General features: G+C 39.0%; 5 protein-coding genes across 5 annotated transcripts; 2 read left to right on the plus strand and 3 right to left on the minus strand.

Annotated features, from left to right (window-relative positions):
* Window positions 1-22,245: 22,245 nt before the first annotated feature.
* On the plus strand, window positions 22,246-22,815 carry bhlha15 (basic helix-loop-helix family, member a15; the record flags this gene model as incomplete). The annotated part of the gene is made up of 1 exon (XM_083904014.1): window positions 22,246-22,815. The coding sequence occupies one exon, from the start codon at window positions 22,246-22,248 to the stop codon at window positions 22,813-22,815; it is 570 nt and encodes a 189-aa protein (XP_083760140.1).
* A 2,412-nt stretch (window positions 22,816-25,227) lies between these two features.
* On the minus strand, window positions 25,228-43,115 carry tecpr1a (tectonin beta-propeller repeat containing 1a). The gene is made up of 24 exons (XM_083903577.1): window positions 42,985-43,115; window positions 41,766-42,001; window positions 40,214-40,396; window positions 38,983-39,105; window positions 38,748-38,867; window positions 36,854-37,028; window positions 35,764-35,864; window positions 35,569-35,670; window positions 35,339-35,487; window positions 33,362-33,942; window positions 32,204-32,349; window positions 31,966-32,121; window positions 31,741-31,890; window positions 30,819-30,976; window positions 30,505-30,735; window positions 29,316-29,412; window positions 29,098-29,177; window positions 28,936-28,992; window positions 27,171-27,399; window positions 26,914-27,049; window positions 26,741-26,833; window positions 26,520-26,626; window positions 26,081-26,200; window positions 25,228-25,493 (listed from the first exon to the last, which is right to left on the minus strand). Exons 2-24 carry the CDS (start codon window positions 41,988-41,990, stop codon window positions 25,371-25,373), a joined length of 3,642 nt encoding a protein of 1,213 aa, XP_083759703.1. The 5' UTR covers window positions 41,991-42,001; window positions 42,985-43,115; the 3' UTR covers window positions 25,228-25,370.
* A 2,673-nt stretch (window positions 43,116-45,788) lies between these two features.
* On the minus strand, window positions 45,789-77,463 carry baiap2l1a (BAR/IMD domain containing adaptor protein 2 like 1a; the record flags this gene model as incomplete). Its single annotated transcript, XM_083903826.1, has 14 exons — window positions 45,789-45,861; window positions 45,953-45,993; window positions 49,889-50,024; window positions 50,108-50,167; window positions 53,051-53,264; window positions 54,137-54,260; window positions 55,311-55,454; window positions 55,556-55,708; window positions 59,166-59,300; window positions 59,573-59,644; window positions 64,332-64,393; window positions 74,258-74,344; window positions 74,443-74,518; window positions 77,413-77,463. The coding sequence occupies 14 exons, from the start codon at window positions 77,461-77,463 to the stop codon at window positions 45,789-45,791; spliced, it is 1,428 nt and encodes a 475-aa protein (XP_083759952.1).
* A 1,988-nt stretch (window positions 77,464-79,451) lies between these two features.
* tmem130 (transmembrane protein 130) lies at window positions 79,452-85,872 on the plus strand (the record flags this gene model as incomplete). Its single annotated transcript, XM_083903783.1, has 9 exons — window positions 79,452-79,514; window positions 79,568-79,632; window positions 79,727-79,809; window positions 80,824-80,995; window positions 81,098-81,243; window positions 81,791-81,875; window positions 82,244-82,446; window positions 84,380-84,477; window positions 85,732-85,872. 9 exons carry the CDS (start codon window positions 79,452-79,454, stop codon window positions 85,870-85,872), a joined length of 1,056 nt encoding a protein of 351 aa, XP_083759909.1.
* A 16,314-nt stretch (window positions 85,873-102,186) lies between these two features.
* Window positions 102,187-108,408, minus strand: nptx2b (neuronal pentraxin IIb; the record flags this gene model as incomplete). Its single annotated transcript, XM_083904336.1, has 5 exons — window positions 102,187-102,417; window positions 105,019-105,198; window positions 105,291-105,535; window positions 106,845-107,064; window positions 107,974-108,408. 5 exons carry the CDS (start codon window positions 108,406-108,408, stop codon window positions 102,187-102,189), a joined length of 1,311 nt encoding a protein of 436 aa, XP_083760462.1.
* Window positions 108,409-119,940: the final 11,532 nt, after the last annotated feature.

A 119,940-nucleotide genomic window follows, 5' to 3' on the forward strand; every position in this document is an offset into this window, starting at 1 on the left:
TTTAACAGAGAGTCTGGTGTAGTCAACCTGTTCAGTGGTATTTCAGTTCAGTGTGTTCTGGTCAAACAGGAAGTACTGAACAATTCTGTCAACAATTCTGTCTCTAAATAGATTAGACACTAACAAACATTAACAACATCTGTATATATACTACACAACTGAAGCATAGAAACATCTTCAAATGTCTTCTCCTTTTGTCCGTACAAGTGAAAAATAAGAGTTTGTCATGAAAACACATTGTTTAGATATATTTGTGGATGTGTTTCAGCGCCTCAGTATCTCTGTGATGAGACGCTGAAACACATCTGATCTGATCGTACAGTAAATGAGACGCTGTCTGTTCACCAGCTCATAGACGCTGTAGAGCTCAGCTGCTCAGTATGAGGTCAGAGGTCACACCCTCCTCCTCCTCCTCCTCCTCCTCGTCTTTCACCTGCTCCAGCAGTCCTGACAATTCCACAGAATTCCGTCTCACTGATGTGGGCGTGGCTACTGCGCGCATACGGCTTTTGATTGGCTGTGGTGTGATTACAGAAACCTTTACATTTGTAATTTAATTTAATAATAAAAGTTTGTATCCGAGCAACAGCTTCACCTTTGTTTCACATCACAGATCATATGGGGACTTTCACTCTGCTGCCACCCAGTGGTGGACTGCTATCACAACTCAATCAGTTTATATTAAACACAAGAAATCATGTCATACATCACTAGAAATAATAATACACTATATACACTATATATATATATATACATACACGTATACATATTTATATATATACACATATACATATACACATATATATATAGATACATACACATATACATATACATATATATATACATATACACATATATACATATATATACACACATATACATATACATATATACACACACATATACATATATATATACACACACATATGCATATATACATACACATATATATATATATACATACACATATACATATATACACACACATATATATATATATATATATATACATATATACACATATACATATACATATACATATATATATATATATATATATATATATATGTGTGTGGGCTTGAGCAGCTGCTGCACCTTTACTAAACTATATATATATACACTATATACTGTATGTATATTTAGTATTTTTATTTTAGAGTTTTTAAAGTTTTGTGCTTAAAAAAGTCCAAGTTTAAAGTGCTCACTCTCCCACACCAAATCCCATAGAGAAAATGACTGTTTTTAGCTCAGCGTGGACACAGGAGCTGCTGGTCTATTATCTACTTATTTTGTTAATTTTTCTTTAATTTAGTGTCACTTAAGTGAATCAAAACGGATTATTTTCAAGCCCGAATTCACAGAATAACTCGCGTGAACTCGCTCGTAGCAGTAGCAGAGAATCAGTTAATTTTTTTAAACGTCATTGTTTAAAATCAAAAAATAAATCGTTAAAGTTTTCTGAATGGACTCTGGTGCAGGAAGTGAGTGAGTTTACAAAGTAGTTTCCAGTGCAGAAAAAGGCTGTTTTAAATGGTACAGTCCGATAGCTTTCTGCAGCAGCGTTCAGGGGGAACCTGACCTCTGGTAATCAGCAGGTGAACACGTAGATAAGCCAGAACAAGCAAGTTTTTTTGTTCATTAACCGGCGTGGGCCTGCTGCAGCCCCCCCCCCCCCCCCCCGGAATTGAGTTGTAACGTCTCCCGGTGTTTGCCAAGCGAACTGTGCGCCTATCCTTTTACACTGCAGCCGCAGAATCACGGTGTCCAACGGGCATCGGGCAAAGTGACACCGAACAATCCCTGAGAGGAGGGTAATTGGAGCTCAATGGGCTTATTCTGATCCGCGGGACGCTCGCAGACCCCGAAGAGGCCACTGTCTCCGCGGTCACCGCGCGACGCCCGCAAAGCACCGTGGGTAATATGGGAAAGTCAAACATGCTGTCAAGATGGTGTTGCAGCCTTTATTTGGACACATCGGGGGCCTCAGGCGAGAGGAGGGCTGTGTGTGTGTGTGTGTGTGTGTGGTGAAATGGGACCCTACAACAATATATGTCAGGGATATGTACACATTTGTTCAAGGTGTGTGGCTTCGCAAGTGATAAAAACGTCCAACTTCTCCGTGGTCAGCGAAGCTTTTGCGAGATGAAAAGTGTGTTAGATGTGAAATAATCACAAAAACATCAATGAAAAACTCGTCTACAGGCTCTTTAAAGTGTTTGCTGCACGACTGTAAATGAGCGAGTGAGCGAGTGAGTGAGTGAGTTTAATACGATGACATAAATGCATAATCAAGCTCGGATCTCAGGGCCTGAGTATTTATGAGCGTCTGTTGACAGCTGGACACCTGCTCTTCCTCACTCCAGTCCAGGAACAGAGTCTGCCTGAGCGCTGCCAACACCACGGCCATATGTGGACTCTGTGTGTGTGTGTGTGGCATACTGAGGACTAAGTGAGGGTTTTTAACCAACAAAGTGAGGACATTTTGGCCGGTTTTCATTGAAATCACTTCCTTAGGTTGTAAACATGCTATACTGCTGTTTTTAACAGATTTAGCTCCTCAATTTGGTACAAAAACCCCGTTTACCAAGCCCTGGTGGTAACACACATTTTGCTCAGGGGCTCCACCTGCAGACATTTTATGGTACTGCACCCAGTAGTTCTTTGTAGATGTCATTCATGAAGTAGATATTTGTAATTGTGTTGATTAATAAAGTGGAAATGCTGGTCCTCACTTTGTCAGCAATCCAATCCTCAGTATGCAGCAAGTACAAGAATGTCTGTGTGTGTATGTGTGTGTGTGTGTGTGTGTGTGTGTGTGTGTGTGTGTGTGTGTGTGTGTGTGTGTGTGTGTGTGTGTGTGTGTGTGTGTGTGTGTGTGTGTGTGTGTGTGTTCTTGTACTTGCAGCATACTGAGGACCAGTGAGGGTTTTTAACCAACAAAGTGAGGTCATTTTTACTGAGTGAGGACATTTTGGCTGGTCCTCACTTTGTTTTCATTGAAATCACTTCCCTCGGTTGCTATAACATGCTATACTCAATTTGTCCAATTTTTTTTCTCCACATTTTGGACGACATAGTATAGTATGACGTGTTGTCAAATTTTGGACCCAAAATGTTTTTGTCAAATTTTGGACCCAAAATGTTTTTGTCAAATTTTGGACCAAAATTTTTTTTGTCAAATTTTGGACCAACATTTTTTCTTTGTCAAATTTTGGACCAAATTTTTTTTTGTCAAATTTTGGACCAAAATGTTTTTGGTCAAATTTTGGACCAAAATGTTTTTGGTCAAATTTTGGACCAATTTTTTTTTTGTCGAAATTTGGACCAATTTTTTTTTTGTCGAAATTTGGACCAATTTTTTTTTTGTCAAATTTTGGAACAACATTTTTTTTGTCAAATTTTGGAACAACATTTTTTTTGTCAAATTTTGGACCAAAGTTTTTTTTGTCAAATTTTGGAACATTTTTTTTGTCAAAGATTTGTTAAAATTTTGGTCGACAAAGTATTATGTTTTTATCAAATTTTGGACCAAAAACCTTTGGTCAAATTTTGGACCAAAATCTTTTGGTCAAATTTTTTTTTTAAATTTTGGTTGACATGTTTTTGTAAAATTTTGGACCAAAAAATTATAATAATAATAAAAAAAAATGTTTTCCAGCCCTTTTTGCTCTGGGGCTCCACCTGCAGACATGTTATGGTACTGCAACCAGTAGTTCTTTATAGAAGTTCTATGAAGTAGATATTTGTAATTGTGTTGATTCATAAAGTGGAAATGCTGGTCCTCACTTTGTCAGCAACCCAGTCCTCAGTATGCAGCAAGTACAAGAATGTGTGTGTGTGTGTGTGTGTGTGTGTGTGTGTGTGTGTGTGTGTGTGTGTGTGTGTGTGTGTGTGTGTGTGTGTGTGTGTGTGTGTGTCTGCAGAGAGAGGGCATATGCATTACTGTGCAAAAGCCATTGGCAAAATGACCGTTTATAATTATTTTTCAGTCTCTTGAAGCAGAAAATGTCCAGAAAATACAGGAAATATGCGTAAAAGTATTAAAAAATAATGAACAAAAATGTCTTTTATAGGTCCCTATTTCTAGAAAAGTAGGCACACTTTCTGAAAATGAAATAAAAACTAAGATTTGTAATTTTTTTTGAATGACTTTTACCTATTTATGACAACCCTCTGCAAGGTTTTCATGAATAGTGATAATAGAATAGTGAAAAGTGGACACAGAGGAAGCATCTATTAAAGAATGAGTCATTCATCGTCTTCAGTTGATCATAAAGACTCAGAGTGAATGAGTCCATCGTCACAAAAACCTTCTGCCACATGAGCTCAGGAGTCAAATCTGCTGTCGCAGCAAGAAATGAAACCTGAGACCTTTAAATGTTTCAGGTTTCAGGATAATGTGAATATATATATATGAATTTTGCTGAGTTCTCTGGACTCAGACGTCCTCAGGTATGGACAGAGAAGACAGTAGAGAATGTTCTGAGTCCATGTTTTAGCTTATTTTTTGGATGTAGAAAAACATTTAGTCAGTTATTAATGAAATGTGTGATTGTACAGAGTAATATCAGTGCCCATGGCATGGACAATCTGCCCACGGTTGAAGCAAAACATTGATTGGAGAGTCTTAAAGGTGCCATATGTAAGAATGTGGCCAAGAATGGTAACTACATTCAAATTCAAAATACCGAGGTCTTTTAGGTTTTGTTTTCTGACGTAACTGGCAACCCGTGGTTTCTCGGCAGCTGAGACTCTACTGACTGCAATGATTGGTAGATGGCGGTAGGTGGCGCCACATGCAAAAACATGATTTGCATTAAAAAAAATTTAATGCAAATATTTTGTCTGTTCTGTTGTTGTTGGTGAGTTCAGTTTGTTATATGAACATTATTCCTGAGTCTCTGTGACATATTAGGAGGATTTTATCATTTATTACATAATGCACCTTTAAATAAGAATATAAGAATAACAGACATAAATGCTTCTCAAATATTCAATGGTTGATAACTCTAAACCCCTAAAAGTAATGCGAGAATGAGATGCGTTCAACGACCCCGGTAAATTCAAACCACTTCCATGGAATCTAAAGCGTGTTGAGCTTCAAGATGCATTCAATGAACCCTCGTAAATTTTCCGGCTGCTCTTCTGCAAACGCAAGAGCAGCCTCACTGACTGAATTAAAGTAAACCTTGTGATGGACGTTGCAGCACAAATTAGGAAGTAACTTGTTTTTGTTCATGTAATTATTGTTGGTTTTGTATATTTTTATATATATGAATATGGCGTTTTACTTCCTTTACAGCGTGCTGATGTTTGTCTTGCATAATAGTTGACATTTTAATAACGTAATGCTGCCTTCATGGCCAGGTCTGTCCTGTAAAAATACTTTCTTTAACACAAAGCTTCTGTTCCTCTTTCCAAACCAGCAGGCGATAACAAAATAAAAGCACAACAAAACGACAAATACGCGGCTTAAATAAACCACAACAGACGATCAAACACAAACTGCAGAGCTTCCTCCAGCGTCTCCTTTGCTCTAAAAACCGAGCGCCAGTGAAACCAAAGAGGTTTCACTCATTCATCTGACATTTCCATATGCTGCCTTTCACCATATCAGATTATGTCAGACTCAGACGGGGACACATCAATCATCCAGGAGGGGGGAGGGGCTGCAACGTGAAAATAGAAGGTGAAATAGACCGGAACTGACTCGTCACGTTTGGTGCCAGCGATGGCGCCGTGGAGCTCATGTGTTCAGTCGTCAGGTCGAGCTGCACTCGCTGACCCGAGGTCACGGAGGAGCGACGTATGGAAACAAGAGAGGGACATTTTAGTGCTCAGCAAAATGTGAAACACCATCTGTCCGTCTCTGTGTCTCTGTGTCATTGCTTGACTTTTAATCCCTGTGGTCTATAACAGTGGAGGTGCAGAGATGGACAGCATGGTGGCGCTGTCGCCTCCCGGGAACAACATCCTGATGCTGTCTGAGTGTGAACACGGGAACTCCAGCATCAGTGATTTTGTTGCCAGGGGGAGGATTAATGCTGCAGGACACCACTGATGTCTGTGTTTGACTGTGACCACGAGTAAATGAGAGGGTGTTTAGATTAGATTAGAGTAGAGTAGAGTAAATTAGAGATTAGAGTTAGATGAGATTAAAGTAGATTACATGAGAGTAGATGAGGTTAGATTTGAGTACATTAGATAAGACGAGCCTCAAATAAATGAGATTAGAGTAAATGAGATTAAAAGTAGAGTAGAGAAATTGAGATAAGATTACATCGGATTAAATAAGAGTAGACTACATGACATTTGAGTACATTATAGAAATTGAGATTAGAGTAGATGGGTCGAGATTGTATAAAAGTAAAGTAGATGAGATTAAAGTAGATTACATTAGAGTAGATGAGACGAGAGTCAAGTACATTAGATTAGATTGGATTTGAGTAAATGAGATTAAATTAGAGTACTGTAGAGTAGGTGAGATTAAAGCATACTAGAATATTTGAGATTAAATTAGGGTAGATTAAAGTATATAAATACCTGAGATGAGATTATATTAGATTAAATTAGAGTAAAGTATATTGAAGTACTTCAAATGAGATTATATGAGATTAAATTAGAGTAGATTAAAGTATATAAATACTTGAGATGAGATTATATCAGATTAAAGTTTACTGGAGTTGGTGAGATGAGATTAGAAGAGGTTTCTCAGTGCAGTTAGAACAGATATAGACAGAATGAACAGATGAACATGATGAACATGTACAGTAGAAGGACAAACTGTAATAGTAGTAGAGATATTTATAGCAGCAGTGACGACAGAGCAGATCATTATTATTTCACCAACAGTTAAAGTCGCTCATTAAACATGGTTTAAACAATGATTTGATTGTTTCTGCTGTTTTATTCTTTTATTTAATTATTTGATATTGTTTTTTAAATTCCACACACATATAAGCTTGTTTAGCGTCTGCATATGTGAATTTACAGTTTGCATTTACATGCAGATTATTCACTATATTGTTAGGTTTATCTTTAAATCAAGTTATTTTTTCGAACCATAATGATATTAAATACCGTGATAAACACTGATGTAAATCTATTTTATTATTCTTTTAAAAAGTCACTATTTAGAGCCAGTATTAGACCAAACTGAAGGGAAGTGCTGCAGTTCTCTTTTACTACCATGACAGCTTTGAACCACTAGAGGGCGCCAACGTTCACGGTTGCAGCTGCTGCTGATGTGCATGCACAAAACCTAACAAAAATAAATATATATCATAAATGTAAGCGCAGTCACTCTATGTTGACGTGAACCTACTTATATTTAAGAAAATACTTTGAGAAACTGATTTTACTCTTGTTAAATGATAAAAATATGTATTTAAAACAAAAAAAACATTGATAATCCTTTGATTTGATGCGTTTACGTGAAACAAATTCATTAATTAATGCAACGACTGTGAGTCAAACTTGATGATGAATGATGTGTTTTCTCTCCATCGCGACGACAGCTGTGTTTACAATAGAGAGGATAAGTTATTGATCTCTGATGATGATGATGATGATGATGATGATGATGCTGCACAGAGTCCTGCAGCCTCCAGTGACAGAGCTGCTCTACATGTCAGGTCTTTTGTCCTCTGCGTCCTTTCATATCCTTCACCCTCCCTTTATTCTTTACATCCCTTCCTGTCTTGGTCCCTGCATTTCCTCCCTCTGTGTGTGTGTGCGTGTGTGTGTGTGTGTGTGTGTGTGTGTGTGTGTGTGTGTGTGTGTGTGTGTGTGTGTGCGTGCGTGTGTGCGTATGTTCAGCTCGTGTTTCCCCGTTTCCTCTCGCTGAGTTTCCAGTCATGTCGGGAGAATGAGTGGAGATCACAGAGAGCAGCAAGGTAAGAGGATGAAAGTGCAGCTGCAGAGAGGTGAAGTGAAGCATGTTCTGCAGCAGCAGCAGCAGCAGCAGCAGCAGCAGCAGCAGCAGCAGCAGCATGACACAGCAAAAACAAATAAAACAAGCAGAGCATGTGAGCATGATAACCATGTTCCTCTCTTTGTTTCTGCAGAGTTTGGAGAGTACGTGAGAGGAGAAGACACGCTGGTGATTTCACTGGAGGGTTTGAACTGGTTTTGTGGAAGAAGAAGAAGAAGAAGAAGAACGTGCAGTGACCGAGAAGAAGGAAAGAAGAAACGGTATCGTTTTTAAAGATTATATGGTGCTGAGATTGAGAGACTGTCGCCACAGGGGGGCAGTAAAGCTCGTTACTGTGTCCTCTCTGGACGGGGGGTGGGTACGAATGGCTCAGTAGCACGATTTACACGTCTGGTGATATCACAACTTTAAGTGTGCACAGAGACCGATATCACAGCCTTATGTATCGACCGATATCACGGCGTATCAATCGATATCACGGCCTTAAGTATCAACCGATATCACGATGTATCAACCGATATCACAGCCTTAAGTATCAATCGATATCACAGCCTTAAGTATCTATTGATACCGATATCACAGCCTTAAGTATAAACCGATATCATGCCGTATCAACCGATATCACAACCTTAAGTATCTATTGATACCGATATCACAGCCTTAAGTATCAACCAATATCATGCCGTATCAACTGATATCACGGCCTTAAGCATCAACCGATATCACGATGTATCAACCAATATCACAGCCTTAAGTATCAACCGATATCACGGCCTTAAGTATCAACCGATATCACGGCCTTAAGTATCAACCGATATCACGGCGTATCAATCGATATCATGGCCTTAAGTATCAACCAATATCACAGCCTCAAGTATCAACCAATAACACAACATATCAACCAATTTCACGGGGTATCATCCGATATCACGGCCTTTAGTATCAACCGATATTATGCCATATCAACCGATATCACGGCCTTAAGTATCAACCAATATCATGCCGTATCAACTGATATCACGGCCTTAAGTATCAACCGATATCACGATGTATCAACCGATATCACAGCCTTAAGTATCAACCGATATCAGGATGTATCAACCGATATCACAGCCTTAAGTATCAACCGAGATCACTGCAGTATCAATCAATATCATGGCCTTAAGTATCAACCAATATCACAGCCTCAAGTATCAACTGATATCACGGCCTTAAGTATCAACCGATATCACGATGTATCAACCGATATCACAGCTTTAAGTATCAACCAATATCATGGCCTGAAGTATAAACCGATGTCACGGCGTATCAACCGATATCACGGCCTTAAATATCAACTGATATCACAACGTATCAACGGATATCACGGCGTATCAACCGATATCACGGCCTAAAGTATCAACCAATATCGCGATGTATCAACCGATATCACGGCCTTAAGTGTTGACTTAAGTCCTTGTATCGTACCGATACAGATAGTGAGCACAGTTATCGGCTCTTCTCTGACAGTATCTCAGTTTTGTGCTGTTTGTGTTTTCCTCTGTTGTTCTTCTCTGAAGCGTCTGCACCTGTTACACAGTCAGCTGTTCATTTACCATAAACACAGCAGATTACAGGCTTTATTACCTGCTGCATAAGTGTTTATGTGAGTGTGTGTGTGTACACTCATGTGTGTGTGTGTGTGTGTGTGTGTCCTGTTACATCCTTTACGTCACAGCAGTGATGAGTCAGCACCTCTCTTCCTCTCTTCCTCTCTTCCTCTCCTGAGTCACTCATCCAGCCGTTGCCTGGTAACCGCGGAGCGCTGAAACTTTCCTATTGCGTCTTTTGTCTCCACAGATGGACGAACCCTGATATTTATTCAGGCTCAGGATCGTCTGTGTGCGTCGACCACATCAGTTCAGAGACACATCCTGTTATTAAGAGGATCTAAAAGCAGCTCTGTGACCTCTGAAAAAAGGTCCAGTTCATAACATTTAAAGGCAACACTTTAATATTCTACCTTTAACTAAGTGTTTCGCAGCATTAGAATTAGCATTTTTCTTTAGGCAAGGGCCTTGCTTTACGAGAGGCCGCCATTTTGTGTTTCTACAGTGGCCTGGATGGACAAACCAGCCTGAGTGGACCTTTAAAGAAAAATGTCCAGTACACAGAACAAACTTTGAAAATGAGTTATATTTGTATGAAAGAGGAAGTTGTCTTTGCACACATGTCTTATCTCAGTGTCCCAGCTTCATGTTTGCTTAACTGTGACCAGGTCAAACTTGTTTTTATATCTTAGCGAGGACACATCATCGACATAAAACACGCCCGATCAATTTAGCCGTAACCTTAAAACCAGGTCTTAACCCTGATGAAGCCCTTGTACCCAAGGTCAAAATGACCTCTCTAAGATAGGTTTATTATGAGGTTTATCCATTTTTTTGGACCTCGTAAAGTGACAAATACAAGTTTATAGGCTCAGTTAATTGGCACAAATTGAATATACTACATGTAAGTATGTATAAATGCTTTAAAATAAAAAAGGAAATTGGTTTTATGGCTTTAGAACAAGCATTTTTAAATGTACTTTAGGCAAATGCTGCCATCTTGTGCCCCAGTGTTTCTACAGGAGCCCAGATGGACAAACCATCCAGAGGTTTTGCGTTAGCGGTGGAGCTGCCGCAATAATTCCCAAAATCAGATTAGCCGTAAACATACGAAACTGTTCTACGAGATTATCTCTTATAACGACGTACGCGGCAAACTGACTCCAATGTTTACAACCAACGGTTGGGGGTTTGTTTACCGTTTGCCATTGAATTGACATAAAAATACTAACAAACAAACACCCTTTGATGTGCTGACGTTTGTCAAAATGACATTTACGTTATCATTTGGTACGGAAATTATTCGATTTCCTTGCGAGAGTTGCGTCAGGAAGGGTTAGGATCACCTAAAATAACATTACCCTACGAGAACAGTCAAGCAACGTGTTAGCAATGACCGCCACAAAAGTCCGATTTTAGTCAGACTAAGACAATCATTTGGTTTGGTTAATGTCTTATAAACAGAATAGTCCAACTAAAATCAAGCTCGTCTTAGTCGGACTAAAGTACCTGGATAATGTGATTCATAGTCCGATTACTCACACGTGTGTACGCTTAGTCGGACTTGGCGTTCTGCACATGCACCAAAAATGATGACCTGCCTGGTCTTTGACTTGGAAGAAGACGTCTTTCTAAAAACACAACAGGAAACTTATCCAATACGCAATAGAGAGATATAGCGCCACCTACGGCCAATTAATCAATTTCCTTCTCCAGTTTCCTTGGTGTAGTGGTTAGCACTCTTGCCTTTGCAGCAAGAAGACCCGGGTGTTCCAGGGTTCAAACCCCATTTGGAACAACTTCGGAACAAGGGCCTTTCTGCAAGGAGTCAGCATGTTCTCCCCGTAATTGCGTGGGTTTTCTCCGGGTTCTCCGGCTTCCTCCCACAGTCCAAAAACATGCGATATGGGGATTAGGTGAATTGGTCACTGGAAATTGACCGTAGGTGTGAGAGTGTGAGTGAATGGTTGTTTATCTCTATGTGTGGCCCTGTGATGGACTGGCGAACTGTATGGATCTTCTCAACCTCTGCAAGTTGTCCGATTGCCCGCCTTAGTCGGACTACGGCCTTAGCTGGATTACACTGTGCATGTAAACGTACCGAGTGAAAAATCTGTGTTTCAGGGATGAAGAGCTCCAGTTGTGGACGTCTTCAGGTCACATGACGCTGCCCGATGAGAGGCTGCGGTGCCTCTGCGTCTCTGACCTGTGGAGAAACACCGGCCTCAGAACATCCTCCTCCACTCAGGGTCCAGAAGACGCCTCGTGGACGACGCTCGTCTTAAAGACGCGGGACGTTTTCACTTTGATCGCAAGGAACGTACAGTCGGAGACGCAGCGGAACACCGCGACGATGGATCGCCCCCAAGAGTGCGTCGTCTTCTGCAGCGAGGACGTACCGTCGAGACCTTTTAGCGACTGCAGGACAATCGCGGAGACGACCGCGTCCCGCGTTAGCGACGACAACGACCCCGCCGCGTTCTCCACCTCCGATCCCAACAACAACTCCGTGGTCGGTCGTCGTGGGACGACGCGCGGCGACAACTTTAATCTACGCACGAGCAAAAGTCTTCCCGCAGAATCGGAATCGTCGGGAAAAGACAGGAACGTGAAAATGAGGAAGAGCGTGTCCTTCGACGATGACGTCATGGTCTACCTCTTCGATCAGGTAATGTTCTACTGATGTTCTCCTGATGTTCTCCGTCGGTCTTTGGCGCGAAAAACACGACTTTGTCCTGAATCTTTAAGCTTTTTTAAAATGTTTTTTTCCTCATACTTTAACTTTTGTCTGTTTAAACCAACATTTCATGGTCTTGACTGGGTAAATATATATATATATATATATATATATATATATATATAAATAAACATATCACTTTATTCTGCTAATTCTAACATAATGTTCCTCTTCTCAGGAGAGTCCCACCATGGAGCTGCACTCAGGGCCTGATGTCACATTAGAAGACAACGGTACATATATTTACTTTCTTAGGGTTTGTGTCGTAGCAGAAAAACTCCAATACGCCATTTGGCTCAATTGTGAGGTGAAATATTTAACTTTGTATTCTAGAATATTCTGAATTTTGAATTTTCCAGGCACTATAAATATGAAGATTTTACAGAAAACAAAATATAAAGAGTATATTATATATGTTGAACTCCAAAATATGGCTTCTCAAGGAAAAAAAAAACGATTTTTATCCACTTATCAAGAGCTTTTCCTTCTAAAATCTACACTTTTTGACGGGAAACTAAAGTTTTGAAAACCGCTCACTCCACTGCACCAAAGTCCATAGAGAAAATGAACGTTTTTAGCCTGCAGGAAACTGTGGGAGTTGGTTTACTACAAAAGTAACTATGAATAAAGGATTTTAAACAGAATTTATAAAATAATAGATTTGATCTTATTGATGAAGCAGCAGTGGATGAACTCGTCCTGTGGGTCGTGATGTAGAATCGATGATTTTCTCTATGGGCTTTGGTGCAGGGAGTGACAAAGTGAAGCTAACTTTGGTTAGCGCATTTCTAGAGCATATTATGACAGTAAAACTGAAATCAGTCTGAATGTATCTACACTCCATCTACACTATATTTGTTATATTTTTACAAAAGAGGCCTCCGATGGTTAAGTAAGATCCGGGCGTGACAGCAGCTTTAACTTTAAACTCTTGTGTTTAACTTGAATGTTTGTAAATCCTGTTAAACCTGGCCGCTGCGGGGCTTATTGGCGGTTTCGTCGTCATTAACCGAGTGTTTGCTCTCGCCTCGCAGGCCTGGAGTGGGAAGACGACTTCTCGGCTCTGGAGGAGAGCTTCAGCGTCGGCCGCTCCTGGTCTCTGCCTGTGTCCAGGCCGCAGCGATACGTCCTCTCTCAGACCTGTCTGTTCCTCACACACGTCACAGAGTCAGACCTTGAGCTGTGAGATAATAAAGCTGCTCGCTGTCACTGTGGCAGTCGGTCGTCAGCCAAAGGCCGTCTGACTGTCAGCGTGGCCCTAACGTGACATACACACTTGTTTTCCCCACGTCCAGCCTTGGTCTCATGGAAAAAGTGACTAATCTGCTGCGTCGTATTCACCTCTTACTCATCGCTCTCCTGTTTTATGATGAGTCGGTGGATTTTAATGGCTTTTCCCTTTTTCTCGCTCCAGTTAAAGCACCTGCTGTTTGGTGACATCAGGACTGTGTGACGCTGCATTTCGGCGACAACAGTTGACACACGACCACTGGACGGTTGCGTAACGTCGCTGGTGCTTTTCCAGAAGCGTATATATATATATATATTTGTGTCCTTGGACCTGAGCTACGACCAAACGCTGTTATTTTCTTTGAGTCCGGGTTGAAGAGGTTCCCGTTTGATGTCGTATTTAGACGTTGTTTACTCGCTTTGTTGTTGTTGCGTAAACACACTGTAGCATTCTCGTGTACGACGCGTTTGCTCGCCTCATTACTGAAGTGTATCCAGCTCGGAATTTATCAGCGGCTGTGGCTAAACAAACAGAGCGTTAGCGCCCGGGGGCCGAAACAGAGCAAACTAACAGAGCAACAGATAATGTTTCCACGGGCAGAGTCAGACCAGCATCAACGGGGGTTTGGTTGATTAGATACAAGAGCAGAGGAAACCTGGCAGGCCCAGTGTCTCACACACACACACACACACACACACATGCACACACGGTGTGTTCAAGGACACCGAAAACCAAAAAAAAGAGGTGGGAGCAACACACCTGTAAGCTGTTGTAAGCAGCAGATTCACACATACACGGCGATGTGTGTGTTTCCCATTCATTCGAATGGAGCAGCGTTGCCAAAACTGCATTGTTTTAGCTTAGCTTAGCTTAGCGGCATAAGTTAGTTACAGGTAAAGAAGTTGATGACGCGATATCCGACCCGGATGGTGCTAATGGTGTCGCCAAAAATCAGTATGAGCGCAGCATAACACAGTCAGGTGCTAGCCAATCGATAGATTAGCTAGCTTAGTCACACAGCTCGGACGAGGTCGGTCTCCCCGTTAACGATGTCTACGATGGACTGAACGCACCCGACAGACGTTACATTACCGTCATAACGTTCTAGCGATATTAGCAACTCTAGCTACGTAGTTAGCCAGAGCCTGAGCGGCTAATGCTGCGAAGCGGCTAATGCTGCGAAGCGGCTAATGTTCAGCTGCTTCTTGTGTCGGGTAAAAAAAAAAAATAGAACAAAATCACACAATAATAGAGTAAAATATTAACATAACATAACATATTAGACGTGAAATACATCAACAGTTCATTGGGATATCAATAATCAAAAACACACCAAGGCTTTCTTGCATATCTTCAAAGACACAGCACTTTAAAAAACGATACTTAAACTTGCTTAATTAGTCGTAGTTAGTAGCCCTAGCTTACACTCCGGACATGCCTGCCCTTAGCGTATTTTAATTGTCGCCCCTGCCCTTCTAAATGTCTGTTTTTAGACCATTTTACACCATCACTTTAGCAACATTAGCAACTCCAGCTACATAGTTAGCCATGACAGAAACTGCCCTGCTAACCTCTGCTAGCACAAAACATCACACCCATGTTGTGTTATGTTGTGTTCCATTCACAACTTGGAATGTTCTAGAAAGAAGTCGGGGGGGAACATGGACAAAACATAGAACCAGGCTAGCTATTGTTAGCAATGCCAGACCATAACAAACTCTATGTTGTATTTTGCAGCGACACGTCTACGTTAAAAAATGAATAGCAGCGTCAAGCGTCGCTGAACTGCACTGTGCGTCCGTTAGCTTCGCTTTGCTAACGTTGCGTGAGGCAGAAACTCATAAACGCCAGCCAATCGAAATATTATGTTGTGCAAACACAACGACACAAGTGCTGTAACCATTAACGTGAAGAAGCTCAAACACTTTCACACCCTGAGCAGAGCTGACGGGTAAAAATATGCACAGGATTGTGGTTTCTTGTGCAAAATGTGCATATTTTATGCTAGTTATTAGCCGTCATGAATAGGGAAATTGCACTCGAAACGAAACACGACGGACTAAAACCTGTAGTGAACACTTTGACGTTTCATCGGGGCTCACAGTTACATATTAAAGACAATAAAGTGCAATAAAACTTTTGCAAACTGACAGTATTGTTTGTTTATGGCACAAATATATATGTGAATGAAGAGAAGTGAATGATTAGAAAATAAAATAATTAAAAAACAGACTGTGCAGCCTCATCCATTCACAACACACACATACACACAAACACCCCAACACACACACACACACAAACACAAACACACACACACACAGACCTCCCAAAGCAAAGACAAAGGAACAATCTCAAGCGTCACCTCCTTAAAGACGAAGAGGCGTTAACGCTAGATAAACAAGAATCCCACATAAATTAGGCAAAGCGAGTCATTACCTGTGGGCTAAAGCAGAGACGCCTCCATGTTGAATCCACACCAGCGACAGGAAGCTTTCTGAGCGGCAGCCATTTTGTCTGGAGGGAGAGACACAGGTGGGAATAATCATCAAATCGACGACGGCTGAGTTCCACGTCGCTTCCTCGTGTCGTGTCCTAGTCCTGACTGACATGAAATATAGACGATGTTAATGTTTTTAACGGGATATAAATGAAGGTATTTGGTGAAAACAGGCCAAACAAAATGGCTGAATTACCAAAAAATGTAAAAGCTAGCAGCTAGCTTGAGCGTGAGAGGTAAAAAAAAGCTAGTGTCAACAACATTTGTAGTTAAGTGCGACTGTGGCTCAGTGGTAGAACGGCTTGTACTATAACCAGGAGGTTGTGGGTTTGATCCCCACTTATGTGCTGTTAGCATGAATAGCTATGATAATGTGTGTGATTGTGAATAGGAAAACTGTCATTAGAACTAGAAAGGTGCTTTATAAATATAAATTACCATATAAGTTACCATATCTCCTGAATTTGCATTTACAACTCGGAGCACTTTTACCAAAAATAGCACTTTTTTAAGTACAAATACTTAACATTTTAAATCCTTTACTTTGTTTTTCACATTAGTAGCAACTTTTACTTTTACCCCACTACATTTCCTAAATAAATGTGTGTACTTTTTTCCGTACAGCAAATGTCATAGTATACTTTAAGACTTTAACGAAAGTAATACTGTAAAACAAAATGGCTGAATCACAAAAATAAAAATAAGCTAGCAGCTAGCTTGAGTGCGAGAGGAAAAAAAGCTAGTGTCAACAATATTTGTAGTTAAGTGCGACTGTGGCTCAGTGGTAGAACGGCTCGTACTATAACCAGGAGGTTGTGGGTTTGATCCCCACTTAACCCCCCCCCCCCCTTTATGATAATGTGTGTGATTGTGAATGGGAAACCTGTCATTAAAACTAGAAAGGTGCTATATAAATATAAATTACCATATAAGTTACCATATCTCCTGAATTTGCATTTACAACTCAGAGCACTTTTACCAAAAATAACACTTTTTTAAGTACAAATACTTAACATTTTAAATCCTTTACTTTGTTTTTCACATTAGTAGCAACTTTTACGCCACTACATTTCCTAAATATATGTGTGTACTTTTTTCAGTACAGCAAATGTCATTGTATAGTATAGTTTTACATATTATACTCTAAAACAAAATGGCTGAATTACAAAAATAAAAATAAGCTAGCAGCTAGCTTGAGTGCGAGAGGAAAAAAAGCTAGTGTCAACATTATTTGTAGTAAAGTGCGATTGTGGCTCAGTGGTAGAACGGCTCGTACCATAACTAGGAGGTTGTGGGTTTGATCCCCCCTTAAACCCCGCCCTTATGTGCTGTTAGCATGAATATCTATGATAGTGATTGTGAATGGGAAAACTGTCATTAAAACTAGAAAAGTGCTATGTAAATATAAACTAGTTACCATAGTTACCATAGCTCCTGAATTTGCATTTACAACTCGGAGCACTTTTACCAAAAAATAGCACTTTTTTTTAAAAAAAGTACAAATACTTAACATTTTAAATCCACATATCTGTACTTTACTTTGTTATTCACATTAGTAGCAACTTTTTCTTTTACGCCACTACATTTCCTAAATAACTGTGTGTACTTTTGATACTTCAGTACAGCACATGTCATAGTATACTTTAAGACTTTTACTACAGTAATAGTGTAAAAAGATGACTTTAACTTGTTTCCTCTGAACTCTACACTATCTGCTGCAGCATCAACAGTTGACTGTGACGCCCACAGGTCAAACAGACACAGTGGGATTAACACAGATTACGTGTCCATCTGAGGGAGAAGTTACTTGGTAATTATTCCAAAGACAAACTTCAGGTCAGAAACAGAAACAGTTATTCTGTGAGTTTGTCTTGTTTCAAAGACAAAGTGAAAAAGCAAATAAAGTCTTTAAAAGGTCTGAGCTGAGAGTCTGTGGACGTCGATGTGAGGCCTGAGGACTGTATTCAAATGAGGAGGTGAGAAAAAAACCACAATGGAAATGATGTTAACTGCTCACAATTAGGAGGAGGAGGAGGAGCAGGAGGAGGAGGAGGAGTCTCACTTTAACCTTAATAACAGGCAAAAGAAGAAAATATGACATGAAACTATTCATTAAGATAAAACAGCTTTTACTTACCCTTTAAGGTACGCACCAAGAAAAAAGCAAAGGAAAAAATATTTATTCACATTTTTTATTATTTTATTTCATGTACTTACAATAACAATAACAATTTTTTTTTCAAATTAGACCCTACAGTATTCAGATACAGGCCTCTACCAAACGGTTGAGACGTCTGTTCATAATAAACCTGGTTTGCATAATTCATAAAGAACATTAAGTGTTAGTGAGTTCAGTTTGATGCATTTTTCAATGACATATAGTGATTTAAAGTGTGATCGACCAAACGGTTGAGTAGTAGCTTAAAGGGTTAAAGTAAAAATTGACAATAATTCATATTTATAGAGCACGAAACGATGCACAAAGTGCGTGAATGTGCAAAAAATATAGTCTAAGACAGAATATAAAAACTCATTTAGTGTATGAGTATGATCCACTATAAGGATATAACATCAATGATGAAAACGTATTCAAATAAGTGGAAACACATTTATTTTATCATATAAAAAAGTCTTCATAACTGAAAATGACTCTATTCTGTCCCAAAAAAATACAACATATATAAATATATTTACATATGTATATAATATAATGAAATAATCATCTTCAGAAGGAAACAAGGTGTTTTTGTGCAAAAACGATCACATGTTCTGCTTACGTGAGTAAACGTACGTAAGTATGTTACCAGAATATGACTTTGGTAGAAGTGGAAGTCACTTTTTCTTAAAATAATATAGCTTTATTATATATTGTTACGTACTGCAGCTTTAAGATAAAGAGGTGTTTAAAACTCGCCTATTGTTGCTTTAATGGTAGTAAGTGTGTTTTGTTTTATTTTAAAAATACAACATATATAATATATATTTACATATGTATATAATATAAGAATGAAATAATCATCTTCAGAAGGAAACCAGGTGTTTTTGTGCAAAAACGATCACATGTTCTGCTTACGTGAGTAAACGTACGTAAGTATGTTACCAGAATATGGCTTTGGTAGAAGTTGAAGTCACTTTTTTTTTTTTAAATAATATTACTTGAATAATATTGTTAGGTACTGCAGCTTTAAGATACAGAGGGGTTAAAAACTCGCCTAGTGTTGCTTTAATGGTAGTAAGAGTGTTTTGTTTTTTCTCTCTCTCTGGTGTGTGTGTGTGTGTGTGTGTGTGTGTGTGTGTGTTGGGGGGGGGGGGTGAGCTGCTGCTCTGTGATTGGCCGAGCAGATCGACGTGTACATGTGTCAGTGCTGCTGCTGCTGCTGCTGCTGCTGCTGTCGACTCCACTCACATGTGACAGAGAAACAGACTCCTCTGCTCCTCGACTCTGATCTGACCTTTGACAGTTTGATTTTCTCCTGGAAAACTCTCCTCATCATCATCTTCATCTTCATCATCATCATCATCATCAGGAGGAAGAAGGAGAAGGAGAAGGAGAAGAAGAGGAAAAGTTGCTTGAAAATCCAAGGTAAGACTTTTTAAATCCACTCTCCAAACGTTTGACTCACTCTTTAGTCGTTAATCTCACATCAGATCAAACGTGTGGTGGAAGCATTTAAAGGAAGTTGTTTAAAAATAAATTAATTAATAAATAAATGTCAAAATGACCTTTATTTTGGAGGAACAAGGAAACCAGTGAACCAAAAATGTCCAACTCACTAATTCATTGTCAGTTAATCGGTTAATAATTGATTCATATAGTTTGAGTTTTGCTTCTCTGTTGCCGTAGAAGCAAAGAAAACAGAAAAAAAACAACAACTAATATTTAATGCAAGACATTTATGGGTGCTCTTATTTTGAAATAATTCTAATTTTCTTACACATTATGATGGAAAAACCAAACACTTTATTATTAATGAATTACTAAGTGAATCTTGTTAATTGAGTGTTTTTCAGCTTCTTAAATGTGAATATTCTCTTTTCTTTTGCTCCGTTTGACAAAGAAATCGTTTGTGGACAAAACACTGATGGACATTTGTGTTGTTGTTGTTGTTGTTGACATTTGTCGTTGACGAGTACTCAAATAATCAACAGATGAATCGATCAGGAGAATAATCCTGGAGTGCATATGCAAATTTATGTAAATCTGCTTAAACCTGTTTAAATTTAAACATCAGCGTCGATATTTACAGTCGTTGTGTTGGTGTCGACTCACTTTTACACAATTGTGAATTATAGTATAAAAGTATAAAAAGATTAGTGGTAAAAAAATAATCTGCATTATTTACATGTTAATGTTTCAGTTTCAAAGGCTTTTAAAAGTGAAGTGTAAAAGCAGTGAAGGTGATGAAGTGTGTGTGTGTGTGCGCGCGTGTGTGTGTGTGTGTGTGTGTGTGTGTGTGTGTGTGTGTGTGTGTGTGTGTGTGTGTGTAACCTTGAAATGGACATAATCTCAGGTCTGTGAGGATAAGAGAGGCTGCAGATTAACAGCAGAGAGAAACATCATGGAGTTTTCACACTGGAAAAGCAAAGATTAGACAGAACTGAGACGTTTGACCTGAAGACTGAGGCTGAACGACGATGATGATGATGATGATGATGATGATGATGAGAAAAGACCCTGAACATGAATGAATCAGCATCTTTTACACTTGACCTCATTTTGAAATCATGACAAACATCTTTATTTAAACTCTTTCCTCCTTTATCCATAATTACATGAATTATTTCAATCCCAATAATAACAACGTCTATAAATGTGTTGTTTTTTTTGTCATTAAGGAAGTGGAAAAACACAGAAATTGCATTTTCTTTCTTCTCATGTCACAAACTGAAGATATTCAGTTTTAACTCGGGTTGAAACTAACAATTATTTCCATATTCGCTCCATACAATGTCTTGTTTTTATCCGCAAACCAAAAATGATTCACTTTGAATGATTTCAGAGCAAAGAAATTGGAAAATATTCACATTTAAGAAACTAGTTTTAAATCTTTAAAAAAACACTCAAAACAGTGAAAAAGTTGACGATTTATCTAGCCCATTGGTTCTCAAAGTGTGGTCCGGGGGCCAATGGCGGCCCACAGAAACATTTCTGGCCCCGCAATGAATTACAGTTAATAGTTTTAATCCAGGAGCTACTAAGCTTGTTAAATGTTTATTGGACATTACTGGATACAGACCAATAAGTGTAAACAAAAATACTGGGTATTTACCTGGTTTCTATATGTTGAATTTTAGTGTATTATTGTGTTATAAGCTGGTAATAAGCAGGTAGCTACAGCCCCCAATTACTAGCTGTTTACCCAGTAAATATATGGTAACAGAAATGTGTTACTTGGTATTAACCTGTAATTAGAAGGTAAGAACAATGGCCAAAATTATAAAGTGTTATTATATTAATGCTTAAATACTTTATATTAACGCTTATATTACTTAACGCTAAACTGTAGAACTGCAATCTGGTCATTAAAATGATTACAAATGGGATTTATTTCTGTTTTTTTTTCGTTTTTTTCCTTTGTTGGCCCTCAGTCTAATGTTGGGTTCCTAAATTGTCCTCAGGTATCAAAACTTTGAGAACCCCTGATCTAGCGCTAGTTTTAACGCCACAATCTAAACACTAAAAATTATTAATTATCACGTTAGTCCGACTAAAACTGGACTTATATATTAAATACACGTACACATATACATAAGAGTTGACGATTAATACAGTAATCGATTAATAATCAAGTTAATTCTTTGTTTGTCCTGTAAAATGTCTGAAAATTGGTGGTTCCCCAAATTTCAAAATAAGAGCACCTACAAATGTCTTAAATTTTTTGGGGTGTTTTCTTTGCTTCTGTAGCAACAAAAAAAAGCAAGGAACCAAAACTCAAACTGATGAATGGATTATTAACCGATGGTGATCATCAGTTAGTTAGTTTGACTTTTTAGTTCTGGTTCCTTTGCTCCTCCAAAATAAAACAAAACAGAAAAACTGATTAATCACAGAAAACACAAGACATTTTGAAGTTTTCTGTTTCGTTAATCGAGAAAATAAGGAAAAGAAAAACTGAAAATGACCTAAATTCCATTGTCAAATGTCTCCTTGTCTCTTCCAGGTCTTTGAAGCTGCTTGACCTGTCAGAGAAGAAGACACACAGAGGACGTGAAGGAGGACCAAGCATCAGCATCAGCATCAGCATCAGCATCAGGAGGATGAAGTCCAAAAGAAAAGCAGTGAAACAATCCAGCAGAACCTGGTCCGACCCAGAGCCAGAACTGGAGCCGGACACCGAGCCAGAACCTGGCTCCAGCGAGCACGAAGGCTCGGAGGCGTCGGTGCGGATCGGCGGCTCCTGGAGAGGCTCGCTGAGGAGCGGCGACAGGGGGCGCCAGGGAGGCGGGGCCGGGGGACGCTGGCGCAGGCAACACGGCTCCAGCACCAAAGAGCGCAGCGTCCGGCGCCTGGAGAGCAACGAGCGCGAGCGCCAGCGCATGCACAAGCTCAACAACGCCTTCCAGGCGCTGCGCGAGGCCATCCCGCACGTCAAGACGGACAAGAAGCTGTCCAAGATCGAGACGCTCACGCTGGCCAAGAACTACATCAAGGCTCTGACCACCATCGTCCTGGACCTGTCGGGGGCGTGTCTGCCCGCCGGCGGGGCCGCGGCCGAGGCCAGCGCCGCCAAACTGCTCCAGTGCTACCAGCAACACCTGGAGGATGAGGGCGAGGACGGCCTCACACAGTACCTCAACCACATGCACAGCTTCAGCCAACACAGCTAACGCTAGCTGCACGGCGGGGTCAAAGGTCAGGAGAGCTGGCAAGGGCCTGGTCTCCAACACAGGACAAAGACCTTTTTAGACCTGGTTCAGACCTGGTTTTAACATCCACCCTGAGTGACCCGATCATGTGTGGACAGTTCAGGTGTGAACGCTCTCAATCTGTCCTCAAAGTGTCCTCAGATCCGATCACAAAAACCGCATTCGGAAGTTGTTTTCGGGATAAACGACACCACATTCCTTAGCTGCGTCAACGCAGTCCGCTGCTAATCAAAGCTTTTACGTTAACTTATTTGCAAAATTCTTCATAATTGATGAGTTTACGCTCAAAGAAGTGAATATTTTTAAGCGAATACATGGTAGCTCGAAAAAAATGCTAAATAAAGCTAGCTAATATGCTAGCCTCTACTTCTTCTAATAGTAATTTCTGAGAGGTGTAACGCTGCCCTTCACGGTACAAAGGTTCTTCATCATCACAGCTGAAAGGCAGCATATCGCCACCTAGTGTAGCGGAGGAGGATCAACACACAGATATTGTTTTCTTATTATAGTTAAAATTGTATTTATTAAAGAAAAAACTTGTGTTTTTAGTGTGTAGGTGACACTCAAATCAAACTTCAAAGTTACTAGTTTGAATGAACATTATGGATTTTGGTGATAATAAGAGAAGAAATGTAAGTTTGACGGCTATTTTCTTTGTTGTTTTTTTTAAGTGTCCATTTTTGTAAAAAAAACGCATGTTCAATGCTAGCTAGGTGTGATCAGTCGCGAATGTCATCGCGACTCCACTGGTGGACGGATGTTCAGACCAGATCTGAACAGACTCACAGAGAATGTTTTTCTGAACCGACCACAGCTTTGCTTCTTCTCGGATTTGAGGACCAATCACACGACAGGACGCAAACAAACGTCTGCACACTGGACAGAAAAGGGACCAGAGTTTTTAAGAAGTGAACACTCAGAAATGAAGGGCTAAAATCTCTCGACATGTCTTTTTTTTATGTTATTATTATTAATATTATTCTAATTATTTCTCGTCTTCTCTGGTTTGAGCTGAGACTTTGTTCTCTTTTGTCTTATCTGGTGTGATCTTCTTCTTCATGTGTGCTCTCCCTCTCTAGCCTCCAGTCGTTAACTGTCACACCCAGAGAGGCCGAGGCAACAACAAGAAGAAGAAGAAGCAGCGAGACCCAAATATTGAATATGTTGAAGCGTGAAAACCTCACTATTTGCTCATTTGCTCAGCACCAATTTTAAGAAAACAACCCTAACTCGTCTTACAGGTTGATGTGCAAATGTATGCTAGCTGGAAGCTAGAGAGGATGTTGTGTGAGTGTATTTTATTTGACTTTTTTGCAGTTTTGTGTGTGTGTGTGTGTGTGTCGAAACAAACGACCAAAAGAAGGAGGAGGAAAACTATTTGATAAGTTCAATAAACACGTTTATTTATTGACGAGAAGTGTTACTTTGACCCATGCATGACACGATGTTTGCTATTTTCAGGTAAAATACATTTAGAAATGCTGCGTGGGAGAATTTAAGCAGCAGAAAAACATACAACAAAAAAAAAAAACACCACATGAGAAAGAAGAAAGTTTGGTTTTATGAAAACGTTTCATAACGAACGTGATTAAAAAAAAATGACACCGTTAGCGCTGCACCAAACACAAAATAATACTAATATCTTACAGTCATAACAAAAATATAGTGTTTCTCTCTCAGTCACTCAGTCGTTCTACTATAAAGGACGATGACAACATGAAACGGGGGGAAACTCCTGAGAAAGAGGAAGGTTCAGTTTTAGCGCGTCAACCACAAGACGACGACAAGTAACTAATCCACTGTTTAAAAACATTGCTCACATTTGTCTTTCAGCAACATTTATTCATATCTTATCTCGTTGTTTTTTTTCTCTCCGTTGTAGAAAATAACTTTAAATTCTTTCAACCACACGAGCCAAACAGATAAAGAGATAAAATGCTAAAGCTCCCTGTAGGAACACAAGTGAATATCTATGTCTCAGAGTCATTTCTGTGTGATTCTGATGTATTTGGGGGTCACTTTCACAGCCGCCATCACAGTAGTTTCCTCTCGTTTGTCCAAATTTAGAATATTTTAGTCATAAAAGCAAGATTTGTGACAACGGCCCAACGTTTAGGCAACAAAAACACGTGTTTCTGTGACGTTCTACAGCAGTTTGTCTGATTTACAGACCATAAAAGCAGCCTGGATGGATTATTATTATGAGGTTTTCTTCTCTTTCCAGTTTTATTTGACATAAAATCACATAATATACATATATATATTATATATACCCTTTTTTTTTACCCTTCCACAGACTACATACACACATGAATACAGTGATGAATAAATAAACAAAAACGCTCTCAAGTTCAGCGTCGGGGACGAAAGACAACGAGGACGCTTGGTCGTCTTAATCCCAAATTGAAATGTCCGAAAAAAATTGGTCACTGATGATCCTGTAGCTTAAAAGCTCAGTTAAAGTGGTTACAGTGTGTGTGTGTGTGTGTGTGTGTGTGTGTGTGTGTGTGTGTGGTTTACGTAGCATTCCCGTTAGCCTCCACGTCTTTGACCTGAAGGACGCTCTGAGTCAGAGGCGGCAGACGGAAGCGCGGCGGCTCCATGGAGTTTCCTCTCACTGTGACGTGGTCCCAGCCACCCTGAAACACACACACACACACACACACACACACACACGCTTTCTATATGAATAAACCTGTGTGCAATGACAGGCCACGCCCCCCCCCGACCGACATAGACTCTGTATGAGAGGAGAACAAAACCATTCTGCTACGAAAAATGAAGGCCAGAAGAGTGAAAAGACAACATAAAACACATCTTTTCTTAAAAGTGAACAAAAAAAACAAACTAAAGCTTCTTATAAAACTCAAAGGGAGGTCACAAAACACAAAATTGAGATTGTCTCGATAAGAAAAATTACTATTTGAATTGAAGTCTACGGGAAAACGAGTTCTGACTTCTCACAAAACGTGAGTAAACCTTCTCTTTACTCACTAGTTTCACGTCTTTTCCAATAGAATATGTCTGTTTAGCTACTTATTATTCACCTTTGGAGGAAAATACACACCAAAACGTCCATATTTCAACATTTTTGAGTAACACTTTCCATGTCAAGAAATGTCTTCAAATGCATGAAACTCCCCAAAAATGTTTTCGTATATATACAATATCTGGACAAAAGTATTTGGAGACCCGACCGGAGACTGTGATTACATGAGAGTCTCACCCCGATGCCGTAGTCCCACGACTGTCCTTTAGGTGTCAGCGGCTGGACGCCGAGTCGATGACACACTGTCCCACAGCTGAGGCCGTGGCTGCCCTGAACCTTGTCTGCTATGATCCACACCTTCACACACACGACAACAACAACAAGAAGAAGAGAAAACGTGCCACTCAGGTTGCATTTCCAACATGAAATACCCTAATATCGGATTCCAAAATGGCTGCCACTCGTGTCAATAAGCAAACACGCTGCTAGTTTTACGGTTAATAGCACTTTTGTCTTATTTGTAAGTCAGAGTAAGTCAGTCGAACACATGGAAACATTTTTAAACGTTGCTTCGACAAAGTACCGTCAATGTAGCGCACCACAACTCTGACTTCCATGTAGAAAAGTTTTAAAACAAAAGGTTTTAAAGGATGAAATAATGTTTCCTGGTCCTCACCTGGTCCAGAGGTCCCACAGAGACCTTGCGTACATTATTAGAGATGTGTTCCCAGGAGGAGCCCTGAGGGTAACTGGGAGTCACAGCCTGTCTGTACCACAGGTTACCTGGACAGGAAATAACCACATCAGAGACATAAGGACGAGCACAAAGACGTCCACAGACAATAAAAACACACATTTTATTTAAATGTAGGGTCTATGGTGGTGAGGTCGCGTCACCGTTTTCATCCACAGTGTAGACCGACGTCCTCCCAACAGACACCTGCTTCAGCTTCTGTTTGGCTGGAGACGGGATGTGGTACCAAGAGTCTCCTGTAGAGGGAGACACATTCAGAGTCACTTTGTAAATGAATCTAAATGTAATGTAATAAACAGCGTGTGCTCCCACTGACCTGCAGGACTCTGAGCGGAGACGGAACCTCGGTAAAAAGCAGAACCGTCCTTCGCGATGGCCCAAACTTGGCTGGCGGCGCCGATGGAGATGGACTTGAACGGTTGGTCGGTTCCCACGTGGAGCCACGAGGTTCCCTGAGTGACAGACGACAGGATGTTGGAACAATTAAATCGTCGTGTACTTTTTAAAACCGAACTCTGTACAGTATTTACTGTGAGGAGCAGGAACAAGTAATATTTAACTTAAATGACTGACAGCAGGCGTGAGGACGCTGACTCCCAGTCGACAGAGGACGTCTCCTTTGTTGCTGATCGCCCACAGAGGAACCACGTCCACGTCCACGTCCACACTGCTGCTGCTGCTGCTGCTGCTGCTGCTGCTGCTGCTGCTGCTGCTCTGAGTGGCACAGGGAAGGATGGTGACGTCACTCAGTGAGATGGGCGGGATTTCCTGCCACGGTCCAGTAGTGGTCAGCTTACACTTCCTGTGTGGGAGGAAAAAAAAATCCAGTTTAAAGATTAATCGTCATATAATTTATATAATTTATATAAATATATAAAGATGCTCCAACCAAGCAGTCAATGATGCAACGAACAAACAATCAAGATAATAGTTTAAACAAAGTCATCATTTTGGGTTTTGAGAAACCATTTTGTGACATTTGTATGAGAAATGAGTAATTGATTAATCAAGACAATTATTAACAATTATTAATTGACTCACCCAACAACTGGTAACCAACTTATCAACCAACCATTCAAACTCACCCAAAAAAACCTTGTGACCAACCAAACCTCACTCACCAACCAACCAACCAAACCTCACTCACCAACCAACCAACCAAACCTCATTCACCAACCAACCAACCAAACCTCATTCACCAACCAACCAACCAACCAACCAAACCTCATTCACCAACCAACCAACCAACCAAACCTCATTCACCAACCAACCAACCAACCAAACCTCACTCACCAACCAACCAACCAAACCTCACTCACCAACCAACCAACCAACCAAACCTCACTCACCAACCAACCAAACCTCATTCCCCAAGCAACCAACCAACCAACCAAACCTCATTCACCAACCAACCAACCAACCAACCAAACCTCACTCACCAACCAACCAACCAACCAAACCTCACTCACCAACCAACCAAACCTCATTCCCCAAGCAACCAACCAACCAACCAAACCTCACTCACCAAGCAACCAACCAAACCTCATTCACTAACCAACCAACCAAACCTCATGCACCAACCAACCAACCAACCAACCAAACCTCATTCACCAACCAACCAACCAACCAAACCTCACTCACCAACCAACCAAACCTCATTCCCCAAGCAACCAACCAACCAAACCTCACTCACCAAGCAACCAACCAAACCTCACTCACCAACCAACCAACCAACCAAACCTCACTCACCAACCAACCAACCAAACCTCACTCACCAACCAACCAACCAAACCTCACTCACCAACCAACCAAACCTCACTCACCAAGCAACCAACCAAACCTCATTCACTAACCAACCAACCAAACCTCATGCACCAACCAACCAACCAACCAACCAAACCTCACTCACCAAGCAACCAACCAAACCTCACTCACCAAGCAACCAACCAAACCTCACTCACCAACCAACCAACCAAACCTCACTCACCAAGCAACCAACCAAACCTCACTCACCAACCAACCAACCAACCAAACCTCACTCACCAAGCAACCAACCAAACCTCATTCACTAACCAACCAACCAAACCTCACTCACCAACCAACCAAACCTCACTCACCAAGCAACCAACCAAACCTCATTCACTAACCAACCAACCAAACCTCACTCACCAACCAAACAACCAACCCAAAGTCACCATTAAACCTTGATGTTTTGTTAACTATTACCACCTGAGTAACTGTATAATTCTACCAACCCTGACGTAAAAGCTCATCATCTCCACTGTGTGTGTCTGTGTGATTGTGTGTGTGTGTTGTGTGTTTGTTTGACAGTACCTACCTGGCCCAGCGCCTGCGACGAACAAAGTCCTTCATGGTTTTATAGCCATGATACGACCTGTGCAGACACATGTGGGAAGAGGAAGGAAGGAGTTAGAAAACAGAGAGAAGGAAGTTGTCACTGTGAATCTGTACATTTACAGCAGGTGCAAATAGAACCTACGCTGGAAAATCTGCTGCATACTGCCAGCCCTCCCTGTCTGTCCCTCCTGAGACACCGTAGTCAGTGGCCCAGTCAGAAACCTGAGAACAGCATGCACACATTTAAGCTCGGTAAACACACACACTTTAAATTTTCCCATCATAATTCAAGACTAAATATTTAGAATATTCAAAACTAAACTGGTTTTAAAGCCCCGCAGGGTGTTTGCTGTACTTTACCCAGGTCCACTGAGGGGAGGGCGGTTTGGTGTTTGTCTTTGTGCGCTCGTGCAGACCTGACGCGTCGCTCCACATGTAACGATCTGTGGGTAAACCTCTGGAAACAAAACACACACACTTTTAAAATGACTACTTTAACCCTTTAAGGTACGACTCAACCATTTGGTCGACCACACTATAGTCACTATATCTCATTTGAAAAACGCATCAAGCTGAACTCAACCTGAATGAGCCATCTGTACTGTTTGGTGTAGTTTTGCAATGCTAAACAAATCCACTAGATGGCACTGTGTCTGGCATATCGGCGGGACTTTCAAAGGTAAGACTGTTTTATTGACATATTATCGTTTCAGAGGAGCTATTTTACAGAATTATGCAACTTAATTCAACAAAAATAAGTCTAATAAGGGTCAAATACATTTTTCAAAACATGCTCTACCAAACGGTTGAGTTGTCATTTTATGGTAAATGTAGAGAAGCTAGCTAATGTTGGTAAAATTAGGGGGAAAAAAAGGTTAAAGTTGTTAAATGACACATGTGAAAAGTGTCTTTGTTTAATTTTTATGATTTTATTGTGACACAAAAGGACGAATGTGTTGAATTCACAACATCAGGAAAATCCTGATCACTGGTTTATTTAGTAGAGAATAATAATTATAAATCACATGTACAGTTTGTAGCTGAATCTATGTTTAAAGATTAAAAACATGAACAAAGAAAAATGCTCAGATTTGCTGAAAGCTTGAGCTTTTGCGGCTTTGAAATCAGGTTTTAAAATGTTTTCTTTCGCCTGAAACCAAAATGATTATTACATTATTGTATATGAATGATTTCTTTGTTATATGGAGCAAAGCAAACATAAAATATTCACATTTAAGAAGCTGAAAACTTGTAATAATGAGTGAAAAAAGACTCAAAAATCAGAATAATCGATAAATCCTAGCAGCCCTATTCACATCTTCAGTACTTTTATCTTTTTATGGTTTTCTGCTGCGTGTATAACCTTGATTTTCCTACGTTTCGTTATTTCCTGTAAATATTAAAAAGTGCCTGAGCATTTGAAATGTGCTGTGTGAATAAAATGACCGTGTCTTTGCCTGAGACCACACACAAATGTCCACACAGACACTTTACTACACTAAAATCTGCCCTTTTATTCTCTCTGTGTGTGTTGGAGGAAGATATTCACCTGCTGGTGTATCCTGAGACCGGGTTCCACCTCTGGTTCTCGTAGATGTAGACGCTCTTCACGTCCGTCTGCGTGTAAATGTTGTCCGTGCTGCTCGCCAAGCCCTGGGAGAAGCCGCCGCCGTAGCCGCCGCTGTAGACCCACGCCGTGTGGTCGTAGCCGATCCCCCACACCACGCCAGCGCTGTTGCACTCCACCGTGCGCAGGTGACCTCCGACCTGACGCCAGAACCTAAAACAAACACAATGGTTGTAATATATAATGTGTGAAGAGGGAGGAGGAGGAGGAGGAGGACGTCTGGACGTTATTCTCACATCTGGTCACAGGGCGTGGGGTACGGCATGGCCTCCAGAGCAGGAGACGGCTCGCTGACAAAGATGTCTCCTTTACAGGTGATGGACCACATGGCCTGTTTGGACGGACGACCCTGGATCTTTCTGGAGTCGCAGCACGACACGCTCAACAACGCCAGCTGCAAAACAGACAGACAGACAGACAGAGGGACATGAGGAGGGAAGGGATCCCCTTTCCCAAGTGTGTGAGGAAACTACGGTGGCCTTTAAATACCAGAAAGGACGTCATTCTTTGTTGATTGCGTCGGAAAATGTGGAAAAACACAAGGTTGTTTGTGCTGTTGTAGAAACATGGCCGCCAACACAAAGCAAGGCCCTTGTCCATCATTTAAGTTCATATAAAAGGCTTAGTTTAAGGCTATAAAAAACACATTATTTAAACTTTTATAGATGCATCATAGTTTACAGAACAATGAGAGCATGGAATTCAGAGAGAATTTACTGTGAAATAAATTCAAGTATTTCAAGGACTTTCCAGGATCAATTCCCAAAATTCAAGCACCTTCTGGGGCCTTGAATTCTTTTTTTTTTATATACATTTTCTTCAAATTTCAAATTCACAAACTTTCAAGGATTTCAAGGACCCGTGGGAAGCCTGTGTTCACCGTATCAGGTGAGGTTATACGTAGGGTGTTAAATCTATGGTGTGTTTTTGTGGATTTTTACCCTTAAATGCATTTAACTATTCGGGTTAATGTCAACTTTTAAACCATTTTTTCTTCCTTTTTTGTGTTTATGTGTTTTTTGCTATTTGCTATTTTTATTGTATCCTAATAATAACAATAATTAAAAATCATCATGATACAGTAATAGTTCAATTTCTGCCTTTTTTTTCAGGAGGAAATGAGTGAAGTCGTAAACAGGAAGTAGAAACTCTACTTACCCAGTCGTGCATTTCCTGCTCGGTGGCCGCTGCCAGCCTGATGGGCCACCTCTGTTTGGTCCGCTCAGGAGTGTACACGGCAAACGTGTGTTTGGCTTCGTTCAGCACGGGAACCAGGATGGTGATCTCGTTGATGAAGGCGTGTAGATACTGAGAGGAGACACAGTTTAAATATACAAATATAAATCAGAATTCACAAATCCACTCAAAAAACCTCGTCCTGACCTTCTTCTCCTCGTAGAAGTTGTAGTAGATGAATAGGATTCCGTCCTTGTTGCCCTCGGGTCCTGAGAACTGCTCCAAGGCAAACTGGACGTCGATCCACTTGTGAGGTTTCCAGTCTCTCCACCACTGCATGCATCCTTTCTTCACCCACACGGACTGTGAGGAAACAGAGAGTTTTAAACAGATGTAAAAGGAAAATAAAGTGAAGTCATGTAGATTCAGGAGGACGTGATATCACCTGCTCTATGGCCTGTTCGTAATGTCTGAAGTCGTCCATCTCTCTCTTGGAGCGCTCGCTCAGCTGCTGGAGGATTTGTCTCCTCCAGGCTGCCGTCTGTGCTGGACTGACAGACAGACTCATGGACTGGACTGACTGCACCACAGCTGCAGGGAGAAAGATCAATGACTGTGTTATTCTTCACTTTTCTGGACTGTTTTGTTATATTTAACCTCCGTCAGGAGGTATATGCTTTTGTCTGTCTGTTAGCAACATATCGCGAAAAGTTGCTGACGGATTTGGATGAAATTTTCAGGAAATGTCCACAATGGGAGCAGGAACAAGTGATATGATTTTGGGCGTGATCTGTAGACGCTATGACAATTTTTATTGCTATTTTGCGGGGGGCTGAGCTGCCTCGGCAGAGGTCTGCGCTCCCCTCAAGTTTTTCATGGAAATGAGGTCATTTCGAGTTGTTATTCCTCACTTTTAATTTTCTTTTAGTGTCTTAAATGATGTTTGTGAGCCACTTGAGGCCACTACTTCTGTTTTTGGGCTGAGATTCATCAAATAATCCATCAGGGCTGCAGCTAACAATTATTTTCTCTTTCTCTTTGGTCCATAAGATGTCAGAAAATGTCGGTCAGTGTTTCTCAAACCAGGAAGTGACGTCTTGTTTTTGTTTTTTTGTCCACAAACCAAAAATGACCCGTTTTAATTATTTCTTTGTCAAACGGAGCAAAGAAAGCAGAAAATATCCACAATTAAGAAGCTGAAAAATCAGAGAAACTGGTTTAAAATCCTTTAAAAATCACTTAAAGCGATTATCTAAATAGTTGCTTAGTAGTTAATTTAATGATCGAGTAATTGTTTCAGCCTTATAATCAATTATTACACATTGACTAACTTAATTGTTGACCAATTTGATAACTGATAACTCCTTTTGAGTGTTTTTTAATAATTAAAACAAGAAGTTACAGAAAAAGTGAATATTTTCTTGTCTTTTGCTCCAAATAACAACAAAACCCCATTAAAGGTGAATAATTTGGGTTTGTGGACACATTGTTCAACATTTTCTTGCATTTAATAAAAGATAAAAGTTAAAAACCTGAACTTTAATCTCTATGAAAGTCATGAGTGTAGCATTAGAGTGTAGTTCCAGAGCCTCGGTGAACTCACATGCCGCGTTCGTGGAGCAGTTGAACCAGTAGAGTTGTGAGTGAGCGTCCACAGAGCAGCCTCCCCCGCTCACCCACGCCCACAGTGGGTGCTCGTCCGCTCCGTACTGCTCCTCCACGGTCAGAGCGTACGTCGCCACCGACGACAAGCTGCAGGTATCGGACGACGCTCCGGTCTGGACCTGCTGCTGGATCTGCGCCTCCTCCAGGTCCACGTTACTCCACGGAGGGTCGTGAGGCTGACTCTGGGGAAGAGCCGGACCACTAGAGGGCGCTGTGACCTCTCCGTCTGCTGGGACACGGTCGCCGTCCTCCTCGTCTTCTCTCGCGCTCGTTGAGGGATCTCGATCGGAGACGAGGTCAGAGATGAAGCTGTCGCTCGTCACTTTGGGGATTCGCGGTTTGGGCCCAGAGGAGGAGGAGGAGGAGGAGGTCAGGTCTGTCGGGGCGTCGAGGGATTCTGGGTAATCGGAGGCGACGAGGCCCATGTTTCCTCCGTCTGTGGATCCTTTGTCTGTGTCGGACTCCACGTCGCTCACCGCTGACTGACCACGCACCTCGCCACAGAAGTAACATCCAGCACTGTCAAGCACAAACACAGGGTTTCTGTTATTTTCTCTGAAAGGAGGCTATAAAATATTCCGTTCTACGCTCTTTTGTATATTTAATCGCTATTATTTAGTTGTTTATCTGAAAAAATGTAGCTGTAATATCTATTTTATTAGATTTCCCTGGCTCAATACGTTATTTTCTTAGTTTATTATGTTGAAATAAATCACACAGGTGTGTGGTTTGAGGAGGAAATTCAATCAGAAGTCATTGTAGATATTCAAAAAACGGCAAATTTTAACCAAATACCCAAAAGTAAATGACAAAAAGCAAAAATTTATGTGTGTTTCCATCCAAACACAAATATTGTGAGTTAGCTCATTGAATCCAGAACATCAGAGAAGTACTTTTAGAATTTAAAAAACACAACAAACACAGTATTTCATGGTGTGGCTGCTGTATTTTTGTCGTTCACTGTGACGAAGAAACACAATGTTTTGTTATTTCTTCTGAAACGAGGATTTAATCGCCATTATTTTGTTGTTTATCTGATGAAATGTTGCTGTAATTTGTATTTTGTTATAAATCCTTGGCTGAATAAGTCATTTTCTTATTTTATTATATTGAAATAAATCAATAAATTTGACAAAAACTAACTAACTCATGTTTCATGCACTGAAAACCTTATTAACCATAAACCATAAAGTCCAACGTTTTCAAAGCTGCTTCCTGCATTTTTTAGTGAAATGAAGCAGTTTAAAGGTGAGTTTAATATGTAAATACATTTGTTTGAGGAGGAATTGTAATCATAAGTCATTGTAGGTATTCAAAAAACGGCACATTTTAACAAAATTTTTCAAAATAAAGGACAAAAAGCACAAATTTATGTGCGTTTCCATTCAAACACATGTATTGGGAGTTAGTTAATTGAAACCAGAACATCAGAGAAGTACTTTTAGTATTTTAAAATTCAACAAATACAGTATTTCATGGTGTGGCTGCTGTATTTTTGTCGTTCACTGTATTTTTCGCTATTATTTTGTTGTTTATCTGATGAAATGTAGCTGTAATTTCTATTTTGTTGTATTTCCCTGGCTGAATAAGTTATTTTCTTAGTTTATTCTGTTGAAATAAATCAATAAATTTATCTTGCATGCACTGACAGTTTTTATTTCCCATAAAGTCCAATGTTTGCAAAGCTGCTTCCTGCATGTTTTAGTGAAATGAAGCAGTTTAAAGGTGTGTTTAATATGTAAATACAGTGGTTTGAGGAGGAATTCTAATCATAAGTCATTGTAGGTATTAAAAAAACGGCCAATTTTAACCAAATATTAAAAAATGGAGTACTAGTATTACGTATTAAGTACTTTTAGTATTTTAAAAACACACAAATACAGTATTTCAGGCTGTATTTTAGTGGCTCATTCACCTCTGAAGGCTGCTGGCACTGGCGCTGGAGTGAGATCGTTCTCCGTCTCTGGGAACGCCGATCACCCTCCACGTTTTCCCGCTCAGCTCGCTGGAGGTCACGCCCTGACGGAAGTAAACGGCCCGGTCCTCACAGCCGATCCCCCACACCTACACACACACACACACACACACATTAATGTGTGTCCACAACAACACGTGACGTGTCACATGAGTGTGTGTCATCATCACCTGGTCATTGAGTCCGACACTGATCATCAGCATTTCTCCCACCATGTTGATCCAGCCTGATCCACAGGGGTTGTGCGAGTTCACGCCGCGTCTGAACCACACCTGATAATTATAATAATAATAAATAAGACACATGAGTATATTAAAATAGCAAAAATAGCATTAAAAACAGATGAGACGTGTGCATTTTCTTACTTTGTTGTCTTTGGTCAAGGCCCACACCACATTCACCCCCACAGCCACGTGTATGGCGCCCACATCAGGAGTTGGAGAGTCAACCATCACCCAGGAGGAACCTGGAAACCAGAAAATAAGAATATATATATATATATAATAGGGCTGTAACGATACACAAACTCACGATTCGATTTGTATCACGATTTTTGATTAAATTTAAAAAACATTTTACTTAAACAACATTTATTTATTTAGCAACTTAACGTAACATTTAAAAACAAATATTTTGGAACACTGTGAACAGATTTGAACATAAATAAATAAATAACCAAAGATTTCTCTCTTTTCTGTAACAAAACAATACTGTTGAAAAATACAAAGTAAATGATCAATCAGACTGGGATTTGTCCCCAAAGCATGCTGGGAAGTGTAGTTCTTCATGAGAAGCAGTTTTGTTCCAGTGGAAATAACTTGTTTTGATAAACAGCAAAGGACAGACAACATTTCCGCTTGTATTTCTTGAATTTCAGTTGTTGTTTTGCTCTTATTTTGGGGCTGGATGTCGCTTTTAAACATGTGCGCTGTAACGGTTTGATCCATCTGTGTTTTAACTGTGTTTGGTGAACATAAGAATGGTTTATATGAGCTTTTAGCTGAGTTTCTGACCTTTCTGTGGGTATGCAGCATGTCTGTGTTTGTTAAAGTTAGACATGGTTTTATGATGTTGTTGTCGCTGCGTCTGACGGGGGCAACCGTGAAGAAGAGGTTAACGCGATTAAAAAACATAACGCGTTAATGATGACTGTAACTAATTAATCACAATTAACGCGATAATTTGACACCCCTAATAAAAAATAATAGTCATTTGAAAAGTTTGGTAGCACTAACAGCTCATATCATGTGGCTGACTGGAAAAATAACTGGAAGTTAGAAAGGGCGTTTCGCGATTCTGTTTTCTCACACCACGAGACGTGGTTCGTAGCTCTGAGTATCGTGATTTCTATTTCGATACGCATATCGTTACAGCCCTGATATATAAAAACACAAACAGAGACAAACAAACACAAAAAGAACCTCCCCCCAGCATCAGTGATTTGTTTTTATATACCTTTTGGGCAGTCTCTGCCGATGCCTTCCCTGACAATGAGCTGCCCCTCCCACAGCACTGCCCAGACCAGGTCTCCAGGGCCACAGCTAATCTGCACCACCTCCCCGGGGAGAGACACCTCCTCCCACAAGGAGCCCTCGGGATTGTGGTGGTGGATTCCCTCTCTGAACCAAACCTGGACGAAGAAACAGGGGGAAAAAGTACTGATAACTTTGGACTCCTCACTCTCCTGAACCAAAGCCCATGGAGAAAATCATCGTTTTTAGCTCACAGACACACAGGAGCTACAGGTCTACTGCTGCTTCCTTTGTTTATATCACTGAGGTCAATCTGAATGAAGGATTTCAAACACAGAAGTCACAGTTGAAAACATTTAAACTTCCTAAAGGAGGCAGAAGTGACTCAACAACTAACCCTAACCCTAACCCTGTGTGCTGTGGCGGAAAATCGCTGATTTTCTCTATGGGGTCTGGTGCAGGGAGTGAGCGGTTTAGAAAGTGAGGGAATCTTCATATATATATAAGTGCTTTTCCCACTTCTTGTATGCAAATTACAGGCTCATCAAGATGTGAAGTGGGATGCAGGTCTGTTGTGTGTGTGTGTGTGTGTGTGTGTGTGTGTGTGTGTGTGTGTGTGTGTGTGTGTTCTTGTACTTGCGGCATACTGAGGACCAGTGAGGGTTTTTAACCAGAAAAGTGAGGTCATTTTTACGGAGTGAGGACATTTTGGCCGGTCCTCACTTTGTTTTCATTGAAATCACTTCTTTAGGTTGCTATAACATGCTATACTCAATTTGTCAAAAAAAACAACTCACTTTTTGGACGATATAGAATAGTATGATTATTTTGTCAAATTTTGGATCAAAAATTTTGGGTCCAATTTTTTTCAACTTTTGGACGACATAGTATAGTATGACGTTTTTGTCAAATTTTGGACCAAAAACTTTTTGTCAAATTTTTTTTCAATTTTTGGACGACAGTATAGTATGACGTTTTTGTCAAATTTTGGACCCAAATTTTGGGACAAATTTTGGACCCAAATTTTGGGACAAATTTTGGACCCAAATTTTGGGACAAATTTTGGACCCAAATTTTGGACCCAAATTTTGGACCCAAATTTTTGGTCAAATTTTTTTCAATTTTTGAACGATATAGTATAGTATGATTTTTTTGTCAAATTTTGGACCCAAATTTTGGACCCAAATTTTGGACCCAAATTTTGGGACAAATTTTGGACCCAAATTTTGGGACCAATTTTGGACCCAAATTTTGGGACAAATTTTGGACCCAAATTTTGGACCCACATTTTGGGACAAATTTTGGGACAAATTGTGGACCCAAATTTTGGACCAAAAATTTTTGGTCAAATTTTTTTCAATTTTTGAACGATATAGTATAGTATGATTTTTTTGTCAAATTTTGGGACAAATTTTGGACCCAAATTTTGGGACAAATTTTGGACCCAAATTTTGGACCCAAATTTTGGACCCAAATTTTGGACCCAAATTTTGGACCCAATTTTTGGACCCAATTTTTGGGACAAATTGTGGACCCAAATTTTGGGACAAATTTTGGACCCAAATTTTGGGACAAATTTTGGACCCAAATTTTGGACCAAAAATTTTTGGTCAATTTTTTTTCAATTTTTGAACAATATAGTATAGTATGATTTTTTTGTCAAATTTTGGATCAAAAATTTGGGGTCCAATTTTTTCAACTTTTGGACGACATAGTATAGTATGACGTTTTTGTCAAATTTTGGACCAAAAACTTTTGGTCAAATTTTGGATTGTGTTGATTTATAAAGTGGAAATGCTGGTTCTCACTTTGTCAGCAACCCAGTCCTCAGTATGCAGCAAGTACAAGAATGTGTGTGTGTGTGTGTGAAGCTCTACCTTGCCCTGCAGGGACACGGCCCACAGCGACAGACGACCCCGGGGCTCCTCGCTCACCTCCCACCCTCCACAGCTGATGTCGCTGAAGGGATCGGGCAGAGTCGTCTGCTGAGACGGGATCTGTGACGACACACACACACACACACACACACGGGCAGAGTGAATGGATCTACGACCTTCACACGTTCACACACACACACACGCACAAAAACAACACAAAGTACAGCACACTGACTTTAGCCCACGTGTCCGTAGCTTTGTATCGTCTGTAGCGGAGCCAGCGCCGACGACGCACACACGAGTTCCACTTCTTGTCTTTGGTGTAAGTGGCCGGGAAGTCGATGGAGTACGTCCAGCCCTTCACACACACACACACACACGCACACGCACACACGCATATATCAGCTAGTAAAGGTGCAATATGTAACATTAAGGTGGATTTAATGGCAGAAATGTCATATAATACCCATATAAGTGCATTTCTAAGCGTTTTAAATAGAGTCAACTGATATTTGGCTGATAAATGATGACATATGATGCAGATTTGAAAAAAAATAATACACAAAATGATATTAACTCTAGAATGAGGATTACACAACAGTAGTGAACACACCAAAGAGAACACTGCTTAACATATTTATTATTCTGTAATTATTTATAATTGTAATTATTTATAATATTTTAATAAATTTCTATATTTTTAAATATATATTTTAAATAATATTTGTGTATAAATATGCAAATTTTCCCATTCTGGAACTAATAGCTTACTTACGACTTTTTCGTAATTATTTATAATATTTTAATACTTTTCTATATTTTTTTAAAAATATATAAATATATATATATGCAGATTTATATCTTACTTATAATTAGTAATCAATTAATATTATTATTAATTATTCTGCCTATTGGTAATTATTTATAATATTTTAATACTTTTCTATATTTTTAAATATATATTTAAAATTATATATATATATATAATATATATAAGCAAATGTTCCCATTCTGTGACTAATATCTTACTAATAATAATAATAATAATATTGATTAATTAAATATTTCTGTCAAGTTTATATTTTAAATGATATCTATATCATTTAAATTAAATTAGACTTGTATTTAATAGTCTAATTTTGTGTTGACCTGTTATTTAATACTATACATACATATACATGTACATATATATATATATATTAGACTTGATTAAATACACATGTGCATGAAATAAATAAAGTTTAAATTTACTGAGCAGAATTGATGAAGTTTCTGGGAACAAAATGTGTAAAAATTTGAGTAAAATGCAGACTATGAAATTTTCTGGACCCTACAGGCCACCGTATTGTCCCTGACACACTTGGAAAAGGGACTATTCAACCATTCAAATCTTCATTTCCACCTTAAAAACGAGGCAGCGATAACAGGAAGCTCAGACGTCGGTTGATGCTGAACTCCTGACTCACCCCTTTCTCCGTGGGCTCTCCCTCAAAGTTCTCGTCACTGAACCAGTCTCCCTCCCACTCCCAGCTGCCAGACGGAAGCCCGAAGCTGTCCAGAGGTTGGTGCTGCAGCCCCGTGACGTCGCTCCACTGCCAGCGGTCGCTTGGCAACAAGCGGTCGGAGAAACCGTCCACGGGATTCCAGCGCTGCAACACACACACAGAGACAGAGAGTTTCTACATCATCAGTGTGTGTTTGAACGATTCACCAGAGGAAGTCACTGCGACAACAACAAAAACATTCTGTCAGTATCCATGTTGGTTTTTTTTCCAACTGAAGGAGTTCCTTGTGTGTCTTTACTGCTCTTTGAATACAAAAACTGGTTCCACAGGTTTATTATGAAGTGTCTGTTTTCTGATGAGGAACAGAGGAAGTGGAACGCTGCTGTAAGAGGACGTTGCACTCACACAATCACACCATCACACCATCGTCCAAGAGGAAATCCTCATTTTCACTTTTACTCAAGAGTCTCAGTGCATCAAATTCAGAAATCATAAAACACATAACAACTGTTTATTTAAGCCCAACTTCAAGGTCAAGAGAGATAACACGTCACTTTACGTCGTTATCACGAGATATAACAGGCGACGTTATCTCCTGATTGTTCTGTGATCTCCAGATAACAGAATGAAAACATTACAGGAGAGTGTGTGTGTGTGTGTGTGTGTGTGTGTGTGTGTGGCCGCTCTCTCTCGGCTTCCAAAATAAAAGCCTTTTTTGACTTGTAAAGTCCTTTTTATAGAGTGAGGAAACAATAGGCGTGGGAATCGCCAGAGATGTCACGATACGATATAATCACAATATTTACCTCACAATACGATATCACGATATTTGAGTCACAATCCAATATCACAATATGTAAGTGACAATATGATTTTATCATGCTATTTAAGTGATAATACGATATTATCATGCTATTTAAGTGATAATACGATATTATCACGATACAATATTATCACAATATTTAAGTGAAAAATACGATATTATCCCGTTACGATATTATCACGATATTTAAGTGAAAATACGATCTTATCACGTTACAATCTTATCACAATATGCAAGTGACAATACAATCTTATCACGATATTTAAGTGATAATACGATATTATCACAATACGATATTATCACAATATGTATGTCACAATATGTATGTGACAATACAATCTTATCACGATATTTCAGTGATAATACAATATTATCACGTTACGATATTATCACAATATTTATGTGACAATATGATGCGATGTTATCACGGTATTTAAGTCACAATACGATATTTTCATGATATTATATTTTTTAAATGCTAATTCAACAAAAAGTTTAATTATTATTTTTAATTTAAGCGATATATTATTGCTATGCTAAATATTGCGATATTTTACTGTATCTATGTTTCTCCCCACAACCAGGTAAAAAGCCCCAGTACCCCTCCCAAACAACAACATCTGCACTACAGGGGTGTTTTTAAAAAATAAAGACAGTTGAAAGTGATTATTTTAGCGTGAAGACGTTCACCTGATTCTCGTAGGTCTCCTCCTGGTATCGGATGGACAAGTCCGACGAGTGGACGTTCAGGTAGATGTTGTTGTCGCAGGCGATGCCCCAGCAGCACTGCTGAGCCGCCGTCGCCCGCTTGAACTCCATGAGGGCATCGCGACAGAGCTCCCACTGCTGCCCCCCTGTGGACAGACTGTAGACCCGCCCGTACACGTCCACCGCCCACAGCAGGGACACGGGCATCGCTGCACCTGCTAACAAACGAGGACCAAAGGATCAACAATACGTTTAAATTAAATTGTTTGATTTTGGAGTTAGGAAGAATAATAATATGATGAATATTATTATTGGTACTATATGTTGTATAATATTTTGTTTATCTATTTTTGGCTAACCTGTAAGAATATATGTTAGCCATATTTTTCACCCCTCTGAACTTATTAAATGGTTCGATCTCACCAAGATTAAACGTCCAAGACACAATAAGCCTTTTGTATATAAAATAATAACTTAGTTTTTCAGTTTTACCAAATAGGACATATGAATACAGTCAATGGCCAGCAGGGGGCGACAAAGCTGGAAGCAAATAGAGCTCATATGATGATAATCTTTGTTAAACATAGTGCTTCTTCTTAAGTAAACATTTTTCTGAAAAGATAATGGTTTCACTCGCTAGTTTTGGGACTTTTTAAACCGCACAAAGAAACAAATGTTGTACATTATGATCCTATTTAAATATACGATGAAGCACATCACATATGAGTGGACACCTGTGTTATTGACAGATGGTACGGTCCAGTAACAGGTGAACATCTGGTTGCAAAAGCTCAAAATCGCCTGAAAACGCTCAAATGTTATGTAGCAGCGCAGTAAACAATGCTAGCTTAGCCTTGAACTAAAAATAGCTCGTGTGAATGTGTTCTCATTACGCAACAGAAGCGTAATTAGCGAGGATTCTGCTCCCACAAGGCGTTTTCCTCCGTCACCTCACGTAATCATGACAACAACAATGACTTATACAGTACACTATGTACAGTAACAGTGACGAATAATAATAAATAATGTTTAGTACGTTGTGATAATGTGGCGACGTGTAACAGGACAGCTGCTTTAACTGATAATAACTGATAAAACTACAGTAGAATCAGTTTATTTTTAGTAAACAGGCTTATTAGCTTTGTACAATTAGCAAAAAAACAAATATAGCCCGAGTTCGGACACAAACAGAGGCACGAACCTCGAGACTGCCCCCGCTCATGAACCGTGAACCGGGACCGTGTCACCGCAGCTCATTCAGCGGCCGGAGGTGAACGAACTGCCGGTTAAATGACACTCGAGCTCGGCTCTCCTTTCATTTTCACATCCCAGTCCCGTCTCCTGGAACACAGTGAAAGCGGAAGTGCTCGTGCTGTCCGGCGGAAACAGCCGGCAGAAGGTGTGTGTGTATGTGAGTGGTCTGTGTGTGTGTGAGGGAGTGTGGCGTCCAGCAGGGGGTGCTGCAGCCTCAGAAAACGCACAACAGGGAATCACTGTGTCAAAGGTTATTAGTGTATTTTGCGATATTTTGTGATTTTTTGTGTCTTTTGTGTCACATTAGCTTCACTTTAATGCTTATTTTATTTGCTAGCATTTATCATATTGTTTATAATTAAATGCCACGCTGTTTGTAAAAGAAAATCTTATATTTTATCTTCTTATGTCGTATTTTATCACTTTTTTTATTATATATTTATATTTATTAATATTAATATATTTAATATTTTTATTTGAAATTTGGCCTTCTGATTTTTTCCAGGTTTGCTGTACTTTGTTTAAAAGGGTTATTATTATTGTTTATTGGTGGTATCAATATCTACCTTTATTAGTTATTAGTTACTTACTTATTTAATTACCATTATTTATTTATTTTAAATTTTAATTCCGACTTGTCAATTTTTTTGTCTCAAGTTTAGCTTTTACAAAGTGATTTAAACCAAACAAATAAAGCAAGTTGTATTAGATCAAGGGTGAATCGTCTATTTTGACTATTTCGATAATCGATTAAGCTTTACGTTTGAGTGTTTTTTTTCTCCAAATATTTAAAGCAAGTTCTCTGACTTAAGCGTCTCAAATCAGACTTTTCTGCTTTCTTTGCTCCATTTAACAAATAAATCATTAAAACAACAATTCCCAGGTTTAGGAAACACAGATCAATATTTGTCAACATTTTCTGATTTTAGACACCAAACGTACTTGAGTTATCGAGAAAATAATCTCGATTAATTTGCAGCCCCAATAACATCAAACACAGAAAGAAGAAGGAAATCTCACATATGATGCAAATGAACTTTTATTCTGCATTTTATTAACACGTTTTATTGATGAAAATAAGAAGGCTTCACGTCATCAACACAGTAAAAAAAAGAAAATAAGATATTCTGAAGAAAGCGTGTTGCATTCACTGTCCGTCTGTGTGATGAGTTCACTTAAACACATCACACGAGTCAATCGATCACACATTTAAATCCTGTAAATCAATAACATGGAAAAAAAAAAAAAAAAAGTGTCCCTTTCCTCATAAAATACTCCTCACACACTCACTGTGTGTCACAGGAAATGTGAACATTGGTTCATACACATGAAAACAGTAGAGTGGTGAAGAATAATCCCTTCATTAAAAAGGTCACTTTAGCCACATGACACACACACACACACATACATAACCAGCAGCAGCAGTCCAATCAAAAACGCTCTAAAGACTTCTGTATACACACTTTTATTTTATCTTAAATATCTCATACAAACTCACTGTATATAAATAGCCTCCTGGTTTTAAACCGACGCGCTGTTTTCAGCCTCAACAACCATTTCCCAGCACGTCGCTCTCCCTTCATTCTTACAATCTGTACTATTCTTTTTTTTAAAAAAGAAAGACAAAAACAATAATTATAAGTAAAATAATAATAATAATAATGATGTATATATATATATATATGTTATGAAGACAGCCTGAGTGCTTCACTCTGCCACTGTCGCTCACATAATGAGCACTTTTTTCTCCTCGCAGACTTCCAGAGTTCCAGAAATGAAGCCACTAACGTCTTAAAAATGCATGATTTAAACTTCCCAGACACGTTAAAGTGGTTGTTTGTCATCAAACTGAGGACACTGAATAGCCTTTAAATGTTTTCCATTGATTTTGAAATGCTACAATTGATGATTTAGTGAAATAAAAGCCAAATTGTGATGATTTGTCAGTTCTATTGTTTTTATTCATAGTTATCATCACACGACCTGTTTGATTTGACTTTTTGTGACTGTTTCTGAACACAAAATGCAGATTAAAATGAATTTAACTGTCAATTTTCACTTTGACAGTTAAAAGTCCAGTGTGCACTATTTGGGAGAGTTAAAAAAATCACCTTTCATATGTACTTTAAGCACTAACCGTGCTCTGCGTTGGCCGCCATCTTGTGCCGCCCCCTTCTTTCTTCACTTAACAAAAATAAAATGTCTCCTAAGTAACACCTAAATAAGTCAAGTTAACTTTAAGGGAACATTCTAAGTTCAGTTTTGAATGTGCTGCACTTGTTTAGGTTTTCAAACGCAAACATCTCTGACACTTATCACACAAACAAAGATAAACCTGATGCATGAACCAATGAGGAAAGAGGCGGCGACGTCTCACGTCCTTTCTGATCGGCGAAGGCCACCGTAGTTCCCGTAGCTCACCACTAGATGTCACTAATTCTCACAGAGTGCGCCGTCCGTGTGATTTTCTTTTTCACGACTTGGTGCTTATGAGACACTGTGTTCACGCGAGAGAATATCCATGTGTTAATTACGCAAAGTATCACAGCTGCGGCTTAAGTCAAAGATAAACACTGGGCACAGTAGAAGCACACGTATGCCAAGAAACAATGGACGCCTTTGATAAAGCGGTACTGAAGAGACTGTGGTGTCGGGGGTGTGGGTGTGGGGGTGTATGTAGTGTCACATGGGTGCCATGTAACATGATTCCCTTGAAGGCATGACGGCGGTGAAACTGCTCGTGCGCCTGCGTTAGATGCACGGCGCCGATCTGTCATTGGTGATGGTCGGTTTCAGCTTGACGGTGGCAAACGGATTCCCTCCTCTGCGGGGAAAATGAAAAAAACTTCATTAATATCAGCTCATACATGACTTAAAATAACAAAGTGTCTGTTAGCCGTGTTAGGTTCACTCACCCGAGAAAAGGAGCCTTTGCTGAGCCATTGACTAAAGAAACCTGCTGTTAAGACAAAGAAAAAAAGGGAAAAGACCCTCAAAGATCACATGGACAAAAAGAGAAAGCACACACACACACACACACACACACACACACACACCACAGTCGGCACAAAGACACACCCTCCCTCCAGCTGTGAGGAACGTCACTGTGGTCAAACTGGTTTGATTAGCTTTCTGATCAATGCACTGGAGTTTTGACACGTACGAGGAATCTAGTTCATCTAGAAATGTAGACACACACACACACACACACACACACACACACACACACACACACACCTCCTCCTCCTCCTCCTCCTCCTCCTCCTCCTCCTCCTCCTCCTCCTCCTCCTCCTCCTCCTCCTCTTCCACCTGAGGACGACGCTAATCTCATCAGCCGCGCAGAGTCAAGTGAGCATGGGGACGATAACGCACCAGGAGTTTGTTGCTTAGATTAAATCAGAATCTTTAATCTACAATTTCACTTAGAATACGATGCTATCTGCCTGTTATTCTACGTTACAGATGCAATTCTTTCTCGTATATATGTTTATTTCTGATTGTTTGCTGCTTATCTTATTTTATTTTACATTATTTACGGCCAACTGGGGTTGTTTTAAAATGTGCTATATAGACATAAACTTTAACTTAACTTGCTGACAAAGCTTGTTTGGAAAAAACATCTCTTGCAGAGGAACGTGCCCTTCCCCACTCTTCCAGCAGAGGGCAGTCAACATTCAAGAGTCAAAAATGCAGCCAAATAACAGGATGTGTTTTTCTCCACAGTCCAAACACTTGTTACCCTCTGAACTCATTCAGACAACATTTAAGTTTGACTTATGTAATGTCTGCAGCTGCTAGGGCAACAAAAATACTATTTTCAGAATTTTGCACTTGCCTTTTTTTATACAAACTCAGCAACATAAACAATAAAAAGGCTTTAAAAAGAGAAATCTTAACAAAAAATGCTCAACAACTGTTTTATATACTCTTCATTCCCTGTTTTGTTTTACGCAAGTTCTATCAATCTATTGACAGCTAGCTATCTCTCATGCTAGCTAGCTGTCAATAGCCAGATTACGGCATTTGACCCTATTAAAATGTGCCAGAATTAAATTTTGTGGGTCAGTTTTGTTCATTATAAGACGAGGCAACATTAACATCAGATCATCTAGTGCTATAAAAAGCGAATTAACTTATATCTGTGGGGTTATTTTGGACATATTAATATAATATGTCCACAGCTAGCTAGCGAGCTAAGTTGAGAATCTTAATATTTTTGGGTGTTAGCTTAAGTTTCTGGTATTTTTATGTTTATTATGACTTACTGGCTATAGAAACACCAGATAATCCAGTGCTGCTAAAAGCTAATTAGCCTCTACAGTACTGTGCTTTTTATGCTGATTAAAATGTGTCCACTCTGTTCTGTCCACAGCTAACTAGCGTGCTAAGTTGAGATTCTTAATATTTTTGGGTGTTTTAGGTTAAGTTTCTGGTATTCTTTTGTTTATTATAACTTACTGGCCATGGAAACACCAGATAATTCAATGCTGCTAAAAGCTAATTAGCCTCTAGAGCACAATGTCTGTGCTTTTTGGACGTACTATATTGTGTTCACAGCTAGCTACCTAGCTAGCTAGCTATCAAAGCTGAAAATGTGTACGTGCATTTTGGGGTATTTTTTGTTTATTATAACACACTGACTACATAAATACCAAATCATCCAGCTCACTAGCCTCTAGCGCACAATGTTTTTTGGACTGATTAAAATGTGTCCGCTCTGTTCTTAACAACAGGTGGCTGTAAAACTGAGAGAATACGAAGAAGTGAATGTCGTTTATCTCTGCGGTGAAAGTCTGAGGCAGCAGATTCAAAGTAAAGGACACAGCGTACGGACAGAGCAGGGGAGGACGGTGATGACGAGGGTGAAGAAGAAGTGTCCAGGCTTGTCCGCTGGCAGCACTGCTACTCGTTCATTTTCAACCAGCTGACGCAGTGAGGACACAAAAATGAAATTGCGCTCGTACCCTCTTGTCCCTATGACTTATAAAAAAAACATTTTGTCCAGCGTGTGTTCAAAGATGCCTGAAGTCTGTGTCACGAGCACAAGGCAAACAAAAACCTCTTTAATGATCGCGTATCCGTTTGGGAAACAGAGGTGTGTTCCGAGGGCGTGGAGGTAATGACTCGGCGTTGTAAGGCGACGTTGATAAGACGCGAGTCGCCAACACCAAGAAGACTTGGACATGTGTGGCGGTATTTTGTGACATGGGTGCGGAGTCTGTGACGACGACTCGGGTACGGCAGTAAAGATATCCTGTCAGGAAACGCACCGACATTTTCACCAACATCTGATGAGCCATGTCCTAGAAAGTCAAACATGGCAGCGGCCCAACACAAACACAGGCTTGGTGTCTGGCTTAAAGGCACATCAGCAACAGCATTTAAAAGGTGAAAACACACAAATACTTCACTTTATCCTTAACTTCATGTGTGTTTCCTTCCCTATTTAGTGAGTGTGTCTGTTGCTGCTGTAACAATGTAAACATCCCCTTTGTGACACTAAAATCTTATCTTATCTTAGATTTTAGTGAAGGGCTTTAGAGTACAAGACATAAGTAGAAGAACGAAACCTTTTGTCCTTAAAAAAAGTCAAAATAAAAACGCAAAATAAAAATCCTTAGGCCGACAAATCAGACAAACTGTTAACCTCAAACTGCACACATGACTGTCTAAATAGATGATTTGTTCCCTGAAATATTCACTATTTTGTGAGTTGTTGTTGACAGATATTATAAATGCTGACGCCTTAAAACTGCACTGAGGGATATTTTTGGCTTAATTTAAGTTTTGTATATGTGTGTATATTTTCAATAGTACAGTACTTCAACATTATATAGAAATACTGGATAAACTGGGGAAAGGTTGAAGGAAAACATTTAAAAAAAATTGAAATTATCTCATTAAAACTGGTTCTTCTTTTGCTGGCAGGTGTTCACCGTAGCCACATTCATGTGTGTGTGTGTGTGTGGGTGTGTGTGTGTGTGTGGTACACAACTGAGGTCTGAGAAAAGCACTTAGAGAGTGCAAACCTCCGCCAGGGCCTTTCGGTTTCACACAGAGTCAACACTGTGACTTTCCTCTATCACGCGCAGGTTTGCATCCAGATCACGAGCAAAATGTTTTTCTTTTTTCCCTTAAACAAACTCAGAAAATGTCGTCCAATTCTTGTCTCATTTAATCTGCCGTGGGACAGTGAAACGGCTTTGAATTCATCTTACGTTAGTACTGTATGTTACAACCCCACTACTATATTAATCCATGTTAAAGAGTAGTCTTTTAAATTCTTTAAAGGTCCAGGGTGTAACATTTATTGGCAAAAAATCTGTAGAAATACTGCTAAGTAAGTGTTTCCATGACTAGAGACCAGAAAATACGTGCGTGACGTCATGTTTACGTGCCGCGGCACCCAAGTCCAGGCACCGTTTACCAGTTAGCTCCTTTAGCGCCATTAGCGCGCCTACAGCAGAACTGGAGCGGTCTGTTTATTACACGAAAAGAGCACCGCTATAAGTAATCAGCGTACCTGTGTACTGCGTATGTGCCTCTGTTTTTAAAGTTTAGCGTTAGTCGCTAGCGTTACTAGCGACTCATTTTAACAATTGGGACGTCACACGCGTCTTCTTCTGGTCAATCGTCATGGAAACGCGTCATGCGTTAGCGTGCATTAACGTGCGATAACGCTGACGAATGTTTTACAGCTAACCAGCTAGGGTGTACGTATTGTCTTTTAAAGTGGAAGCTTTCTGGATTTGTGTTGCAATCTGCAGTCTCACCACTAGATGTCACTGTTTCTTACACACTGGACCTTTTTAATTCACACACAGTATTATACTTGTGGCCGTGGCACTGACCTTGTTCTGCGGCGATGGTATCGACGGGAGCGTCGTTCTGGAGGGGACGTTGTCGCTATAGTCCGGGGGTGGGATCAAGACCGGCTCCGCCTCCTCGTGCTGCTCCGTCAGGTTGGCCACGCTCAGACTGCGCATGCTATAACCCCGAGACGTACGGCGTCAGAACAAACACCACGACTCGCTGTAAACACTGCTGCTATTGATTTGTTTTTCCCTTACCTGTTTGAAATCACCGGCTCAGAGTACGGTCTGCAGTACGACGAGGGAAACCAGCCCCGCCTACAGGGACACACAAAACATTACATTCAAAATAAATCTATTACAGTTTTTAGGGTTTTTAGGTTATTAATCTGACGGGATTTGTGTCCTGGTAAAACAAAGGTCACAATAAAATCACAGACTTCCCTTTACGTGATGTTGTACTTCTTTTATATCTTTTCTTTTACTGCTTTTATTACTTGTTTATTCTTTTATTTGCCCTCGCTTGATTTTGCGTGATGTTGTCGCCGTCTTGCTTTCGCTGTCATAATTAAAGTCATAATTATTGTACATTTCAGCGTTTCTGAATATTTCCTGGCCTTGTTTACATATTTTATTTTGGTTAGTTGGTTATTTTTGACGAGTTATTAATCAGTATGAAAGAAGCTGAGCTTTTGCACAACATTGTTTGCCATCTGCTGAAACAGGTGGGAGGTTTATTATTATTATTATTTGTTAGTGAGTATGTTTCTTCTGTAAAGAAAAACAGATCTGTCAGTGTCAGGTGGCGTCTGTCTATATATATATATATATATATATATATAAAGTAAGAGAGAATAAAAACGGATAAATGGATAATGAAACCCCTCATTCTGCGCACAAACACAACAGATGAGTCACCACTGCAGACACGAAGTAAAACACACACACACACACAGATTTTAGAAGTTGTCTTCAAGTCACGTCTAAGGGGGGGGGGGGGGGGAAGAATGGTTGATCAGACCAAAGCAAGGGATTTGTTGCTAAGTAACAGAAAGTAGCAGGATTTATTCCAGCGTGTCCACGTCCACACAAAACTGCCAGAAAAAGTGACTGCATTAAGACCACAAAAGAGCGTATAATGACACGGAGACACAGAGTCAGTGAGCAGCACGACATCCTTCCGCCTGATTTATGATGACTTCTTATTGATCTGCAGAGGAGTTAGAGGCCCACTTTATTAGGTACACCTGTTCCACTGCTTATCATTGCAACGATCTAATCGACAGATGAGACATGGACGTGTAGGTGAGGATCTGCTCTTTAACTGAGTGAGACCAGCCTTTGAACGCTGTATGTTATGTAGTAATTATGTCAACACTGTCTTCTTGTCCCAATTTGCTAAAATTACAGCAGCCAGATTAACTCATAAATAAATAAATAAATAAATACATAAACCAGATTAGACACACTACTTACTATTTTACTTTACATTGTATTGTTTGATGTGATCCCCAGCATCAATTCTGAATTAAAAACGAGAAATAATGGCTGAAATTTGCTTAATTTTGTCATTTCTGTCCATCAAGTCTCATTTCTTTTAACTCTGTTAACCTGTAGAAACAAGTTGATTGCAGGCTTATCAACCATGAGTGTATAGTTATTGAAATAGATATAAATAAATATGAAAAATACCTATATAATACGTGAAGTTCAAACTGAGCATCAGAAAATAGTAAAAAAAAAAATAGAAGTAGAGATGGGCATTTCGAGCAAGATAAGAGATGCATTCAAAGGCCGTGGTAAATTCCATCATTTCTGCAAGATCTACAGCGTGTTGAGATAACGGAGCAGCTTTAAGATGCATTCAAGAAACGTCGTAACGAATGTAATATAACGAATAACGAATATTAACGAATGTTATATATCATGTAATATGGTCACTGCTAGAAGATAATAACTCAATTAAAAAATAAGAAAAAATTCAATTGGAAAGACAGAATTTGAAAGTTATGAGATGCAATTAAAGTACGTTGTGAATTCCATATTAACTGCGAGATCTTCAGTGTGTTGAAATAACGGAGCAGCGACAAGATGCATTCAAGAAACCTCGTAAAGTCCATCACTTCGACAAAAGCACACAAAGTCCACTAACTAAATGTTGCTGCCACCTTGTGGTAACAGATGTATGTACCACGAATAAGGTAGTCATGCAATCGTTCTTAATAACAGATGTTATATATTAAGTCATATTAAGTCACCCCTAGAAGATTATTTTACTGACTTTGATGTTGATCTTCGAGGTTTTCATGCACCAGAATTAGCGGAAAATTATGCAAAAAAAAATGCCACAACATTGGCTCAAATAACCATTTGTTTCAATGTAGTTATGACCACACAACACATCGAACCTTGAACCTACAGCAGCAGGAGATGCTACTCACGCCACTTTATAAGGTGTCATGTGTACCTAATAAAGTGGTCTTAACGTCTGCACAAAGACGACTGAGCAGCAGAGAATCTGTGTGACAACATTTTTCCCTCTCTCTTCGCTGCCTGAAGGTAACAGACGCCGTGTAAAGGTGCAGTTTCACCTTTTTTAAACCCGACCTGTGATATTCATTTAATCCACTTATCAGCACACGTCACCGAGGCGACTCATCATTTGTTCATAGTTGACTGAAATAAAAAAAGGACCAGATGTCTCTTTATGTGTGTGTGTGTGTGTGTGTGTGTGTGTGTGTGTGTGTGTGTGTGTGTGTGTGTGTGTGTGTGTGTGTTTTTGTGTGAGAGCAGGTTGAAGCTTTATGTCCGTCACTTTGAACATTCCTGACATAGTCTGTGTGTATTAGCACAGCAAAAATATTAAGAAACACAAAGCAGGAACGAGTACTGCCACCTCAGTTATGTTAAAAACGCTCGTGTGTTTGTGTGTGTGTGTGTGTGTGTGTCAGTGCTGCTGCATATTTGTTTGAAATGAAAGTACATGTCCTCCTCTGGGTGTGTCAGTGCTACTATTTACACTGCATTTGTTTCATGAGCGACTCCAGGGTTTCCCAGGCTTCATACACTCACTTATTAAACACATCTACACATTCATATGTATAAAAAAAAGACACATTTGTTTAACATATCGCTATTTTTAAATATTTTTTCAAGAAATATACGTTGGATATCTGACTCAAAGAGATTTTATGCACTCACTGTTTGGTCCTCTCCAGCTCTCCGTACAGCCAGCCGTCCTTCTCCTCGTGAACGAACAGGGCGATGACCTCGCCGTCGTCGAAGCTGAGCAGCGTGTTGTTGTTGCCCGCCGTGTGCGGGAAGATGGTCACGACCCGGTGTTTCCTGGACGCGTTGAGACCGGACGACAGCGACGTGGACCGGGACAGACTGTCCTCGCCGAGGCTGCCCTGATCTGGAGATATTACGACATTTAAAGAACATTTTTAACCCTTGTTTTTTATCTGAGTAAAGTAAAGCAAAGTAGCAGCGTGTTCTTATTACTGAGGTCAGTGGCAGCCATCTTAGAATCCTATGTCAACTTTTGTGAGGTCGCTCCAACTTCCATATCCGCTCACCATTCATATGATGCTGCCAGCTGCTAGCTAGATTAGCTTCAGATACATGATTTTGACATAATATCATTATTTTTTTTTTTACACTTATCGTCTTATGTGACAACTTAGAAGAGAACATAACACACTTGTGATGTTAGCTAACACTAAATATGATGCTAGCCGCCTAACAGCAACTACTGTTTAGCTTAGCAAAGCATACAGACTGGAAATAAGTGGAAACAGCTAGCATGGCCAATACAAGAGAAAATGTCTTGCTAAATGTTGAAGATTATCGCATGTTTTCATGATTTGTAAGTCTTTTTTAGCTGATCCACAGTTCAGCATTCAGCTAAGTGTGTCAGTGAAGAAACTCTTGGACCCGACAGTGACCCAGCAGTGGTCTGTTAGCTCGCTTGGAACCAAAAGGTACCATGTACTATCCCAAATGGAAAAGCAAAAAAAATAGTGTAGTCGAGCTGCCATGAGCCATGCTCGAACTATATTATGAAAAAGCGTCATTAGCTATCAAGCTAGCTATTTACACCCAGCAGTAAAAACCGTACCGCGGAAAGCTAACTGCACCTGTACCGCTTGGTGGAAACACGTCTAAAATGTCAAAAGACTATATCAATAGGATCTAAATGAGGCATTTAAATGACTTAAATGGTCTTGATTAGAATATGTGCGTGTGTGTGTGTGTGTGTGTGTGTTTCCGAGCAGCCGTCACTACCTGAGTTTTGGTCTGAAGAGGAAGTGATTGGAGATCTGGGCTCGGGGTCAAACATGTGAGCAAGTGGACTGATCTGAGCCTTGAGCGGTGGAGCTGGAGGAGGCACCAGTGACTCCATGTTGTTCTGCTGAGGGACACAGGAGAGGGAAAAAGAGAACACTTCAATCACTCGGAATACTAGAGTTTGAACGACGCGTTCTTCAGCGACACAGAGATTCTAAACTGTCATCATCGTAATGAAAGCTTTTTTTTATGACGGCCATCTGCACGGCAGTAAACCATCACGCTCTAATTACAGTCAATGGACTTTCACACAACATCAAATCTGGTGATTCCCATGGCCGTCGGCCAGCTAAAGATAACCCACGACTATCAAGCTTTTTATCTGCAGAGTTATCAGCTCATTTAAAGAGATAAAATACAGGCAACAACGAGGCCAGATGCAACAGTCGACGGCCCGATCCATTCACGTTTTGTTTCTACTTATAAGTTCCAGGTTCAACTCAACTTAGTGTAATAAACCGATTAAAGTAAAACAAGGACTAACGTAACGGCAATAATGTGAGATAATTATACAAATAAATAAGGTTTCCAGTTTTGGTTTGTGGACAAAATATGACATAGGAAGACATCATCACTACAAGGTTTCGGAAACAAAACATTTTTCAACATTTTAGGACCAAACAAGTACTTGATTAATCAAGAAAATCAACAGATTAATCAATTTACTGAGATCTCAGCCTCTTAAATGTGAATTTGTTGTACTTTTTTTTTGCTCCATATGACAAATAAATCATTACTTATTAGTTTTGCTTTGTGGACAAAATAAGACGTTTGAGAACATAATTTCAAGGTCAACTGGTCAACATTTACATTTTCTGACATTTTAGGACCAATTAAGTACTTGATTAACCAAGAAAATCAACAGATTAATCAATTCTTAATTAATTACGGAGTTCTCAGCCACTTAAATGTCAACAGTTTTTTCTTTACTCCATATAACAAATAAAACATTAAAACTGCATTAAAAATTGCTTTTGTGGACAAAATAGGACATTTGTGGACCAGACAAGTACTTTATTAATCAAGAAAAATAGTTGATTAGCATCACAGCACCACATACAGGCCTGGCATATGTACTGCACTGTTAAGATTCATTTTTTGGAAAGCTCACCCTGTTGCAACGTTCCACCAGCGGCGATTGTTCCGGAGTGGTGGAGAGCTCCTCGATCATGTTCTCCACCGTGTCCGGCACCTTGGTGATGTCGCTGCACTTCTCCTGCCAGCTGGGCAGCTTCACAGCCAGCATCTCTTTGGCCTGGACACAACAACCACGAGGACAGTCAGAGTCAGAGAGAATGATAAAGACTAAATAGAAAGTTTGTGTTTTTGCCTCGTCCCATCTCCGCCGTCGCTTACCTTCTCGTAGAAGTTGCTGATTTGGTAGGAGAACATGCAGTGTTTGTCCGCGAGGAAGCAGAAGCGTCGCTTTTCTTCCAGCAGAGCCTCCCGGCAGCCGTCGGCGATGAACTTCTGCATGTCCACCTGCCGCGAGGAGATGGTCTCCATGTACTGTACAGACAAGGTCACACAGAGGTCAGCGTCCAGGATCAATCAGTAGAAACATCCGAAAACCTGGTCCCTGACACTAGAAAGTTCTTCCATCCAAACTTAAACTTTAATTAGGAGAAGATTATAAATATACAATCAAGGATAATACATGTTCTGCTTTGTTTAATGTTGAATTATGAGGTTTTCCCAGTGTTAATTGTTGTTTGTGGGCGTTTATCACATTTACGATGTCGCTGTTAGGTCCTAATTATAACAGATACATTTCAATGTGACCTACTCGTAAAAAAATAAAGGCTAAAAAGAAAACAGTTTCACAAGTTTCTGAGTTTATTGTCATATATTTGCACTGATTTTCTTGTGTTGTTCCTTGTGGTTTCAGGAAATAACCGGAAGCTTTTTCTTGAGCTTGATAGAGCGATGTTGTTCTTATTATCAGTGTTCATAAAACATCACCACATGCTTTTATTCCCGTTTATCTCTCTCTCTCTCTGTCTCTCTCTGTGGCAACCTTAATTAATTTATGACAAACAGACCCGGCTATTGCGTTGTAATCAAAGTTTATTTCAGTGTCTCGCTGCTCTGCGATTGATCTCAGCACAGTGGGGGGAAACAAAGACGAGCGAGTGCTCAGATACTTCCTTCCTTCCTGAGTGAGTGAGAGGCTGAAACAACTGAGTCTGTCACGCAGAGAAAATGGCCAACGAGACTCGACATAAAGCATATCAAACACTTTTTAAAAAATGACTCCTCTCCATCTACGCCCAGTTAAGACGACTCATTGTGCTCAGGGGGGTTTGGTTACTTGACTTGTTTTTGTTTTATTCTGTTTCCTCAATGGGACTGTAAAAAAATAACATATGTGACATAAGTAAATATATAATGGCTATATATATTTGCACGTGAAGTCATGTTTACGCTGGTTATTTGCAGCACTGCTCTTTTCGTTTGATAAACAGACCGCTCCAGTTCGACTGTAGGCGGCGCTAACGGCGCTAAAGGAGCTAACTGATAAACGGTGCCACGGCACGTGAATATGACGTCACGCGGGTCATTTTCCGGTCAGTCATCATGAAAACGCATCATGTATTAATGTGCGTTGACACCGTTGACGGCCTTTGACGTGTTTCTATGACGACTGACCGGAAAAAGACACGTGCAACGTCATGTTTACGTGTGAAAATTAGTCTCTAAAGTAACGCTAAACTTTAAAAACAGATGCACACATACGCAGTACACAGTTGCCGGTTATTTGTCGCGCTGCTCTTTTCGTTTAATAAAAAGACCGCTACAGTTCGACTGTAGGCGCGCTAACGGCGCTAATAAAGGAGCTAACGCAGCTAAAGGAGCTAACGCAGCTAACGAAGCTAACGCAGCTAACGGAGCTATTTGGTAAACGGTGCATGGACTCTGGTGCCGCGGCACGTAAACATGACTTCACGCATGTCTACTCCTGGTCAGTCGTCATGGAAATGTGTCACGCGTTAATGTGCGTTGACGTTGGCGACGCGTTTCCAATGAAGACTGAGCGGAAAAAGCTGCGCGTGACGTCATGTTTACTTGACTCCCGATTGTTAAAATGAGTGTCTAAAGTAACGCTAATCTTTACAGAGGCACACATACGCAGTACACAGTTGCCGGTTATTTGCGGCGCTGCTCTTTTCCTTTAATAAACAGACCGCTCCAGTTCAACTGTCGGCGGTGCTAGCGGCGCTAAAGGAGCTAACGGGTTAACGGCTAATTGCTTTTGGTTCTAACATTTAAATATTACAAAAGTAAGGAATGACGCTCTGTTAAAGCGGGGGGGATTATTGTGTTTGCATGGTCACATTTGTGCACTTTTGTAGACTGCATACTTTTAATACACAAATTAAAAGACTTTTTACTTTTACAAAAAATGACATACTACGGCTTTAAATGAATGACAACACACACAAACACACACACATACACACACAGAGGAGAGACATCAACAGCCTACACTAACATCTGGACTTTTCAATTAAAGGCTTTGTTTAATAATTCACTACTTGTACAAACACACACACACACGTTCACCATCCATCATCAAAGCGAGACGATAAACGCAGTCAAAGCAGGACACTCTGTATGAGGGGAGGGAGGGAGGGAGTTATTACTCTGCAGCGATCTCCCGGTCTCGTTTATCTCCACACATTCATTAGTGGAATAGTAAAATGTAAACGACCCAAACTGTGCAGGGAATACAGGACAGGCGGGGGACGCTCACAGGGACGCCAGTGAACACCATAAAACTACATCTACTGCAGCAAACTCGTGTCATCACAAGTCTTCTTCTTCTTCTTCTTCTGTTTGCTCCTGGCAGTGTTTGACATTTCAGCGTGAATTCTGAGATGCAGGAGATTGTGTTTTATGAGAAAGCGTCGCTGCTGGTAAATATCTGCTACACCTGCCTGAGCTTCTATTTTGCTGCTCTCTCTCTCTCTGGGTCTCTATGTCTCTGTGTGTGTTTGCTAGAATGCACAGTGAAAACAAAGCAAACAAACGGCGCAGAAATCAAAACAATATACAGTATAACATCCAATCCAGCGTCACAAACAGCAACACAACGATAATCGATTTGGGGGCCACAAGTTTGAGAACTCTGCAATAAACTTTAACATTCAAATTTCACAATAAAAGTATAATGATATAAAGCAAAATGAATATGTAAAGACAATCAGAGCTCTTCTTGCAACCAGCACAGGTGCCCCCTGGTGGCTGTTCAGTATATTCTGACTTCCGGGTTTACATAGATTAACATAATCTTAATCTTAGATTAGTTTCAGCATACTTCTCAAGTGAGAGGTTGAAACTCAGACTTCTACTCAAACCAGGTTCTTCTTGCAACTAGCTTGTCGCCCCCTGGTGGCTAAAACCTACCTCCAATACTCCATCATTTTGTGATAAATCTCACAGAATTCCAAAATAAAAGAAATATACAAACAAACAAAGTTATTTTCCCAAACCAGCACAGGTGCCCCCTGGTGGCTGTTAAATATATTCTTACTTCGCAGGTTGGTGTCAACGAGGCTACTTCAAGGTTTATTCTACTTTCCGTCACACGATCTTAAACTACTCTTGGCCTACTACTCCAACGAGAAGTCGAAGCCTATTTTCCCATTGACTTCCACTCAAACGGACCAGCAGAGTCGCCCCCTGGTGGCTAAAAGCTACTTTCTCGACTGCACTTTTCAAACTTGAATGGCTACGTCCGTTTTTTATGATTGGTCTATGCTTTGATCAAGCGCCTAAAAGAACAGACATTTCTTCTGCTCTGAGTGTAAGAATCTCTATTTTTTAGTCATGAATCCTGTAAGTAGAGGACATGATTTAAGCGAAAACCTGAAGATTCAGTCCACGTCGTCACATTCAGACATGCGCTGGAGACGGTGAGTGAGTTTTACAGGAGCGATCTTGGCTTTTTTGGGTTGGGTCTCACCTCGTTCTCTTTGATCTCGTACTTGGACGAGTGCTTCCCCTGGCTTTTCCTCCTCAGCTTCTTCAGCTCCGTCTGCGAGCGGTCCAGAGAGTCCTGCTTCAGCTTGTGCTCCGACTGGTAGCGCTTAAAGGTGGCCTACGTCAGACACACACACAGTACATTTACAGGACGAGTATTTTAGTCCAAATTTTTCAGTCAAATCTTGGATAAATCATATGTAATACTGTGCATAAGTGGAATTCAAGTTGATGTTTTGTTCTTGTGACAGCTTAGTGAATTAGGCTTAATGCAAAAGTCATCAACTTTTTCACTTCTGGAGGATCTTTATCTTTAAGAAATGTCAGTAAATAGAGAATGTGACTTTGAATAACAATAATAATACAGTATACGACGATGACATAACTTACGTTCATATACTTCACATCCATCTCCGTCTTCTTCTCCAGCTCGATGATGATCTCTCTGTGAAAACTCTTGAACTGCATGGGGGGGGGGGGGCGAACACAAACCTGCGTTACATCACCCACAATGCACGCTGTTCTAAAGACAATGTACACTCCAGTCACACGGCCTCGCTACGATAACAGCAGGCTCCGCAGCCCCCCCCCCCTCCCCCCACAACCACTGAGTGTTTATCAGCCTGTGTTAAAAAAAGTTAAACATTGACATGTTTCACTCGCAGGAGAAAGCCACAGCACACTGATGGCATCATAGATATAAAAATACCTTTAAGTGAGTAAAAGTACAAGTATGTGACCAGAAAATGATATTGGTAGAAGTCACTTTTTTATACTTTAAAGTATATGACATTGACTGTACTTAAGTATCAAAAAGTCATTTTCTGGTGTAAAATGTATTGAAGTAAAAGTTTCAAAAGATTATTATAAAAGTATAATTTGAGAACGTCATTGTTTCAAGGTTTGGGAAACAATAGGACCAAAGAAATGATTAATTCACACTTAATTTAAGAAAATATATGAACAGGGAGTGCGATTCTCTGGGAACCACGACTATCTGTCATATTTTTATTATTATTAATTTATTTAATAATAATAAATATAATAATAAATATATATTATTATTTTTATTTTTTAACGTATTTTACCTGATTTTATTGTTTTTGTTGTTTTTATTGTATGACCAGTCTTATACTTGAGTAAAAGTACAAGTATGTTACCAAAAAAATTACTAATTGGTAGATGTTAAAGTTTTTTGAGGTTGTGGGTTCAATTCCTGGCTCTGCTAGTCTCTGTGTCCTTGAGCAAAGACACTTAACCCAGTGTTGAAGCAGCGTAAAGCAGCTCAGCAAGACTAGAAAATCTCTATATACTATAAATACAGACCACAATACCAACTCTTATTCTGATTTTATTTGGTAGTAACGAAGAGAGTTCGAGTAAACGTCCTGCACTTAAGTACAGGAAGGAAGTTTTTGTACTTTTTCATTTAAACAGCTGACGTTTCAACGTTTTTATTTTCTGGGTTATATTCGTTGACAGGTATCTGAAGAATTTCACCCACAGGCAGCGCGGTCACACAAACAGCTCCTGTTAAAACTTACGGCAATTTCAAACTCTGAAAAATGAAGGGAATGAGCTTAAAAGGTTGCAGGAGTGACACGTCGTCCACTCTCCACAGAGCAGAGTGTAGATATCTAAGAGGCCAATATGTGACGGTGAAGATAAGCCGAGCACAGATGAAGCTCCAGGAATGACAATTGATCACCGGAGGCTCCACAGGCGTCTTCTTTCTTTTTGTCCTTTAAATGTTTAACTTTATTGATTTGATTTTTCTTTCTGAATCGGGAGCAGGAATCAAAGAAGATGCTTGATGTTTGTTTGTTTTAAGAAAAAACCCAGTGAACAGTCTTTAAAGAATTTGAGTATGAAGTTCACTTCATACATGTGGAATTTTTTACGAATTTACAGCATTTCCTATTAACTTGTTCATATTTTTTAGTACATTTTTAAATAATTTTGAACTGAGTTCACTGTAAATAAAAGTTCCAAAAATGAACTGTTAGATTGATCTGATGCACTTTGACAGTGAGCTGAGTTTCTTCTCAAAAACAAAAACTATCTCGGAATGACTTGAAATTTACCATCATAATAGTCGACATCACCCTGAACAAGGATCTGTTGAAAATATTTGCAAATCTCTTAAGGAATAATTTTCATGAATTTTTGAAAATCTTGAAATGATCCATTTCCCCTGATGCACTTTGACAGTGAGCTGACTTTCTTCTCAAAAACAAAAACTATCTCGGAATGACTTGAAATTCACCATCATAATAGTCGGCATCGCCCTGAACAAGGATCCGTTGAAAATATTTGCAAATCTCTTAAGGATTAATTTAAATGAATTTCTGAAATTCTTGAAATAATCGATTTGTCCTGATGCACTTTGACAGTGAGCTGAGTTTCTTCAAAAAAACAAAAAGTATCTCGGAATGACTTGAAATTCACCATCATAATAGTCGGCATCGCCCTGAACAAGGATCTGTTGAAAATATTTGCAAACCTCTTAAGAAATAATTTTAATGAATTTTTGAAATTCTTGAAATGATCGATTAGCCATGATGCACTTTGACAGTGAGCTGACTTTCTTCTCAAAAACAAAAAGTATCTCGGAATGACTTGAAATTCACCATCATAATAGTCGACATCGCCCTGAACAAGGATCCGTTGAAAATATTTGCAAATCTCTTAAGGATTAATTTTAATGAATTTTTGAAATTCTTGAAATAATCGATTTGCCCTGATGCACTTTGACAGTGAGCTGACTTTCTTCAAAAAAACAAAAAGTATCTCGGAATGACTTGAAATTTACCATCATAATAGTCGACATCGCCCTGAACAAGGATCTGTTGAAAATATTTGCAAACCTCTTAAGAAATAATTTTAATGAATTTTTGAAATTCTTGAAATGATCCATTTGCCCTGATGCACTTTGACAGTGAGCTGACTTTCTTCAAAAAAACAAAAAGTATCTCGGAATGACTTGAAATTTACCATCATAATAGTCGACATCGCCCTGAACAAGGATCCGTTGAAAATATTTGCAAACCTCTTAAGGAATAATTTTAATGAATTTTTGAAATTCTTGAAATTATCCATTTGCCCTGATGCACTTTGACAGTGAGCTGACTTTCTTCAAAAAAACAAAAAGTATCTCGTAATGACTTGAAATTTACCATCATAATAGTCGGCATCGCCCTGAACAAGGATCTGTTGAAAATATTTGCAAACCTCTTAAGTAATAATTTTAATGAATTTTTGAAATTCTTGAAATTATCCATTTGCCCTGATGCACTTTGACAGTGAACTGACTTTCTTCAAAAAAACAAAAAGTATCTCGGAATGACTTGAAATTCACCATCATAATAGTCGGCATCGCCCTGAACAAGGATCTGTTGAAAATATTTGCAAATCTCTTAAGAAATAATTTTAATGAATTTTTGAAATTCTTGAAATGATCCATTTGCCCTGATGCACTTGACAGTGAGCTGACTTTCTTCAAAAAAACAAAAAGTATCTCGGAATGACTTGAAATTCACCATCATAATAGTCGACATCGCCCTGAACAAGGATCCGTTGAAAATATTTGCAAATCTCTTAAGGATTAATTTTAATGAATTTTTGAAATTCTTGAAATAATCGATTTGCCCTGATGCACTTTGACAGTGAGCTGACTCTTCAAAAAAACAAAAAGTATCTCGGAATGACTTGAAATTCACCATCATAATAGTCGACATCGCCCTGAACAAGGATCCGTTGAAAATATTTGCAAATCTCTTAAGGATTAATTTTAATGAATTTTTGAAATTCTTGAAATGATCCATTTGCCCTGATGCACTTTGACAGTGAGCTGACTTTCTTCTCAAAAACAAAAAGTATCTCGGAATGACTTGAAATTTACCATCATAATAGTCGGCATCGCCCTGAACAAGGATCTGTTGAAAATATTTGCAAACCTCTTAAGGAATAATTTTCATGAATTTTTGAAAATCTTGAAATGATCCATTTGCCCTGATGAACTTTGACAGTGAGCTGACTTTCTTCAAAAAAACAAAAACTATCTCGCAATGACTTGAAATTTACCATCATAATAGTCGACATCGCCCTGAACAAGGATCCGTTGAAAATATTTGCAAATCTCTTAAGGATTAATTTTAATGAATTTTTGAAATTCTTGAAATGATCCATTTGCCCTGATGCACTTTGACAGTGAGCTGACTTTCTTCTCAAAAACAAAAAGTATCTCGGAATGACTTGAAATTCACCATCATAATAGTCAACATCGCCCTGAACAAGGATCTGTTGAAAATATTTGCAAATCTCTTAAGAAATAATTTTCATGAATTTTTGAAAATCTTGAAATGATCCATTTGCCCTGATGCACTTTGACAGTGAGCTGACTTTCTTCAAAAAAACAAAAAGTATCTCGGAATTACTTGAAATTTACCATCATAATAGTCGGCATCGCCCTGAACAAGGATCTGTTGAAAATATTTGCAAACCTCTTAAGGATTAATTTTAATGAATTTTTGAAATTCTTGAAATGATCGATTTGCCCTGATGCACTTTGACAGTGAGCTGACTTTCTTCTCAAAATCAATAGTCGGCATCATAGTCTTATTCGAAAAATGAACTAGTTCAAATTAGTTTGTTGAATTTTAAAACAGAATCCGCTTCACCGGCAGTTGAAGGAGATGTTTAATTTGAAAACATTTTTTTATTTTTCATAGAAATTTAAACGATAAAACAGTTTTTTCCCACATGTTCAAGCAATAGAAAAGTAATTTAATATTGAAAGATAAGTTGGTTTTTTTAGATTTTGATTAAATCACATTGAAACAACAGAAAAGCGTGCTGGTTGGTGGTTGAGGTATATTTAGCACAGAGAGCAGGAGGACAGTGTGGAGGACTGACTCAAAATAAACCCCAGTGTTTTCAACAAAGTTAATTCACTTGTCAGCGAATGTAATTAAGAAAACTGCTGATATGTTCACTGACAGTTTATTTTATTAAGCGTGAATCTCCGTCACACAGAGGAATGAGCTACTGTCAGGCTCTGGCTACACAGACAATAACTTTAAATGTTAAAATAATGATTACTGTGAAGAACCAGGAGAGCACAGGTCACGACTTTTGTCAGGTTACTTACGTTCTCTTCAAGTTCATTGTGGACCTTCCTGTGTGTTTCTGCGATATCCTTCAGAACCTGGCCTAGAAAGACATAAAGGAACAATCGTTAGCACCCTGACGTATTGTGACTGTGAGGACTGTAAGTCCTAAACGCACATACTCCACGTAGCACAAGACTCTCCAGTCTAGTTGGTGGCGCGCTCTTATTTTGGTAAAAGAAGACGACGACAACGATAGTAACCATGGATACTTGCTTCAAAGTGATTGTTATTCAGAAAGTCCAATACCAACACCAACCGTTCCTCAAAGGATACAAGGGGACAAACTCATATGTTGCCAAAAATGTTGAAAGATCATGTAATGAGTGGGCAACAACTGGTGGCTCTTGGGCCAAAACTCGCCCACAAGCATTAATATCCGACCTAGTAGATGACCTAGAGAAAAGGTTTTCTCTTATTTATTTGATTGCATTTCTTCACAAAACAACAAGGCCATAGTCTGACTAAGACAGGCAATCGGACAACTAGCTCTGTAAGATAAGATATAAGAAACGCGTATTGAACAGAAAAAACAAACAGTGAACCACGGAGGAAATTTTGCTGCATGCACAGAACGCCAAATCTGACTCCAGTCCGACTAAGCGTATACTTGCAGGAGTAATCAGACAATTAAATCGCATTTTTCATGTATCTTTGTCCGACTAAGATCAAGCTAGTCTTAGTCAGACTAAGATACATGAATAATATGATTCATAGTAGTGGTAGAGTAATCAGACTATGAATCGCATTATCCAGGTACGTTAGTCCGACTAAGAGTAGCTTGATATTAGTTAGAAGAAAACCAAATTATTGTAAATCAAGCTAGTCTCAGTCACACTAAGATATGTGAATAATGCGATTCATAGTAGTAGTAGTAGTAATAGTAGAGGAATCGGACTATGAATCACATTATCTAGGTATGTTAATCCGACTAAGACTAACTCAATTGTAGTCGGTGTTTACCTGACTTTAAGAAAACCAGTAATTATCGTCTTAGTCTGACTAATATTGGACTTTAAACATTAATGTAAACACACTGAGTGATTCACAGAGCCTTTGGACACAAGAACCCAAACATCTAAAATCTGTGTTTGACTGGACACAGATTACAAACACACACACACAATATCCATCAAACCATAACATCCATTTTTACGGGCTGCATTTTTGCAGATGACTTATCTCCGTTCAATATTTAAACAGCTGTCAATAAGTAATCTCTATGAAAGGTTCTGGTAGTGTGTGGTCACATACAGTGGGGACAGTGTCCATTCACACAGACACAGGCTACACCGTAGACATGATGAGACAAAGCTAAAGGCAGTGAGTCAATACTGTAAACAGGAGCAGTTTATATTTGCTCCCTCCGTCACAATGGAGTGAAATCTAGACTGCAGGTTCACTGTGGGGCAGTGCTGTGGTCCAAAAAAAGGAAAAAGTCAGTATGGGACACAGTGGACATGTGACAGTGTCATTATGAGTGAAAGGTGAACGTCCTACATGGAAAAACATGAAGAAACGTGTGTCAGGCAGCTTTACCTTGTGATTTTTATTTGTAGATTATCTAAAAACTGCTCTGCACTGGTTGTAAATCAGCGTTTTATCACTTCTTTTAAAGGTCGACTACGTAACTCTAAGGAGGGTCTAAGGACCAAAGTTTTCTAAACTGTATGTTTTTTATTTGAGGTCAACCAGGAGTTTTTCCATGGCTGATTATATTTATTGTTCATTCATTTATTTTGGGGCTGTTATGTTGAAAAGTATCTTTTTATTTCTTTCATGCACCATGTTATGGATTGTTCCTTTATTGACTTGCATTTTCTTTCATTTCTGTTGTATTTTCTGCAGATTTTTGATTGATTTCCGTTTTTATTTAATAATCTATGTTATGAAATATGTGCGTATATACAGTAAGTTATAATAATAACAAAAGATACACAGAAACACTTATGTCATGGATATAACTTGATTATTTGAGTCTGAATTGACTGAATGAATCAGACAAATTTAAGATATGATAATCCAACAGTGGAGAAATTAAAGGACATAGACGACGCCACTGTGCAGAAATGTTACATATATAATGCTGGGTATGTTAACACATGACACGTTTACATGAAGACTGACCGGAAAAAAGCGAGTGTGACGTCATGTTTACATGCCACGGCACCGGAGGCCAGGCACCGCTTACCAGTTAGCTCCTTTAGCACCGTTAGCTCCTTTAGCACCGTTAGCGCGCCTACAGTTGAACTGGAGCGGTCTGTTTATTAAATGAAAAAGAGCAGCGCTGCAAATAACCAGCGTACCTGTGTACTCCGTATGTGTGCCTCTGTTTTTAAAGTTAAGCGCTACTACTTTAGAGTACTCATTTTAACCATTGGGAGTCACGTAAACATGACGCCACGCGCATCTGTCAGTCGTCATGGAAACGCGGCATGCGCTAACGTTGACGCCGTTAATATGGTACATTTATGACATATAATATGTATCATATTATATCTTTATGTCATAAATTATCATCATTGTCTTCTAAGTGATTCATATAGTCTTTTGTTTATTCATTTTTAACATTCCCTCTTAATCGTTGAACGTCTTGTATGTTCTGCTATGGCTTGAACACCTGAACTCATACACTTCTACAGGTTTTGACCTGAAAACCTGACAGAGTTCCTTCATTTTTCTTCAGCTTCTGCTCAAAGCAAACAAACGTACGCAGATCTGGACGTCTGTGATCCAGCAGGGCAGCGTCCAGCTACAACAACATTGCCCTCTGAAGGTCACCAGAACGTCCTGGTAAATGCCGCCTTTGTCCTTCCACAGAGGGAGGGTGGCGTTCAACGCCCAGGCTGTTTGTACAGCACCGACAACGGCTCGTGCAGGAAAGCAGGGAGGAGGGTGGGGGTTCAAAGAGGTCTGTTGTGTACCTGCAGGTTTCACCTTTGGGGTTAACAAGGTGTGAAACACACGTGCGCGACAGACGCTGACTGCTCTGGGTTTTTACAGCGACGGAGCGTGACACAGTCACATGAACGAACAAGGGTGAACTGGAGCTACAAGAGGACAATGTTGTAAAGAAACCATAGAGGTTTGGTGGTTCACAGAGAGTTCCATACCAATTTATTGTGTCCGATATCGATATCACAAACCCAAGTATCTGCCGATACCAGTCCGATACCAGTCCTTTTAGACATCTGTGCCATATCATGTCATTTCATAGACATAATTCTCCAACTGTGTCACACATTTTTAGTAGTGCTGGGCATGTTAGAGCACATTAACGCATATCTGATACTGAGTATCATATCGGCTCATCTCTAAAAATCAGTGCTGGGCACGTTAAGCGCATGACGCATTTCCATGACAACTGACGGGAAAAATACGTGCGTGACGTCATGTTTCACTGCAGGCGCGCTAACGGCACTAAAAGAGCTAACGGAGCTAATGCGTCATACGTTAATGTGCCCAGCACTCATTTGTAGGTATAACTCGATATAATACTCAGTATCCGATAGTCTTCAAAATGATTGGATCAGATATCGGGCAGATAAAAATGTGAAATCCGATACAATCCCAAAAAAAATTAAAAAAATGTTGTGAGCTGTTTATTTCTCCTGTATTATTACACATTTGGATAATTTAGCTTACAATGACGCAGCACAAATGTGTTGTTAACAGCTTCATAGCTTAAAAGGTCTAAAACAACAGTATTGGACTGATATCGGTGGTTTGACAGGAAGTTGCTAACAGAAGGACAAACGGGGGGTAATGATGCAATTAGTAAAGTGAAGAAAAACCTCCAATTTATTTGCTCGATTTCATTCTATGTGCTATGGAAATATATCATCAAAATATCATTAGAATATATAGTAGTTAAAGTAGTTATATTGATGGTACATTCAGAGGAGTTGATAGACAGAGTCTATGCTACAACAAAAATAACAAAAAAGGCACATTTCTTATGCAACAACGTGTACCTGCTAAGACGATTTATTTGACTAGTTTCTCAAGTTCACCAACAAAGACCTGACTTAATCTTATCAGCGATCTCACTCTGCTGATAACAAAGACATCTGTGAGTGTTTTAACTGCCAACATAATCTAATCTCTGCTCAGACTCTTTCATACATGAGATAAAAAGTGTATTTAGGGGTAAGGTGTGTGTGTGTAGACTGTACCATTGAGGAAATAAACTTTGACCTCTAAGTCCAACTAACACATGGAATATGCCAGTGCTATTTTTAAAAAGTGATGAAATAAATGGGTAAAAAGCATAGAAATACAATAAAAAAAGATTTGTAATGAGTATGATGATATATATTATTGTTATTATTCATTACATTTCCAGAGCGCGTTTCTAATAATAGCTCTATATAACAAAAACATCATTAAAACAAGTATTTTTAGGTGGTTTCTACCTAATATTATGTTTGCCATTTTCTTTGCACCATATAACAACGAAATCATTCAAACTGAATAAAACATCGTCATTTCATGGTTTGGAAAATGAAAAAATCGCCATTTGGATGACAAACTATAAAAAAAATACAGTTTCTTTTTATAAGTGTGAATATTCTCTACTTTCTTTTATTCTCATTTAGTTAAATAAGTGTATCAAATATCTGATTGGACGGCGAGAAACACCCTCCACATCCTCAACAGGTGACGTAAATTTATGGTGTTGAGCCAGCGTGACATCACAACAGTGTGATAGTGATTGTGGGTATAAATATATATATGTACTATATACGTTGGCAAAGCAAACACTGGCAGCTGACCTGACGGCACCTTTTAACTCTGACTCGCCCTTTAATTCACCACCGTCTTTATCTCGCGGACAAACCCTGGTCGTTGCTGAGCTCAGCAGACGCCGTGGATCAGCATCATCTCGTTTTATCGCCGAGACGCATCACTGGGCTTGTCCACACGCGCTTGGATCTGTGTGTGTGTGTGTGTGTGTGTGATGAAATGCAACCACGACAATGTGAGTCAGGAGTGAGCGAGTGGGTGCCGAGTGCAGGTGAAAGTCTGTGTTTGGTGGAGGTTGCCATAGACGAGCTACAGTAAACTCCCTCTGTGTAATCACGGTGACATCACGGCAGTAATCGATACCAGCAGAGGTACAGAGGTGGGGAAACACAGAGGAGGGACTGTGATTACATGACTCCAACGAGGACTCATGTGTTAGTAAGTCTTTTCTAATCGACTGTGCAATAAAGGAAAATACAGTCATCACGAAGCTGCAGTGATTATCCGATTCTTAGATCAGTTAAAACAAGTCTTCTGACTGTTCAGCTTCTGAAATGTGAATATTTATTATTTGCTCCACAAGACACAGAAATCATGAAATCTGAAGCACAGGACATCTCCGCATGCATCATAAGGACGTAGACGTAACTACGATGACAACTCCGTTAACACAGGCAACGTCTAACGTCCTCATTTGGACCGAAACTTCCTCAAAATTCACAACTCTCTCAATCTCTAAATCGATTTGGGACAATCATGACATAGAAGCCAATGATCTTAGACTAAACTAGACTAAGTCTGAAAATGGCAGACCCATCTGTGCTAAAAGAGAAAGAAAAAGATTGAGAATCAAATTGAATCGTGACCTTAAATCAAAAATCGAATCAAGGACTTGGAGAATCGTGGCACCCCTAGTATATACCAGGGTATGTGTAGCTGGTTTTGCACCACTGTATTTTAATGTTGGTGATGCTGGTGTCACCTTGCGAGCTCAGTATTTTCTCAGTGTGAGAACCACTGTCGACAGTTTAAAGATTTCCATCACGTAAGACCAAGTCAAAACAGTGCTGTGACACAGCTCTACGTCAGAGGTTTGAAATGCCACAAATGCTCTTAACCACCACCACTTGAACCTCCCTTCAGAAGGAAAATGTCTCCTCTCAAACGCCAAAGCTAGTTACAGAGGCTATCAGTGGGAAACACTCAGAAAACTCTCTGCTCTCTGGGGCGAAAAAGACAAAAGCACGACGGCCTGACACTGCCATTATTCTCAAGCTGTCACTATACTTCAATATTAAAGCAAACAATTCCAGCTGAAGCTTGACAAACAGCTCAGAGAAAAGGTGGAAGGGGTGGGGCCCCGTGCTATTCTTGCTCCTGTAGCATTTTCAGTCCTTCAATACCTGCTGCTTTTCAGACTGGAACAGAAATTCCCCGTGGAGTTCGGCCATGTTGTCATGCACAGGAAGTTTCTAATTGTGTACCCACTGAAACCTTTAAATATATAGTGCGATGTATGGCAGCACAGATTAATGACAACAAAAGCACAATGCTGCTGAGCTCACAGGGAGAAGCTTTGGAGAAAACGCAATTCCTAGCGAACCACGGTCAGATCATGCCAAGAGGCGATTAGTTGCAAAGAGCCTGTTTTTCTGTGTCGTGCCACTTTGAAAAATCTCGACTTGATCTGTAAGTCTGAAGCAATCAGGTCCTGAGGACGAGAAGTGGTCTTGTTCGAACTTTCTGAAGAAGTAGCAAGATTATTTTCTTCGCACTTGAAGGACAGCATTCACCCAGACACGGCAAGTGTATATGAGAAACTGTGGTGGCCTTCAGGGAGCACAAAAAACATGGAAAGCCCCAAATCGACCCAATGGTGTTGCATTTGTCCAGTCGTGGGCAACTATACAAAGACGGTGGCACAACTTGGCAAACTCTGTTTGATGGTAATTGGAAAATTGCCTTTTTAAGGTAATGTTAGCGATTTAAACATCCGATATAGATTGGGAACCTTTACGTAGTTGTTTTGTTGTTAGCCCTGAGGGATTCAACATGGCCTACGATGGTTTGGTACAGTACGGTATGTTTTGGAGCGGTAAAGCCCTTGATCAGCCCTTGGAACAGTACCTTTAGTTGGTAGGCAGGTGTGGGGCTGTGCCCAACGGCCACTTAAGCGAGATACGACGTTGTACCAGTGCAACGACATGAAGAACAACAACAGCGAACAACGACACAACAAAGGAGGACATCCAGCAGCTCGGTTTGTGGCTGTTTGTCTCAACAACGACATCAAGAATAGACTGCGGGCATTGAAGAAACACCGATCGCAAAGAAGTGACGTTTTTCCTGTCACTCAATTAGCTTTACTGTGACAAAACCAAGGGAACGGTGCCAAAGAACGGAACTGGAAGGGACTGGTTATTTTGGTACGATTCCTCATGGAAACACAACAAAATACTCAATCCATTCCACTTGGCTCAACATCTGCAGACACCAGCTGTAGAACTATCTATGCATAGTTGGCTGACGGCTTACTGGAAAAATTCGGGCTAGATTTTAGGTAACTGAAACACAACAGCAAGGTAATAGTGGTAAGGTAATACTGTAAACATAATTATATGACATAAATACTGCAGTTGGTATCGGTTTATAGATCTTCTCAAATCGCACATGCTGAATATGTAAATATAAGACAAGGCAACCAAGTGTTAAACAGGAAACTCCAGTTAATTTCCCTCTTGCTTTGCATTTTTAGTCATAAGACAAAATGCAAATCTGTCCCAAACAGCAGCACAAACAGAGGTACACAAAGCAAATGAGACCAACAAATTTGTATCTATCCAATGTTACATGACATTAGCAGCTGGGCGAACACAAAGCGAGTATGTGTTTGGCAGTAAAAACTCCCCGAGGAATCTGAACAGAGACAGGTGTGTTGTTAATTAACTGTCAATTAGCAGAGCTTACAATTGTGGCCAAGCACCACCTTTCAGATGCTCGTTCATCTCGTAAAACTCTCAAACCCGTGACACGCAAAAAGCCACCAATGCTAATTGTTACACCACGTAAAACTCCCATAAAAGTCAGCGTTGGCTCTTGTTTGAGAAGGAGAGTGTTTGGAGAGAGGAAGATGGGGATGACGGAGCAGGGGATGAGGCTGGATCTTTGGTGGGAAGACGGATCCTCTGTCTCGGTCTGTCTGTCTGTTTGTTTAGTGTGTTTGCTGCTCGTCTTGCTGCAACGTGTGAAAGAATCCTCCCCGTCAGGCTGTCATCTATTCCAGGCAGTCAGAGAATGACTGGGACACTGAGTTCCTTTTTATATCCAGGAACTTTTTTTTGGCCGTGGGGTCGCTTCTATGTTTACCGCTTATATATTCGTTTAAGTTCCACTTTTTTTTTTTTTTTTTTTTTTAGCATTCAGCCGCCGGGACATTGTAGCAGAGCCTTAATAACTTGGCATTTCACTATTAAAGATGCTTCCATTCATTTCAACCCCACGTCAGAAATCTGTCAAGCACGTCTCACACGTCATTGTTTTTTGGTATGCAGGCGAGAACGTGATCGTTTCATAATGAGGCAGCTGCATTGTTAAGTGACAGGTGTGACCTGACAAACGCAAGCACCATTTTGTATGTACTTTCAGATTTTTCTGTGTGCAATAAAGTTTTTTACCACTAGATCTCATTTGTATATTTGATGTTTTTTTTTAAAGAGATTCTGTCGGAGAGATGGCAATTTTAGCACTGTTTATGAAATCTGACAATCTACTCTTGATATTTGACTAACTCTATTATTGCAAAACTCAAAAAATGACAATCAGGTGCTGGAAACAGAAAAATCAGTAGCTGTGTTTCTATTGAGTGGAACCATTCCGTTTGGTACGGTAATTTGTTGCGTTTTCATTTGGAATAGTTCAGTTTTTTGGCACCCTTCCCCTTGACGTACCAGAGCAAAATGGTATGGTTTGTTGGCGTCGTACCAGTGTGAGGGCCACCAGGCACAGCCCACACTTCACCTACCAACTAAAGGTAGTGTTCCAGGTCGAAACACAAGCCTGAACCAGAGTTTTACCATTCCAAACCATGACAGAAACAAAAGAATAAGGTACGACACAGCCAAACAACCCCTCGTCACGTCTTTGTTGACACTTCCACCGCCTGTGACAGACCCAGAACCTAATTGTGACAGGTGTGTGTGTGAAGATCACTTCACCCAAGTCTGACATTTCATCAAAATGTGTTTGACTTGGATGTAAAGACGAGAGCTCAGGCACAAAATCCAGAGGCTTATTTCAAAGCTGTGCGTCTTCACTTGAAGTGCATCACTCTCCATTTTCGCCCTGTCAAAACCACCTGTTACATACATGAAGGTGTTTTTGTAAAGCTGAGTGACGCATTAGAATATGAGAAATTACAACCCCAAAAAAATAATAACAGCACTGACTCTATTAGGGACGACAGACAGAATAATTGGATATGAGTCAGACAATGGATTTACAAAAAAGAAAAACCATGTAAAAGAAAAGAAGAGATGTGGTCACCATGCTCATTCCCAGATGTTTGTGTAATCTCTTCACATCCTGTATTGTAACATATTCTGGGATAACCAGTTTGGTCAAAGCCTAACAATACTAAATCAGGAACGTGGGAAGTATTTAATTCAATATTTTATATTTTGGTAGCTGCACAAGACATTCACGAGAGAGTAATAACCATGAAAGATCATTTAACCTTGATTCCAGCCAAATAATTCCAGTGTAAACAACATAACCAGCCTCTAAATCCATTTATATTCAGTTCATAAACGAGCAATTATTCAGTCCAAACAACAGATGTCAGCTCGTACAACTCCAAAACCACAACGAACCACTTTCATCAATTTCTGGTGACTATAAAATTATCCAATTTCACGGATAAATATGTCCAGACCAGCATTTCCAACAAGAAACAATAGGTTAAAACAAGGATTTCTGGAATGAAAGTGAAACTGAAAGTCAGTTAGCTTGGCTTTAGCTTAAAGAAGAGAAACTAGCTAATAGGAGCCTGGCTGAACAAAACGCAAACACCAAGAGGGCATCAGCCAAATCGCAATTTCTGGCTTCAAATTCACATCCACTTGTATCAAACAGACAGAAAGAAGAAATTCGTCATGACACTCACCGAGCTCTCTGGAGACCGGAGACACCATGGCATTCTCCCCGACCTTTGACACGGCATCGAAGTAGACCCTTCCCGCGAGAGTCATGGCTGCGTGACAGAGGACAGGGAGAGGACAGAATATCATCAGGACATATCATCAGGACAAACTGAAGAACAGCGTCAGCGGGAAAACTACGTTTCATTACCTGTGACTGATTTCTCGTAGCTCTTCCCGAGGTAGACCAGGTTCCTCAGGCCGGGGTTGAACTGCTCCATCACATTCTGGGACAGAGAGTAGAGATGAGCTGAGTGGCGGCCATTTTGTCATGTCAGGTGTCTATAATTGAAGTAACTGGGATTTTTCTTTCTTCACAGCAGCCATTTTCAGTTGTACACTTAGTACTGTTTAATATTTAACCGTATAAATGTTGCTACGCCGTTTGTGTGTATACAAAATACAATGTAAAAGCATTGCTTTTGACTAGTTTTGCGCACACTAGTGAGCAATGGCTAGCCCAAGATACATTATGGTCCATGTTTTCTTTACTTCTCAACTTAAACCTACTTTTTTATGCTAATAGTACTTTTGTCGTATTTGTGTCAGGGTAAATCAGTCATCAGTCGTATACTGTTTAACATTTAACCGTAGAAATGTTGCTACGCTGTTTGTGTAAATACCATGGAAAGCAATGTTATTGACTAGTGCTAACACTAGCTAGCAATGGCTAGTGCAAGATACACGTTTTTTACTCTCTGACTTCTCAACTGGAACGCGATGAACCCAAGTTCCCAATATAAATGGAACGCAGCCTAAGGTGATCACAGCTTGAGTCAATCAGGAGGCGAAATGGAACTCAGCCATCATTAAATTGATTATTTACATTTACAATTTAACATTTACACTAATATTTTTAGTCACGCTGGGCGTTTAACCCTTGGGGATTCTACTGAATTCGAGTGGGACAGGAAGTCAGACAGCGTTACAACAATAAAAGCGCTATTTTCAGAATAAAAGCCCCAGTTTTGTTTTGATAACTTTGTTTTTGTAATCATATGGGGACGTAACCCTACAGAACTTCGGTGCTCATTTTTTTGCATGTTTGTTTTTAAAGGGCTATGCTGTGAAAAATAAAACTCATGATGCCTTTTTTTTTTTTGCCCGAGTGGGTGGAGAGGACGAAAACAAGTGCTCGTGTATTATTGCTGTTGCTCTATAAATACCGCCGTGCTATGAAAACAATAACAACTTTCACTTTTTCCCATCACGTTTGCCTTATAACTCCTTTTAAAAAAGTCCCACACAAGAGTTGAGGCTATTTACAGCGTAGGACCTCATCACAATCATCCACCACCCCCCCCCCCCCATCCCTGTCCGTCTCTCACTTTCTATTGAAAGACCTCAACAATCAAGTTCTGTTCACCTCCCTGTCTCTATTCCCCTGGCACACCCTCAGGAGAACAATGAGCGAGCAGGTATGACTTTACATGGAGAAAAGAGAGAACGAGGGAAATGGGTTCCTTGTTATTTATTCCCTCCCTCCTTTTATCTCTCTCTCTCTCCCAGCTGAAACTGTGCCACACTGTAAACGACAGGTATGACTCTTTCTCTCTCTATCTATCTCTTTGAACTTTTACCATTAGTTCTAAACCAAACAGCAGACTACAGATTATGGGTGCAAGGTTAAGAGGTCAACATTTTCAAATCAGTCAATGTCAATAATTATCAGGCTAAATGTCAGACAGAAACAGGTTCATTATAGTTTTTTGTTTAATTTTAATCCATATCTTTTATTTATCTATCTTGACTGAATTTGTTTGTGCCTCTGTTTGAATAAAATAATACTAACCTTATTAGTTTAGAATACATATACATTATATATATATATATATATAGTATGTACACTCACATTATTACCTGATAAATACCTAATAACACATAGTAAGAATAAAAAACCTTTTCTTTGCACAATACCTAAGACATTTTGATTAATATACTGTATATTGATGTGGTACAATATTGGCATTTTAAATGCTAGTTTTCTAAAGTATTTTCTTTTATTTTTCCTTCTTTATTTAGGTTTGCGCACCTATACTTCTGAGGTCACAACATCTGGACAACCGGATTAATGTCTAACCCTAATTTCTGCCTCATTAGGACCAGGTTTTTGGTCTCCATGAGGACTTCTGGTCCTGATAAGATCAGTGTTTATGACAGAAAAAGCTCCTAAAGCGGTGACAATACAATAACACACACACACACTTGTTTTTATGCCCTAGTGAGGACACATCATAGCCATAATGCATTCCCTAGACAACTTACCCTAACCTTAAACTTACAAATTACAAAATTATATATAAATATATATATAAAACACACACAGAGAGGTTTGTTCACCTATCATTTTTAAGGACACTACATTGACTTTCATTCATCTGAACAACCTAAACAAAGTGTTATGTCTAACTCTATAACTACTAGGACCAGGTTCTGGTCCCATTGAGGACTGTCGGCCACGACAAGGTCAGTGTTTATGACAGAAAAGGTTCTAAAGAGGTGACAAATGCAAGAATACCCACACACACACACACACACACCTGCTTGTCAAAGGTGTGAAAGGCTGCAGGGTAAAATGTAAATCTGATGGGATTAATCCGCTTTGAAAATGAGATTAAAGCCCTGATCAAATGACTTGAATTGATCAGGTTTCAGTAAAGTGATTTGATTATGAGGTCAGAACAAACTTGTTCCTCTCTGTGTGTGTGTGTGTCACTCTTTCATCACACACACACACACACACACACACATTCCTGAAACAGCAGCAGGACTTTGACGTGACTGTGGTTTGTTATGATTTATGCATGTCTTAATAATCTAACCACAGGGTGTGTCCCTCAGTTATGACATTATCTATTGTTGGACGGTAATTACTTGGTCGATTCTGTTTACCTTGTAAACAACAGAAAGTTTCTGTTTTAGCTCAATACGGTGGATTAACAGAGTTTTAAAAAATAAACTCACACATACAACACATTGTCTCTTTAAAAACAACAAGAGTATACAATGAAACGCATACTTCACCACTTGTGTTATTTAGAGTCAGAGTTAGGGTTAAAAAACAACAACTTTTTACCATGTATTAATCCCTGCTAGATGATGAAATTATGAGATTACTCACCTTGTATGTACTTTCAGTGAGTTTACTCACACCATCTGGAGCCCGAGACATGACGGCAGGTGGTTTCTTTAACAGCCCAGAAAGTGGCAGGGAATAAAATCACAATAACTATAATAACAATAAGAAGGATGTCTTTGCGTGTAATCCAGATGTCACTTAATGCGGATTATTAATCCCACCAGCGGACCTGCTCCCTGTCTGCATGTGCGATCAGCAGCAGCAGCAGCAGCAGGAGGACGAGGAGGAGGAGGAGGAGGAGGACGCACTGAATCTGTGCCCGGAGCTCCGCGTGTGTTCAGGAGGAGGTGGTGGAGGAGGAGGAGGGGCGGGCACAGTGACGTCAGAAAGGGTTTGTTGTCCTGAAGTTAGTTTCAGGTTGGATGATCAACGGGCCCGTTTGCGAAATTCAAGCGAACTTTCATCAGGCTTTCATTTACATAAACGATTGATCCAGTCGTAAACATAATCAGGAATAAAATAAAATAAATAAATGCGACCCCTTAAACTGTTTGCAACGTAGCTAGCTCGATACATGTGTTGTGAACAAAACAAAAACATAATAAAATAAAACTATAAACATATATATATACAGCAGACAATGAGAAAAACTAATAAACGTGACCACTTAAAAGTATACACTAAAATTCAAGAGACTTACTGTACAGTTAGCAATCGAGTTAGCTAGGTAGCTGTGAACAAAATAAGGGGGGGGGTGTAATAAAATAAAACGCTTCAAGTTAAACAAACGATATACAGCAGACATTAGGGAAACTTATAATAAACGTAAATACTTAAAACATGTACTAAAATTTACTTACAGGTGTACAATTAGCACTCTAGCTGTCTAGCAATGATAGATGGCAGTAAGCTGCTAGCTAAATAAAGTCACTAATTTGTCATGAACGAAAAAAAACCAGAATAAAACTAATAAACGACGAAATAATACAACGGCGAAAGTTCAACAAACTACATACATACATACAGTAGACAACAAGGAAAATTAAATAAAAAAACTAAAATAAACTATTTTCGCTACGTAGACATGTACAGACACGTACGAGCTAGCTAGCTAGCTGCCAGTACGGCATAGCTCGCTACCTAAATCACGGTTGTGTACAGAATAATACAGGGAGGGGGACAGAATAAAGTAAAAACTAACTTAAATAAACTATATACAGTGACTATAACGTTACCATTTACAACCAGTTAGTAAAAAAACAACACTAATTAAGGGGAAAAATGAATAAAATAAAACTAATACACAAGTTAAGTAAACAATATACAGTACATACAGCAGGCAGACCGTGGACAGACGCTTACAATTCAGTTTCCCCCTTTTTCAAACGGTAATTTACTGGTAATTTAAGGGTAAAACAACAGGTCAGTGAACTTCTGTTCATAATTCAGGCTTAAACTAACTTCACTGCTCGTGGTTTCAATAGTTTAGCATAGAGGGATTATAATAAACCTGTGTGTGCGTGTCTTATCATCATCGTCTTCATAATAACAATAATAAGAAAACGTCCAACTCAGTCGCCATTAGAGGGCGCTATAAGACAAGTGTTTACATTGTTCAACAGTTAGTTTTTTGTTACTATAAACATTTATGAAGAACAAATGTGCAGTTAATTATTACTATATGTGTAAATGTGGTACTCGTCCTTGTTCTTTTCTCTGTTATACTGTGTTGGTTTGTTTATTTCTTTAATTGTAATTTTATGTTTTTATGAAGATGTGACAAAAGTGGGAAAAAAAAGTTTCAAAAATTGCCATTATTTAATTTTAACTCAATTTAGGAATCATCACAATCAGCAGCAATAGTGCACTCGTTGTGTAATTCTTGGGTTGCTAGCGCCACCCTGTGGAGAGAAACGAAGCGTTCACGTAAATGTTCATCCAACAACAGAGCTTCAATTCTCAGGGTCATATTTGGGCTGATACACTGACCTTGTCACTGAGACCAAAACCTGGTCCTAATGAGGCAGAGCCTCGTCTGTGAGGCAGGTTTGCTCTCAGTCATGTTACATATGGAGGACAAAATGTCCTCTGTCCTCACCCTCGGTCCTTGTCCGTCTTTCCGTCCCTCCCTCAGCCACATGATTGTAACGCATGCTGACAATTTCAAGCCATTCATTTCCAGCTCTGATTGTCACAGAAAGACCAGACCAGACCAGACCAGACCAGACCAGACCTCAGACCAGCTTCAGGTCCCTCAGCTGTGTAAGGAGCAGCAGACATGAACAGGTAAACATCTGCTTCATTTAAACGTTCAATCTTCTTTTAAAAATTCACCTTTTTGCACATTTGTCTCCAGGAACAGTGTCTTCTGGCTCTTGTCGCTCCTTGTCCTCGTCCTCCTGGATGTGGCAAAGACTTCAGAACCTTTATCGACTTTGGGTAAGTTTTTATTTGATTCTTTTCTGACTGTAAAGCACCTGTACGTTCACTGTAAATGATGATATCGACTAGTTTTATATTACAATAACAACAAGTCGCTGTGTGTTTGGTGTCTTAGATAATGCACTTTCTACTCTAAGACGCTATCATTTTATATGAAATGACTTTAAATTAATAGCTATTTACGGTAACTATGCAATACATTATTGTTATTTAACAGTATTTCCATATAAAACCGTCATATTTTTACTTCAACATCACACTTATGTCATATGCTACTGTGAAATCGCTGCATTTAATGCACAAATACTGCGATTAAGCAGTTTTTCCGTGTATAAATGATGTATTTTACCATGACAGACTCTGTACATCACTGTGATTTATCAATATTTGTCCAATTTTTTTAATGTATGGATATTGTATTTTACAGCAACGTCACAGTTGTGCTATACATTACTGCATTAGCATTGTTTTCTAGTATGAATACTGTAATTTGCCTTGACACATACTGTATATAACTGTGAGTAAGCTTTTTTTTTTTTTTGCAGTATTCCGTTGTATAAACACTGTATTTTATTATAATGTTGCACTTGTGCCATATATTAATGTGATTTTCCTGTATTTAGGTGTATAAACACTGTATTTTGTGTGACTTATACAGTATATTACTGTGATTTATCGCTTTTTCTTGTATAAATACTGTATTTGGTGTGACTTATACAGTATATTACTGTGATGTATCAGTTTTTCTTGTATAAATACTGTATTTCCCTGTATAAATCCTGTGACTGATATAGTATATTAACTGTGATACATATTCCCGTAAAATACTGTATTTAACTGTATAAATGACATCTTAAAGTAGTCCAGACCTGCAGTAAATCCACAATTTAAACACAAAAACGCAGTATTACGGCTTATAATGCAGCGTATTGTTGTGAAAATGTGTGAAATGCGTGTGAATAATTAACATTTTGCCTCAGTAACTAAGCGTGGCTGGTGTTTGTGTGACAGAAAACATGGCAGGGAAGCTGGTTTTCTATCAGACGGAGGGAAACTCCACTTATGTGAGAGACACAGGAGAGCTGGCGTCAGACGTTCCCACGGAAACCATGTTCGAGCTCTTTGACCCGCAGCAGAGTTTCAGCTCGGCTAACTTCACCTACACGTGGGATTTAGGCAACGGGTAAAAAACAACAACAACAACATGGTGTATATTTCACTGTTTTACAATGTGATTCCCAGCTTTTTGATGCGATTTACTCTCGTGTTCTTGTTTGAAACACAGAGAGGTGATCCACGGCACGGAGCCTGTTGTTCGCTTCCTTTACTCAGAGTCAGGGAATTACACTCTGCAGCTCAAAGTGGGAGTGGACGTCAACAAGTCTGCTCCTGCCGTCACTGAGGTTTACTCCACTGATGTCAAAGTGCTCGGTTTGTGCTTTAAAATTAACTTATATTATGTACAATATGTCAAAAAAAAATTCACATTATGAAATATACTGTTGTATGTATAAAAAAAACAAAAAACTTTTATTTTGAAATTCAGTTAACAATTTTTCACTTGACTAACCTCCAGGTCATTTAAGTTTTAAGACCTCTGCTTTACTTTAATATTATTTTAACATAAACCGACTTAAATAACAACTTTTACAGTGTTTCTGTGAAACAACTTTATATCTGTCAGGTGCCTCCATTACATGATATTTTAACCTTTAAAATGTGTTTGAATTTTACTTTATTTTTCAGTTATAACATCACGTAGCATTTTTATGTCATTAAAAACATACATAATCATATTATTTTTAAATATTTTTATGCTATACCATTTTTAAAAAAACAAAACAAATCAGGTGGGGCCAAAGGAGAATATCCGGCGGGCCAATTTTGGCCCACGGGCCTCACTTTGCACAACCCTGTTTTTAAAAATCAACATAATGATATAATAAAAGTCATTTAATTGTCATATTAAATTCCACAGACACCATCAAACACATCGAGATGAAAGGACCTCCAGATTACAAAGTGTCTCAGGATACAAGTTTGGCTTTTCACGTCGACGGAAGGTAACGTTTATTTTAGTTTATTTAAATTTATCGCAATAATAAGGAACAAAATGAATGATGGAACGATGTTTAACTGGAAAAAAAGAACGATTTACTGGAACAATCTTGACAGAAAAGCCCAAGAAGCTAAATCAGCATCAGTGATGCTCAAACACTGGGTCGGGACCCACAGAGAGGTCACTGGAGAGTTTTTTGGGTCCCAAAAAAACAAACACATTTTCAGTAAAGATTTATGTAATAAATAATATGCATAAAGTAAAGTTTTAACTCATGAATCAATGACAAAATGACCAATAATGGCGTGAGGTGTTAAAGTGTGACTGTAAATGATTCACTACATGATGCAAACTGTGTCCGTGTGTCCTCAGCCCGCCCATATGGGTGTGCTGGCGCTTCCTGCCTAACTGCGTGCCGGACGCCGCGGTCGGCTGCACGCTGACCGTCCTCTACGAGAACACGCTCAGGCTCAATCACACGTTCACCTCGACCGGCGTCCACTGTGTGGAAATCAGCGTCCGCAACGTCGTCAGCAAACTGCAGACGTCCTTCAGCCTCTATGTCAAGAGAAGAGGTGACACATTTATATTATTATATGTTATATTTACATTTATTATGTTTAAAACTGCATTAATTAATTATTTATTTATTTAACTAATTAATTAAATAGTTAATTAATTAATTAATTAATTAATTAATTAATTATTTATTTATTTAACTATTTAATTATTTAATTTAATGTTTTTATTTAATTTATTTAATAATTAATTAATTAATTAATTAATTAATTAAATAAATAAATAAATATTTTGTTTTCCATACAACTTTCAATGAGCAAATACTGTAGCACATGATATACTTTATATAATGTATCTATACTGTGTATTATAAAAGTTTTATTTTTTACAACATATAAATCCTGTTTCGTGTAAACTTACACAATACACATGTATAAAATGTTTTTTTTTTTTTTTTTTATATTTGTTACCTAAAATGATAGTTTATATCACCGGTGAACCAGCTAGCCTTAAACTTATCCAGTTCCATTCAAAAAATGAGGTTCTGCCTGATTACGAACCAAACTTAAACTTAACTATAACAACCTAATGCCTAAACCTAATCCTTAATTTACACTTAATCTAAAGCCTAATCCCTTTAAATTTGTGAGGACCACATTCAAGAACATTGAGTGACTTTCATGTGACACACAAAACGTTGTCATGTGACCTCAGAGTGTGAACGAGCCTCAGAGGCGTCGCACAGGAACACGTTAATCCACTAATAATCCACTCCTCTCTATACTGAGCACATCACTTATGACATGAAACGACAAAAAAAATCACGTTTTAAACCTTCAAGATTTTATTTTATCTTAATTCTGACAGTTTCACGTGAATTAACGAAAACAAAACGACAAGAAAACGACGAGACACTGTGTATAATTTAACATAAAAAGTGGTTTTAAACGATAAATACAATACTAGGAAAAAACACATGATATGAAATATTATAATAACAAATGATGTGAAATCGTCCATCGTTGTTGACATTTAAAGATGAGTGACAGTCAGATTTATATTACGTGTAAAACTCTTCATCTAATGTGGAATTAGAATAGATTTTTAAAAAGACCCTTGTTGTCATGTGGTGTGTGTGTGTGTGTGTGTGTGTGTGTGTGTGTGTGTGTGTGTGTGTGTGTGTGTGTGTGTGTGTGTGTGTGTGTGTGTGTGTGTGTGTGTGTTAGTTCCACAGAAGAGTGAGCACATGATTAATCCATTCACCACACAACACAACACACACGTTACAAGATCCAAGAAAGAAAGAAAAGAATAGAAAGAAAGAGTCTGACTTCATGCTAATGTTCCTGAGGAGAACATTCAGGAAACTCCATAATCTGAGGATTAGTCACAGATTATAAAACAAAAACACAGCACGATGTCCACTCATATGTCATGTTTTACTGTATATTTTTCCTCAGGAAAAGAAGCAGATTCAGACTTCTACTGAAACTGACTTCATTTTTCAACCTGCAGAGTCGCCCCCTTGTGGCGACTGTAGAACGATAACTCCAGGTTGTCGTCAGGGAGGAAACCAAGAGTATATTATTATTTTTAATATATTGTATTTACACAAACACAAGAAAGAGCGTGTAATATTGTATTGTACAGTCATAGCATATATTACTGCTGTATAAACACTGTATTTTGTGTAATTTATACAGATTATTACTGTGATTTAGCTGTTTTTTTAACACTGGACAATGTTTTCCATATGTTTTCTGTATATATGAAGGTCATTTTGACCACAAATATTGATTAAACCGCCTCAAAATGTAAGAATCATTGATGACGTGGATACTTCGTCACTATTTACTACATTTTTATACTCCTTCACGCTCAGATTAGACACTTCTGAGAAGTCAAGAAGTCTAAAAACACACACTTTTATTTCAGATATTTAGATTTTTCTGTGTTTATTCTTATTTATTTTTTTTTTTTTAACCACAGATTACACTCAGCTGTTCTTCATCCTGTCGTGCGCCGCCATCCTCCTCACGACCTTCTCCTTCATCACAGTCGTCGCCTGTCGTCGCAGCAAATCACAGGTGAACCAACGTTAACGTGAACTGAATAAAGAACTATCTATCTATCTATCTATCTATCTATCTATCTATCTATCTATCTATCTATCTATCTATCTATCTATCTATCTGTCTATCTGTCTGTCTGTCTTTCTATCTATCTATCTATCTATCTATCTATCTATCTATCTATCTATCTATCTATCTACTATGTATAAATGTCACGTCATTGAATTAAAAAAAAATCGAAAAGTCACATTCAAATTTAGCCATTTTTATTCTTTTTATATTATAATATATAATATTGAATAGTTTAGATTAGAAGATTAAAGGTTAGTATGGAACATTTTTACTTCCTGGGTTCCCTTAGGCCTGTGGTCAGCAACTGGAGGCCCGTGGGCCAAAACTGGCCCGCCAGGATTAAAATTCCGGCCCAGGAGATAAATTACGTCTTTTGATCTGCTTTTCGTCACAAAAATGTAGTGCTCAGCATGAGGCTAACGCTTGTTAACGCATGATGCGTTTCCATGACGACTGACTGGAAAAAGACGCGCGTGACGTCGTATTTACGTGCCGCGACACCGGAGTCCAGGCACCGTTTACCGTTTAGCGGCGTTAGCTGCATTAGCACCTTTAGCGCCGTTAGCGCGCCTACAGTGGAACCGGAGCGGTCTGTTTATTAAAGGGAAAAGAGCAGCGCTACAAATAACTAGCGTACCTGTGTAACTGCGTATGTGTGCCTCTGTTTTTAAAGTTTAGCGTTACTTTAGAGACTCATTTTAACAATCGGGAGTCACGTAAACATGACGTCACACTCGTCTTTTTTCCGGTCAGTCGTCATGGAAACGCGTCATACGTTCGCTAGTGCGCTAATGTTGGCGCCGTTAATGCGTTAACGCACCCAGCACTACAAAAATGACAAATTCATGCAGAATTCAGAGCTTTTATTCTGAAAATAGACAAACAAAGTCATGAATAAAATTGATTGGTTTTGCCTGATGAAGACATAACGTCGAGTATACATAACGAGTATGTTCTGTTGCTTTGTTTACATCTGATTTAATGAAGGAAAAATAACTCTTTTGTTGCACTGGAGTGCAGCAAATGGCCACAAGGGGGCTCTCTGCACTTAGAAATACATTTAGCCTGAGCAGAAAGCAGAGCCTTTAATGTCCTGTAGATGATTAAATCTTGAAAACTGACATGTGACCGACTGATGGATGTTTTTTTTTAAATTTAAATTTAATTTAGCATTTAAACGTTGATTTTTTTTTACAGATCGCTGCCTCCAGTAACGCCTTGTTCCTGAAGAGCAGACGCTCAGAAGGTCAAGGCCGGATCATCTTTAACTTGTCCAGCGTGGCGAGAGGAGAGAGGGCGCCGCTCATGTCACCGTACGGACGACAGTATTTCTCTTAACCGTCACCACTGATGCTGATGCTGATGCTTGTACATAGACATATAAACTCTATTGGTATTTTAAATGCACAATTAAAGTCCATCTAACCACAAACCACCGTGTTACGTACATTTATGAAATAAACGCTGACGTTCAGAGGAAACTTAACTTATTATTTATTAACTTAGTCAAATGTAAAGCAGCTTTTCATGTCGATGCTATACAAGTCTGGGCTTTTCTCTGCTTTTAAGCAACAACATATGAATAAAACTATATTTCATTTGTTTGTCTGTTCTTCCTGCAGAGCTTAAATAATCTGATCTAATCAGATTTTGTCAGATCGGTTGTCAGAAATGACATATTTGAAGAATATGCCTTGGTATTTGTCACCAAGGTAACAGATGTGCAGCGATCACAAACTCTGCTGGTGTTTATTTTAAAGAAAACAGTAAAAGATGGTGAATATTCAACAAAAAAAAACAAAAAAACAATGTTTAACATGTTAATTAATGCATTTATTCATTTGTTAATTACGTTAAATGTGTAAAAATGCCAGATCATAGCCATAGCCAGTAATAATAGAAATAAGTGACTTCAGTCATTTTCTGCTACTTTTTACGTTTCCCTTTATTTCTTCAAATATTATGTCACATTTCTACGACATAGATGACCCACTTTTAATAGACAAACGGTCAGATAGAGAGGCCTATTGTCTTTATTTGTATTATTCTGATTTTGTCTTTGATTTTTTGAAGTGGTTCAGTATCAAAGTCTCTCTGCTTTTCCTCACCTTTCATGTCATTCCTGTGAGTTTATTACATAGAGAACATATTATCACTCAGTTCATCACAGACCTGTTTGGCTTCGTCAATCGTTTTCTTTCCTGAGTCCAAACTGAGCTCAAGACGTCGTCACTCATTCACTCCAGAGAGTTTTTGTGAGTTCACTCTTTTCCTTTCCTCTCTTAATATCAACTTAGAATGAGTTTAGAGCTGAAAACATTCATCTGAATGAATCCTCAACTGTTTTGATAATCGATAATCTTTTTTTTTTCATGTTTAAAACGCACATTTCTGATCGTTTCAGCTGAAAAGAATCGACAGATAAATGAAATGATGATGAAAGCAGCTCTGAATTAGTTATTTCTGTACGTTTTTTTACCACGATATTAAATTTGCATCATGCATACATTTATATAGGCAACTTTTTTTTCCCGTTCCATATCAAAACAATGGCTTTTAAATAAATATTATTGTCTTTTTTCTCAAAAAGTTGGCCTTCACTGCCCCAACTGACCAAACTAGACGCTCATGATGAGATTCAAAATGCTGCTGATCCTTCCGATGATCCTATGTGAGTACAATTCTTTTTTTTTAATGTATTTTTTTGGGGTAACTGAGTTGTTTTTCTGACATTATTTTACTTTGTTAATCAACAGCATCAACCATCGTGGCTGACGGATCAGAAGAACTCACCCCTCCCCCCGATGGAGGCCTACCTGGCACCAACACCAGCGACAGCCAACCTGGCACCAACACCAGTCAACCAGTCGTTCCTTCCAAGAACGTCACTACCACGAGCGCCTCTGCTCCTGCTGCACGTTCTGCCCTCATCACGTTCACGATCAGCCTGATCTCGTGTCGCCTCAGCGTGTCTCTCGTGGAGCTCTTCGTCATGGTGTAAAAACCAGTGCTTTTTGAATGAATCCTTGATCAATGAAGTTTCTCCTGAGCAGCAGATCAACACCAAGACAGTTAGGGTTAGATTTCATATACGGAAAGTAAAACAAGTCGATAATTCAGGTGTGAATCGTCTTCATAGCCTTTGTTTTCAAATCATTAAGTTATTTTAGCTAAGTTAGAGTTAGCATGTGTTACAGCTTACACTTATTATCATCATGTAATATTAGTGAAACATGGATGTAACCAGTTACAGGCTGAATCAATACATCGAAATTAAAACTGTTTTGACAATTCATTCTTTCTTTGTGGTTTTTCAGCTTCTTAAATGTGAATATTTTCTGGTTTCTTTGCCGTTTGAGAACATCACGATTCACAGGTCTATTATTAATCAATTATCGAGAAAATAATTGACAGATGAATCGATTCTTAAAAATAAACACTATATTTCATTCAACGCTGAAAAGACATTTATCCACGCGCCTTTTTTGGTCACGTAAATGAGAAAACGCTACACATCAGAGGTGAAGAGCTGTTGAAAGGTTTTGCCGATTCAAAACGACGTTGCCACGGCAACCCTCTGCACTTTTCGACCATTCGCCGAGCAACAGGAAGTGCCCGATAACTTTGACATAGATCGAGTTCCACTGGATTTCCTGAAACCTGGCAGGAAGACCATGGCCTCAAGTAAACAGGAAGTTGGCCATTTTGAATGTTGGCGTCCATTTTGGCCATTTGCACCCCAGAGCTAGCCTAGCTAAACACATCAAATTCGAAACGTTGTCAAAAAAGTGTGGTGGATTCAGTCCTGGTTTGCTGTTTTAAAGACAGTTGTTCACATTATTTGTTTACTTCATTTTAAATAGATAAGTCGTATTACAAATGATATGTGCGCTATCACAATGCAATATTAGCTTAGCTTTTTTTTTTTTTACATACAGACCCTGTAATTGTGAAGATATACTCCATTTATTTTTGAATAAGTCATTTCAGACGGGAGGCAACAAAAAAATAGGCCTGGTGTTTTTCTGCTGTTTTCTTTGTACAGAAGAGAACAACAAACTAACTATTAATAAAATGAACTATAAATAAGAAGAATACATTTATATCATACTACCCCTTCTCTATTCTCAAACTTTATCACATATTAACTTATATCTATGTCATACTGCATATTATTATTATTATTATTATTATTATTATTATTTCTAAAAAGTCTCCAACGTCAAAACACGTATGTAAAAAGAAGAGGTTAAAAGATGATTGGAGTCTGCCTGGGAATGTAGATGGTGAGTTTGTCGCCACCTAGTGGCAGCTCAAAAGAGTCAGGAACCAGGCAGAGCAGGCCGACACACGTCACAGTCGTCGCCTGTCGTCGCAGCAAATCACAGGTGAACCAACGTTAACGTGAACTGAATAAAGAACTATCTATCTATCTATCTATCTATCTATCTATCTATCTATCTATCTATCTATCTATCTATCTATCTATCTATCTATCTATCTGTCTATCTGTCTGTCTGTCTGTCTGTCTGTCTGTCTGTCTGTCTGTCTGTCTATCTGTCTGTCTGTCTGTCTGTCTGTCTGTTTCCTCTGAACGCTGACGTTCAGAGGAAACACTTATTATTTATTAACTTAGTCAAATGAATGTAAAGCAGCTTTTCATGTCGATACTATACAAGTCTGGGCTTTTCTCTGCTTTTAAGCAACAACATATGAATAAAACTATATTTTCCTTTGTTTGTCTGTTCTAATCTAATCTCATTTAATCAGATTTTGTCAGATCGGTTGTCAGAAATGACATATTTGAAGAATATGCCTTGGTATTTGTCACCAAGGTAACAGATGTGCAGCGATCACAAACTCTGCTGGTGTTTATTTCAAAGAAAACAGTAAAAGATGGTGAATATTCAACAAAAAAAAACAAAAAAACAATGTTTAACATGTTAATTAATGCATTTATTTATTTGTTAATTACGTTAAACGTGTAAAAATGCCAGATCATAGCCATTGGTCAGTGGTTCTGACACTTTTTATACCCAGTACAACCAGAGAGACGCCATTATAGTAAACGTCATGTACTTTAATAAGACTTTTACTGCAGTAATAATAGAAATAAGTGACTTCAGTCATTTTCTGCTACTTTTTACGTATCCCTTTATTTCTTCAAATATTATGTCACATTTCTACGACATAGATGACCCACTTTTAATAGATAAACGGTCAGATAGAGAGGCCTATTGTGTCTTTATTTGTATTATTCTGATTTTGTCTTTGATTTATTGTGTTTTTGAAGTGGTTCAGTATCAAAGTCGCTCTGCTTTTCCTCACCTTTCATGTCATTCCTGTGAGTTTATTACATAGAGAACATATTATCACTCAGTTCATCACAGACCTGTTTGGCTTCGTCAATCGTTTTCTTTCCTGAGTCCAAACTGAGCTCAAGACGTCGTCACTCATTCACTCCAGAGAGTTTTTGTGAGTTCACTCTTTTCCTTTCCTCTCTTAATATCAACTTAGAATGAGTTTAGAGCTGAAAACATTCATCTGAATGAATCCTCAACTGTTTTGATAATCGATAATCTTTTTTTTTTCATGTTTAAAACGCACATTTCTGATCGTTTCAGCTGAAAAGAATCGACAGATAAATGAAATGATGATGAAAGCAGCTCTGAATGAGTTATTTCTGTACGTTTTTTTACCACGATATTAAATTTGCATCATGCATACGTTTATATAGGCAACTTTTTTTTCCCGTTCCATATCAAAACAATGGCTTTTAAATAAATATTATTGTCTTTTTTCTCAAAAAGTTGGCCTTCACTGCCCCAACTGACCAAACTAGACGCTCATGATGAGATTCAAAATGCTGCTGATCCTTCCGATGATCCTATGTGAGTACAATTCTTTTTTTTTAATGTATTTTTTGGGGGTAACTGAGTTGTTTTTCTGACATTATTTTACTTTGTTGATCAACAGCATCCACCATCGTGGCTGACGGATCAGAAGAACTCAGCCCTCCCCCCGATGGAGGCCTACCTGGCACCAACACCAGCGACAGCCAACCTGGCACCAACACCAGTCAACCAGTCGTTCCTTCCAAGAACGTCACTACCACGAGCGCCTCTGCTCCTGCTGCACGTTCTGCCCTCATCACGTTCACGATCAGCCTGATCTCGTGTCGCCTCAGCGTGTCTCTCGTGGAGCTCTTCGTCATGGTGTAAAAACCTGTGCTTTTTGAATGAATCCTTGATCCATGAAGTTTCTCCTGAGCAGCAGATCAACACCAAGACAGTTAGGGTTAGATTTCATATACGGAAAGTAAAACAAGTCGATAATTCAGGTGTGAATCGTCTTCATAGCCTTTGTTTTCAAATCATTAAGAGTCGACTTCCAGGGTTATTTTAGCTAAGTTAGAGTTAGCAGGTGTTACAGCTTACACTTATTATCATCATGTAATATTAGTGAAACATTGATGTAACCAGTTACAGGCTGAATCAATACATCGAAATTAAAATTGTTTTGACAATTCATTCTTTCTTTGTGGTTTTTCAGCTTCTTAAATGTGAATATTTTCTGGTTTCTTTGCCGTTTGAGAACATCACGATTCACAGGTTTATTATTTATCAATTATCGAGAAAATAATTGACAGATGAATCGATTCTTAAAAATAAACACTATATTTCATTCAACGCTGTAAAGACATTTATCCACGCGGCTTTTTCGGTCACGTAAATGAGAAAACGCTACACATCAGAGGTGAAGAGCTGTTGAAAGGTTTTGCCGATTCAAAACGACGTTGCCACGGCAACCCTCTGCACTTGTCGACCATTCGCCGAGCAACAGGAAGTGCCCGATAACTTTGACATACATCGAGTTCCACTGGATTTCCCGAAACCTGGCAGGAAGACCATGGCCTCAAGTAAACAGGAAGTTGGCCATTTTGAATGTTGGCGTCCATTTTGGCCATTTGCACCCCAGAGCTAGCCTAGCTAAACACATCAAAGTCGAAACGTTGTCAAAAAAGTGTGGTGGATTCAGTCCTGGTTTGCTCACATTATTTGTTTACTTCATTTTAAATAGATAAGTAGTATTACAAATGATATGTGCGCTATCACAATGCAATATTAGCTTAGCTTTTTTTTTTTTACATACAGACCCTGTAATTGTGAAGATATACTCCATTTATTTTTGAATAAGTCATTTCAGACGGGAGGCAACAAAAAAATAGGCCTGGTGTTTTTCTGCTGTATGTACAGAAGAGAACAACAAACTAACTATTAATAAAATGAACTATACATAAGAAGAATACATTTATATCATACTACCCCTTCTCTATTCTCAAACTTTATCACATATTAACTTATATCTATGTCATACTGCATATTATTATTATTATTATTATTATTATTATTATTTCTAAAAAGTCTCCAACGTCAAAACACGTATGTAAAAAGAAGAGATTAAAAAGTGATTGGAGTCTGCCTGGGAATGTAGATGGTGAGTTTGTCGCCACCTAGTGGCAGCTCAAAAGAGTCAGGAACCAGGCAGAGCAGGCCGACACACGTCACAGTCGTCGCCTGTCGTCGCAGCAAATCACAGGTGAACCAACGTTAACGTGAACTGAATAAAGAACTATCTATCTATCTATCTATCTATCTATCTATCTATCTATCTATCTATCTATCTATCTATCTATCTATCTATCTATCTATCTATCTATCTGTCTATCTGTCTGTCTGTCTGTCTGTCTGTCTGTCTGTCTGTCTGTCTGTCTATCTGTCTGTCTGTCTGTCTGTCTGTCTGTTTCCTCTGAACGCTGACGTTCAGAGGAAACACTTATTATTTATTAACTTAGTCAAATGTAAAGCAGCTTTTCATGTCGATACTATATAAGTCTGGGCTTTTCTCTGCTTCTAAGCAACAACATATGAATAAAACTATATTTTTCTTTGTTTGTCTGTTCTAATCTAATCTCATTTAATCAGATTTTGTCAGATCGGTTGTCAGAAATGACATATTTGAAGAATATGCCTTGGTATTTGTCACCAAGGTAACAGATGTGCAGAGATCACAAACTCTGCTGGTGTTTATTTCAAAGAAAACAGTAAAAGATGGTGAATATTCAACAAAAAAAAACAAAAAAACAATGTTTAACATGTTAATTAATGCATTTATTTATTTGTTAATTACGTTAAACGTGTAAAAATGCCAGATCATAGCCATTGGTCAGTGGTTCTGACACTTTTTATACCCAGTACAACCAGAGAGACGCCATTATAGTAAACGTCATGTACTTTAATAAGACTTTTACTGCAGTAATAATAGAAATAAGTGACTTCAGTCATTTTCTGCTACTTTTTACGTATCCCTTTATTTCTTCAAATATTATGTCACATTTCTACGACATAGATGACCCACTTTTAATAGACAAACGGTCAGATAGAGAGGCCTATTGTGTCTTTATTTGTATTATTCTGATTTTGTCTTTGATTTATTGAAGTGGTTCAGTATCAAAGTCGCTCTGCTTTTCCTCACCTTTCATGTCATTCCTGTGAGTTTATTACATAGAGAACATATTATCACTCAGTTCATCACAGACCTGTTTGGCTTCGTCAATCGTTTTCTTTCCTGAGTCCAAACTGAGCTCAAGACGTCGTCACTCATTCACTCCAGAGAGTTTTTGTGAGTTCACTCTTTTCCTTTCCTCTCTTAATATCAACTTAGAATGAGTTTAGAGCTGAAAACATTCATCTGAATGAATCCTCAACTGTTTTGATAATCGATAATCTTTTTTTTTTCATGTTTAAAACGCACATTTCTGATCGTTTCAGCTGAAAAGAATCGACAGATAAATGAAATGATGATGAAAGCAGCTCTGAATTAGTTATTTCTGTACGTTTTTTTACCACGATATTAAATTTGCATCATGCATACGTTTATATAGGCAACTTTTTTTTCCCGTTCCATATCAAAACAATGGCTTTTAAATAAATATTATTGTCTTTTTTCTCAAAAAGTTGGCCTTCACTGCCCCAACTGACCAAACTAGACGCTCATGATGAGATTCAAAATGCTGCTGATCCTTCCGATGATCCTATGTGAGTACAATTCCTTTTTTTTTTATGTATTTTTTCTGGGTAACTGAGTTGTTTTTCTGACATTATTTTACTTTGTTGATCAACAGCATCAATCATCGTGGCTGACGGATCAGAAGAACTCACCCCTCCCCCCGATGGAGGCCAACCTGGCACCAACACCAGCGACAGCCAACCTGGCACCAACACCAGTCAACCAGTCGTTCCTTCCAAGAACGTCACTACCACGAGCGCCTCTGCTCCTGCTGCACGTTCTGCCCTCATCACGTTCACGATCAGCCTGATCTCGTGTCGCCTCAGCGTGTCTCTCGTGGAGCTCTTCGTCATGGTGTAAAAACCAGTGCTTTTTGAATGAATCCTTGATCCATGAAGTTTCTCCTGAGCAGCAGATCAACACCAAGACAGTTAGGGTTAGATTTCATATACGGAAAGTAAAACAAGTCGATAATTCAGGTGTGAATCGTCTTCATAGCCTTTGTTTTCAAATCATTAAGAGTCGACTTCCAGGGTTATTTTAGCTAAGTTAGAGTTAGCAGGTGTTACAGCTTACACTTATTATCATCATGATATATTAGTGAAACATTGATGTAACCAGTTACAGGCTGAATCAATACATCGAAATTAAAACTGTTTTGACAATTCATTCTTTCTTTGTGGTTTTTCAGCTTCTTAAATGTGAATATTTTCTGGTTTCTTTGCCGTTTGAGAACATCACGATTCACAGGTTTATTATTTATCGAGAAAATAATTGACAGATGAATCGATTCTTAAAAATAAACAGTAAACTTCATTCAACGCTGTAAAGACATTTATCCACGCGGCTTTTTCGGTCACGTAAATGAGAAAACGCTACACATCAGAGGTGAAGAGCTGTTGAAAGGTTTTGCCGATTCAAAACGACGTTGCCACGGCAACCCTCTGCACTTTTCGACCATTCGCCGAGCAACAGGAAGTGCCCGATAACTTTGACATAGATCGAGTTCCACTGGATTTCCTGAAACCTGGCAGGAAGACCATGGCCTCAAGTAAACAGGAAGTTGGCCATTTTGAATGTTGGCGTCCATTTTGGCCATTTGCACCCCAGAGCTAGCCTAGCTAAACACATCAAAGTCGAAACGTTGTCAAAAAAGTGTGGTGGATTCAGTCCTGGTTTGCTCACATTATTTGTTTACTTCATTTTAAATAGATAAGTAGTATTACAAATGATATGTGCGCTGTCACAATGCAATATTAGCTTAGCTTTTTTTTTTTTTACATACAGACCCTGTAATTGTGAAGATATACTCCATTTATTTTTGAATAAGTCATTTCAGACGGGAGGCAACAAAAAAATAGGCCTGGTGTTTTTCTGCTGTATGTACAGAAGAGAACAACAAACTAACTATTAATAAAATGAACTATAAATAAGAAGAATACATTTATATCATACTACCCCTTCTCTATTCTCAAACTTTATCACATATTAACTTATATCTATGTCATACTGCATATTATTATTATTATTATTATTATTATTATTATTATTATTATTATTATTATTTCTAAAAAGTCTCCAACGTCAAAACACGTATGTAAAAAGAAGAGGTTAAAAGATGATTGGAGTCTGCCTGGGAATGTAGATGGTGAGTTTGTCGCCACCTAGTGGCAGCTCAAAAGAGTCAGGAACCAGGCAGAGCAGGCCGACACACGTCACAGTCGTCGCCTGTCGTCGCAGCAAATCACAGGTGAACCAACGTTAACGTGAACTGAATAAAGATCTATCTATCTATCTATCTATCTATCTATCTATCTATCTATCTATCTATCTATCTATCTATCTATCTATCTATCTGTCTATCTGTCTGTCTGTCTGTCTGTCTGTCTGTCTGTCTGTCTGTCTGTCTGTCTGTCTGTCTGTCTGTTTCCTCTGAACGCTGACGTTCAGAGGAAACACTTATTATTTATTAACTTAGTCAAATGAATGTAAAGCAGCTTTTCATGTCGATACTATACAAGTCTGGGCTTTTCTCTGCTTCTAAGCAACAACATATGAATAAAACTATATTTTTCTTTGTTTGTCTGTTCTAATCTAATCTCATTTAATCAGATTTTGTCAGATCGGTTGTCAGAAATGACATATTTGAAGAATATGCCTTGGTATTTGTCACCAAGGTAACAGATGTGCAGAGATCACAAACTCTGCTGGTGTTTATTTTAAAGAAAACAGTAAAAGATGGTGAATATTCAACAAAAAAAAACAAAAAAACAATGTTTAACATGTTAATTCATGCATTTATTTATTTGTTAATTACGTTAAACGTGTAAAAATGCCAGATCATAGCCATTGGTCAGTGGTTCTGACACTTTTTATACCCAGTACAACCAGAGAGACGCCATTATAGTAAACGTCATGTACTTTAATAAGACTTTTACTGCAGTAATAATAGAAATAAGTGACTTCAGTCATTTTCTGCTACTTTTTACGTATCCCTTTATTTCTTCAAATATTATGTCACATTTCTACGACATAGATGACCCACTTTTAATAGACAAACGGTCAGATAGAGAGGCCTATTGTGTCTTTATTTGTATTATTCTGATTTTGTCTTTGATTTATTGCGTTTTTGAAGTGGTTCAGTATCAAAGTCGCTCTGCTTTTCCTCACCTTTCATGTCATTCCTGTGAGTTTATTACATAGAGAACATATTATCACTCAGTTCATCACAGACCTGTTTGGCTTCGTCAATCGTTTTCTTTCCTGAGTCCAAACTGAGCTCAAGACGTCGTCACTCATTCACTCCAGAGAGTTTTTGTGAGTTCACTCTTTTCCTTTCCTCTCTTAATATCAACTTAGAATGAGTTTAGAGCTGAAAACATTCATCTGAATGAATCCTCAACTGTTTTGATAATCGATAATCTTTTTTTTTTCATGTTTAAAACACACATTTCTGATCGTTTCAGCTGAAAAGAATCGACAGATAAATGAAATGATGATGAAAACAATCATTAGTCGCAGCTCTGAATTTGTTATTTCTGTACGTTTTTTTACCACGATATTAAATTTGCATCATGCATACGTTTATATAGGCAACTTTTTTTTCCCGTTCCATATCAAAACAATGGCTTTTAAATAAATATTATTGTCTTTTTTCTCAAAAAGTTGGCCTTCACTGCCCCAACTGACCAAACTAGACGCTCATGATGAGATTCAAAATGCTGCTGATCCTTCCGATGATCCTATGTGAGTACAATTCTTTTTTTTTTATGTATTTTTTTGGGTAACTGAGTTGTTTTTCTGACATTATTTTACTTTGTTGATCAACAGCATCAACCATCGTGGCTGACGGATCAGAAGAACTCACCCCTCCCCCCGATGGAGGCCTACCTGGCACCAACACCAGCGACAGCCAACCTGGCACCAACACCAGTCAACCAGTCGTTCCTTCCAAGAACGTCACTACCACGAGCGCCTCTGCTCCTGCTGCACGTTCTGCCCTCATCACGTTCACGATCAGCCTGATCTCGTGTCGCCTCAGCGTGTCTCTCGAATGAATCCTTGATCCATGAAGTTTCTCCTGAGCAGCAGATCAACACCAAGACAGTTAGGGTTAGATTTCATATACGGAAAGTAAAACAAGTCGATAATTCAGGTGTGAATCGTCTTCATAGCCTTTGTTTTCAAATCATTAAGAGTCGACTTCCAGGGTTATTTTAGCTAAGTTAGAGTTAGCAGGTGTTACAGCTTACACTTATTATCATCATGTAATATTAGTGAAACATTGATGTAACCAGTTACAGGCTGAATCAATACATCGAAATTAAAACTGTTTTGACAATTCATTCTTTCTTTGTGGTTTTTCAGCTTCTTAAATGTTTCTGGTTTCTTTGCCGTTTGAGAACATCACGATTCACGAAACGTTGTCAAAAAAGTGTGATGGATTCAGTCCTGGTTTGCTGTTTTAATGACAGTTGTTCACATTATTTGTTTACTTCATTTTAAATAGATAAGTAGTATTACAAATGATATGTGCGCTATCACGATGCAATATTAGCTTAGCTTTTTTTCTTTTACATACAGACCCTGTAATTGTGAAGATATACTCCATTTATTTTTGAATAAGTCATTTCGGACGGGAGGCAACAAAAAAATAGGCCTGGTGTTTTTCTGCTGTTTTCTTTGTACAGAAGAGAACAACAAACTAACTAATATTAATATTTATAACTATTAATAAAATGAACTATAAATAAGAAGAATACATTTATATCATACTACCCCTTCTCCATTCTCAAACTTTATCACATATTAACTTATATCTATGTCATACTGCATATTATTATTATTATTATTATTATTATTTCTAAAAAGTCTCCAACGTCAAAACACGTATGTAAAAAGAAGAGGTTAAAAGATGATTGGAGTCTGCCTGGGAATGTAGATGGTTTGTCGCCACCTAGTGGCAGCTCAAAAGAGTCAGGAACCAGGCAGAGCAGGCCTACACACGTGTAGTTTTAGGAAGGATATATATACACAGTTTAAGGTACTTTATACACAAGGCTGGGCCTAGCTAGCATTGCTAGCTTACAGGAGTTACCACAGAGCTAGCATGTGTGCTAGTTTCAAAGCTACATTCAAAGAGTTTGAAGTGAAACTGAAGCTTAAAAAGCTAATTAAGGTTGTTTTTTTTTTAAAAAGGGATGAGTTACAGAAGTATTGTTTGTCCCTGAGCAACGAGAGCTAACTATTGATTAAGACGATTGTTTGACGATGTGTGTGTGTGTGTGTGTTATTAAGTTTCACTTACTGTCCTGTGTTCACTCTCAAGGTTCACTTCCTGTCCTGTGTTCACTCTCAAGGTTCACTTCCTGTCCTGTGTTCACTCTCAAGGTTCACTTCCTGTCCTGTGTTCACTCTTGTTGTCTGTCCTGAATTAACGTGATTCACTTGTGTCTCATTGGTTTCACCTGTGTTTGATTCTCCACAGTGGATTTAGTCTCTGTTCTGTTCTCATATGAGTTGTTTTTACCATTTTGTTGTGTTTCCGATTCATAAAAGACGGTTTACGATCTAATTTTTTGCTTAAAAAGTCACTCACATAAGCTGAGGAGGAATATGTATTAATATGAATGTAAACATACTTTTTGACACTTTTTTGGCAATTTTTTATTTGTTCATATCATCTCAGCTATATCTATAGTTCCTATAAAATCTATTGACTTCAATGATATCCCATAGATTACATTATAATATGTATTTTTGGGCAAAAACATACTTTTTTCAGCTATTTTTATGCAGAATGTGAATTAATATATTCACCATAATACATTGTGGTGCCTATGAAATCACTGTAGTCTTCACTGGTCTCCTGTAGATTATATTATACTATATATTTGTTAACGAAAACATGGTTTTCATACCTTTTTTTAAAAAACAATAATTATAATATTATCACTATAATTCAGTGCAGTTCCTATGAAATCAATAGACTTCAATTATATCCAATAGATTACATTATAATATGTATTTTGGGGCAAAAACATACTTTTTCAGCTATTTCTTATGCAGAATATGAATGAATATCTTCACCATAATACACTGTAGTGCCTATGAAATCACTGTAGACTTCACTGGTCTCCTGTAGATTATATTACGACATCTATTTGGGATTAAAAATAATGTTTTTAATACATAATTAGTGTTATATATTTTATTCCGTAGGGTATCTTTAATAATCAGTGTACAGTGACTTGAGATGATTTCTGAGCACCTGTGTGGTTGTGACGCCACCTGTGACCTCTGACCTCTCGGCAGCTAAGCGTCGCTAATGCCACCCAGGACACCTGCTGCTGCTGCTGTTGTTATTGTGGTTGTTGTGTGTGTAGCTGTCAGTCGTGTGTCGTCCTCACCACACTGACACTGACGTCGACAGATCCCAGCTCAGATTAGCGTCGGTCATTTCACTCGTACGTAGTGCAGATTAAAGGAAGGTCACGGCTGACAGATCACTTTTGCACCAGTGTTTTTTTTAATTCTTTTATTTTCTTTTCTTTATTATTTTTTTATTTTTTTATTCACTTGCAAAGCAAAGGACATTTGCGACAATATATTAATATATTATAATATATATATATTTTTTATTCAAAGGCCACGAAACCAAGTGGTTTACATCATGAAAGTAAAAATCTGCACAGAATAATTCCACAACACTTACATGTGATTCATGTACATTCAAAATACTGTGTGTGTGTGTGTGTGTGTGTGTGTGTGTGTGTGTGTGTGTATGTGTTTGAATGGGAAACACTTTACATTACAGAACAGTAACAACAAGACCATAATACTGTTATATTATAACATATAATATTATAAGAATACTGGATATTCTGGATAAAAATGGCCACAAATTATGAAAAAGTGATGATGATATTAACTAATATTACGCATAAACATTATTCAAATAGATGTTGTAGCATTAGCTACTAGCGATAAAGGAAGTCGACCGTGATTTTATATGCACAGCACTGAATTATGGAGGATATTAACTAATATTCGGAATAGAAATTCTTTATTTTCCCTCAAATCATAGTTGTAGTATAATCTACAGGAGATAAGTGAAGTCTGTAGTGATTTTATAGACATGTTGATACTGTTCTGTAATGTTTGATTGAGGCAGACTCACGAGTGTCACAGTGAAACATGCACATTTGTTGTCGTTTCGACGCAGGATTGTTGTGCAAACACATGCTCCATCTCCATCTCCATCTCCATCTCCATCTCCATCTCCAGAACCAGGAACCAGGAACCAGGACCAAAGGACAGATAAAAAAAAAACCCTGTATTTTCTCCAGAAAACAAAAACCAGTCAGGGTGAAAGGCTTCATTCATTTTGGCTCTGAGCCCATTTTCCTGGTTCAGGTTCATAACATTGTCTTTAATGGTTTCCTCTCACACAGTCGTCTCACATGTCCACACAGACCTGATCCACACTCTGAGTTTTCTCTGGTGTCGTATATCGCTGCAGTATCTGCGTGAGTCTGTGCGTCTGACAAGCTCGGATTTTCAGGGCTTGAGAGCTTTTCTGGCTGCAGGGATTTTAGCCGTAATACCTGAGGGGAACTCTTCTCACTTTGGTGAAGGTGAACTAAAGTCACTGAAGGTTTTTAAGTCGCTTAATCAAGGCGGCGGCGGCGGGGAGAATAAAAAGGAACTGCATGTAACTCAATGTAACTATCAATGTCCACAGATTTTCATAATCCACACTTGTAGACGTTTGATTTTAAAGCTCCAGTGTGTAACATTTAGGAGGGCTCGCGTACCACTGGTGGTACATGTACCACAGTCTGAGAACAATCGGTTTAAACAAATTAAAGTAGCTTTTGTAGCCTCAACGGCCAACTCACACCTACGTAAACGAGTCGTCAAACTGAAATGCAACAGGTGCTAGCCAATCAAATCACGCTAATGCATTTAGCTTAAACACTAAACAGCCCAAACGTGTCTCTCAAACAAGAGTGTTCTCCCCGTTGTAGATTTGTACCCATGAATGGCAGACGTGGAGAACATATATCACCATGACTTTAGCAACATTAGCAACTCTTGCTACGCAGTTAGCCATGACAGACGCTGCACTGCTAACCTTGGCTAGTGCTAAACATTAGGCTCAACCACTGTCAAGGCTAGCAGCTCGTGACAGAGAGGTCTCCATCTTGAGTAGACATGTTGTTTACGTAGCCTGAATGGACTTGTGTTTAGCATTTTGAAGTGTGAGCTAACTACCAACATAAACCAAATGTATGAAGGAACAAAGAAGAAAGAGGAAACTGCCAACAATGGCCTCATCGCCATGACTTCAGCATCATTAGCAACTCTTGCTACGCAGTTAGCCATGGCAGACACTGCTCTGCTAACCTTGGCTAGCACTAAACATTAGGCTCAACCAATGTCAAGGCTAGCAGCTTGTAATCACCATCTTGAGTAGTTTTTACGTAGCCTGAATGGACTTGTGTTTAGAATTTTGAAGTGTGAGCTAACTACCAACATAAACCAAATCCATGAATGAACAAAGAAGAAGAAGAGGGAACTGTCAACAATGGCCTCATCACCATGACTTTAGCAACATTAGCAACTCTTGCTACGCAGTTAGCCATGACAGACACTGCTCTGCTAAGCTTTGATAGCCACCTCTGGCACCAAGTGCGTAGCCTGCCCAACACAAACCTGTGTAGTACTGAATGTGAGGGCCTTTGGCCGCCATTTTGAGACTCAAGATGTCTGCTCAAGACTTGAATGGACTTGTGAGATTTGTGAAAGTATTTACATCCTTTCTGGTACATGAAGGCCACCGTAGCTCCATGACGTGTTTACAAAAGGCAGACACTAATTCTCGCCAAGTCTTTTACTCACTGGCCCTTTAACAAATCCCATCAGGCTCGTTTCTCCCCAATATACAGAATGTGCAAAGCGGAAAAAAACACAACAGAGTTACACACAAACACACAAACACAATCATCCTCACAGTGAGAGCAGACAGTGAGGAAAATGCTGAGTGGACGGAAATGAGCGGAAACAGCAGACGGGCAGTTTTTAAGCGTTGGGCAGCCTCTCCTGACAAACCTCCAGAGGGCGCTTGAACGCTCCCCTCCCAAACACTTCCACATTGCTGGCCAGCCAGGAGACCACGTTTCCAGGCAGGTACGAGCTGCAGTTGGCCATGGACTGGATCTCCACCGGCTTCAGAACGCGGTCCCATATGTTCACCTGACTCAGCTCGCCCACGAAGGCCTGACCGGCGTCGAAGCGCCCGCCCACCACGTCCTGTAAGGGCCATAAAACAAACAAGGTGTAATTATGTCTGTGAGGTGAGTTTTAATATCTGTTTCTGACGGTTTCTAATCTGAAGAGTTCAGTAGAGTCAGATGAGAACACTTAGGTCTGAAGTGTTTGTTTTTCTGAGTGTGAACGTGTGAGTGAATGAATGGGTGAATGGCAAAACTAAGTGGATAAAAGTGGTCTTCAAGACTAGAATAGCGCTATTTAAATAATAACAATCTACATCGGATTGAGTTAACGTCAAACATAAATAAAGTAAAGTATTATAATTTTGTGCATAATGCTTGGATTGGTTTTTGATTTAAATGAAACAATAATAAACAAATAATGCTAAAGTAAATGCTAATGTAGACAGTACACACTCACACAGAACCAAAAGTCCGATCTTAGTCAGACTAAGACAATCATTTGTGCTTCTTGTGATTCATAGTCCGATTACTCTTAGTCGGACTGGAGTCGGACACGGCGTTCTGCACAAGCACCAAAATGGCCTCAATGATCTTTGACCCTGACGTATAAACTGCAGCACTGTTGCCGGGAAAGGACAAACAACACAGATGGTGTCTGTGGGAGCTAAAGCTACGTGTGTAGCTGTGACTTTAGCAACTCTTGCTAGGCAGTTAGCCACGACAGACGCTGCTCTGCTAACCTTGGCTAGCGCAAAACATCAGGCTCAACCACTGTCAAGGCTAGCAGCTTTTGTTAGCGAGGTCACTATCTTGACTAGAGATGTTGTTAACGTAGCCTGAATGGACTTGTTGTGTTTAGCATTTTGAAGAGCGAGCTAACTACCAAAATAAGTTAGCTCGTGTCGGACACGGCGTTCTGCACAAGCACCAAAATGGCCTCCCTAATCTTTGACCCTGACGTATAAACTGCAGTACAGTTGCCGCGAAAGGACAGACAACACGACGGCGTCTGCGAGCGCTAAAGCTACGTGTGTAGCTGTGACTGTAAAGGTCAACAGTACAGGAAACTGATTCAATACGCGCTAGCTTATATAGAAAGGTACAGCGCCACCTACGGAGGAGGAGTCAGACATATGTTTATTTGGACTCTGCAAGTTGTCTGATTGCCTCTTTTAGCTTGATTAAAGGACAAATATTTAGCGCTTTAGCGTAGCGATGGTTATCGCGGACACGTTGAGCACAATGTGATTACTTTTGCAGATATTAGGTCGTAAATCAAAGTGAAAGGAAACAAATAACACAGGAAGCAAACTGTAAATTCAACGTATTTGACAAAAACATAAACTAAAAAAAGCTCACAGGCTTCACACGACGTCAGGTTTGGAAGCAGAAAACGTCTCGTGATAAGAAGCACATTAAAAACACTAAGGGCCAGTGCAGCATCTCATTTACCCTGTTTTCTTCTTTTCTTTTGTTAATAACGCACTGATTGAAAATGTGTTTGCAGAGACAGGTTCTCTCTTGTCGAGCAAATTGCTTTGTCATAATAACCTGATTACTGTCGCTCGCTCGCCTTGTTTTCCACCTGCTGCTACATCAGTGTTGTCGTAAATAGCCTCGGTTTCACTCGCGGAACAACTTGACATCGAGGTTCTGGAGGATTTAACTTGTGATGATGTGAACAGACTGAGCTCATGTTCATGTGCTTCACTCTCTGTTCTTCTTGTTAAAGGAAAGAAATGCTGTGGCCATAAATACAGAAAGCCATTAGGGACATAATTAAAAGTGAAGTAGCTTCTTTCTTAGACTATTCATGACTGTACAGACGTATTCTACTCTCAATAAGAAAACTTATTTCTTTATAGTATACTATAATACTATAAAAGTAAGTATATAAAAAAAAAAATAATATGAATAAATAATTACAAAATAATTATATTCAAACAAATGTGATATGTGAAACAAAAGAGTTTGCTTTGGATGAACTTAACTTAATTAATTAAAGTCATTTTCTTTTTCACTCACTTTATTTTTTTCATTAAAAATTTGAATTCACTGTAAAAAGAAAATGGTTGCCCAAAAAAAAGCGTTAATAAAGTCCATAATTGTTTTATTCTGTCAAACTAAAGTTAGCAAGTTTCACTTGTTAGCAATTCATTTGTTTGTTAAATATATATATATATTTTTAATGAAATTCATTCACAATTTTTTTTTTCAAATCAAAAGTGAGGAAAAAATGAAAATGGTAAAAAAAAAAAACCTAAAGAATGAAAAATATAAATATTTTCTCTTTTTCTTACTTTTGATTTGGAAAAAAAAAGTTGTGTGGAATTCCCTAAAAAAAGGAAATGGTTGAAAACGGTGACTTCAAAAACCTGAATATTTATTTATGTCTGTCAACTATGTACTTTTTTTTAGTATAGTCAATACTTGTGTATATATATATACATATAAATTAGGGAAGAAAAATTTCAATTTAAAAAAATAAATTAATATTAGCTTGAATTATTTTTAATAAAAGCAAATGCTAATGTAGCTAGTACATGCTTAAAATAGAGACAATTGTCATGTAAACATGTTAGTCTGACTAATATCAGGCTGGTCTTAGCCGGACTAAGCTAAAGCTACGTAGAAGACACGTTTTTATTTTGGCGGGATTCCCGCTCCACTTCCTTACCTGCTCCTGGCCCAGGATGATGACCCCCCCAGATTTGATGGGGTGCCAGGCCGCCAGGTTGTCCCCACTCCCTAACTTCCCCCCGTCCTGATACGCCTCCCACTGGCCGTCTCGCGTCGTCCAGGAGACGCAGATGTGGTGCCACCTGCCGTCGCGCACCTCTAAGGGCAGCTGTGCGACCTGTGGTCAAGAAAACACGGTGCTTAGTCTGTGACGGACCGGACCGGACCGGACTGGAATGACGTCACCAGGGGACGTTTTTGTGTTCGTACTTTGTCGTTGATGAGAAGCTCTATCGGGTTGTTTCCCCATTCGATCAGCACGATTTCATTGGCTTGGCCCGGAACCCCGTAAGAGAAGGGCGTCCCTATCCCGGGACTGGCACTGGACTTGATCCACATGCAGAGTGTGAACGCGTACATCTCAGGCAGAGTCTTGGTGATGCGTCCGTACAGGTAGTTGGTTCTCTGTGGCAGCGAGAGCTTGAACTGTTCCGGGGATTTAAAGTCTCCTCCTCCTGAAAACACAGGGACATAAAGTTCATACGTACTTTATCGTGTGTTTCGCCTCTAAATCACCACATCATTTACCACATCGACCTCACGCTCTAGTGACCAAGAGTCCATTAAATCCTCAGGAAAATGTTCACTGACGTTATATAAATGAAGTGCGTTGACGACTAATTTCCCCATTGACTTCCATTCAAAGTGAGGAATCTGTGCAATCTGCTGCATCGCCCCCTGGCAGCTATTTAGAGAAGTGTTTCATTGCTTAACAAAAGACAACGTACATTTTTTATAGTCTTCGACTCTATGGCATTGACCGTAATTACCCTAGTGGGCTGTGACGGTACTGCAGGTGGGAGCGTGAAAGTGTCATTAAATATAAATAAACCTCTTCTTAATTTTCAGCTTAGTTTGCAATACATTTTTAAAATGGGCGTAAAATAAGTGTTTTAATTATGCGTTGCTTTTTTCTTTTATCAGAACTAGTATAGCAGGTATATAATATATATATATATATATATACTGTATATATGTATGTACACACACACACACATACATATACATGTGTATATGTACATACATATACTTACACATAAAATGTCACAATATTGCTATATATATATATATATATATATATACAATATAATACAATGTATAATACAATATGTATATGTACATATAGGCCTATGTATATTTTATACATGTATGTATGTATATATATATTTACAGAGTAATATTGTGAAATTTGATGTGTAAGTATATGCACATATACATATATACGTGTATACATACTGTATATATACATACGTATATTCATTAAGTATGTATATACATGTATAGATACTTTGTGTATATATAGCAATATTGTGACATTTTATGTGTAAGTATATGTACATATACATAAATACGTGTATGTATATATCTGTATACATACTGTATGTATACAGTATGTATATATACTATGTGTATATATACATACTGTATACATACAGTATGTATATATACTATGTGTATATATAGCAATATTGTGACATTTTGTGTAAGTACTGTATATATGTATACATGTGTGTATATATTCACATATATATGTATATATTAATTATACATATATGTATGTGTATATATACCTGAATGTTAATTTTTATTATTAAATTCTCATTTATGTTGATATGTTGTATAATTACACACTTTGTATGAAGTGAAATTGAGAGTGTTATGAAGTACATACATGTATATATACCTATATGTATATATACATGTATGTATGTGTATATGAGGGTTAGTATGTGAATATGTTCATATGTAGAGCTTCTTCTGTACCTTTCTCCAGTTCACTGATCCTCTCCACCAGAGCGTTGAGTGCACTCTCCGTCTTCTGCCTGTAGGCGGCAGTGGCGTTGGTCAACATGCTCTTCTCCACCTCCAGACTACTGACCTTCTTCAGGAGCTGTTTCTCCAACTCACTGAGTCGACGCTGCAGCAGATCACGCAACTCACTGGGGAACGAAGCCCCAGAGACGTTGGCCCTCATCTGCTGTTGCTATGGAGAGAGAGAGAGAGAGGACGAATTTATCAATCAGAATTGTGTAATTAATGAGCTACAGTAACATTTTCATCCAACAGACTTGAATTCCGGGCTGGAAGAATAACATTATTCTCTATGAGCAGCGAGACAGGTGTGAGGCGAGTGTGAGGCGAGTGTGAGGCGAGTGTGAGGCGAGTGTGAGGCGAGTGTGAGGAGAGTGTGAGGTGAGTGTGAGGTGAGTGTGAGGTAAGTGCCCAGGGACCGTCTGCAAATTGCAACACAAGAGCAAGACGCTGCAAACAAAAATCAATAACTCCACTTTTATACAATACAGAGACTCCAAAATCACTGCACACACCAAGGGTCTCCTCATGGTCACACTACAACAGTTGGTTTGTCAAAATGTGCCTTTTTTAAATTTTACAGATTTTTTATTGGTATTAATCAGTAATATTGTCCTATAATTATCAATAACTCCACTGTTATACAGTACAGAGACTCCAAAATCACTACATACACCAAGGGTCTCCTCATGGTCACACTACAACAGTTGGTTTGTAAAAATAAGCCTTAAAAAAAAAAAAAAAAGGATTTTTTTATTGGTATTAATCAGTAATATTGTCCTATAATTATCAATAGCTCCACTGTTATACATTACAGAGACTCCAAAATCACTACATATACCAATGGTCTCCTCATGGTCACACTACAACAGCTGTTTTTACAAAATGTGCCTTTTTAAAATTTTTGTGATTTTTTATCTCTATAAATCAGTAATATCTTCCAATATTAATCAATAGTTCCACTGTTATACATTACAGAGACTCCAAAATCACTATCGTGTCCTAATCCGAAAACAATCTGAATCAAAGTCGTGCTTTTTACGCATTTGGCACAGGTTGGACACGGTGCGCTCTCTCTTACCTCCAGGTTCTCCAGTCGGTCTTTAAGCCCCTTCATGGTTTTCCCCAGACTCTCCACGGTGTCGTTAGGGTCTCTGGGAACATCACCCATCGTGTTCTGCTTCTCCTTCCCCAGCCACGTCCCCGCCTTGTCGTACCTCCTGCCGTCTGTGGCCGCTGCGCACAGGGACAGTTTGTTGGTGAGCTCGTTGATGGTGCCGACCTGTTTGGACATGGTCTCCTTCTGCTGCAGGATGGTCTCTCGCAGCTGCATCACGGTGTTCCTCAGCTCCTCTTCTTGGCCCCCGGCGGCGCTCAGCTCCGGTAACAAGGTGACGGGACAGCTGGCGTCTCCGCTGAGCGGCACCGCGCGGCAAATGTAGCGCTTTCCGTCGTCTGCGGGCTGAGAGGAGCTCAGCGCACAGGAACACAACAGCCCGAGCAGGAGGGAGAACATCGTGAGCACCGTCCAGTCAGAAGATCTCCACCTAAACCCCAGTTTGATCGGTGCGTAAAAGTGATCCAAAAACAAGAAAAAACACACAAAAGTATCAGGTGTAAAAAGGTCTGTGAGGTTCTGTCATTCTGAGGAAATCCAATAAAGGGCAAGTCTGTGACTTTAAGCCCTGGTTAGAGGACTAATCCTGGCACAGCAGAGCGCACAGACCTGCTGCTGCTTATGCTGCTGCTTATGCTGCTGCTGCTGATCAGAGTCAGACAGCAAAGAAAGATGATTACAAAAAAAGGTGTCCGTACAAGCTCCCTGATTGGCTGTAGTAGGCTGACGTCACTGACGAGTTAATGAAGTAACTGTGACTGTGTGGAGTTCATTGTCTCAGTGTTAGTTCATGTCACTTTTCTCTCCTGATTATTCACTTGTTCTGTGTCACTGGGTCATTTACACACACACACACACACACACACACACACACACACACACACACACATATATACATACACTGCCAGGTCACTTTTTTAAATAAAGAAACTCCAGGTTCTCCTCTGACCTTTGGCTTCTTTTAGATCATGTTATGTTATGTAAAATCTCAGTTGATAACCACATTTAAAGTCACTTAAAGTGACTGCAGACTGCAAATCATGTTTATTTTTTGAAATCATGTTTTGGCGTCATGTGGCGCCACCTACTGCCGTCTACCAATCATTGCAGTCAGTAGAGTCTCAGCTGCCGAGCAACCACAGGTTGCCAGTTACGACAGAAAACGAAACCTAAAAGACCTCTGTATTTTGAATTTGAATGTAGTAACCGTTTTTGGCCACATTCTTACATATGGCACCTTTAAATTTAAAAAAGCACTCAAACAGGTGTACCTAATAAAGTGGCTGGAAAGTGTATCGTCTATTTATTCGTCTTTGCAGCTCATTTAAAAGTGTTTATACAGTTTAATTCAAGTATCGTGATGACGTCAGATGATTTGTCCTTAACAGAAGGTTTTTTGTGAAAACAAATAAGTGATTATAAAGAAGGTAAAAGAATACACAGACACAGGGTTGTTAGTGAAGGTTGTGACATTTGGAATAATATATGAAGTGATTGTGTTGAGTGAATTGTGAAGGAAAGGAAAATATTTTTTTTTCATCTTTTTCCCACAGAATGAAACTCAACAATTGCCACTTGAAGCCACTCTTGTTGAAGCACCAAGGCCAAGTCAAACTGTGAATTTAAACACAATAAAGTTAGATAAACTTACATTTATATCTGTGTGTGTGTGTGTGTGTGAGGTGAGGAAACAGGAAGTGGCGCTGGCACAATTAGCGACAGCAGCCTGTCAGCATGTGAAAGGTCATGATAACACATGTGGAGCAGACTGGAAGAAACACCACTGAGCTCTGAACACACGTGGAGTCTGATTATTCAGAAAAACACACAGTTCACGTCTTTAAGATTCAAAACGGTCGTCGAAACTGCTGCCGTTTGCACAAAGAAACGTCAAATACTTCCTCTCAGCACCTTAAGGGCCAAAAATGTACAGCATCAGAACACATTGTGGGGCCTGTATATCACATTTTGGTCAGTGGAAACTATATTTGTTGTGGTATTTTGGCCATATACACACAACTAGTACTAATAAAATGATGAAAACTTGAAGAAGAAAAGCAAAAATGTCCATATATGTCACACAATACGATAACACAGCCTCACTCACCAGCAACAACACATATTTCTTTTTTACTCCCTCTTAGCACCTTAAGGGCCAAAAATGTGCCATCAGAACACATTATGGGGCCTGTATATCACATTTTGGTCAGTGGAAACTGTATTTTTTGTGGTATTTTGGCCATATACACACAACTAGAACTATCTATTCTAGAAGAATCAGAATAGGAAAAGCAAAAATGTCCATATATGTTTCAATACGACTTATTTTGTAGGGATAACACAGTCTCACTCACCAGCAACAACAACGCAGATTTCTTTTTTACTCCCTCTTAGCACCTTAAGGGACAAAAATGTGCCATCAGAACACATTGTGGGCACTGTATATCACATTTTGGTCAGTGGAAATGATATTTTGGCCATATACACACAAATACTACTAATAAAATGATGAAAAATTGAAGAAGAAAAGCAAAAATTTCCATACATGTCACATAATATGATTAACTTTGGAGGGATAACACAACCTCACTCATCAGCAACAACACTATGTTTTTTTTTACTCCCTCTTAGAACCTTAAGGGCCAAAAATGTGCCATCAGAACACATTATGGAGCTGTATATCACATTTTGGTCAGTGGAAATTGTCTTTTATTATTATTATTTTAAATTAGTTGATTGTTTGAACCAATATATATACTGTATTTTTTCATTTAAAAAAAAAAAAAAATCTACACAAATACGACTGAGTGGTTGAATACAATCTGTTTATTATGAGGTAGAATCAAACTTTCAGTACAAAGTTGATGTAATCAGCTCATCCAATGTGACAAAGAATTGAATAAATTGACAATAAACACAGTTATTATTCTAATAATAACACAATAAATGTGCTAACTTCTGCTAACAGATACACTGTGTCTTATAAACAATGTATTAAAAGTGTTGCTTGTATTATTAATAAACAGGTGGACTCACAGGAAATCATCACCTACAGAATGACCTGAAATTAACTGAAACAAATCAAGCTGAATGTTGCCTGAATGTCACTCTTCCCTCCATCACCTCGTCTCCTGAGCGTCTTTTAAAGGCCAAAAATGCCGTAAAACATCATCGTAAAAACTTACATTTATGATGAGGGGAAGGAAAAGTTTCCAAAAAGTGCTTGAAAGTGTTCGACACGAGGTAAAAATAGAGACAGAGAGATGGTTAATGTCACACTGACTGTTTTTTTTCTTGTTACCAGGTGACGACAAAAGACAAAAACATCTCTCTCTCCTGGAGCTGATTAAGAAAAAAAACAGCTCCTGGAAATAGAAATGAATAAAACATAAAACATTACTATAACAACGACAGTTCGTCATGATGTTTCTCTAATTTATCCTGATGTACTTTTACTGCTGCAGTTACAGCTTTTAAAAGAGGAACATTCTTCACCTTAAGTGCAAAAAATGTACACTTTTGAACATTATATATAATAATTGATCATTTAAAAAGTGATTTGTTTCACCAATTAACTTTGTGTCGTGTATAAAATACTCACTCTCTGCACCTTGAGTGCCAAAAATGTGACACTTATTCTATACAATTATTCTTGACATACAATCACATCACATCTGCCCCCTGCTGGATTGCTAGGACATAGAAGTTATAATATTACTTCAGTAAACGTCTTAAAGTATATGACATTTGCGGTACTTAAGTATCAAAAATCTTTTCTGATATAAAATGAACTTAAGTTTTAAAAGTAAAAGCATTAAAAAAGTGAGGAGTTAGGATTGAAGAATAAAAATAACAAAGTTAAGTAAATGATCTTATTGGGAATAAATAAATAAATGGTTTTACTTGAAGAGCTCAGTATTTTCTCAGCTGATATTCGTGTATAAAACACGTTTCTGCGTCTCTTTGCACTGAATCACTTCGAGTTTGTCATTTTTGTGTCATCAAATCATGTGGGTTAGGGTAAGCCATGTGTGTGTGTGTGTGTGTGTGTGTGTGTGTGTGTGTGTGTGTGTGTGTGTGTGTGTGTGTGTGTGTGTGTCAGAGGACATACATGGCTAAGTGAACAGAGGCAAGAATAGATTTTTTCAGCTCTGATTGTTGATGATTCAGTCTCAGACTCAAGGAGAGTGCACTCCTCTCTGTGAGGCCTTCAGCAGCAGAGCATTGATGAAAACACTAATCTAATGGACGCATGAGTGTTTTTGGAAACCACTGTGTGTGTGTGTGTGTTCTTGTACTTGCAGCATACTGAGGACCAGTGAGGGTTTTTAACCAACAAAGTGAGGTCCTTTTTACGGAGTGAGGACATTTTGGCCGGTCCTCACTTTGTTTTTTTATTGAAATAACTTCCTTAAGTTGCTATAACATGCTATACTTAATTTGTCAAAAAAAAAAATCTAATTTTGGACCAATTTTTTTTTTCAAATTTTGGACGACATAGTATAGTATGACGTTTTTGTCAAATTTTGGACCAAAACATTTTTGTCAAAGATTTTTTCAAATTTTGGACGACAAAATATAATGACGTTTTTGCCAAATTTTGGACCAAAAATTTTGGGTAAATTTTTTTTTTCAAATTTTGGATGACAGAGTATAGTATGACATTTTTGTCAAATTTTTTACCAACATTTTTTGGTCTAATTTTTTTTTTCAATTTTGGTCGACAGTATTGTGTGACGTTTTTGTAAATTTTTGGAACAAAAAAAAAAAATCTAAAAAGTTTTCCAGCCCTTTTTGCTCTGGGGCTCCACCTGCTGATATTTTATGGTACTGCAACCAGTAGTTCTTTGTAGATGTCATTCATGAAGTAGATATTTGTAATTGTGTTGATTTATAAAGTGGAAATGCTGGTTCTCATTATGCAGCAAGTACAAGAATGTGTGTGTGTGTGTGTGTGTGTGCGTGTCCTCTGCATAAAACACTAATGAAAACGAGGACAAAATAACATTATCACTTATCCTGAACAGGAGAATGTGAGCGTGATCCATGACGTTCTATGTGTGACATTCAGTGAAAGGTCTGTTTGTGAGAGAGAGTTCGGCTTCATTGATTAATGTCCAGATAAACAAACCACCATCTTTCACATTTCCAAACAATAATTGTGTGAGATTCAAACCAAACATTTTGATCCACACAAAAGTGCTAAGTAGAACCATATAAGGTTCTTCAGCTTGTCCTCATAGGAGAACCCTTTTGGAGGGTTCCACCAAGAACCCTTTTATCAGGAAAGGGGTTTTAAAGGGTTCTCTGGATCAAAATGGTTCTTTCTAGAACCATTAGTGTTACCAAGAACACTAATTTCAGACGCAAATGGTTCCAGGTAGAACAGAAGAACCCTTTTGGAACCCTTATTTCTAAGAGTGTAGATCTATGAATACAAAGACAGACACCTGTGAAGTTCTTTGAGTTTACAGTCTCTAATAAAGCCTGAATATCTAATACTTTTATTAATTAACAATAAACTCTTAATCGAGAAGTTTAAAGGTTGAAAAAAGAAAATGTTCCTCAGTGTTTCCCAAAACTTGAAATGATGATTAAAAGAAACCTGGAACTCTTCAGATTGAAGAAATTGTTTTAATTATTAAAAGTACCACCACAGGAAGCCTGTGTACCACTCGGGGTACACGTACCACAGTTTGAGAACCACGTGTCAAGTGCAGTACAGGACAAAATGCTCAGGTGCATACACTGAATTCCACATATCAGGCCATTCTGATGTGGAATTTCAAAATAAAAGCCCTCTGAAACAGCAAAATTTACCTTATTTTCCACCTGAAGTAAAATTGATTCCTTTAATACAGAAAAACTAAGCTATTCATTTGTATTTATTTATTTATTTATGTATTTATTTAGGTAAACACAAACCTCTCATGTTATTTTTATTCATGTTACAGACTCTGATCAGTCAATAAACAATAAAGTGATTATTATTATTAGTAGTAGTAAGAGAATTGGTATCAATGTGACACAGATTTTACATACAGCTCATTTACATATGTTTATTTATTGATGTTTCTGTAATGCTGAATAGCTGTAACATGAATTAATTGTCATTTTATTGACCTAACACCTTCATTTTGAAGTACATAAACTCAGACTTTTGATACGCTTTCCACCTAAAGTAATTAACCTTTGACCTACAGTTACAGGCATGGATGGGGATCGAACCCATGTTCTTTGGTTTACGAGACCAACGCCTTACCACTTGGCCACCACGCCTCCTCTTATGCACTCACTTACATGACAACACATGACCCTTAAGTACAAAACAGTGAAAAATGACTGATGTGTCTCTATATTTTTGTTATTTCCTTTCACATTATTAGAAATCCCAGCTGCAGACTCTGTCACACACCTCTAATAAATGTTGCACGTCTTCCCTCCGGCACTGTCCCAGTCTTATGAAAGTCTAAAAAATAAATGCATATAAAATCAAATCCCTGTGGCTCATTGCTCACCCAATTTCCTTTGTTTTGTTCTCAAAATCACTCAAGCAATGTTTTTCTATTTCATTCACAAAAACTTGTCACGATGACAACGTCACACGGTCACAGCTCAACAGTCCACACCGTCATCAGTGTCACGATGACATCATCACACGGTCACAGGTCAACAGTCCACACCGCCATCAGTGTCACGATGACATCATCGTCACACGGTCACAGCTCCATAGTCCACACTGTCATCAGTGTCACGATGACATCATCATCACACGGTCACAGCTCCACAGTCCACACAGTCATCAGTGTCACGATGACATCGTCACACGGTCACAGCTCAACAGTCCACACCGTCATCAGTGTCACGATAACACCATCGTCACACGGTCACAGCTCCACAGTCCACACGGTCATCAGTGTCACGATGACATCATCGTCACACGGTCACAGCTCCACAGTCCACACCGTCATCAGTGTCACGATGACATCGTCACACGGTCACAGCTCAACAGTCCACACCGTCATCAGTGTCACGATGACATCATTGTCACACGATCACAGCTCCACAGTCCACACCGTCATCATCACACGGTCACAGCTCAACAGTCCCCACCGTCAGTGTCACGATGACATAGTCACACGGTCACAGCTCCACACCGTCATCAGTGTCACGATGACATCATCGTCACACGGTCACAGCTCCACAGTCCACACCGTCATCAGTGTCACGATGACATCATCACACGGTCACAGCTCCACACCGTCATGAGTGTCATGATGACATCATCACACGGTCACACCTCCACACCGTCATCAGTGTCACGATGACATCATCACACGGTCACAGCTCCACAGTCAACAATAAAACGAGATCGACTTCGTAGCATTGGTGCAAATTCGCCAAAAACGCCCCAAAAATGGCAGATCAAATTAAGATGACGGATTTCCTGTTGGGTTTGGATCATCATTTAAATATTCGTCTGTGTTCCTGCAGATTATGCTTTGTGGTAAAAAACAAACAAACCAAAAATAAGTGGTTTGAAGCGATGAGTGATTTTATTAGTGACAAAACAATAAAATCATCAACATCAGAAAATAAGATCATAATCAGAAAAACTTTCTCTTTACACAAAAGTCAGATTCAAGATGTTGCAAAGAGGGTTAAAGATAAAGAAAACTATAAACAAGTAGAAAGATTAAAGTAAACATTTAAATCTAAGATTATGTTCATGAATCAAAAAAAATACAGTGAACTGAAGATGACGACGTGTTAGAGCTGAAACAATGACTCCAATAATCCACCACTATTTTCAGGATTAAAACCAGATTTCTGACTGTTTCAGCTTCTTAAATGTGAATCTTTTCTTTGTTTCTTTGCTCCATAAAAACAAAGAAATCATTTAAAAACTGAATCATTTTGTGTTTGTGGACAAAAACAAAGACTTTTGACAACATCATCATTACCACGTTTGACAAACTCTGATCAATGTTTTCTAACATTTGCTGACGTTTCATCGACAAAAACCAGGAAAATGAAGTGATTTGTGAAGAGAATCGTTAGCTGCAGCTCCACTACGGTGGCCCTGAAGGACAGATCACCAACACACAACAATGTCAACTGAAACACAACTTCAACTGAACCAAGACAACTGAAACACAACGTAATTAACTGAAACAACTGAAACGCACCGTAATTAACTGAAACAACAACTGAAACACAACGTAATTACCTGAAACAACTGAAACACAACATCATGAACTGAAACACAACGACAACAACCAACCTGGCCTTCAGGGCCACCGTAGTGGAGCTGCAGCTAACGATTCTCTTCACAAATCACTTAATTTTCCTGTTTTTTGTCGATGAAACGTCAGCAAATGTTAGAAAACATTGATCAGAGTTTGTCAAACGTGGAAATGATGATGTTGTCAAACGTCTTTGTTTTTGTCCACAAACACAAAATGATTCAGTTTTTAAATGATTTCTTTGTTTTTATGGAGCAAAGAAACAAAGAAAAGATTCACATTTAAGAAGTTGAAACAGTCAGAAATCTGGTTTTAATCCTGAAAATAGTGGTGGATTATTGGAGTCATTGTTTCAGCTCTAACACGTCGTCATGTTCAGTTCACTGTATTTTCTTTGATTCATGAACATAATCTTAGATTTAAATGTTTACTTTAATCTTTCTACGTCTTTAGAATAGTTTTACTTTAACCATTATATATATATCTATATATATATAGATATATATATCAATCTGTACATAACAATCATACAAATGAACAGTTATTGTTATTGTTAAGGAGGAGAATGAGGCTGATGTGGCGCCCCCTGCTGGTCACAACTGAAACATCATGTGAGGAAAAACCTGTTGAGGAGAAAAGTTTCAGTGGAAATGAAACTAAAACACAGGCAACAATTTAAATGATGGAAAGAAAGAAAGAATTAAAGAAAGAGAATTTAAATAAAGACAAATAAATAAAGAAAGATGTAAAGAAAGAGAATTAAAGAACAACGTAAAGAAAGAAGGGACTGGACAAAGGAAGGAGAGAGGATGTAAAGAAATGAAAAGAAAGAATGCAAGGAAGGAAGAAATGGGAAAAGGACGGAGAGAGAGGGGATGAAAGAAGAAGAGACAGAACCAACAAAGAGTGAAAAGAAAGAACTAAACTACTCACAGAAGGTAAAGCCAATCCAGTCCAGTCAGTCAGTGAAATCCAGTCCATGTGTTCAGCTGCTGGTTTCTGTGAAGACATGAAAAGAGAGATTTCAAGGACTTAGAGCTGATAGAAATGTCCTAAATGTCCTGTCCTGAGACACAGAGACAAACAGAGAGACTGAACTGAGAGTCTGTTTGTGTCGGACAGTTTTACTCTGAGTTCAGTTTAAAAACTCTAAAAAGACGGAAACACGGAGGTCGGTAACGTTGACTACTCTCACTCTGTCTTCTTTACTTTATTTACCTTTAAATTAAGCCTTTAAAATCAAACTAAATCAACAGTGTCCTGAACTGAGTGTTGATGAATGTTTGCGTTCATGGATTATATCAAAAGTGTGCTCTGACCTCACCTCCGTCACTAATTCAAGTCAACTTTATTTACATTTTATATAGAATAAGAAAAAATAAAAAACTAAGTTAACAAGAGAAAACCCAACAAATCACACGATGAGCAAAAGCCTCGAGGGCAAAACTGTGGAGAGAAAAAACTCCCTTTTAACAGGAAGAAATCTCTGGAGAACCAGACTCAAAGTGTGCAGCCGTCTGCCTCGACCGGTCGGGGTGAAAGGGAGAGGGGGGGAGGAGGGGGCGGAGCCAAAGGACAAGAGAGAGAGAGAGAGAGAGAGAGAGACACACACACAACAGCAGCAATACAATCAAAGTGTGACAGTGACATGGCTTTCGAGCGGCGAACGGTTTCGAGCGGCGAACGGTTTCGAGCGGCGAACGGTTAAGAGCGACAAACGGTTAAGAGCGGCGAACGGTTTAGAGCGATGAACGGCTAAGAGCGACGAACGGTTAGGAGCGGCGAACGGTTTGGAGCGGCGAACGGTTAAGAGCGGCGAACGGTTTAGAGCGGCGAACGGTTAAGAGCGACGAACGGTTAAGAGCGACGAACGGTTTCGAGCGACGGCAAAAACATTGAGAGGTCAAACAGAGGTCAATAAATACAGAGACAATGTAACTGTGCATCGGCGATGTCGTGGAGACGATGTCGTTGCCTCGAGGTGAAAACCATGTTGGTCTCCATTCTGGAATAAATTAGAAAAACAAAGCAGCAACAAACATCAGTCACTTATGCAACAGTTGGAGTCTGATATACTCACAACCTCAGGTTCTTCTCAAATAATGGAGGAGGGGGCGGGGCTAATCTCAGGTCGATATCGGGCGGTTCCATGTTCCATCACAGGACCATGTTAAGTCTCCATTCTGGAATAGATTAGAAAAACAAAAAGACAAAAGCAGCAGCAGCAGCAAACATCGATGACTATCGTCTACAAACGGAATCTGTCAAAGAACGTTAGCAAGAATGTGTTGCACATTAGCCCAAACATGAACTGGTGCGACTTAACTGTGTTTAATTTTATTTGTACAGCGTTGATGTGGAGAAATTTACGTTAAAAAGGTGTGTGAAAAGTTAAGATTCTCAAATAAATCAGGTTGTGTGAATAATCTAAACTAAACTGTTTTAACTAAACTGTTACTGAGGTTAACATTTAAACGAAACTTTACAACACTATGAGAGAAGAGAAAAAAAAAAACTCCCTTTTAACAGGAAGTTAAATCTCTGACAGAACCAGACTCAAAGTGAGGTTGGGGTGGAAGGAGGGAAGAGGGAGGGGAGGAGGAGGGTGATACCTAACACTTAACATTATCATGATTGTCCACACAAACACAACTACTGTTCAGACTATGACTCGTTTGCACATTTGCTGCACAAACTGTGTCGGACAACGACTAAACTATATGTGGTCTACGACTAAATCACAAAAACCTCTACAGTGCAATAGGAGGAAGGGAGACCCCCGACAGTTTTGTCCCAGACGACGACAGGAAGTACACAGACGAAACAGTGCTTTTGCCATGCGCTGGGCCTCGAAAGTCAGGGGGAAAGAAAGTGGGGGATAGAGGGATGAGGGATAAGAAAAAGAAGGTAAAGAGAAGGTGTACAGATAAGACTCCCATTTCTAGCTAAGACCTATTTAATATATGTGGTTTTTGTGATTTCCATTTAAAGTCTGTTAATTCCTTTAAATGTATACATATATATAAGAAAATGCATCTTAATGCAAATGAGACAGAAACCATCAACACAAACACACACAGACTATAATAATCCTAATCTAACCCAACAGAGATCACACTTTGAGCGAGCACAGCTAAAGGCAAGTGGAGAGAGTTAAATCTCTGACAGAACCAAACTCAAAGATGTGCAGCCATCTGCCAAGGCCGGTTGGGGTGAAAGGAAATATGGGGGGACAGAGAGGTGGGACAAGAGACAGGAAAAATGGTAGCATTTAGCTAAATACACTCCAAAAATCTAACTTACATCTCTAAAAGGTCTTGCGTCATCTAAGATTACCTATAATCCTGATTGTCCGTTTTACTTCTACACAGTCGAACAAACTTTCTAAAAACTGTGGAGGACAATTGTTGCTAGCTAAAGCTAAAGCTAAAGCACAAAACCTTCCTAAGAAAGAGGAAACCCAAAACGTTCTGGCAGTCAATGCAGCAGACCATATTATCCCACAGTTTCATTATCAGAACAGGTTAGGAAAGCAGGTGTGGCAAGCGTGCCTCGACAGGTTGGGGTGAAAGGGAAAATGGGGGGAACAGAGGAAGTGGGAGGGAGATAAAGGAAGAAGAGGAACAGGGGGATAGTATGCTACCATTTTTGTGACTATATTTGATAATAGCGGTTCTTACGGTTG

The sequence above is a fragment of the Microchirus variegatus genome (assembly GCF_963457635.1).
Source record: "Microchirus variegatus genome assembly, chromosome: 17".
Lineage (NCBI taxonomy): Eukaryota > Metazoa > Chordata > Actinopteri > Pleuronectiformes > Soleidae > Microchirus > Microchirus variegatus.

Bases quoted from the DNA above. Each gene is read 5' to 3' on its own strand.
- tecpr1a (XM_083903577.1), bottom strand. From the start codon at position 41,990: ATGCCCGTGTCCCTGCTGTGGGCGGTGGACGTGTACGGGCGGGTCTAC. The intron at 28,993-29,097 runs GTAGGTTCTATT...GTGTCTGCACAG, and splicing joins TATGCAGCAGATTTTCCAGC to GTCGTATCATGGCTATAAAA. The intron at 26,834-26,913 runs GTCAGTGGGAGC...CTCCCTCTACAG, and splicing joins CTCCGCTCAGAGTCCTGCAG to GAGACTCTTGGTACCACATC.